The sequence below is a fragment of the Argopecten irradians genome, chromosome 15, assembly GCF_041381155.1.
Source record: "Argopecten irradians isolate NY chromosome 15, Ai_NY, whole genome shotgun sequence".
NCBI lineage: Eukaryota > Metazoa > Mollusca > Bivalvia > Pectinida > Pectinidae > Argopecten > Argopecten irradians.
In genome coordinates, this window is record NC_091148.1 from 19,941,389 (window position 1) to 20,043,903 (window position 102,515).

Consider the following 102,515-nt stretch of genomic DNA (forward strand, 5'->3'; position numbering starts at 1 on the left):
GTCTACAAAGGATACCAATCGGATCACCTCGGAGAAATTTCCGGTAATTTTCGGACATATCCGAAGATTGACGAAAATTACTCCGAGATGACTTGTCTACAAAGGATACCTGTCTACAACGGACACGTCTCTGTTAAGTACGTTTTTCTGTGAATGACTCTCATCTATTGAGAACACTTTCTATGCATTACACTTCTGTGCAAAGAAAATTTCTCTATATAAAGACATTTTCTTTAAAGGACATTTATCTCTGAAGGCATCTTCGATACTCCAGGAGAGTTCGTAAGTGATCGGAACCCCTGGAGTATCGAGGATGCTCTGAAGGACATTTCTATGTAAATAACATTTATGTGTAAAGGATACTTAACTTATGAAGGACACCTACACAAAACCACATTTGCATGCATTATCCCTTAAATTCAATCGCAACATCTCGGAGATATTTCCGACAATCTTCGGATATATATTTACGATCATTTCCGAAGATTGCCAGAAATTTCTATGAGATATTGCAATATTGCCGTTAATTGCGTGCTCCTTGTTGACAGTTTGCTACAATGATTACATGAAGACACTTATACAAAATACCTATTACGATATTAGTCAACACTCAGTGTGCGTCTGAAGGAATTTAACCCCTGGGTTTAAAATGACACTTAATCCAAAAAACTTATATATATATATATACAATTATATTAATTCAATTCTCGTCCTTGAAAGTCCCGAAATCCATAAACTAAATCTCGGCTGCCTTTCCTGTCTGCAAGATAACATTTAAAGTGTCCGTCTATCATAGATTGACTTTTATCGTTCGCCAATCAAAACGCATTCGGTTTAAATAGTTGGTAAAGTTTGAGTATTTCCATATGATCTTGTCCGTGTTATAAGGTGAAACCGCCAAGATAGTTACTTTTCATCGTCTACACGACTCCACCTTTGCATATCAAAGAGTTAGCTCCCTTGCGTGTAAGTATCCATTATGACGTCATTATTTTGTGGGAGCAAATCACGTCGTTTTCTCTCTCTGACGTTACGCTCGCAAACATATGATGTCTCAATCAATACCTACCCTCAAGGGCAAATAACTCTGTAATATGCAAATACAGAATTACTTTGGTATCTAATAGCTTCGATCTCCAGGGACTACTTATCCTCGATACTCAATGGATTACTATCTCTGACGTGGATATAAATTCAGTGATAGTAACCTCTGGAGAGTCGAGAATGAATTAAAGTCAGTGATAAAAAAAAAAACCTCTGGAGCGTCGGGGATGGGGTAAAACAAGTGATAGTAACCTCTGAAGTATCGAGGGTGGAGTAAAGTCAGTGATATTATCCTCTGAAGTATCGAGGGTTGGGTAAAGTCAGTGATATTATCCTCTGAAGTATCGAGGGTTGGGTAAAGACATTGATAGTAACCACATAAGTATCGAGATCGGGCTAAAGTCAGTGATACTAGTAACCTCTGAAGTATCGAGGGTGGGTTAAGTCAGTGATAGTAACTTCTGAAGTATCGAGGGTGGGATAAAGTCAGTGATAGTAACCTCTGAAGTATCAAGATCGGGGTAAAGTCAGTGTTAGTAACCTTTGGAGCATCGAGGGCGGTGTAAAGTCAGTGATAGTAATCTCTGGAGTATCGAGGGTGGGATAAAGTCAGTGGTAGTAACCTCTGAAGTATCGAGGGTGGGGTTAAGTCAGTGATAGTAACCTCTGATGTTGCGAGAGTTGGGTAAAGTCAGTGATAGTAACCTCTGATGTATCGAGAGTCTGGTAAAGTCAGTGATATCAACCTCTGATATATCGAGGGTGGGGTAAAGACATTGATAGTAACCTCTGAAGTATCGAGATCGGGGTAAAGTCAGTGATACTAGTAACCTCTGAAGTATCGAGGGTGGGGTTAAGTCAGTGATAGTAACCTCTGAAGTATCGAGGATGGGGTAAAGTCAGTCAGTTTAAACTCTGGAGTATCGAGGGTGGGTTAAAATCAGTGATAGTAACCTCTAGACTTTCGAGGGTGGGGTTAAGTCAGTGATAGTAACCTCTGAAGTATCGAGGGTGGGGTAAAGTCAGTCAGTTTAACCTCTGAAGTATCGAGGGTGGGGTAAAGTCAGTCAATTTAACCTCTGAAGTATCGAGGGTGGGGTAAAGTTAGAGATAGTAACCTCTGAAGTATCGAGGGTGGGGTAAAGTCAGTGATAGTAACCTCTGGACTTTCGAGGGAGTGGTAAAGTCAGTGATAGTAACCTCTGAAGTATCGAGGGTGGGGTAAAGTCGGTGTTGGTAACCTCTGGACTTTCGAGGGAGTGGTAAAGTCAGTGATAGTAACCTCTGAAGTATCGAGGGTGGGGTAAAGTCAGTGATAGTAACCTCTGAAGTATCGAGGGTGGGGTAAAGTCAGTGATATAGTAACCTCTGAAGTATCGAGGGTGGGGTTAAGTCAGTGATAGTAACCTCTGAAGTATCGAGGATGGGGTAAAGTCAGTCAATTTAACCTCTGAAGTATCGAGGGTGGGGTAAAGTTAGAGATAGTAACCTCTGAAGTATCGAGGGTGGGGTAAAGTTAGAGATAGTAACCTCTGGACTTTCGAGGGTGGGGTAAAGTTAGAGATAGTAACCTCTGGACTTTCGAGGGTGGGGTATAAACTATATTTATTTTACATCGATTTCGAAACAAGTTATACAACCTATGCAAATCACTCTCGATGGCCCGGATGTAAGCGTGCGAGGGACCTTAGTGTGCGAGGAAACCGGAGAGCCCAGAGAAACCTACGTGACCGGGCAGGGTCGAACCCCAGCCGGCTAGGTGAAACCCGATCACCCGTTGGGTTAAATCAGTGATAGTAACCTCTGGAGTATCGAGGGTGATGGGAGTTACTATCACTATATATATGTATAACGACATTAACAATAGTTCAACTTCTGGAATATCGAGAATTTGATGTACAGGAATCACTCCTGGTCCTACAGGATGTGCAATGTATTATTGTATCTAGTATACGTCCATTCTTCTAAGACAGTCTGATTCTGTGTTTTATCGTTCCAAAGTGAAGGCTAGGATCCACGAAATTTATCTTTTAAAGACAACGAAATACGTTTTATTTCAAATGCACAAAAAATTGATATCATTATTATACGGAAAAGGATTAGAGGCATGTGTATAAAAATAATTCGTTTTTTCATTATGTAAATCGAAATTTCGATAATAACTCGAAATTTCGACTTGTTAAATCGAGTTAGTATCTCGAACTTCTAATTACTAACATGAAAAAAAAACTAATTCATTTTTTATACACATTGCCCTAATCCTCTTCTGCATTATCACCTGTACACACAATGTCAAAACACTACAGATTACTCAAATATTAATAAAAGTAAAATGAAAAGAGCTCTGCTAGCGATATGATAAATATATGAATAGATTAATAAACCTTAAAACTGTTACATGGGTATTTTTATTGAGAAGACTTGCACAACATATACTTAAAAGAACGTAGATGTCGGTTAAACATCACGACCTGAATGTTTATGGGACTTGAGAAGAAGATTTTAAATGTAATTGACACATGATAAACTTCACAAAAACTCTCATATTTGAAAGACATGTTTACAACCTGATACACAGAACTGACATGACATTCGCCTTCGGTAAAGTTTACACATAATCTACTTAAGGACTATGTGCGATACCTTTGGCTAGTCTTGTGTGGACAAATGTACATATATGTAAGCATAATTTATAGAAAGGTTCCTGTCAAACATACGCAATAATCTATTCAACAAACAGGACTCTTGGACTTGGACTAATCAGTTCATAAGCAAAGACTTCAACGCTCTTGGAACTCCAATCGTGCTCAAGTTGAATCTGTCAACGTTTGACTTGCCCAACTGTCGTTTGGTTTGAACCCCGACACGTTGCGTATGAAAAGCACGCGCCTTAATATCAAAGAAAAGGCCTATAAATCTTAATTTGAAGAAGTTTTCAATAACTGATAATTTTGTTTGAAGATATCAGAATTAGCCTATATTCTATATTCTTGACGCTCGCTTCGGTTCACCTTTGGCCTTTTATTTATGACGATGAACGTCATCAGAATTGTCTGTGAAGTTTCAAATGGAAATCCAGAAGTATGAAAGGCAATATATTTTTAAGATAACTTTAAGCAACTGCATGTCAAAATGTCTAAATTGAAAGTTCTATGGAGAAGCAAAAAGAAATACTAGTCTTTATTTTTATAATGATTTCTACGAGAAACAAAAAATGATTATGAGCATGTGGCAACAAATGTACATGTAAATTTGTAGCCCGAGATGCTCTGGCTCTGACCAGACTTAGACATATGACAGATAAATGTCTTAGACATTAGACAGACATAACGTAATGTCCAAGGTCTGGTGCAGGGCCAGAGCATCTCTGGTTAGTAAATTTGACAAAACATTTAGTTAAGTGGAAAAAAAGTTTTCTTATAGAAACACAAAAAATAGAGATACAAATCAAATGAAATCAAACTTTATTTACAAAAGCATGAAAAATTGTATTATATATTTCGTATTTGCATATTACAGAGTTGTCTGTCCTTCCAGATAGGTATTGATTGTGACGTCATGTGCGTAACGTCATATTTTTCGGGGAAAACGACATAGCTCTCAAAATAATGACGTAACAATCGATACCTACCCGCAAGGGAGGTAACTCTATAATATACAAAGACGGATGACTATTTTTGCCATTAGAGAAGCTGATTTTCGAATGATATTGTAACTTAACCCATCCTTGGTCGCTATTCACTATCAGTATTTATGTTTTACAGACTTATCTGCCCTTCTTAATAAGTTTTGATTGTGATGTTATGTGTTTGCGTAACGTCATACTTTTCTGTCATCAATTTCTCCCAGGGTTCATTGCGTTCCACACATTGATTCGCACATTCCTAGAGATAATATAAAAGTAAGCAAAATTTTAAGTTTAATTCTATAGAGACTGGTTAAGCCAATCAATACAATTTGTAAAGTATGATTTTTACCAACTTTTAATGTAGACCCTCTCTAAATGGTCTAGGGGTCCCACGATATCATGCCTAAACATCGATTTTTGTATATAAACTGTGAGTTATTTTCAGATACCGTACGAGTACTTTTCAATACCAAGAAGTGATCGATAGTTAACCAATAATGACAGAGGGAGGATTAGTGTGTTTATTGTGGCTCTCGGACACCTTCAAGTATGATTTATCAGTACATGTACTCGGAGGGGATAGCGAGATAACAAACTTCAGAACAAAGCCGACATGGTCATGCCTGGTTTGGACTTACGTCGTCTCATACTGTATTTAACAACTTTTGCCATTTAAGAACGACCTCCCTGTATATTAAACCAATCTGTGTACATGTGGTGGTGCGTGTGGTGAGGGCGTATACGTTTTAGGAGACTGTGGTACGATCGTGTTGTGTCTCATTGTGATAGTACAACTCTTGTCAATCTATAGTGTTGTATCACCAAAACACACTACCGAATATACCAGAACAACACACATAGTCGGTCATATTGTACTGACAACTTACACACCAATACTCGTGATTCCTACTTATACCACTTTTAAAGAGTATACATTGCATGTACAGGCCGCCTGACAGAGCCCCTAGCATTTCTTAAAGGACAGATGATCAACTCAAGTCCAAAAGAGAGACATTCGTCAAGATAGACGTTACGAAGACAAATGTCAGTTAGGAAAAAAATAATATCCAAAAAACTATCTGTAAGCATCTTCGATACTTCAGGGGTTACTATCACTGTCGTTATGGCCACCCCTGGAATATTTCATAGCAAACCTGAAGGCACTGTGCGACCACAGATGTAAAGGTAGTTTGGTATTTAATTTGATGTACATCAAGAGAATTAACGTATATTACTTTATGGCTTTGAAGACGGACATCGCTGTCTGTTTCTCTACACAATGTATTTTGTAAAGAGACTATTACTAGTAAAGTTTAGAGTTTGTAATCTTCGTATGAAATCTCTAAAGGCCTGTGGTTGGTCAGATTCTTTTTCTTGAACTTGAACTGCCTTCAGTTTTGTCATAAGGAATATTTCAGGGTGGATATCGTAGATGACCTGTAGAGAAATCAATAGCCGTATGTATCCAAATTCATCACGATTACATCATTATGATTCGTAAACCTTACATCGCCATGGTTACGTACCATACAGAGCAGGGCCGTTTTCGATTATGCGGTTTGACTGGTTGGACCTAGTTGTTCGTTTATTAATTAAAGACGGACCTGGTGATTTTATATTCTCACAGGCCTGTATCAAAAAATGGAGGTCTGTCAGGATTTATACTTGAAATAACTTTAACCAACGGTCGAACCGGTTGTTCGAATAAACGAAAACGGCCCAGGTAACAGACACACGCACGTGAACTCAATATCACGTCATCAAGGTCCTTGATTAGCATGTCACGTTACATATAGCAAAGTCAATCATACATCGATGCCTTTAGTAGTCATAAAGTGGGTGGCCGAGAGGATAATCAAAAATGTGTTCCAAAATAACACCAATCTCACTGGAATATCGGTTCGAATCCTACGTGGAACAGTTGTCAGGTACATTTTATACTTTCTATAGGGCGGTGGATTGTCTCCGGGGTTTCCGACTTTTCATCTCCAAAACGGGCGCGTTCTGGTAACTATTAGCACGTAAAACAAAACAAAACGACCTAATATTTCTTCATTTTTCGTTGTTGCATTGTCATATTCTGGTCTAAAGTAACAATAAACAAAAGATAAATACAGCTCCCTTTAAAGAAGCTCCACCACTGACAAAAGGTAGTTTTTCTTTATCAAAAAATAGGAACAGACGAATCAGTATTTTTCTTCAGTTGCAAAAGTTACTTACTTTACACCATTACCAAATTAATATTGAAAAACATGAGCTTCTTATTTTACTCCAAGATAAAACATTACTTAGTACTTCGCCCTATATGAAGTAAAGTTCTGATTGCGCATCTAGCAAAGTCAATCATTTAAAAAAGAATGTGTTAATTATAAATATATGCACATGATTGAATTATTATTCAAATAATGAGAGTCGTTTATGCTCTGTCGGCTGTGAAGCATCTTTAAGAGAGAGGTGATTATAATTAGTGTTGTCAAGTTTCTGAGCTGCTCTTACAATTTATTATCCTACATATCATCATCCTCGATACTCCAGGGGTTAGCATCACTGTCGTTTTATCCACATCCTCTATACCCCAGGGGCTACTCTCACTGTTGTTATATTTCCATGAGAGTGATAGTAACCATAGAAGTATCGATGATGTAACGACAGTGATAGTAACCCCTGGAGTATTGAGGATGTAACGATAGTGATAGTAACCTCTGGAGTATCGAGAATGTAACGATAGTGATAGTAACCCCTGGAGTATGGAGGATGTAACGACAGTGATAGTAACCCCTGGAGTATTGAGGATGTAACGACAGTGATAGTAACCCCTGGAGTATCGAGAGTGTAACGATAGTGATAGTAACCCCTGGAGTATTGAGGGTGATATATCCTCAGCCTTTCAATGTGCCACATAAGGAAAACAGTTTGGCAACTCGTCAAGACTTCAGTCAGATGTATACCGTGATGGAAGCCATTTGTCTAAATATACCTCACTTACATTAATCATGGATGCTTGAACAAATATAGATAGTTATACACACATGAACTCAAAAGGCTGGAAATATGGGCGTGAGGAGAAAAAATAGCATGACATAAAGAAATGAATGGCATGTGGTATCCCCAAGTCTATCATTAGATTAAAATGTATGACACATTTCGAAGGTCGTGTATTTAAGGTAAGGTCGCACGAGTTAGTTCCCCTTATGAACTCCTCACAAAGATCATTTTTTGATTTGACGCGTATTTTAGTGTGTCTATACTTTCTGAAGAAGTAGTTATTTATGTATCTATTACAATTACACGGTGACAAATAAGATAAAGGACTTTCTATATGCATATGCATGTACATTATTTAATATTATTTTTGTGTTTTCATAAATATATGTACATAATTAAACACCAATTATTAATCAAATAATGAGTGTCGTTTATGATCTATCCTATGTATTTCCTAGCCAATATTTATTCCATGAGCGTAAATTTCATACGACTATCACCTGAATTAAATTCATGTGATAAAAAATTGGATGTGTAAGTGAAAAAGACCAGTGATATACCGTGCGTTCCATTTGCAGATTTGTATCAGTTGTATCGATACGAATCTGTTGTATCTCAAATGGAACGCGCCGTATACGTACCAGCAGAACTGTACATAATGTATTCCGAAACTATTTAGGTATTACTTTTATATAAATTTAATTGTTAAAAACGAAAAATCTTGGCTTTATATTCGAAGCGTGTCTTTCATAAGGGTGCCGCCATCATAGAAAAATCCAAATGCGTTCCATTTGGCGATGCCGTATCAATTTAATACAACTGGTACGAATCTACAAATGGAACGCACGGTTAAAGTCATCCTCGATACTTCAGGGGTTCCGATCACTTATGATCTCTACACGCATGGACTATCTCATAGTAAAATCGGAGGCAGCTCAGCTGGCGTATCAAGGATGTGAAAAGTACCCGGCCATACGTATGAAATTCAGGTGAAAACAAATTGTAATTATATGAACAGTACATGTATATACACTATGGGCAAAAAAGCCTCTAACACATACATGATCATGTATGTAATATTCGCTTTTGGATATCAAAAAATATTTTTGGTTATCAGTAATTAATTTTTGGATATCCAAAAAGCGGAGAAAATAGTACAACGGCGCCCCATAAAAATGAACCATTTGCCAGATTTTCACAGCAACAGATATTGTCATACAAAGTATTACTTTAGATAATAACGTCAGTGATAGTAACCACTTGATCGTCGAGGACGACATTATTCAAATATTGACTTTTTGTAGGTTAATACGAGGAATTGTTAAACCTTTGAAAGGTGATATTTCCCTCGGCCGAGGGAAATATCAGGGAAATGTCACCTTTCAAAGGTTTAACAATTCCTCGTATTAACCTACAAAAAGTCAATAATTGTTTTGTTATATGAAAAGATACATTGATATTTGCAAGTTTTGCTACTTGGAACAATATTTTGAAGCAAGGACAGCGCAATGACTAATTAAACAAAAAGACAAGAAAATCTTCATCCACGTATCCTCAGTAGGTACTTTAAGTTCTTCTGCTGTACTTCTTCATAATATAACTTAAGAATATATAGCTACATTTAAAATGTGCCTATCATCTTTCCTAATCATACCGCACTGTTGTCTGCCAGTTAGGATTTGGCTATTGTCCGATGATCGGCGATGCTCTATTTTGATAGGTCAAAAATGTGGAAGAGACAGGGAATTCCTGTGTCTATTTTTAGCCAGGTTTCCGAATTTGCAATGTCAACCTCTGAACAGGTGTTCATCGGTCTCAGGTTGACATTGCAATTTGTCAAGACCTGTCCGAGCGGTCTAGACCAATCAGAAAACGGCAAAACTCACAGTCATATAACAATAGGTGTTCTAGCAATGCATATCCAATGGTGTGCGTGGTTATACATTTTATACAGAAAAATTATAATGTATTTTCGCTTATTTCGGAAAACCGTATCATAATAAAATAAGGTTGTCAATGATATGACAATTTACAAATGCAGATCTATTAATATGCGGGGATGTGATATTAAAATGGTCATGTAATGATTAGTATCGAAAACCAAAGTTGGCTAGTACTTTCAGTACTTTGATTATTTTGATTACTGTTTTTTGCATGTGATCTACGAATGGCCGGTGTCGCGTGAGAATCGTAAGTACCGTGAAAACCGTCAGCACGCATGCGCATATCGACATGTTACAGATGTAAACTTCCGCCGTGAAAACTGTCAGTTTAGCCTGATGGTCATTGCACCTAAACCTCAGTTATTTTACTGAATATGTCTTCTTCGAGACACATTGTACATTGGATATCATAAATAATGGATGGTATACAAGGTGAACTGGACTTACATAGAATCATTTTGTATTTTTTTTAAATATCAGTCGATATATTGCCAAATATTCTGTTCCCACGTGTGCACATGTCAGCATGTTGACATTGTTGTACAGTAGGCCTATTCTTCCGGGATTTTCCTCTTGTTATACCTAATAATTTTATATCTAGTTGAATATGGAAAGAAATGTGTATTGGCGGATTGTAGCCCCATTTAGTAAACAAGATGAATTTGAAAATATAGCTTTATTTACCTACCAAAGATCAATATGCCAAGTCAAATCACTTGAAAAAATATTGCATTTGCAAAATTGGTTACCATGATAACATTTTCCTATTAAATCAGTTTGAGCATGTGCCTCATGTAAAAACTTATGTTTTCATTATAAATGTAAAATCATTTTTGAATAATGTGACACATTTATCTAATCTTTAAAATGGAATGTAATTATAATAAAGTTTTATGAAGCACCATTTACATTTTTAATGAAATAATAACAAAAACAGAAGACTTTTAATTATGGTTTGAATCCTTGCAGTGGGTATTTTTTTCATTGAAAAAGCTAGATTTTCTTGTAGTTTTAAAAATATGCAATTGAAATAATGAATATATATTATTTCCACAGATAAGAGTAATCCATATATTATCTTATACCAAAAAAAATGGGGTTTTTTTGCAAATTTTATCTTCAAAAGTTGTATGGTCTGTGACTTGTATTTCTGGCATAGAAAAAGTATTTAAAGTGTTCTGCATATTTTTCTCCGCCTCTCTTATGTTTTAAACTTTTGATATTTACCGACTTTGCTGAAGGTCGTATTCGCAAAATTTTTAAACAATTAAAATAAAATATTGATTTTTAGCGTGTACACGTTTAAAATAGCTTGGAAGTATCAGATCTGGTCTGATCTATTCCGATCTGTACGGGTAATCATGATGTCAAGGGCCAGTCTATAGTGTTTATATGTCTCTGTTTCATTATATATATTTATCTGAACTCTATATATATATAGCTAGTGACCATTAAGGCTCATAGGCCTCTTCTTTTAATATTTAGATTAATTTCTCTCTTATTGCAAAATGAATAGATTGTTTTATACTTCTACCAGAAATTGGGGATTTCTATTATCATTGCATTACACATTGACTTAGAGCTTATTTTAACTTTAGCAAATATTCATAAACATTTCTACAGCATTTCTTACAATTGTCTTTCCTGTTACACTTATACTATCTGAGTCGAGGTCACTACTGTTATAAAATGAATATCTCTCTTGTTGCAAAAATGAACACAATGCAAACTTGAAAATGTCTTTTCTCATTACATTAAACATTGGCTTGAAGTTAATTTCAACTAAAAGCATAATGTTCTTGAAAGTTTCTTAACAATAATTTGTTTAGATATTATTCACATTGGTACTCGTGCTACATCTGTATACTATCTGACTTAGTTGTCATTCCTGTTAAAAGGCGAAAATCTGTTGACTATAGATTTGCAGTTATTGTATTGTCTTTTTAAATGGTTGTTAGAATGTAAAAAAATGAAAAAAGCAATACTGAACCCTAGACAGTTTAATCAAAGTACTTAGACTTTAGTACTTGTGCATGTCTTACCGGCGTTAGTACTGTTACATGACATGTCTCTCCTGTGAAAACTTTTTAGGTCACCTGAGACGAATTCTCAAGTGACCTATTCTAATCACCTTTTGTCCGTCGTCGTCCGTCGTGCATCGTATGTCCGTAAACAATTTACATTTTCGACTTCTTCTCCAAAACTGCTGAATCAATTTCACAAACCTTTTAAGGCATAAGGCCAATCAAAATTGTGAATTATATGGTCCCCACCCCCCAGGGGGCTGTGGGAGGGACCAAAAGGGGTAAAATTGAGTAAAATTTCAAAAATCTTCTTCTCGACTCACAGATGTGGTAGAATCAAATACTCTTCATAGATAGAAAGGTCTTAAGGTCCTTTACAAAAATTGTGAATTATATGACCCTGGGGTCTCTAGTTTCCCCCTGGGGAGGGGGTTAAGTTTACTATAGTTTATATTGGAAAAACACATTTTTGAGCATTATTTGGTCATTTGTAATAGGAAATGAGTCAAATCTTGTCAGAATTATCAGTATGAGATGGCCATTTAATCCTATTAACAAATTTTCTAAGACTAGCCCCCAGGGGTCTTAGGGGCGGGGTCAAAAGGGGTCAAATAGGCTAAAATTTCAAAAATCTTCTTCTGAAATTCTGGAAATGGTAGAATCAAATACTTTTCATAAATAGAAAGGCCTTAAGGTCCTTTACAAAAATTGTGAATTATATGACCCTGGGGTCTCACGTTTCCCCCTGGGGAGGGGGTCAAATTTACTATAGTTTATATAGGGAAAACACATTTATGAGCATTTTTTGCTCAATTTTCATTGGAAACAAGTCAAACTTGGTTAGAATTATTAGCCTGAGAAAGCATTTTAACATCATATCCATATTGGTCCAGGCCGACCCCCTGGGGGCAGAGGGGCGGGGCAAAATCAAAATTGTAAATTAAATGACCCTGGGGTCTCATGTTTCCCCTTGGGGAGGGGGTCAAGTTTACTACAGTTTATATAGGAAAAACACATTAATGAGCATTTTTTGCTCAATTTTCATAGGAAATGAGTCAAACTTGGTTAGAATTATTAGTCTGAGATAGCATTTTAATATCATATCCACATTGGTCCTGGCCGACCCCCTGGGGGCAGAGGGGCGGGGCTAAAAAAGGGTCAAATAGGCTAAAACTTCAAATATCTTCTGAAATTCTGGAAATTGTAGAATCAAATAAATATAGATGGAAAAGTCTTAAGGTGTTTTATAAAAATTGTGAATTATATGACCTTGGGGTCTCACGTTACCCCCTGGGGAGGGGTCAACTTTACTTTAGTTTATATAGGAAACACATTATTTGCCCAATTTTCGTAGGAAATTTGTCAAACTTAGTTAGAATTATTAGCCTAAAATATAGCATTTTAACATCCATATCCGTCCTCGATGACCCCCAGGGGGACTAGAGGGGCAGGACCAAACAGGGTCAAAATGATTAAAATTTCAAAAAATACCTCTATGTTCACAGGTTTGATGGAAGCAAATACTCTTCATAGTCTAAAAAGTCAAATTTATAAATCACTGACCAACTTCAAGGCCCAGCATATAGTGTTTATATGTCTTTAATTTGTTTCATTATTTGTTTCATTATATATTCTAACTCAGGTGACCGTTAAGGCCCATGGGCCTCTTGTTTGATATAACCACTTACCAGTCCATCACATTAAAGTTGTGAAATTAGAGGCTTAAGAAGACTATTATATTTTAAGCATATTGTCAATTAATTTACCAGAAGTATAGGTGTAATCTGCATGTATTTGTCACTTCTGTTATAACAATTGTCCCTCCTGTTAAAATAGAAGAGATAACAGAAGGGACCATTATAGGGGTGACCTTTTATGAAGTTTTTCAGAAATTCAAGACTGTAAAGAATCTTAAATTATACAGTCATGTGCTTTTATTTGAAGTGTGGTTTAAAGTATGTAATCCGGGCAATGTATCTTTTTCGTCTCAACACCATCAGTTTTTACAGAACACTTGTAACGGTAGTTACATTTCAAAATGTACACATCCGTTTTTGTGTACCCTTTTTAGCTCACCTGGTCGAAAAGACCAAGATGAGCTTATGCCATACCAGGATTCAAAATTGTACAAATGATGGGGTTGACCCCCCGGAGGCCTGAGGGGCGGGGTCAAAAAGGGTCAATTTGGCTATTTCTATATAAACAACTTTTCTGCAACTGAGCATGGGATAGCACTCATAATGCAATGGTAACATCCTTATAGGGTGGGGATTCAAAATTGTACAAATGATGGTGCTGACCCCCCGGGGGCCTGAGGGTAAAATTGTAAAAATAATAGGGCTGACCCCATGGGGCCTTCCTCTCTGAAACTATGTATTGGATAACATATATGTATGGTATCTATAGCATCATTATATGGTTGGGATTCAAAATTAAACAAATCGTGGGGTTAATTTGTTTTTGTTTTTTGAATCATTAATTACCTAATTACAGAATTACTCAACAAAAAAAAAACAAAAAAAAAAAAAAAACCAGGTGAGCGATACAGGCCCTCTGGGCTTTTTGTTTTATTTTCATATTGTATTTAAGACTTCCATTTAAGTTCTTGCTTCCATCAACTTCAGTAATGAATAACTAATTTAATGCATTTTTCGAAATTAGTCCGATAATATTAAAGCTGTTTAGCCCATACAAAAACACCACAGTTACAGGAGTGACAATAAAACTTGGGACAAGCATTTCAAATGCCAAATTTTCAACAATTTAAAAAAAAAAAAAAAAAAATTCTACATTAAAGAAGTACTTTTATTCATTCTGCATCTATCAAACCTTGGTTATTAATTTTTTTCTTAAAAGGCAATAAAGAAAATTGATGTTGAAAATTAAGAAAATTACCTGTGACATGCACTTTTAGTCCACCATCATCAGATGGTGGGCTATTCAAATTGCCTTTTGTCCATGGTCCGTCCGATCTGTCTCAAATTTGATTTGTAGGATGAAGCCAAAGTTTAAAAAGCAGGGAAAAGATCCCTCTTTCCATTGTCAGACATAGATCATTCTTTGGTGGATGCCAAGATCAATCTTGGATCTCTTGTTTCATTCCAAATCTTCAAAATTATTATAAAAATCAATTCATATAATTGTTTTTTTGTGTGCAACCAACTTTTAATACTTAAAAGTACAATTTGAGTAAAAAATAACCAAGATAAAACATTTACTTATTAAGATATATTTCTTCAACATCCTGACACAAAGTGAGACATTTCTGTAGAATGTCTCATATAGACTCCTCCCTGGTTTTACCTGTAATCCTAGAAATATACAGACTTCTCTCATTTTCATGTGTGACCCTAGTAACATACAGACTCCTCCCTTTTTCCTGTGTGACCCTAGCAATTTAAAGACTCCTCCCGTTTTCATGTGTGACCGTAGCAATATAAAGACTCCTCAATTTTTCATGTGAGACCTCCATATTATACAGACTCCTCCCATTTTCAAGTGTGACCCCCACAATATACAGACTCCTCCCATTTTCAAGTGTTACTCATTCATTTCCCTGATTACTTTGTACTGATTAATATAATAAAAGGTTCCAAATGCATTATTAGCTCACCTGGTCCAAAGGACCAAGCCTAAGATGAGCTAATGCGATTCTGCGGCATCCAGCGTCCATCTGTCAACAATCAACTTCTTCTTCATAACCGCTGGTCGGAATTTAACAAAAGTTGAATGGCAGTATCCTGATGGAGCACTAACTGAAAATTGTACATATTATTGGGATGACTTCCCAGGGGCTTAAGATGCGAGGCCAAAAGGGGTCAATTTGGCTGTTTTCATATGAACGACCTCTTCTCTGAAACTAAACATTAGATAGCACTCATATTGCATTTGTATTGGTAACATCCTTATGGGGTGAGGATTAAAAATTGTACAAATGGTGGGGCTGAAGCTTACCTCATCTCTTGCTATACAAGAGTAGCATAGAGTGGTCTCCCTTCCTCCTTTATGGAGCCACAAAGGCACAATGGCTGGGGAGGAAAGGGGGGAATAGAAAGGTGGGACTCCATAAAGTTATGGTAAATGTTGCATCATGAAAATTGGTTTTACATTGAAAAACCGTGATTGCTTTTCTATACGTTACCATTACTTTAGCATGCAAATTCTTATCGTAGTGGAGAGTTCTAATCCAGGCAGCTCAGTCAAATGGCAAAACCATAAGACAAGCCCCAGGAAGGGAAAATAAAATTCAGATTAAATGAACTCGCAAAGTAGTGTTAAGAAAATGGATATATCTCTCCGTGAAAAGAGGTGTACCATACTGATATTTAAGACAATAAATATAGATAGTGTCTACTGAGGAGACACAGTCACAAACTGTGCCGCCACAATCAGACCCAAGGAAATCAGACCATCTGGTAGACTGACCACCCCAGAAAAGAAAAAACAGCAGATATGATGTCCTGGGATGAAAAGCCATTTGGGAGAGCCAAAAAGTCTAAAAAGTTAAAAAAGCAATATGGAGACAGATCCCAAAGGCTCATAAGAAGCTCCCTTCAGTGACCCGAGCACAAGTTCCACTGTGGAGCTAACTGTCGTACCCTAGGCTTGTCCAGACTGTACCCCTAATCAAGGCAAACAAAGAGTTTGATGAACCTACCTCCGGTCTACCATGAAAAGCCAGTACACTGGCAATTGTTGTGCGATAGCCTGCAATAGTAACATAGGTAAGATTGCGTTCCCTCAACAAAAAGAGAATAGAATCCACAACCATCTGGACAGAGGCCATGATCAGATCGATCTTTCTGTCCATGCACCAATCATATATCTTCCAGTGTGACTGGTAGACAGAAGATGCAAGCTGACACGTCCAAGAAAAAGCATGTCTGAACGGGGCCTCCTAAGATAGCTTCCGCGCGTAAAGTTGGATGTTCTTGGGGCGTGAATACATTTATAAGCATGCCTCCCCTCCCAATTTAGATTTGGCCTGTCATCGACGAGAAAAAGGTTGGCAACTGTTTTTCAGGGACGTTGCAAAAAAAAACCTATGTGAGGCCTGTCCCACACGCCCGCGAAGATCGAGGGATATATAGCTGTCATGCTGTCAGAACTGGATGGCGGCGTCTGGAGGGAGTATCCGCCAGAACATTCAACCTGCATGAAAATGCTTAACTGAAATAATAAACTGCATTTCCTAATGGAGAAGAAGTATACGGATAGCGAGGACACTAAAGATTTGAGACCTTGATCCTCCTGTCTCTCCAGATACACGACAACTGTAGAGATGTCCCTAGCCACACAAACGATCTTGAAATGCAGAATCTTCCTAAAAGTCTTCAGAACCAACAGAACAGCCCTCATCTCCAGTAAGTTGATGTGCTAGGAATGCTGTTCCCCAGACCACTCTACCGACTGGCAATGACCATCGAAGAAAGCCTCCTTACCTGTCATGGACGCATCCGTGAACAACGGCACACTGGTATCTGACTTGGACAACGGAATCTTCCGTCTGTATCAGTGCATCACCGAGAAAACTCAGGCCAAGGATCCCATTCCCTGCTGGACGAACATCTAGAAAGGTCTGATGTGAAGAATTCCCGGGGGGAGCACATCTGCCAGAGCGTCGGGCTTACGTAGAAAACTGAGAAACCTACGAACCTGGACGTGGAACCAGCTGATGAACGTCAGAGTAAGGTCTCTGGCCTTCTCGAACACATCCAATGTAGGAATGGCAATACACTGAACCGTGTTGAAACGGTTTCCCAGGAAGACAAAGTCCTGAGAAGGGGCAACCTCACTTCGGACTCCTCTCTAGAAGGGATGAAGCCGACTTTGAGTAAAACTTGGGTCTTCTGCTCTTAAGATTTCCGCACTAAGTGGAGCATAAGATAATCATCTAATCGAATGCAAAAGAACTGCGTTGCCACCTCTAAGATAATCTAGATTCTAGATAAAGTGCCAAAGAAAAGTTTCCTACAGGTGGTGGTGGACAAGTGTACATGCCGTCGTTTTGGGCAATTTCTCCTGTTCGATTTGATTGCGTAGCTGATGAAGTGTAAGGGCACGTGAACATTTTGGAGTCAATGCAGAAACTCCTGTGGTAATGGATGGGTTTATTCTGATGTTCCTCAATTCGCGAAGAGATACGACTCGAAGTATGAGGATGAGGTTTGAATGTTTCGCTGCTGGTTCTTTCATCATCAGGTTGCATGACTGGGAGGGTTGTCCGTGCGACTACACTGGAACGTCTAGGTTGAGGTTTAAACGATAGGTTTGATGATAGGATCGTGGTTGCATCTGGGATATAAACGCCAGGTTGTGTCTCCTGCCTAGACAAAAGCTTGGTCACCTGTATTGGAGACACAGACTCTTGGGAGAACACAGATGGGTTTGGTGGGGCCACTACATGTACACATATACTATAGCTACTGGGTCAGTGTGAAATGGTGTAAACGTCCTGAGATGCTGGCGATTTCTTATGGGGACGCGTCCAGTGCCATCCATGGGAACAACATACTGGTGGCACCTTTACTACAACACCAGTTCGGTCCGATCGTCTAGGTTGGTTCCCGGTCAGGTTTTGTAAATGCACATGGTCGCCAATTTTCAGTGATTGCAGAAGATGTGTGTGTTCTCGCTCCAACGTTCATGTTCTCTAGAATGTCGCTTGGCAAATGCCACTTCTCGATGGGATAGTTCTTCATGTTTCATAAGGTGAGCACCTACCCATAGGAATTGAAATAGAATCCATAATGGGCATACTAAAGACAATCAATGCTGGTGATGTCTTTGTTTCTGATGTACATCAGTAATGACCGCTTGAACTTATCCACATCAACACATCAAGAGACCCTGTCGAACATTCGTTTCACACTTGTGACACCCAACTCTGCTCTGCAGTTAACATGAGGGTTTGTGACAAATGCAATATTATGTCGTACTCCCCAAGATTCGTTTTTCTTTCCAGCAATGAATTTAGGACCTCCATACGATATCGTATCTTCACATATACCAAATGTGACAACTGTCTGCCACAGACGCTCAACTAGGTCTATTGCGCCCGAACCAGACCTGTAAATCATAGGTCAGTTTGAATATCTGTCCACAATAATGACAAAGTCTATCCCATTAAACGAAAAGTAATCACTGCAAACCGTCTTTAGTAGTAAAGTAACTTGGGAGGATACTGTATAGCTGTACAGTATCCTCGCAACCATATAGTAGTATCTGTAGTGGGCATTGGTTTCATCAACCACAAACATGCTCGATTTAACGCGGTGGTATAGGCGGCGCAATGCTAAAGGTAAATTTATGTCTGGTGTCACCTGGGAAGAAACCGCAATGAGTAAAAAGGAATATATACGTCTTATGTCAGACCGTGAGAATCGTCAGCACGCCTTATAGATAGTCTATAGGAAACTTTATAATGCTGGTATCAGTAGAGTAGAATATACGTCTTATGTCAGACCGTGAGAATCGTCAGCACACCTTATAGATAGTCTATAGGAAACTTTATAATGCTGGTATCAGTAGAGTAGGATATACGTCTTATGTCAGACCGTGAGAATCGTCAGCACGCCTTATATATAGTCTACAGGAAACATTATAACACTGGTATCAGTAGAGTAGGATATACGTACGCGTCTTATGTCAGACCGTGAGAATCGTCAGCACACCTTAAAAATAGTCTATAGGAAACTTTATAATGCTGGTATCAGTAGAGTAGAATATACGTCTTATGTCAGACCGTGAGAATCGTCAGCACACCTTATAGATAGTCTATAGGAAACTTTATAATGCTGGTATCCGTAAAGTAGGATATACGTCTTATGTCAGACCGTGAGAATCGTCAGCACACCTTATAGATAGTCTATAGGAAACTTTATAATGCTGGTATCAGTAAAGTAGGATATACGTCTTATGTCAGACCGTAAGAATCGTCAGCACGCCTTATCAATAGTCTATAGGAAACTTTATAATGCTGGTATCAGTAGAGTAGGATATACGTCTTATGTCAGACCGTGAGAATCGTCAGCACGCCTTGTATATAGTCTACAGGAAAAATTAGAACACTGGTATCAGTAGAGTAGGATATACGTCTTATGTCAGACCGTGAGAATCGTCAGCACACCTTAAAGATAGTCTATAGGAAACTTTATAATGCTGGTATCAGTAAAGTAGGATATACGTCTTATGTCAGACTGTGAGAATCGTCAGCACGCCTTATAGATAGTCTATAGGAAACTTTATAATGCTGGTATCAGTAGCGTAGGATATACGTCTTATGTCAGACCGTGAGAATCGTCAGCACACCTTATAGATAGTCTATAGGAAACTTTATAATGCTGGTATCAGTAGAGTAGGATATACGTCTTATGTCAGACCGCGAGAATCGTCAGCACGCCTTATATATAGTATACAGGAAACTTTATAATGCTGGTATCAGTAGAGTAGGATATACGTCTTATGTCAGACCGTGAGAATCGTCAGCACGCCTTATAGATAGTCTATTGGAAACTTTATAATGCTGATATAGACTATATATAACACGTGCTGACGATTCTCACGGTCACACATAAGACGTATATCCTACTCTACTGATACTAAAGTTTCTGTATACTATATATAAGGCGTGCTGACGATTCTCACGGTTACATAAGACGTATATCCTACTTTACTGAACTGATTTCCTAAAGTTTCTGTATACTATATATAAGGCGTGCTGACGATTCTCACGGTCTGACATAAGACGTATATCCTACTTTACTGATACTGATTTCCTAAAGTTTTCCTGTATACTATATATATAAGGCGTGCTGACGATTCTCACGGTTGACATAAGACGTATATCCTACTTTACTGATACTGATTTCCTAAAGTTTCCTGTATACTATATATAAGGCGTGCTGACGATTCTCACGGTCTGACATAAGACGTATATCCTACTTTACTGATACTGATTTCCTAAAGTTTCCTGTATACTATATATAAGGCGTGCTGACGATTCTCACGGTCTGACATAAGACGTATATCCTACTTTACTGATACTGATTTCCTAAAGTTTCCTGTATACTATATATAAGGCGTGCTGACGATTCTCACGGTCTGACATAAGACGTATATCCTACTTTACTGATACTGATTTCCTAAAGTTTCCTGTATATACTATATATAAGGCGTGCTGACGATTCTCACGGTCTGACATAAGACGTATATCCTACTTTACTGATACTGATTTCCTAAAGTTTCCTGTATACTATATATAAGGCGTGCTGACGATTCTCACGGTCTGACATAAGACGTATATCCTACTTTACTGATACTGATTTCCTAAAGTTTCCTGTATACTATATATAAGGCGTGCTGACGATTCTCACGGTCTGACATAAGACGTATATCCTACTTTACTGATACTGATTTCCTAAAGTTTCCTGTATACTATATATAAGGCGTGCTGACGATTCTCACGGTCTGACATAAGACGTATATCCTACTTTACTGATACTGATTTCCTAAAGTTTCTGTATACTATATATAAGGCGTGCTGACGATTCTCACGGTCTGACATAAGACGTATATCCTACTTTACTTATACTGATTTCCTAAAGTTTCCTGTATACTATATATAAGGCGTGCTGACGATTCTCACGGTCTGACATAAGACGTATATCCTACTTTACTGATACTGATTTCCTAAAGTTTCCTGTATACTATATATAAGGCGTGCTGACGATTCTCACGGTCTGACATAAGACGTATATCCTACTCTACTGATACTGATTTCCTAAAGTTTCCTGTATACTATATATAAGGCGTGCTGACGATTCTCACGGTCTGACATAAGACGTATATCCTACTTTACTTATACTGATTTCCTAAAGTTTCCTGTATACTATATATAAGGCGTGCTGACGATTCTCACGGTCTGACATAAGACGTATATCCTACTCTACTGATACTGATTTCCTAAAGTTTCCTGTATACTATATATAAGGCGTGCTGACGATTCTCACGGTCTGACATAAGACGTATATCCTACTTTACTTATACTGATTTCCTAAAGTTTCCTGTATACTATATATAAGGCGTGCTGACGATTCTCACGGTCTGACATAAGACGTATATCCTACTTTACTGATACTGATTTCCTAAAGTTTCCTGTATACTATATATAAGGCGTGCTGACGATTCTCACGGTCGGACATAAGACGTATATCCTACTTTACTTATACTGATTTCCTAAAGTTTCCTGTATACTATATATAAGGCGTGCTGACGATTCTCACGGTCTGACATAAGACGTATATCCTACTTTACTTATACTGATTTCCTAAAGTTTCCTGTATACTATATATAAGGCGTGCTGACGATTCTCACGGTCTGACATAAGACGTATATCCTACTTTACTTATACTGATTTCCTAAAGTTTCCTGTAGACTATATATAAGGCGTGCTGACGATTCTCACGGTCTGACATAAGACGTATATCCTACTCTACTGATACTGATTTCCTAAAGTTTCCTGTATACTATATATAAGGCGTGCTGACGATTCTCACGGTCTGACATAAGACGTATATCCTACTTTACTGATACTGATTTCCTAAAGTTTCCTGTATACTATATATAAGGCGTGCTGACGATTCTCACGGTCTGACATAAGACGTATATCCTACTTTACTGATACTGATTTCCTAAAGTTTCCTGTATACTATATATAAGGCGTGCTGACGATTCTCACGGTCTGACATAAGACGTATATCCTACTTTACTGATACTGATTTCCTAAAGTTTCCTGTATACTATATATAAGGCGTGCTGACGATTCTCACGGTCTGACATAAGACGTATATCCTACTTTACTGATACTGATTTCCTAAAGTTTCCTGTATACTATATATAAGGCGTGCTGACGATTCTCACGGTCTGACATAAGACGTATATCCTACTTTACTGATTGGATACTGATTTCCTAATGTTTCCTGTATACTATATATAAGGCGTGCTGACGATTCTCACGGTCTGACATAAGACGTATATCCTACTTTACTGATACTGATTTCCTAAAGTTTCCTGTATACTATATATAAGGCGTGCTGACGATTCTCACGGTCTGACATAAGACGTATATCCTACTTTACTGATACTGATTTCCTAAAGTTTCCTGTATACTATATATAAGGCGTGCTGACGATTCTCACGGTTGACATAAGACGTATATCCTACTACTTACTGATACTGATTTCCTAAAGTTTCCTGTATACTATATATAAGGCGTGCTGACGATTCTCACGGTCTGACATAAGACGTATATCCTACTTTACTGATACTGATTTCCTAAAGTTTCCTGTATATACTATATATAAGGCGTGCTGACGATTCTCACGGTCTGACATAAGACGTATATCCTACTTTACTTATACTGATTTCCTAAAGTTTCCTGTATACTATATATAAGGCGTGCTGACGATTCTCACGGTCTGACATAAGACGTATATCCTACTTTACTGATACTGATTTCCTAAAGTTTCCTGTATACTATATATAAGGCGTGCTGACGATTCTCACGGTCTGACATAAGACGTATATCCTACTTTACTGATACTGATTTCCTAAAGTTTCCTGTATACTATATATAAGGCGTGCTGACGATTCTCACGGTCTGACATAAGACGTATATCCTACTTTACTGATACTGATTTCCTAAAGTTTCCTGTATACTATATATAAGGCGTGCTGACGATTCTCACGGTCTGACATAAGACGTATATCCTACTTTACTGATACTGATTTCCTAAAGTTTCCTGTATACTATATATAAGGCGTGCTGACGATTCTCACGGTTAGACATAAGACGTATATCCTACTTTACTGATACTGATTTCCTAAAGTTTCCTGTATACTATATATAAGGCGTGCTGACGATTCTCACGGTCTGACATAAGACGTATATCCTACTTTACTGATACTGATTTCCTAAAGTTTCCTGTATACTATATATAAGGCGTGCTGACGATTCTCACGGTCTGACATAAGACGTATATCCTACTTTACTGATACTGATTTCCTAAAGTTTCCTGTATACTATATATAAGGCGTGCTGACGATTCTCACGGTCTGACATAAGACGTATATCCTACTTTACTGATACTGATTTCCTAAAGTTTCCTGTAGACTATATATAAGGCGTGCTGACGATTCTCACGGTCTGACATAAGACGTATATCCTACTTTACTTATACTGATTTCCTAAAGTTTCCTGATATACTATATATAAGGCGTGCTGACGATTCTCACGGTCTGACATAAGACGTATATCCTACTTTACTGATACTGATTTCCTAAAGTTTCCTGTATACTATATATAAGGCGTGCTGACGATTCTCACGGTCTGACATAAGACGTATATCCTACTTTACTGATACTGATTTCCTAAAGTTTCCTGTATACTATATATAAGGCGTGCTGACGATTCTCACGGTTAGACATAAGACGTATATCCTACTTTACTGATACTGATTTCCTAAAGTTTCCTGTATACTATATATAAGGCGTGCTGACGATTCTCACGGTCTGACATAAGACGTATATCCTACTTTACTGATACTGATTTCCTAAAGTTTCCTGTATACTATATATAAGGCGTGCTGACGATTCTCACGGTCTGACATAAGACGTATATCCTACTTTACTGATACTGATTTCCTAAAGTTTCCTGTATACTATATATAAGGCGTGCTGACGATTCTCACGGTCTGACATAAGACGTATATCCTAACTCTACAGATACCATTCCTAAAGTTTCCTGTATACTATATATAAGGCGTGCTGACGATTCTCACGGTCTGACATAAGACGTATATCCTACTTTACTGATACTGATTTCCTAAAGTTTCCTGTATACTATATATAAGGCGTGCTGACGATTCTCACGGTCTGACATAAGACGTATATCCTACTTTACTGATACTGATTTCCTAAAGTTTTCCTGTATACTATATATAAGGCGTGCTGACGATTCTCACGGTTCTGACATAAGACGTATATCCTACTTTACTGATACTGATTTCCTAAAGTTTCTTGTATACTATATATAAGGCGTGCTGACGATTCTCACGGTCTGACATAAGACGTATATCCTACTTTACTGATACTGATTTCCTAAAGTTTCCTGTATACTATATATAAGGCGTGCTGACGATTCTCACGGTTGACATAAGACGTATATCCTACTTTACTGATACTGATTTCCTAAAGTTTCCTGTATACTATATATAAGGCGTGCTGACGATTCTCACGGTCTGACATAAGACGTATATCCTACTTTACTGATACTGATTTCCTAAAGTTTCTCTGTATACTATATATAAGGCGTGCTGACGATTCTCACGGTCTGACATAAGACGTATATCCTACTTTACTGATACTGATTTCCTAAAGTTTCTTGTATACTATATATAAGGCGTGCTGACGATTCTCACGGTCTGACATAAGACGTATATCCTACTTTACTGATACTGATTTCCTAAAGTTTCTTGTATACTATATATAAGGCGTGCTGACGATTCTCACGGTCTGACATAAGACGTATATCCTACTTTACTGATACTGATTTCCTAAAGTTTCCTTGTATACTATATATAAGGCGTGCTGACGATTCTCACGGTCTGACATAAGACGTATATCCTACTTTACTGATACTGATTTCCTAAAGTTTCCTGTATACTATATATAAGGCGTGCTGACGATTCTCACGGTCTGACATAAGACGTATATCCTACTTTACTGATACTGATTTCCTAAAGTTTCCTGTATACTATATATAAGGCGTGCTGACGATTCTCACGGTCTGACATAAGACGTATATCCTACTTTACTGATACTGATTTCCTAAAGTTTCCTGTATACTATATATAAGGCGTGCTGACGATTCTCACGGTCTGACATAAGACGTATATCCTACTTTACTGATACTGATTTCCTAAAGTTTCCTGTATACTATATATAAGGCGTGCTGACGATTCTCACGGTCTGACATAAGACGTATATCCTACTTTACTGATACTGATTTCCTAAAGTTTCCTGTATACTATATATAAGGCGTGCTGACGATTCTCACGGTCTGACATAAGACGTATATCCTACTTTACTGATACTGATTTCCTAAAGTTTCCTGTATACTATATATAAGGCGTGCTGACGATTCTCACGGTCTGACATAAGACGTATATCCTACTTTACTGATACTGATTTCCTAAAGTTTCCTGTATACTATATATAAGGCGTGTGCTGACGATTCTCACGGTTCTGACATAAGACGTATATCCTACTTTACTGATACTGATTTCCTAAAGTTTCCTGTATACTATATATAAGGCGTGCTGACGATTCTCACGGTTAGACATAAGACGTATATCCTACTTTACTGATACTGATTTCCTAAAGTTTCCTGTATACTATATATAAGGCGTGCTGACGATTCTCACGGTTACTGACATAAGACGTATATCCTACTTTACTGATACTGATTTCCTAAAGTTTCCTGTATACTATATATAAGGCGTGCTGACGATTCTCACGGTCGACATAAGACGTATATCCTACTTTACTGATACTGATTTCCTAAAGTTTCCTGTATACTATATATAAGGCGTGCTGACGATTCTCACGGTCAGACATAAGACGTATATCCTACTTACTGATACCTGCATTTATAAAGTTTCCTGTATACTATATATAAGGCGTGCTGACGATTCTCACGGTCTGACATAAGACGTATATCCTACTTTACTGATACTGATTTCCTAAAGTTTCCTGTATACTATATATAAGGCGTGCTGACGATTCTCACGGTCATGACATAAGACGTATATCCTACTCTACTGATACTGATAGTTTCATGTATACTATATATATACGACGGTGGTTCCGGGTGTAGCGTGAAAATAACACCACTGTTATATAAATGGGTTTTCTTTTCTTAAATTTGATGCTAGTTTCTAGATTTGTAAATATTATTTTACGCACAAATATTATTAAATACCAGCTATAAGGTATCTTTACTTTTTAATATATTATTTAAAGATTTTCACTATTAAAAACAGGAGCAGACAATTTAGTATTTTTCTTCAGTTACAAAAGTTACTTACTTGACCATCAAAACGTTGGTCAAGTTTTCCTTATGTTAGTTAGTTTTGACTCATTAATTATTCAAATATTTTTATAAGAATTGAAAGAAACAATCCAAATGCATTCACCATAAAAAAACAAGATTTCTCACTAACATACATGTGTATTGATTTTCGTTCATGGATTTAAAAACTTCCTTGTTTTACAGAATATAATAAAGGCAATACGTTGGTTTCGAGGTCCCAAAACAACGTGGGTAAAGTACAATTTACTGTCGATTGGTCCCACCATCTGGCGATTATGACATCATCATTTGACACGAGTTTCGTGATGTCATAATCACTGGATAATGTGACTAGGCCTAATCGACAGTAAAATTGTATTTTACCCACATCGTTTTTGGATCTGAATCTCCCGACTATTAAATAGGTAACATTTTTGACCATTAATTTAATGTTGTTCCTTTCAGGCCTGGGCCTGCATCCCTGACCACGGAGAATCCCATATTGACCACGCAACCACAGTAACCGAAAGCGCGAGCAAAACTATTCGACGCCTCCCTCACTCAGGTTAGTCATGACTTATTGCCATTGTATGGCCAGAAAATCCTGCTACTTTTCCGAAACAAAAATAAAAATTATTAAAAAGACATAGGAAAATATATAGCTATAGCCTACAATGAGGTTTTCCATACCAAACAAAAGCGAGATATCCTACTTAATCTATGTTAGTATTGAAGATTCATTTACATGTAGCTGTTTTGCCGTCTGGAGCAGTGAGAGTCAACTAACGTGCAGTAATACGACCCACATTATGGAAATAATCATTAAATTCATTTGTTCAGAAGTTAATGATATGTGTAGTATTAATTAGCATTTACTACAGTGGCTGATTTGTGACATTTTGTCTTTTCGCTGCAAAAAGACGAAAAAACGAAAAATAAAACACGAAAAGACCAAAGTGATACATGCTAATTGAGGCTTTGATTCTCGTCTTTTCGCCTTCAAAAATCTCATCTTTTCGTCATTTCGCCCCGAAAAGACGAAAATAAACAAAACTTAAATTTTGTCTTTTCGTCTTTTCGCCCTCATGTATCATTTGAAAAGACATTTTGACTACATACATGACACATGGTCTTCATTATAAGTACATTAGAAATTAAATTATAATCTCCGTCGTATATGAAAGATAACAAAGTATATCTGTAATTTGTAATTTTTAGGAGCAAAAATACGAAATTTATGGTTTGTTAATTTTCATATTTTCGAAACGAAAAGACGAAATTTAAGGTTCATTATTTAATTTTCATATTTTCGAAACGAAAAGACGAAATTTAAGGTTCATTATTTAATTTTCGTCTTTTCGGGGTGAAAAGACGAAATTTAAAGTTTGTTAAATCTTATCTTTTCGCCCCCTTAAAGACAAGATTTTTGAAGACAAAAAGAAAAATTAAAGGGGCTAATGAGCGTGCATCACTTTCGTCTTTTTGCCGCGAAGAAAAGACAAAATTTTAATTTGTTAATTTTCGTCTTTTCAGGGCGAAAAGACGAGAATTAAGATATTTAATTTTCGTCTTTTCGGGGCGAAATGGCATAAATCAGCCACAGTAATTAACAGGGATTTCCATCCCGTTTTAACTTTGGGGAGTCCCAGGGACTAGGTTAGAAGTTTGCGAGGCCCTTATGAATATTGGAGTCTGTTTGCTAAAATTTACTGTAGACCTTTTAAAACTTTCTATTCTGTCTCAGAAAACATTTTCTGTACTGTAATAACAGTATATACTTTTGGAAAAATAGACAATGATTGCTTCTACTTCATCTAATTGACATGTAATTTTCATTTCAAATTCCTTCCACATTGAGTCCCAAGGACTCCCATCATTTTATTTTAGGAGTCCCTTGGCATTTTTGTGCGTCAAAGAAGCAGAAAACCTCCATGCGGGAAATCCCTGCGTTAATCTAATAAGTTTTGCTACACTAGAAAATTGTCAATCCCCTTTTACGAATCAAAAACTTGTTTCGGATAGGTAGTGGCCTCAAAATGACTTTGGCTGTTAATAAGTCATTTAAACTATCAAACCAAATCAAAATTTTCATAACATACTTAAACCGATAACCATATGCATCCCTCTTAGTGTAATGATGAGATAGAAAATTTTATTGATTTTGAAAGATATTTTCTTTTCAGTATGTCGGCTGGTACGATGAAGAAAGTTTGGGAGGCCTGGAAACAACCTGTGTTAAAACCGTAGAAGCAGATCCCAACTTTGGTAGGTATAGTATGGTATATATTAATTTAATATTTAATTGTATTTAAAACCAGTTGGTTGAACCACTTTAAAAATTCTACAAATAATTGTCTTTAATTTGCATGTATGAATATATAAAAGGTAATAAACAATGTGTTGCCCATATAAGTAGTAGATTTAAATAATATTGAATATGTATTGTAATATTGAAACTGATATATGGGGAGCATGTTGGGTTGAAGGATATCAAGGTTTCTTGAAATGAATGACCTTGACCTGATGTAGGAACAGAAAATTTACGTCTGAATGAAATTTACCTGATTTTTAGCTCACCATCATCAGATGGTTAGTTATTCAAATTGCCTTTCATTCTTGGTCCATCAGTTAACAATTCTTGTTACTGATATTTCTCAGAAAGTGTTTAAGGGATCTGTCTCAAATTCCATATGTAGTTACCCTTGAACCCTAGTTTTGCATTTTGGGGTCAACGGGATGGCAGACAGGTTGCCATCTTGAATTGTGATAGTTGAAGTTTGAAATGAGAAAAATTCATATGTCAATTGTCAGACATAGATCAAACTTTGGTGGGCACCAAGATCCCTCTGGGATCTCTTGTTAGGTGATATAAATTGGAAATTCAGATGTATTTCTTTGGCTTGAATGATTTGTTTAAATTACAAGTGTTAATTATTTGAAGAAGGCATCCACTGCATTTGAGTGAGGTGCATAAGTTATGTGTCAATGTTGTATTGTTATCATAGTAATGGGTCATGTGATCACATGTTGTTATAGTGATGGGTCATGTGATCAAGAATGGTTTGGAAGTTTTGGGGACTGGCAGGACGATCAGATTAGATAAGGAGTTTGACAAAGAAATCAAAGATATGGTCAGCCTGGCAGAGGCTAACGGCATCACAGACCGAGAAAGGAAGCATGTCAACGCTGTAAGGCTCTGGGCCGAGGGGTAGGTAATTTATTTTCTAGAGAAATCACATCATCTTTCAGCACCTTTAGTAGTATATTTCTTAAATATTTAATTTCCATGATTTTCCATACATATTTACATTTGATATCAAATTTTAATTTTAAATGTAATTATCGTTATTTATTGCTAACCAATTTAACATTTTAGAATTTACTTGTTATGAAGGAAATATTTAGCATTTGACCCTGTTGTTAGAGAGATGTCTAACCTTTGACCCTTTTGTTAAGGATGTATTTAACCTTTGACCCTTTGTTTGGGACATATTTAATCTTTGACTCTGTTGTTAGGGAGATATTTAACCTTTGACCCTTTTTAGGGAACTATTTTAAATTTGACTCTATTGTTAGAGAGATTTTTAACCTTTGACACTGTTGTTTCGGAGATATATAACCTTTTGACATTTTCATTAGGGAGATATTTAACCTTTGACTCTGTATGAGAAATATGTTACCTTTGACCCTGTTGTCAGGGAGATGATTGCTGCGACCAATGTATGGGAGGATATTTTGGTGACGTACCCCCAGGACATGCTCGCTATTAAGTTTGCCCACGATTCCTACTTCTATCTCGGCCTCCATCCACAGATGAGGGACAGCATCGCTCGAGTAATGCCGTCGTGGAACAAACAAATTCCACTATATGGGTAAGAAATACATCGTTATTTAATTATTATTTTTGTTGAGATGCTGTTCTAAATTATTAACTAGTAACATAACATACATGTATAACTTTGATGCAGCATCAGTCTTATTTCTAAAACTGACTTTAGCTGTCTTATACATTTGGTGTGTGTAACTCTCGAACACATGTACAACTAAAGACCACCCAAGGTGCAAAGGAAAATGGTCTTTATAGTAGGGCTGCCGCGGTTCACCGGTATATTGTGGTATTGCAATGCACCAACAAAAAATATTGTACCGCGATACATATTCCGATAATATGAAGCCATGTGGGTATCCCTTTCGTTTTCATTCGATTCAGATGTCGGTCAAATGTTTGTAACTAACGTGTATAATGTTCAAATGATTCAAACATTTGCATGACGTTGAATATAAACAATATGACATTAGGCTAGTTTCTGAAATATTATCAAGCTGATTCGCTCCATCAATCAACAATACCGGAATATATAATTCTCTAAACACATTTAAGGCCCGGTGAATACATGGCTGCAGGGATTTTGCCAGCTATGTCAGGCTTCATCGTCTGCCGCCATTTTCGATTTCCTACACGTGTCAAAACAACACTGCAAGCCGATCAGCCCTTTGAAGTTTAATCACGATCGTAAGCTTATTTTACCAGGACAATTGTACGTAAATTTGTTCATCATTTAGGTTCAAAAGTGTAAATATTTGCAGACACTATCATGTTTAGTTATTGCATTATTAGGTTACGATCGTCTGTAGCCTAGCGTTTTCACAAACAGACTCGTATTTTTTTAAAACAAGAACCTCACATTTGAACATTTTTGTTACTCAACAACTTAGCTTGTTGAAATTGATGTAAAACTACATAACATAGCACTGTATGTTTGTATAATGTAAAGGGTGTTTTTATTATGGAATATATACAAAATAGACACCACATATGTTAAGGTCAAAATATTGCAATACATATCACAATACAGTTGTTGTGTATCGCAATGTCGTGGTACGCTTCTGCCCGTATCGCGGCAGCCCTACTTTATAGCCAAGTGGTCTTTATACACAGGTCAAATTGTGTCATTTATTACAATATGGGACCCCAGAAAAATGATCTTATTAAGCAGGTGGTCTTTATCCAAAGGTTGTCACTGAGGCAGGTTTCACTGTATATTTCAATAGACTCCAATTGAAACTAGGTCACGTTTTATTTTGTATTGAGAGTCATAGGTGAAAGGATTGAAGTAGTGGGGGGAGGAATATCGGGGACAGCTTTTGAGATACAAGGCATTTAAATGGTTGAACACACAGGGAACAGTTCATAGTAGGGACAAATGTGTCAAGGTTAGTAGAAGTATAGGTTACATAGAATCGTGTATAGGTGTGTCAATTTACATATTAGGTCATTATATACACCTGTATCTGTTCGTGTATCCGATGTTACTAAATAAATGTTATATCAGGGTGATATAAAAATGTCATAGATTTCTTTTATTCTCGTGGTAAATAAGAAATGTTCATACTCTACTTCAGCATATGCAAATAAATACAAAAAATTTATTCAGAATATCACTGATGATTATTCTAAAGTCATTGAATCATGGTTTTTTTTCCTGGGCTATTTATCTACTGGTACCTTAAATTTTAGAATGAACTGTTCCAGCCTTAGGATTGGTTCAGTTCATTTTGTTTCTTAGGGGGCGAGTTGATTGCTTTATTACAATAACTTAATAACTTTATAATATAACTTTTGCTGTCCAACTTATATAATTCTCCATCTAGATCTAGCAGGTCATTTTTTTAACACACAATGAGCTAGATTTGCATGGTGGGAGAGAATAAATGAAGAGGGGAGAAGTTACTTGGAAGGTGGGAGGGAATGGTGTGTGGGGGTGGGGGAAGGTTGTAAGGGAGGGAGGGGATGGGGTAAGGTGGGGATGGATGGTTTGGAGGGAGGGAGGGGATGGGGTAAGGTGGGGATGGATTGTTTTGAGTGAGGGAAGGGATTGGGTAAGGTGGGGATGGATGGTTTGGAGGGAGGGAGGGTATGGATGGTTTGGAGGGAGGGAGGGAGGGGATTGGTAAGGTGGGAAAGGATGGTTTGGAGGGAGAGAGGGGATGGGTAAGGTGGGGATGGATGGTTTGGTGGGAGGGAGGGAGGGGATGGGTAAGGTGGGGATGGATGGTTTGGAGGGAGGGAGGGAGGGGATGGGTAAGGTGGAGAAGGATGGTTTGGAGGGAGGGAGGGGATGGGTAAGGTGGGGATGGATGGTTTGGAGGGAAGGAGGGAGGGGATGGGTAAGGTGGGGATGGATGGTTTGGAGGGAAGGAGGGAGGGGATGGGTAAGGTGGGGATGGATGGTTTGGAGGGATGGAGGGAGGGGATGGGTAAGGTGGGGAAGGATGGTTTGGAGGGAGGGAGGGGATGAGTGAGGTGGGGTTGGGCAGGTAGAGTTGCAGGGATGGGATGGGAGAGAGGGATGGGGCAAGTTGTAGTGAGGGAGGGGATGATTTAGGTGGATGGGGCAGGTTTGTAGAAAGGGAGGGGATGGGTGAGGTGGCAAGAGAGGGAGGGGATGGGTGAGGTTGGGAAGGATCTTTGGGGGAGAATGTGCTCTAGATGTAGATAAAAGTTAATTTTAACTTTGTTCTACCAACTAGGTACCTGTTGGGGATGCATGCCTTTGGACTAGAGGAATGTAACATGTACCACCAGGCAGAAATCGCTGCTCGACAGGTAATACAAAAGTATATACTGATGATGCACTTATCCTAACTCTTTTTGTAGGTAAATTTATTGTCTAGTGTTAGTGTTTTTATATCAGTGTCTATGCTTCAATTATCTCACAAACAAGAAGTTCTTCTCAACACAGGTAGAGGTTATATTCTTCTGATTAGTAGCAGTTCGTCACAAGTCATATTTAAAGGTCAAAGGTGAAAATTGATATAGCATTTATATAAAAAAAATGAAAAAATTAAAATGTTAAGACATCTCTCTTGAAACTGCAGGTGCATTCTGATAATTACAATTGATTTTTATATACCTTAAATCTTCAGATATACTGTACAGTGTATATCAAATATTTGTTCTATATTTTAAACTCAAGGTCATATATCAAGGTCAGAATGGCAAAAAATATTTTGACCACATATATATTTTTGGCATAAAATGATTTTGTACTGCATCTGATGTCCTATTGCAGGGACTTGATTTAAATAATAAGGATGCTTGGTCGACACATGCTATGGCTCATGTCCTCGAGATGCAGGGACGATTTGAGGAAGGAATCAATTTTATGTCCAACACAGAAAACAACTGGAATGTAAGTTGACCTTTAACCTCCCAAACTTAGCTAGCACTTCCTTAAATGACCTTGGCTACTAATATGATATAAAAGAAAAAAATCCATAAAACAACAAACAATGAATTCTACAACATTTCGGTCAAACTATTCACAATCACAAAGGAAGTTTCTTTTTCTTTTAATTTTTATCCCCCGCTTTCTCCGAAACGGGGGATATTAATTTGGGTTTGTCCGTCTGTCTGTCCATCTGTCTGTAACACTTCGTTTCCATGCAATAACTGTAACAAATGTGAACCGATTTTCTTCAAACTTGTGACAAGGTTAAATGTCTTAAGGGCTTGGCCAAGTTCGATTGTGACTGTCAATGGACCTTATTTAGCGGAGTTACGGCCCTTTTAATTACTAAAAATGTCATTTTTGCCATTTCCGTGCAATAAGTGTAACAAATGTAAACCAATTTTCTTCAAACTTAGTAACAAGATTAATTGTCTTAAGGACTCGGCCAAGTTCGATCGCGAACTTCAACGGACTTTATTTAGGGGTGTTATGGCCATTTGCTTAAATAAAAAAAAGTCCGTTTTTGCCACTTCCGTACAATAACTATAATAAATATTAACCGATTTTCTTCAAACTTTGTAACAAGGTTGAATGCCTTAAGTGCCTGGCCAGGTTCGATCAACTCTTTCAGCGGATGTTATTTATTAGAGTTATGGCCCTTTAATTTACTACAAATGTCCTTTTTCTGCAGTTTCTCTGTAATAACTAACAAATGTTAATACTAATATTGGTAAAACTTGGTAATAAAGTTAAATGCCTTTAGGGATTAGCCAAGGCGATCACCACTTTTGGCAGATCTTAATTAGCAGAGTTATTGCCCTTTGATTTGATAAAAAAAAGTCTTTTTCTGCCACTTCGTACAATAACTGTAATAAGTATTAACCGATTTTCTTCAAACTTGGTTACAAATTTAAATGTCTGAAGGGCTCGGCCAACATTGATCGCCACTTGCGACAGACCAAGCAGAGTTATGGCCCTTTGATTTAATAATGAAAAGTCATTTTCTGCCATTTCCCTGCAATAACTCTAATAGATATTAACTGATTTTGTTCAAACGTGGTACCAAGGTCAAATGCCTTAAGGGCTTGGCTAAGTTCGGTTGCCACTTTTGGCCGACATTATGTAGTAGAGTTATGGCCAAGTTTAAAGTGTACACGGAATGGTTTGGTATATAAGGCTTGATAAATGTGTCCTTGTATAAAATTTAGAATAGAGAAAGTACGAGTTTCAGAACGAATACGGTATTAGAGATAATGTGACTTTTCTCTAGAACACACCTGAAGCCCCAAGCCATTGACCCCGATTCGGGACCCCTGACCTGTGACATCACGAGGACAACGGGACCTACTCTACTCGCATAAGATAGAGTGGCGATTTTCAGTGTCTGCCATCTAATATAAACTATCTGTTTGTAAATATCGATTTTTTACAGTCAATTCTTTGTGAATTTCGGTCAATATCGATCATTATATAATACTAATAATGATAATATATATGACCAATAAATGTACTGTTGAATATTGTTAGAATAACATATGTTCTCATACATGTATATGTACATGTAGCTGTAAAAGGAAGATAGACTCGTTACAGCTATAAATGAATTATGTATTTTAAATTAAATTTCTCAAGTGGTTTATTTTTTTTATTCACTGCCCTACCAATTTATGTCTATGATATTTACGTGTATTGAACAATGAAATATATTTAACACCTTTTCTTTTCGTTATGCTGATTCCTGAAATTCATAGGCCAAGTGAATTTTTATTTATACAGAAACATATTCAAATGGATAATTATATGACCATCATTTTTCGAATTCGTCTCTTTTTATATGACATTATGAAAATTGAATATTCTCCAGGTTTGATAATTTATTAAGCTGTTAAAACAGAGATAAGATCTCTACTTAAAAGTTTTTACACAAGGTACACCTGGCTTATACCAGAAACATAAATAACTTAAAATTTCCGCTAATCTACTTACGTATTTAGCATGATTTCAGTTGCAATATTTCCTATTATACATAATTAAATCGTCACCATAACTGTACACTGTATATATATCTGTAAAATTCTCGTAACCCCATTTTAGGAATACATATATGTCCACCTTTGTGCTATAACCCCACTACCAAACACCTCACTGCCGTTGTCCTCGTGACGTCACATCCGGTTATTCCCCAAATCAGCGTGAGCGGCCGATTCCCTGATTAGCAGTTGATATACAGGTAAAAATCGAGCACTTCGGAGGGCGGTATCTCGGTACTGAAGCGGCCGATTTTGATGCGGTTTTCAACATTCTTGTCAGGAGATCAAACAGAATAACATATCTAAATATCATTTTCCATTCCGTGTACACTTTAATAGTCACTTTCAGCAGACATTTTTTTACACATCTTACTTCCGAATAAGACTTCAGTTGATTTCTTCATGTTTCAACCAAGGTTAAACCTAACCTCAATAACGTTTACCTACAATATGTCCTGAAAGCGGGGGATGGAAATTCCATGAATTTGCTTGTTTTTGTTAGTTTACCATATCTCAATGACTATCATTAAATCAATCAATCAAATAAATGACCTTGACCTTTGGCATTGAATGACCTTTAGACCTATTTTTAACTTCTGTATTACAGACGTGTGGAATGATTGCCTGTCATAATTACTGGCATTATGGCGTTTACAATATTGAAAAGGTAGGTAACTAAATGTTAAAGAAGGGAGCTAACTCTGTGTTTCTACCGGTAATTTAACTGTTCAAAACTTTTGCGATATTTACTTCAAACAGTAAAATCCATTATGATATGAACATGATCAGGATTTGAAGTCAGGTTTATAACTGTCTACTAGGGAAGGAACATTGTTTCACAAGGGAGGTAATTGTCTTTAAGAAAAGGGGGATAACTATGTATTAGATAATAAAATGTCTTGCAATCTAAAGACGGTAAATTTTATATTACTGAAAAAATGAGTAAAAAACTTAAAAATATTCTATTTGTTTGTTACCTTTAGTGTAAAAGATTCATGAGCTTGTTTTTCTTGGCAAAACTTTGTGTATAACCTTGACTTTTGTAACTCACCATGAAGCATTATTTATTGAAGCATTATCTTGCATGACTGGTTGTACTTGTAGAAACAGTATGTATAACAGTATACAGTTGTTTCATGTCTTTACAGTCAACAGTCAAAACACTTTCCTGAGGTGTTGGGACCAACCCTAAGAAATGTTTCCCGAGTCCGGAGGCGGAGGGAAACAGCTTATAGGGTTGTCCAAACACGGAGGGAAAGAGTTTTGACTGTTGACTGAAAAGGCATGAAACAACTGTTTGTTACCTGAACTGCAATCTTAAACTTATCACTGAGCTTCTGATGAGATAGACTTTTGCCGAAAGAATACTAGTGTTTGCGTCGATCCGGCGCGCCAGTGTTTATGACGTCAACAAGTAATTATGACGTCAATAATAAATACACGCCCCAGCAAACAGTCAAACTTCTGACTGGTCAATAGGCAAAATTACTTCATTTACATTTATATAGACAATCAAGTAACAATATGCTTTGTTAATGGGGATATTTACAGGGTACCTATGATGATGCTCTTGGCATATTTGATAGTGAAGTTATGAGGCGATCCAAGACTTCCGGAGCACTTTTGGACCTGGTCGATGCTTCCTCCTTATTGTACAGACTTCAAATGGAAGGTATAGACCAATAGACTCTCACATGGGCCTGTCAAGAGTAGTCTTCATAAAAATATTTCTGCCTGTTAGCATGATGATTGTTGAGTACTGAATAGCAAAAAATCTACTTGGTAGTATCATGTTTGCTTGTTTCTTCCATCAGAGAAGTGATGAAATTTGATTTATCACATAACTGGCCCGTCTCGCCATGTCATACGGCCATTTCATAAATATCATAAGACACATGTGTAATAACACTATTGTGATGTCACAGGTAGTTTTGACGACGTCGCATGATTGTCTCAGTAGATGGAAAAGTCGCCTCCAAGCTGGATTTCTACTGTTTCATATAGAGACAAATTTTAAAAGTTTCTCTTATATTTCTATTAATAAAAGTTATGTGATAAATAGAATCTTACACTCATGACTATGTGATTAAAGATTTATCAAACTTGTTACATGATTTGATATGCAACTCGCCTAAAGGCTCATGGCTTATCAAATTCTTGAACTCGTTTGATAAATTTCATATTACATAGAGACTCATGTAAGATCCTCTATAAATTAAGGAGCATCTTTATAGCACCATTATCACAGATGATGGAATATCGATTATCGTAATGATTTCATTGACAATGTATTTATGTCACATAATGATGTGAACTTTCTTACTACTTTTATAAGAAAGAGTTGTATTGTACAAATCAGTGGATAACTGTGTGAATCATAGAAGAAATCATAGAAAAATATCAATTTGGGGTGATTTTTGTTTATGAAAAAAGGCAGACAGAATTTCATTTCTTCCATTAAATCAAGCATTGTAATTTAAAACAAAATAAAGATTTGTAAGAGAGAAAAAAATCTAGACCAGTACACATTACAGTAAGAATTAAGTTTAAAAGACATGTATTGAAACATAACCTTTGATATTTCACCTTTGAACTTTTTCAGGAGTCAATGTCAAGGACAGATGGAAGGAAGTGTTTGACCTCTGTGAATCTCACCTTGAGGATCACATCATGACCTTTAACGATGCTCACATCCTGTTTGCTTGTCTGGGAGCAGATAAAAAGGAGGAGTCACAAAAAATGATTGACACATTGAAAGACTTTGTCAGGTAAATGACTTTATTATACTTGAATTGAGTTGTTTGTCTGTCTGTCTGTCTGTCTGTCTGTAGACACAACTTTGTCCGGCAAACTCCTCCTAAACTACTCGACAGCTTTTGACAAAATTTGGTACACAGAACCCTGATACAAAGGGGAGTGGAGTAAACTATATAGGATTCTGCAATGTCCCCTATTAATGGAGTTAAATTTGTGCAGGGAGGGGGGGGAGTGGTATTAGTCATCCACTCTGACAACAGTTCTAGTTCAATCCATTTTAGCATTGAATGGCATTTAATAGTTATCCATGTATGATAGGTCTATTTAATTGTTCTCACTGTAGGAATGGCAAGGGAGATAATCGTCGAATATCTGAGGAAGTAGGTGTGCCATTGTGTGAGGGAATCCTGGCATACGAAAACGGAGATTACGCCCGAGCGGTGGACCTTATGTACCCCATAAGGTATAGAGTAATTACTATAGGAGGCAGTCACGCACAGGTAAATGTTGAAGCTGTGATGTCATATGTTTGTTCTATTCAAAATCAGATTAAAACTTATGTTATGTGAAAGACCACCAAAGGGGCCAAGGAAAAAATCTTTATAGACTTTACAGCCAAATGGATCGTTTGGGATTCAAAGGTATAGACTTTACAGCCAAATGGATCGTTTGGGATTCAAAGAAACTGGTCTTATTAAGCAGGTGGCTTTTATACAGAGGTGGCTCTAAGGCAGGTTTTCTTTTGAAGCTACATTTTAAGTCGCATGAGATAAGTGTCATTTGACCAATTCTTTTTTGGTGTGTCCTTCATCTTGGTCTTAATTTTTCACCTTTAATAAAATTATGTTAATTAAGGCATTTAGAGACCTGATATTCAGACTATATCATGTTGGATTGAAGAATACCAACATTGTTTAATGAATTTCCCTGATATTCATCAAAAGTCACAGGGGTCAAGTTTGTTGAAAATAATATTAAAACAACTTCTTTTCAAATACCAGAAGCCCCAGAAACTAAACATTGAACAATACACATGATATGAATGACCTTGACCTTTCATCAAAAAAAAATCTCTACATCAATAAGCAAAATTATGTACAGCTTGCTGGAATAAAGGTCCTCTAGTGAATGGTAATAAGAGGTCCAATATTTGACATTCTGGCCAACAAATACATGATATTGGCCTTTCTTTTAAGGTCATTCATACAGGTTCAAATTCATGTACTATTAAGAGGCCTAAAGACCTGCTTGTAGGTTGAACATGTATATTCCTTAGGTTGTGGGTACCGGGTAAGCTGTACAACGGGGTAAGCCGTGCAGGCTAATTATAACACACATACCCTCTCTCTGTCTGACTGTCTGTATAGACACAATGATCAATCGACTACTCCTCCTAAATGACCGGAGGGATTTCAACAAAACTTGGTGGCAATAATCCTTAATCAAAATAAATGAGGGTAATCTGTATAGAAACAAAATACTTCACCTTTTCCAGAGTTACATAAAATCTCTTCATTATTAATTGGATTGGGTTGGCTTAAATTTGCCATTTGGACATCATGTTCTAGTTCAGTCCAAATTTTTTAGTTTGTACATACTGACAATAACGGTATGGGGCTGAAAAGTATGCTACAAAGTGTTTTATTATTTTTCTGGATTTTTTATCACTTCTCATTGGTCAAAAACACGCCACGTGATCACCGATAAAAAAACTATATTGCACGATTTTTCCGGAAGTAGTTTATAGAAAAAATATATTGCACGGTTATTTTTAGATAATACACAATCCTTATCATTAACACGCTTGTTGAGTCAGCGCCGCATAGGAACAAACGTTTGAATGACCTAGGGCGAAGCGTAAACACAACAACATGGCAGACGACACCAGATTTCCAAACCTTTCGTCGGATGATATCAAATATATTTTGGACAATGCAGACTCAAACAACACTAAGAGAGCGACAAGCACTGCTGTTAGGCTTTTCAGAGACTATGTGGGTGCTAGAAACATGAGTACTGATTTTGAAACCTTCTCTGTTGAGGATTTAGACGACGCGCTGTCAAATTTCTACATGGAAATGAGAAACAAAAAAGGTGAACTCTATAAAAAATCAACACTTTTGGCATATAGGAGTGGGATTCAGAGACACCTAGAGAAAGAAAGACATGGGATTAACCTGGCAAAAGATTCCGAATTCAAAAAGTCGGCAAAAATCTTCAATTCCATGACAAAAGAGTTTAAAACGACAGGGGAAAGCTGTAATAGATCATCACCCCCCAATAAATGACGATGATTTGGAGCGCATTTACACCTACGTGACCAGTAACCCCGACGACACACAATTATTACAGTACAAGGTGAGTAACTGGTTAACATATTTTATCATTGAATGTAAACATTGTACAGGTATGGTATTTCTCTGCTATCTTACTATGGCAATGATTAGAATGATGATTTATCAGAAAAAAATATCTGAATTACCTGGTATGTAGAATATTAAGTGTGATTTTTATATGTTAATGTTTTGTCCAACTCTTTGTTTAGGTCTTTTTAGATATAATGCTGCATTTCGGACGTCGAGGTAGAGAGAGAACCTTGCAACATTGAAAAAGAGTGATTTTGCAGTTACAAGGGATCCACAAAACAACATGTTTGTTTACAAAGTCACAGAAAAAACAAAAAACCACCAGAATGATTCAGAGAGATCTGGAGATGGACGCATGTACGAAATCAAAGGTTTGTTTAAATGTAATTGTATTTTCAATTTAGTTACTTGATTGGTAAAATGAGCTTACAGTATAAATATGTTTTTGTTCTATATTGTTATTCTATTTCACTCATTTCTATTGAAACAACAATTTTGTCCAAAGGTTACAGCAAACAAGTTGTTGTGCTTGATCACTATCCTTTGTATTGTTACTCTGTCTTTAGTAATAATTCTTTTTATGACAATGACTGAATGCATGCACCTTTTGTCACTCTAAATATATAATGTAAAAGAATGCGTGTTACTCTGCAGTTTCACTAACTATGTGTATTTATTTTCAGAGAGTTTGAGGTGTCCCGTAAGATCTTTTGTGAAATACCTTCGGATGCTGAAGGCCGACAGCCCAAATCTATTTCAAAAGCTGAAAACTGGTATGACCTCTGCAAGTGATGGAGTGAAATTCACAGGATGTGCTTTAGGCCACAATACACTTGGATCATTCATGAGAGAAATATCAAAGCGGGCAGGACTTTCTGTAATTTATACAAATCACTCACTCCGAGCAACTACTGTTCATGTGTTAGATGCCGCTCATATTGCAGGTAGGCACATAATGACTGTAACAGGCCATAGATCGGAAACTTCGTTGAAGACGTATTCTGGAAAAACTGATGACAACACGAAAAAAGCTTATGTCTACAACAATTGGCGAGAAAATCAAGGAAAAAAACTACTGTCCCTGCATCTTTAGCTTCGGAAATAGATGATAGCGACTTTGAAAATATTGATTTCGGCTCATTTCAGCCATTGTCGGATTCACAAGCTGAAAATCTCATTGCAGAATTGCAAAGTGATTTTGATCAGGGTGATGAATTGATCAGAACTGTTTCTATCTCCACAGACGAAGAATACAGAGCTATTACAAACTGTGTCTCGTATCTGCCAAACAGATTTCAGCCTCCTGCCCCAGTATTTAATAATTGTTCAAACATCACTATCAATTAACAACATTTATTACCAAGTAAATCAACATTACCAATGTGGTAGATACACAGTGTTCAATTTATTAACTGTTAATTTATATTCATCACATAATGAATTTTGCAATAAATATATTATATGCAGTTTTGTTAATTTGTGTCATTTGTACACTTTTGATGTTAAAACATGTTTCTAATGTGTATGTCATATACATATGTATGCTTTGAGAATATAATTCATCTGTTAAATATAAGTTTTTGTCTTTTCTTTTCATCTTTCTTTAAACAAAGATGTCAAGTTCATTCTCAGAAGTCAGCTAAAATACAGAAAAATTTGTAATTTTTTGAAAATGACGAAAAATAATAAAACAAATATAGCATTTTGTTTCGGTCAATACATGGTTATATCGACCTAAGAAAAAATATCGACCTCGGACTACGTCCTCGGTCGATATTTTTTTCTTAGGTCAATATATAACCATGTATCGACCTCATCAAAATGCTATATTTGTATAATATTATCTAATGAATTTGTTGACTTGTTTTAAAGTAAACGCTAGAGTCTCATATCAAATGGAGCTCAGTTTACGGACATGACATCCAGTTTATAACATTAGCTATGTTTTACCGACAGAGAGATGTTTTCAATCAGCTTCTTATCCAGGCAGCACTGAAGTCTCCACAGAAGGACCACTGTAGAATAGCGAGGTATGTAGTCATGGAAACCGTGTACTGGTCGGTGTATAAACCATGTATAAACCATTTATAAACTAGCGAGGTATGTAGCCATGGAAACCATGTACTGGTCGGTTTATAAACTAGCGAGGTATGTTGCCATGGAAACCATCTGCTGGCTGGGGTATAAAACTTGTATAAACCATGTACCTGGTACAACATGTATACCTGTAAACTATGTACCACATTGATTTTCATACCTTTTACTGATTTGCCACTGACTTAAGGTGACAGAATTTTGAAAAGTATATAAGAGATGAATGTGTGTGCTAACCTTTTGACCTCAAAGAACATTGTACAAGTAAAGCAAATACATGATGCCATGAATTTATGCTGCATTACCACGGTGAATTAATGTCATCAATTTTGACATGCATCAACTCCATGGATCCATGATCGTGTTGTGATAAAAGTGCTTGTTCTGAGACGGAGATATTTTCCTTTTATTCCTACCTTTGGTGGGGTGGGGGGAAAGGTGACAACAACATCCAATATAAAGCCATTAAGTCAAACCCCTCTGGTTTTGATTTTGGCCTTGTGATACAGGCCCTCCAGGCCTCTTGTTAAAATTTGACATAGTTGTGGTTAAGGACATAGTTATGGACGATGCAGAAGATTTATAGCTGCTAAATTTTGTGGGTATAAAATTTCCCAATTTAGTGTTTGTAACTTTACGGTGGGGACTTATTTTTGCGAATCATATTTATAGCCTTTGAAATCGTCATTCACATGATGCGATCCAATATGAAAAATATAATTTTGATACATATCGTGAGATATTAATTTTTGCGAATTTGAATGAATTTGAGAACATAAGGAAATTGAAACACTGCGAATGTTAGCAACTATACAGTAGTAATCCTCATGGTGAAGCTCGGGATGGGATGGTAAAACGACGTTCAACATTAAATTACTCTTGTAATCAAAGTAAAACACAGAATAAACTTACATTATAAACTTTTATTTAAACTTGTTTCTAGATCGCTGTTGACCGAGAGAAAGGCCCTGAAACAGAACGCTCCCCTGACTGACCGACTGATGGCTAAAGCCATGGCTGTCCATTAGAGTAAAACAAAGAAGACAACTCAGGGACATGTGAGGTTAATTTAGTTTTGTTCTTTTTTCAATGAACATCTTTTGATTTTAAACAGAATTCCTCAATTTTAATCACAAAAAAAATCTGTAAATATCAGTTTTCAACCAAATGGCTTAAATCTTAATCTTCCACCAGGTCAATCATCTTTTATTTTTTAAGAAAATTAATTTTTAATATCTTTTCAGAGGAAAATGATACATTGAGTTGCCCTTATACAGGAGGGGATCCATTCAACATATCCACTTTTATTCTTAAATTAAAAAAGGCATCAACTTGTTAAATGCTTTCTGAAGCCAATACTGAGGACTATAGTTTAGAAGTATTATGCTGTGAACCATTTTGTTATTTTCAACATACCTATAAAGAGTTATTACTAACAATGGTGCATTGCATATATACATGCACCATATCTATCAAAATAAAAAATTGAAAAAAAATGAGAAGGTGCTTAATAAGACAAAAATATTGCAAACCTATACAGTTTTGATAGTTTTGGTCTTTAGTTATGCCCGGGCAATTGAAATTGAGGCCTCAAAAGGGGAAGGGGCGCTTATAGGAACATAGGCGCTTATTTGGTTAAATACGATACATGTATGTTTTACAGTATAATTGGTGAACTATAATTTATTGCGTTTTAGCTCTATTGTGAAATTACATGGAAATTTGTTAACAAAGTGGTTTAGAGTACTTTAATTGTATATGTTTCTTTTTTTCTTTCAGACATGCAGGACCTAATTTGATACTGTGCAATAAAAAGGCAGTGTAGCTTCCTTACGATGAGGAAGTTTACTAGCAGATGCTATGTAATGTGATATTTCTAAGGAGTTTGGTCTGCATTAGACATTGTGATGATGAAAACTTGTATACTAGGCTCCAGAGGGAGTCAAACCCACACATTTCTCTTGAATGCTCCGATCAGGAATCGAACCCTGGCCCCGATTTTTCGAAACAAACTTAAGTCAAAAATGAACTCATGTTAAAATTATAAACATAGATTACATAATAGAAATAACTTAAGTTTAGACTTAAGTTGTTAATTTGATTTTGAGAAATCAGGGCCTGGTCACTGGCCTAAAAAATTAATCGCTCTACCATCTAAGTGACAGAGTTGTTATGTATAAACATATTGAACAAGGACATACAGATTCATACTTTTAACTTGTAAAAGGGAGATAACTCATGTTCATTTAACAAATGGTTGCAGAATTTTTTTTCTGACAATCTTAATGTGAATTACTATTTAGTTAAGATATTATCTAAAATGTAATTTTTACATGGAAGGAATTTCAAAGTTGACATTTTATTTATGAGAATGATTTTTGTGTATAAGATATATGCAATCAAACTTTGAGAAAAAGTCCATCAATATGGGTCTTTGGTACAAGATTTTCTCATTCTCCCATACTTCACAGAGATATCCTGTGGTTGCTAGGGGAAATAAAACTATCTTACACAGGGGGGTGTAAGACAGCTCACACATGCTAGAAAATTACATGATGTAGCCATGGTATGCATTGTTAATGACGTCATCAATTTTGACGCATAACAACATTTCTGTGGCAATAACTCAATGAAAGTACTACAAAGTATGGAAGAAAGAATCAAACATGGAAATGTCAAGTGGACAGAGAAATCACGACCCTCGTGAAAGATTTTGATCTGTCCTCTTCAAGCCTCGGGTAGACCACCCAAAAACTTTCACTCTGGTTGAGATATCCCTGTCCACCTGATAGACACATGTAAGATTCTATTTTCTTTCATACCTACAGGTGTAATACTGGCTGGTCTAGGGCAATACACTCATGCCGCCTGAGGCTGTATTGCATGGCTACCCATGCAATAAAGCCTCGTGACGTCACGCTGTCAACAAAATTTCTATTTCCTCGGTAAAATTTTAACTTATATTTTTCACAAACTTGACTGGATTTGCTATAAAAGATGCAAACAACGGAATTTTTGTTGAAAATATCACGTAATTTTTCATGTATGAAAAAATGGCTTTCAGCCATTGATTTCTTCAAAGGAGAAGGTACGTTAAGACTCGAATATGGCCGCAAAATTAATTCTCCAGTAAAGAACAACATATTTTGCCATATAACAGTTGAATACATTTGCTAACACATTACATCCCGAAAATATCCCGCATGTGCCAATTATGTTCACTATGACGTCATCAACATGCAGTTTCCCGCCATTTTTCACAAAAATCCTTGAAAAATCATACTTTTTGAGTGGTTTTCTCTAACAATGAATGTGGCCGCCTTCGTGGAGCAGAAAGAGATTTTCACACGTTGTGTATCGTGTATTTACGCATATCCATGCAAAATATAAAGTTGCTCCAAGGTGGCAGCCAAATCCATTTTAAGCCTTTTCTAACCTAAAGATGGTGAATTTTTAGCAAAATTTGGCGAGAAGAGGAAAATCATCAATTTGATGACATCATAGGTGGAGCACATCGTGTACATGGTTATAAAAAGTTATGTTTTGATGAATGGCAAGTATGACAGTATTTATTGATGTGAAATTGATGTGGATCAAAGTTAATATTTTTTGGCCTGAAAAATTAAGGCCAAATACTGGTCCTATCATATCTACTCCTTTATTTCAAAATGGCGGGATATTATAGTTGTAAAATTGCTATAAAACGTCGAGGTATGAAAGAAAATTACCTGGTTTTACTACATTTTGTGACCCTCGGGTAGAATATAGATCCTTCATATCCACATATGAAAGAGCTTATAAGCTTTCAAGTTAGCCTGGTACAGTAGTTATTTTTTGTGAACCAAAATTTCTACCACCAGTTAAAATTGAGTAAGGTATTTAAGTTATCGGAGTTTGAGTTGAAGAAGATTCACTGTAATTTCTGTTTTACTGTAAATATGTTACAAACTATTGGCATTGCACTTCCACTCGGGTAGGAGAAAGAAATGACGTGTATAAACATAAATTAAGCATTTTGTTTCCTTCATAAAAATGTTATGGCCTTTAGTATTCAGATTTACTGTTAAAAAGAAGTTATTTTACTTAGGTCCCATGTATGTATATCAATACTCATTTTACCCAAGATTAATTGTATAGCTAATTGTACTAACTCTATCTCTCAGGTCATAGAATTTTATCTACACTGTACAATAGTGGAAACTTTCAAAAAGTCTCATTTCCAAAAGTTGATTTTGAATTGTTAAAAAACGAGTTTGTTATTGATGGTTGAATTAAAACTTTATTCATGATTTTCATGGTATGTTTTAAGATACAAAATGTATATATATATTTTTCTACAGAAAATATAAGAATAATGTGAAAATAAAAAACAAAAAAAATGCACAAATTGAAGTATATTGCAACAAAAATTTTGGAAGTATTGTATGCAGTACACAAAATGTAACAATGATCAACCATTATTACTCATTAGACTTTCAAAACACATACATCTAACCAATATATGCTCTTCTACTCCAATTACTTCTCTATATATGTTAAAGGCTTTTGATTTTTAAAATGGGAATGTCAAACGAGATTGATAATTTTGTAGAGTCACAAAAGTTATCAGCTGTCTGTTAATAAAACACTTATCATCATCTCCTGAACAATTCAGTTTAGATAAATTAATTGAAAATTTTATACTAAAGCTTAAAATAGTGCAGATAGAATCATACCGCATTATAGTCCGCTAAAACTGACCATAATTGTCGGCTAAAAATTCTGATTGGTCAACGGACTATAACCACATTAACACACTTTACTCCATATATTTAAGTACCGTATTCGACCCAATAAGTGCCAAGGATGTTTAAAATATTGAAAAATGAGAGGGTTGCTTAATCGGACCAAATTTAGGTTAATTTTTCACCAAATAATTGCACAGAGTAAGTTATTAGTCTATTTATAAATGAAATCTGATGATGAAACCTACACAATTTTTATAATTTCAGTCTGTATTTAAGTCAATATATACTATCGCTTCAGTTCAGTTTGTTGACATATCAAAGCCACATTTTCATTTATCGCCTAAACTTACCTGCATTCAATCAGAATTTGAAAGCAAAAACGTCAGTTTTGAAGTAAGACCTGTCAAGGGATTTTGTAGGAAGAGAATTAGCTAAATAAATACCTTTGGCTAGCGAAGTTGTAGGAAGAGAATCAGAATAAATAGCGAAGTTTGATGAAATAGTGAGAAAACTATAGATTGATTAGGAAGCATTCCCGGTGACTTACTTTGTGATATTTGATTATTATAACCCACTAATAAGTGGGGGAGGGGGGTATTAGTCAGTTCTAGTTTGAAAAATTTTGAGGACAGATTATGGAAAATAGGAATTCATTGGTTTGAATGCTCTATAATGCTTGCATATTTAAACTCTTATTGTTGGTATGTTTATTAATGGTTGTCACGGTAACACTTGTCCTGGGAATTTTATGCCATTCTTATTGTATAGATAATATGTCACATATACCCTGGTATTGTTGTGAAGAAAATAATTGTTCATACATTGATTGTGATTTGTGTGAAAGACAATTGTATAAGGCAACTAATGTAAATGACAATTGGTATTTTGTATTGAAGTTGTTTTTTTAATTTTATCATTTAACAAAATGTACAAGTATAGAATTAAAATATGAAATATATGATATATTGTTCAGTTCATTATTAAAGTGAAGTACTGACCGGTTTTTGAGAGTATTTAATCTTGAATATATTTTTATAATAAAATATATATATCCAGGCATTGCTTTGTTTTTGTTGGTTGTTTTTTTACAAAACATATGTATGACTTTGTATTTAACATTGTGTCATCCTCGATGCACTAGGGGTCGCTTACTATCAATGGTTAAATTCACCCAAATTAGACGCAATTCAGGAGGGAAAAACTGACCAATCACAGGCCTGCAGAGACTTCCTTTGAAGATTACAGAGATCGTGACACTCAGCTTCAAAGCCACACAGTCAACCCCAATGTTCCATTATTAATTATTTGTTCAATGTACATCAAAGGACCACTACCACGAACCAATCTCATCTGTTGTCATACACAGTACATTCAGTTCTATGACATATTCCAGTAGTTGATATTACAACAGTGATAGTAACCCTTGTAGTATTGAGGATGGCATTGTGTATGCTCCAAATTTTTGCTCTGATATAAGATAGGTACATGTGTACACGAGCAAAACATGAAGTATCTGTCATATCATTCTTATTGTACATTCAAAATGTAGGTCACAGTGACCTGATTTTGGTATTCTATACACCACCTGAATTAGGTTTTGTTTGATTAGTATTAACGTCCTATTAACAGCCAGGATCATTTAAGAACATGCCAGGATTATTGGTGGAAGAAAGTCGGAATACCCAGGGAAATCTCTGGCGACTGCCCCACATGGTAATTAAAGGATGGTCTCTTACTGTAGCATTGCTTTGAACTCACCAATCAGTGTGGCTTGTGGTAATGTAAAGGACATCTTAACCACTCAGACACCATACCTGGTAAGCCCCTTCATTTTAGATAGATGGTAATGTGTAATGGATATGTGTAATTACTATTACCAATACAGTTTAACTTGCCATAACTGACTCTTTTCTAATCCGGATCCCTGTGTACTATGCTTCATTATGTGGCATTTTCTTACTTAACTGATTATAGTAATTAATACCTGTATAATCCTGAAACCTTGCTATACCGGCCTAATATATATGCTGGTCCCTGTGACATCTAGTCAAGACAAGTTCCACTGTATATGAAATATTGCCACTACTGTTAGCCATTTTGAATCTTTTAAATAAAAGTCTTGAGTATCGATCGAGAATCATTAGTCAAGAGATCCAGGATTATATCACATTCCAACTTCAAACTACGATGGACTAAACTACAATACACTCCAATACAAGATCAAACAACTCCCTGTTCAGAGTACCGGTGTTCAGAGTTACTTCAGCATGACCCCCTGGCCTCGAATTGGAATGTACTACGGTAGTAGCCATTTATTTCCGAGAGAATCACCCACACTGGAAATTTAATATATAGAGAATTTGTAGTGGATGGGAATTACAAGTCTTAATTTTAATTAGATTGTTATAATCTGTAGTTTTCCTATTGCACTAAAAATTTAACAGACAGTCGTTGAGACAGAGTCCAATGGAGTCAGCATATATTTTGATAAATGTTCCATTTGCGGCTGAATCACATTTGGCCATCGATCCTCCATCTAATAGTAAGTCTGAAGTACAGTCAAGGCTTCCTCCATCTGTAACAGACATTAACTCAATCACCCCTGCAGACACATTTAGACTATCCTAAATCAAACACTAGACCAGTCCATTATTGAATTTCAGGGGTGAATGATTTAAAAACAAAATATCATCCAATCTTAAATCTTGCAAAAAAAAAGAAACTTTTTCAGTCACTTCACTAGATGTTGTAAATGCTGCCAATCACAATTTCTAATCAAAAGTGATTCTTTAACTGTTTAGTATCAAAACTGATTGGTTAAAATTTGAAAGTTTTTTAACATTAGTTGTCATTGAAAATATCTGAAGACTGCATATAAAAGTATTTCTTACCATAAACCAATTTATTTTCATGTATACAATATTTTGAATCATTGTTACTTTTAACATATTTATACATATTTATGATGTTATTGCATTTGCTACCAATGGTTTTTACTGACAATCCAAGTCCTTCGTATTACATGTACCCGGTATATACATTTTACACCATTATTTGCCAAAAATTTGAATTCTGCACGTTTAAGCTCTCGCGAAACTATGTGAAAATTATGTAGTTTACAAGTACATGTCTCTACTACCTACTAGCTTCAAAATTCAGTGAAATACATGTAACCCTTTCAATAATGTTTACCTTTTCTTGGAGAGATATGGGTTACTCTAACAAGAATAGCAATTCTGCATTGTCTAGTTCCTGCAGTAACATGCCAGTGATCTTCGTAGCAAGCCTGGGGTTCATTCTCTGGATAAGTGGGAAGAGGCGTTCGCCCAACATCTGTTTCTGTGCCTTTGGAGGGTTAGAAGCCAAAATGTTCGCTGTCAGGGGTTCCTGGCCCGGGTCAAACATTAATATCAACAGAAAATGATAAAAATTTACTTTTATGATACTGTAAACCAATATATATTTTTGAATGATTTATTTTAATATAATTTAATCTTTATTTGTTTACATACTAAATCCAATTCTCCAATTGGAAGATTATTTTACTCCATATACTATGAAGAAAAAATCCAAGAATGGCACGAAAATCTGACGTAATCATAATGTCACAATAGAGACATTGACGTTGCGTATTGATTTAGAAAAAATAACCCATTGGATTATCAATAGAATCCTACGTTTAAACGTACTTTATGTTATCAAGTACTAAGTCTGAAATATTTATTATAAGCGTTGATATTTTTTAACTTCATAGGGTTATGAAATAAATTTTGTTAGCAAACTTTTGTGAGAATCCGCGTATTTGCAAACAAAATTTCTTTCATACCCCTATGAAGTTAATAAATAGTAACATCAATGCTTAAGTATTTTGCAAGTGATTAGAATTCTTGAAAATAAAAACAGAAACAAAAGAGTTTTAACTGTAAATCTCGAAATGAAATGAGTCTATTGGCTATTTGTAAAGATGCTCCACCGCCGACAGAGCATAAATGATTTTCATCATTTGAACAATATTTGGTGTTTAATCGTGTATGTTTATGTCTAATGAACACAAAAAATAATATAAAATAATTTACTTCCCCTTAGGTGCATGCACAATCAGTACTTTATTCCATATAGGATATAGTGCCACGGATTTTTTTCGGGATGCAATTAATTATTTTTCATATTTTTAACTTGAAGTAAAATTAGAAGCTCAAACTTTTCAATGGTGGAAATGATGTAAAGTAAGTAACTTTTGCCACTGAAGAAAAATACTAAAACCTCTGTTCCTGTTTTCGATAGTGAAAAAAATTACTATTTGTCAGCGGTGGAGCATCTTTAACCATTGACGAGTTGAGTCTCCTCACCCTACCTCTTTGTTTAATATTAAGGTGGAAACTATTGACGTGCTGGTTCTTTCTAGGGCTGATCCCCACTCCTCAATTTAGTTTTTATGTTCACCCACAACATTTTTACATGACATGGAAAGATAATATCCCAGCAATTGTATGGGAGAGATAGGGATTACTTACAGTGTTCATTATATAGACAGGTGTCCTCTATATAAAGGTGTCTGCTAATACAAGTTTGATTGTACCTGTTCTGTTGTAGAATCGCACAGCTCATCTCCAGATGTTCTCTGATTCACAATTCCTACTGTCTCCATCTCAGGTCTGAAAGAACAGTAAAATAATTTGATTAGTTGGGCTTAGTATCCTATTGTTAAAACTAGGGTAAGTTATTGAGGATAGATTCTTACTGTGGGGTTTGTTGTAGCTGTGTGTGAGTGTCTATCTTTGGTAGGCTACGGGTTATTCATGTTGTATCTCCTTGTAATAGCAGGGATATAATATAAGCATTGAACTGCATTCATTTGGCAATTATGAAAGTATGAATGCCAACCGGACAGCGGCAAATCCAACATAACGCCCTTCATTAAATTTCTTGCTGTTCAGTTGGTATTCATAATTCCATAATTGCCATCTGAATGCAGCTAATTCAATGTACTTGTAAGTAAATGAAATTGATACATAATGCATCTATATTTTGGATGTCACCTACTTTACTTTCTTGACTGGGGTATCCTGTTGTGTTGTTCGACGTTTCTTCCATCGATTTCTTCCCTCTGAACACGTCCTTGGTTCAAACACTTCCACCTCATACAGAACTGCACCAATATGACAACAGGCATCATTGGCTCTGAACAGTATATAAATAAGAAAACTTCTTTTCAGATATTCAATAAAGATATTGTAACATATGTAGTGGGATTGGATTGGGTCGATCATCAGTGACCAGGTAACTCAAGGGTTAAGAATGTTCGGAGGTCCTGGGTTTGAATCCCGGTCTGGTCGCTATATTTTCGCCTCTCTTTTACAATATAACATTTAATGTAAATCTTTATTTATGGCTTTCATTCAATCACCTAAAAATATATTTTCAGGGTTCGATATTAACACTCGCCAACTGGTCTAATGCGAGTTGATTTTTGAAGTGGCAAGTTGAAAAATATTGTACTTGCAATTTTCGGCTAGGGGATACATCAGTTGTTATTCTCAATATATGTTTGTGTATAGACAGTCAGAGAACCAGACATCCAAACACTGTACCATATGGACCTTGAGACGGTGGCTTATTTCTATATATATTGGCTGTTCATTATGTGAGCTTAGACAAAAGCAAGTGATACTTTAATGATATGTAATTAGCTTTCATTTCGACAAAGTGCCACATTCTGAAAATAAATTGTTGTTACACTACACTACAGTGATACTAAAAATGTTCAAACATTTATTGTTACCTACAATAAATTAATATAATAAAATATCAATGAATTTGGTTTGCTTTTAATTTCACTTTAAAGGTGTCAAGCAAGTTTCTGATTTGGTGAGTTGAAATTTTACCAACTTGCCAAAAATGGATAGAGGCTTAAAAAATTAAATTCTACCCCTGATTTTGAATGTGGGGACCATAATGAACTCTACATCTATATTATACCGACCACCTTCATCTAGCTGAAGTTTATGTCAATTGGAGTGAGTGTGGAAAAAAAATAATAGGCAGAACAAATTGCTAATTTGAAGGCTGGAGTTGACGGGTTTGAGAGAATTTGTGGTAGTTATATACATGTAGATTATATTGTGTTGAATACAGCAAAAATGTATGTGGTTAAGGTGTATTACTACAACACCAATGCCGGTTGCAGGATTAATTGATTTATGTGTAAATGCTTCTGATATATAAGCATCAATATATATAGTAGATACCTTAAATTTGTACTAATCAAATATATACAAAATGTAACTATATATATATATATATATATATAGTTACTCTTCATTGCAAGTACAGTATGCCGCAATTACGTTTCCGTGCTTCTTTCCTAAGATCCAGATATTACAAAGCCAACAGACGTATTCTGTCCTGGTCTTACATTTGCTCGGTGGCAACCCATAGGATCTGTTTCATTAAAAAAAAACATATCATGAAAAAAAAATGTTTTTAGAGTTCTTTAATGCAAGGACGTATATATCACTTATAAATCCTTAGTTAATGTAAACTGGCCACCAGACTCCCACTACCCTCGATACTCCGCGGGTTACTATATAACGTCAGTGATATAGTAACCCTAAGCTTACAGTGTCGAGAACTATCTCCTCTAGGTTTGAAATGATATTTGATATTTAATGTGGTTGTATATCTAATCATACGGTGGCTGAGAAAGGACATGAAAAATAAAAAATAAATATTGCGTGCGAACGCAATACTACTGCGTGTGAACGCAATAATTATTGCGTGCGAACGCAATCAGAAACATATGCATGTATACAGTTTATGTTTCTGATCTTATCGTTATGAATTTCCTATTTAATAACCATTTAATGCCAATATATTGTTATGAAATAATTGCATAATAGTATATAGTACAAGATGGAATTCAGTTGTCGCACAGACATAAATAGTATACTATGGTATCTGAAATACTATACTACAGTGGCACTAAACATCCACAAACAGCATTCTGATATGTCAGAGTTACTTCCCTTCGTTTTACTCCGAGTAAAACGAATGGGAGTGACAATCAGAATCACAAGCAGATATATGATTGTGTTATTAGAAACATATATTTATTATTACCTGTTAAATATATATGTTACGTGTATACATGTATATAAGCCTAACTGGTGTTATGCAATGACTGTAAAAACAATCAGTCAAAGACACAGGGACCTGGCACGAAATTTCTAACCAACAGTATCTTTATATGATACTATAATATACATTTATAAATACTGTTGGTTAGAAATTCGTGCCAGGTCCCTGTGGTGTTACATATGGCTTTATAACCAGCTCAGTATAGACTCTCCGGTATTTTTGCATATTTTTGTTTTCAATGATATACAACTGTGAGCTAAAAATTGTTTTAATTATAAACGTAAATTTAAGATACTATGTAACCGAAACTGATCAATTATCTGTTTTTCCAATGTGATGCTAGGGACATAAATCCTCTCAGCTACAATGTACAGTGTAATAAGGGTTCTTTCAAGGGAATTAAGAAACTTCTTACCATAAATTGCACTGACGGATTTTTATGGTCGAAACGGCCTTGGTAATCATACGATTGAAATGCATTTTAGTACGTATATTATGATGGAGAGTGTGTTTTCATTGTCGTAATGTCTGTAATTCCATAAATATATTAAACTTATTTAAAGTTCATTAATTTTATACGGGGATGTACTTTCAGTGGAAACAGTTTTATAGCTGTTAAACTAAATCAAGCTGAACCTACCATATAGTGAACAAGTACGATATACATTTAATTTTGTATTCACAAAAACATATATCATTAGAAGCTTCAAAGACGAACTAAAAAAGAAAAATTGAAAACAAACCATAATGCAAACCTTTGTCACGAGCACAAGCTTCCATTCTATATATAGTTATATGCTGACATCAAGGATTTACGTCCTTTATTTAGATTATTCTAGATTTTTCGTATTGTTCCAATGGCATTGTCTTATCTTCTCTTCTTAACCTGCAAAATTTATTCTTTTGCAATTAGTTTGTGGTAAATCAGTAACATTATTTATTTTATTTATCTTTATATTTTTTATCTATTTACTATTTATGTATAAATTATTTTATTTTTTGTTTAATTGTTTGTTTATCATTATTTGTAGAACATAGTTCTAATTAATGGCAATAACTATCGTATTCCTTATTTGGCGATCGTATTCCTAAATACACGATGTCAACGATTTACCTGTCGGCGCCCCATTTGATCATCTTTGTGCCACACGTCATCAAATCGGTGACAGTAAACAGGTAGCCCGGATGTAGCAAGGTGCGTGATTACCTGAACCGGTTCAAAAAAGATACACACGCCACAAACAACTTATCAGGGACTAGCGAAGACAAACAGACATTACAGCAGGTATGTAAAGACAGTAATGCTTAAAATGCATTAGTTTGATTTAATATATGTTGCATAAATATCCTAATATGTAGCAGAATAATCCTGTTGTACCGGCGACCGATCTCTCGGCGTCCCGCGTGGGTGAGATTTCGTTTGGGGAAAGGTGCATGAGAATGTTTACTCGGAAATGACTCATTGTAAATTCAAAGTGTAATTTGAGATCATGAACACAGTTTGAGAGAAATTGGTCGGAACATCAAGTCCCATTTTATAAAGTGGACCTTTTTGACATTGGAAGTTTAAATTATTGGATTTACACTTGTGAAGTATTTCGTCTGAATCTGTAAACGCGGAAGTAAAAAAACCTGCAGGTAAGTACGATTTGTACAAGCTGTGTTGATGACACAGCATTGAAGAATTGTTGGGTAGGCCTATATATGGGGTATAAGTTTTAAAAAATCATCATGGAAATTCAGCTTTTTTGTATATAGACACGTGTGGTATCTCTGGCGTAATAAAGATAAGGATATGCAGGTCTATTATTTTCTCAAAAATTTGTCACTTTTCAAAGAAGGCCTTTATATAGCTGGAGGCCACAGTATGATTTGTCAGACGGTCGATTATGACCTAAGACACTTCTTATTTTAGGACATATACATTCAAAAGAGTGATATTAACACGTTTGAATTGATAGATATTTTGATAATGATATATAACTGATGGAAATCTCTTAGTTCATGTAATCATCTAAACTAATAGATGAAATTCTGTCTACTTCACTTTCAATTTGGTGATTGAAAATGGAAATGTAATTGATAAAACGACATAAATTGTATGATATTCTTAATTTATTTTTGATATTATTATTCAATGAACTCCATTTCAAACAACAATTATTTTAAACTATTTTTATTTGAAATTTAAAACTACTGATAATCCACTTCGTGTTTTTATTCCTCAATAATACATCAGTGTTATATAAGTGCAATACCATATAGGATATAAAATCCCAACACTTATAATTAATATTACATTGCAAGTGAGTCAGAATTGTCCTTGTAATCTTAACTATGACAGTCTTAGCCAGTTGTGTATGACGACTGGGCGCCACCTGTTATATCTTGTCTTTATCAAAATGTATATTGTGTAGTATTTGTGATCAATACTAATTGATAGGGGTGGTTTTTGTGACAGCTGGCTATATGCATTGTCTTTCAATTTGTTACAATTAAAAGCTAATTTGTTTTACATTCTTTATACTGTATAAATCTCTAAATGAAAAACACAATGATATTTAGATTGTAAGTTATAAAATATTGTACTTGATTTTAAAAAATATTTTGATTCCATTGTGTATTGGAAGTTTAATAATTATGGTGATCGATTAATTAACCATACTTTTCCTGTTTTATATGGTTTATTCTGTTTAAGCTAACTATACCTCAATTTGATAATGAAATCTCTTGCTAATAATCTAATACTGATGAATTTGAAGTTAACAAGTAATGAGATATCTTCTTTAATCTAATACTGGTTAAGCTAACCATACGTTGACTGATACTGAATCTCTTGTGACAGGTGTTATTAGTTGATTAGCTATAGACACATTTCTGGACTACTGACTGAGACACTAACAAACTGGACTATTCGCTTCCAAGTTCCATTAGCATAATAAGCCTCCATTTTGATATTAATTAAAACCCTTATTTATTGCAAAGTAATTTTGGAGGAAATGAGCTGATGAGAAAAGCTCTAGCTCTGTGACCCATATGATATATAGTATTCTTAATTTTGTGGAATATATCGTTAAGAAACATAAAAATAGTTTTTACAGCTTTAAAACCTTGTGTATGGTATGTATATGTATGGTTTATGATAATGTTCCTTTCCTGTGTGCATGGTTTAGATGTAAGCACATGATGAAGCCATGCAGTTCTATGTTTACTTGGCAATTAAACACTTCAAACAAATAAATTCACCTCACCCTATAGCCCTCTTTGGTTTGAATCTTACGATGAAATGAATCTTTATGGCTTGATGGGTAAAGCGTATGGTTAAATGGGATTATGTAGGTCTTCTTGGTTTTGTCCTCCTTTGTCTCTAGTTTTTAAAATGTGATAATGGTATTAGTAGTATGGACTAGCTATAAAAAGTAGATGAAAGACCTTACTAGTCAACTTGACTTAACATCCCAAGGATAAAATTATCATAGTTGTAGTTCAGAAATATAGTGGCTTTATTAAGTTACCAGTGTTTATTTGTATTAGAGTCTTCACTCTCTGTTCAATGTTTAGTTTCAATTCCAAATCAATTTGTCCTTATGATTTTTAATGATGTTAAAGAACAGTCGTACAATGTCCTACAGTCACTTTTCGTGTAGTTGAATCTGTGGATTATGTGGTAAACGACTCCTGCGGATAGTACACAGGGAAAACACGAATAAAAAGAGACTTGTTTATTTGTTCAGTCGGTCATTGTTCCCTATCCTTTGTAGGTAAGAGGATTCCTTAGTTTAAGTGTCACAGACCAAGCTTAAAATGAATTGTAATGTTGGCCAGTGTCTGGTTTCGTCAGAGATAGGTTTATAACTCGTTGAACGGACATGATGAATTGACAAAGTCCTGAAGTGAGATACAATGGAGTAATCTTATTGTCACTGCATGAACACAGGGTTTTGGGCTGGTGTTCTTTATTCAATTATCTCATAAAAATGGCTTGAAGAAAGCCATGCAAGACATTTATAACTTCTAAGAGACAATATGCATATGGTCACCCATCATTGTATTCATTTAATGTTAAAGTTTATATTTCGAACAACATGTGTGAATCTTCTTTCTATATTCTATTATATTTAATGAATTGCTGTACGTGGCTTTGTGCAATATATATAAATTCATACAAAATAAAAGAAATATGAGTAATTTTGATTGCTATAACACCCGTAGCTGTTGTCACTAAAATAACACTAGAAGTGTTAAACGTCTAATGTGATAAGACAACAATGTAGAAAGCCTAGGATAGGCTTAGTATCAAATTCCTGTGTGACAGTCATTATTTGTTTATTAAAGGTCCTGTTGAAGAATTCCAAATCGAGAGCAAGTCTATATTCTATATATAGGATTGATCAATGATATGACATTGAACAAATCACATAAAAAATATCTGCAAAATAAAAATTTAAAAAAACAAAAAAAACAAACAACATTCACACATTATCAAACTGTGCAGTAAAACATGAACAATTCTCTCAGTCTGAGGACTAATGAAATCACTAAGCATAGTTTGTTATACACTTATTACAGACATCTTATAGAAACCTTAAATTGACAGGGAATAAAAATCACTGTGTTATAACCATGACTTTGTTGTAAACATATGTTATGAACATGTTTTACTGTTCTTATATATAGTATAAGATTCTTGTAAGTAAAAAACATTGATAATTATATAGATTTTAACTTTGGTCTATAATTCGCCATAGTATATGAACTGATCCAACCTTTGAGTTAACTGAATTGTGTTTTCAGGGGTAAATGGACTAAATACACTACTTTTATCCTCCTGTAGTTTACGTATAGTGTATTTCTATAGGGAAGTAAAGATCTATATGGATGTGTATTGAAAGTACATTGGGTAATCATGGTGTATTGATCTTAGTCAGAAGACAGCTGTCCATGTTAGACAATGGCCCGAGGTCATCATTACGGTCTTAAACATGATTACCAGGGTACTACCCAAATTAGACCCAGCGAGTCTTGTCAACAGCCAAATCCCATAGATCTGCTTCGATGAATTGTCACTCACAGCAACTGTAAGGGGAGTGTTCGTTATAGTTTGGGGCTGTAGGGAGGGTTAATTATTCCAGATACACAGCACCGTTTTCTATAAATAGCAGAGGTGATACATTTTGCAGTCAATGGAATGTCTGCTGTATTGATTTTGGTTGGACCAATGACAAAATCTCCCCCTCTTTAAGCAGGGTGGCTTGGTAATATAGAAGAATGTAAGTCCAGGGTAGCCATTTTGTAAACGTTGCTGCGTAAATCGACACTGGCGTTACCATTTTGTGTTGTTTTGAAATCAATACTGATCATACTGGTAGAGACACTAGATTTGTTGTCGAGACAACAGAAGTGTGTCTAACATTCCAGGTCTGACGGAGGATTGTCTGCTATAGGTAAGCCACTGTTTTGTAGAGCTTTTTAATTGTTTCCAACAGACAATTATGTGAGATCAGGTGAAATATATCATATATGCATTTGTAAAGAGAAATATGAACAAGCTCTGAATTATTTAATATATAAAACAATATTGCCATTTTGTTGAAAGCAGCTCATTATGCAAATGTAACATGCATACACATGATGGACATTGTGTAATATTGTAAAAATATATATTGATCTAAAAATTGAATTTACCAGGCGTGCTCCAGCATTTATGTGTAAACAAGTTTTATGTTTAAATCAATTGAAAGCTGTCTCCTGTATTTAATAGGCTCATTATCAGGTTGCAGCATCGCAAAACTCAGGCTCAGGGCTGTTATGAAATACTTGTCTGTTATTGGGGATAATGTAAAAATCAATTTTACAGTACATGTGTCATCAAATATTGTGTAAATACAGTTAGATCAGGAATAGTTTTAAAATTTGTAAATAACATTAGTCTGTATAAGCATATATTTTTTATTTATTTTTTTTTTTATTTTTTATTTTAAAGACATTTTATACATAGACTAGTACAAGCATCACAGAGCACATACACAGTGCTGACACACAACATGCATTCATATATATATATATAAATATAGTATTATTGTTCTGAAAGTAACTTTAATTATGATTAGTATTATTGAGTTAATAAAATTACTTAATTTAAAGACTTATTGCCCATTTTCCATGATATCGAGGGTATTTGTCCTTTTTCTATTTCAATGATGTTAACTAGATAGAAGTTCAGCCATAGAAATATACTGCAGTCTTATTTTTGTCTTGAGTGATATAATGCTGGTATGGAGTGTTATTTCTGTTGTCTTTGACAATCAAGGTATTCGCAAATTATTTAAACCCTAGTTTTTCTGTCTAAATCAAAACAAATTATACACTGAAATACTTGCAATTATTTTTGTTTGTTTGTTTGTTTGAGTTTTAAGGCCCATCTACAACTAAGGTCATCTCTCGTAATTACCACCCAAGGCAATTAAATGATATAGTAACAAACGGGGTCGATTATTAATGAACCAATATATGTAAGTTGTTAAATCCAAGGAATGGTGACGTTTATACAACTTCAGCTCTTCTCTAGAAAAGGGAAGCGCTAATTACGGCGAGTACGGTAGTAATTTTTGGAAAGGTCATAGTTCTGTAGATATACTAGTAATGTGAAAGTGTCACACCCGTTTTATTAACAACTACAGGAGTCCTCTATTGCTTATGAATACTGTAGTTATATGTGACCTTTGAAACTCAAATGCAAAACATTAAAAATATATAGGCCTCAATTTTTTTAATTTCCATAAAGTCAATGTCCGTGTTGGTGAGTGTCCCACGAGTCCTCAGTCTATTGTGTCAAGTTTTGGATGATGGGTGTCCAGGCATTGATTTTCATAGCGTTCAATTATGGTTAATCCGGTCGAGGGAAAGAACTGACACGCTCCTTGGTCCGATCAGTCATGTGTATAATGATCTGCTGAATACCCAGCTGGGCACAAATTTTGTCACTCTAGAGTCGGATCACTCTCACTCCATCAAACCAAGCTTTTGTGTGACACGGATTCAGGGTTCTCGAGAGTCTTGTTCTGAAGGTCTGCATATATGTATGTAATGATCTTTTTAATTGTCACTCACTACGAGTTGAATCACTCTCACTCATTCAGACCAAGCTTTTGTGTGACATAGGTTCTTGGTTCTCAGAGAGTCTTGATCACTTTTCAATGCTTCCATGATAAAATGAGTTATGTAAATAAGAAGTGAATTTTTATATTTTGAAATATTTTTGATTCTATATTAATTTAATTACCAGTAATTGATTAATTTGATAAAGCTAACAGAGAAATTGTGGACTAACCCATCACTCTTTTCATCTTATAATGACGATTAGAAGATACTATCAAATATGAAATAAAATTATGTAATGTATGTATAATGCATATATGGTATACGTAAGTGTAAAAAATATGAAGTAGACATGCAGTCGGGACTAACAATGTCAAGGTCACCTGCGGGATGTCTCGTAGTTGTCTATTCTGTCACACCTGTGAGGTGTATATATGTTTTAAAGGTATGTAGTAAGTAGTTGGCCAGATAGCTTGACATTCCAGAAAATCATTCAGGCATGGTCATTAACATAACAACCACTCAAGTATGAAGGTACAATATGTAGAACCATATAAGGATTGTCTGGCATTTCTACCATTCTTGTGAAATATTTCAAATTACTCGAGGGTTAATTCTTATATTATGAACTGTTCATATGCAGACCAAACAATTCAAACTATGATGTCTATGAAATAATCCTGTATTGTTAAAGTTTGAAGAAAAGAACAATAGTTTACAAAAGAAGAAGAGAAGAATTCCATGGTGTATATGAATTCTGCCAATTAATTGTAAAGTAGCTGTGTGGGCTCAATTTCTGTGGACAAGTCACCCGGGGGTGGCCCACAGCTATAGATCTATACTACTATATCAGCACAATTTCACCAGTTCTATGTATCTGACATTACAGTACATTCAAGTATGTACTTATTTGTTATATATATAGGAAGTAAAAATAAATTTTGTATGTGTCATCACATCCGAAGTCTACCTAGCAGAATTTTGTTTTAACAAAATAGTTTGAGGGTTATTGATCAACATGTATGACTCATGGGACAGAGCTAATGTACTCATAGTAGGGATAACAAAGCGTTCTAGACAAGATAGAGTGAGATCAGTCGACAGGGACCACAGGTGTTAAAGTTACAGGTAGGTATATTCTCACCTGTAAACAGGTGTGGCATGTACATAGTATTGGTCTAAATTGTCTGGCAGAAAAATTCTTTTTAGATCAGGTTGTATTATGATACTAGTGGTTTAAACTAATTCAAGAAGTCAGAAATGTTGTAATTTGAAACTGACATAATTTAACAACTTTATTGATTTACCTTGTAATATTCATTGTGATAAATTTTGTTACATAAACTTCAATATTTTGTAACCATTATGAAACTTAAGTCAGGTAAATCTCATACCATAATCAAAGAAAAGCCACCAACCTGTGGTCAGTATCTGACAACTGTGCATGCCCCACTTGGGATTCAAACTTCTGACTTAGACCTAGGTGGAGGGCTTGCAAGATGTCGGGACAACCACTCGGCCATCACTGCCCCTTTACCCTAAACATGTTTACCAAGTTAATTTTAAGGTGACATAAAGATAATGACCTGATCGCTTCACCTGTTGATAGAGTAAGTATATATTACCTGAAGCTGTTTTCTCACGTGTTATGATGACATTGGTTCTGGTCCAGGTTATTCATAATGGTATAATTAGCCGTCGGGGAATTATGTAATGGAGACCCCAGGGGTAAATTTCCACTAACAACTAGTATTAAGGTTATCATCTCCAAATCTGTTAGGTGATAATTATGTACGTCTGTTTGATGTAGGATGGTCAGTGGCCATTTCATGTTCTTACACTGTCCTTCACAATGGCCTGATCAAGATTCCTTGGGGATATGTGATGCATGCTGAGATTCAGTGTAATGTATGTACAGCAATAATGATACCATTAAAAATACATCAAAAGTAAATTGGAGAAAGTTAAATGACCAGAGACATTTGCACCTGTGATAAGATTCCTGAACTATGAACAAATTCAATACATGGGTAAATTATCAGAAAATATCAGTAGTTTATTTAGGATTTTTTCCCTTGAATTATGGACTCCCATCTTTTGAAAATGGTGAGTATCTGCATGGTTATCAGAAGGTTGCTATTTGTTGCAATCATAGTCTGTCATGTATTGACGACATTGCATCTAGCACATGCACATGTACATGTGAGCTGTCTTTTCCCCACCCATGTGAATTTAGACAGTTATCTTTCCCTAGCTAGCAACCGCGAGATAATTCCCCTGCCAAGTATGAGAGGATATTCTATGTTGAATGCATGCACATTATCTAGTATCCAATATCTAGCTATGGATAAATTGCATGTCAGCACAAACTATTGCTGGCAGACATGTATTATGTATGATATATGCATCAGAAAAACACCAATGATTGATTAAATGTAACCAGTTTAATTACTGAAATAACATGCGAAAGCAATAATGTATTGCCGCCAGTCAGTTCAACAGACAGTGACGGCGTTTACCTATAGCTTAAGATGTATTGTACAGTTTACACCTGAAATCAGAAAACTCTCAGTAACGCATGGTTAATCTGCCGAAATGATACTTCAACATAACTCAGAGGAGCTCTCTTTAATGTGGTGTACCATTTTTAACCTGACAAACAGGTAATTATCAAGCAATTGGGCAATCACTGGTACTATCTACCCATATCCCCATCGCACAATGTTGATTAAGAACTTGATTTATTTTGAAGCCACAATGTTGTTTAGAACTTGATCTATTTTGAAGCCAAATGTTTAGAACTTGATCTATTTTGAAGCCAAAGTGTTTAGAACTTGATCTTTTTGAAGCCAAATGTTTAGAACTTGATCATTTTGAAGCCACAATGTTTAGAACTTGGTCTATTTTGAAGCCATAATGTTTAGATTTTGATCTATTTTGAAGCCACAATGTTGTTTAGAATTTTATTTATTTTTGAAGCCAAGATGTTGTTTAAACCTTGATCTATTTTGAAGTCACACTTGTTTTCTGCTTTGATGCATGCAGCTGCTCAGATTATAAACTTGTACATGTGTAATCATCTGTTACAGTTTATTACATCATATATGGTAGTTAAATTGACTATATAACCATTAGTCATACAGTTTCTCATGAGGGAACACAGATTTGGAAAAGATAAAATTCATGAATTTAAGTAATATTTTAAAGTGCTAAGTATGCAGGTTATGGAGTTTTATAATCTGTTTAAACGTTTTTGGAATCGTGTATAGCATACAAAATTATATATATGGGCCCATGGCTAATATTGTTTCATGTGTTTGCAAATCTGATGTGCTGTACATCTCTGATTATATATATTAATGAATTTTAACACACTGACAGTGATAAATTGGTACACTCTTGATGGTTGTCATAGAAATAGTATATAGTTTATGGTGCAATTACAGTTTACATTGTTCATTACTGAAACTTGTATGTTTAATAATTATAATGAAGAAATACCTGAGTGTACGTCTTCAATATGATAACATTTAAATTAAAAAGTGAATAGTCGGGCAAAGAAAACCAGTCTAAATGCGTTCATTGGCCTTCCAAAAGTTCTCGCATATTAATACGACGGTCAAGTTCTGCTTAGTTTCCCAGTTCTGGCCATTAAAGTAAAGAAGTTGAAAGCATTGAAAGCGAGGCTGCATGGAAATGTAACCACGGATATAGTGAGTCGGGAGGACGTTTTAGAATTCACAAACTTTAAATCAATTTCTTCGTACGCAGACAGATTTTGACGAGAGATTTTATTTTTCCATTTCATAAGAAATTATGCTGGATACATTCACACCATTTTACCGACTTTAGCCATCCTTGCCCGACTGTTCACTTTAACAACAATAAAATTACAAATTGTATCTCACATGCAGATTACTATGTTTATATATATTAGTTTCCTTGATTCCTTTAAAGTTTTCAAATTTTAATGAATTATGAATTTTGTTTATATTTTTCAGATTAAACAGTAACCAATCCAAGGATGTACTTTTTGAGTCTACTCCTCTTGGGGAGCAGTCTGTTTTTATGCCAAATATATGGAGGTAGGGAACAATCATTGTAACACTCACTTTTAGCTTCAGAATTTGTCAAAATTTATATTAATTTAAGTACATTTGTATTAATTGAATACTAATACTAAAACTAATTTATGAGTTTGTTCGTTCATTTTAAACCATTTTATTGCATACAAACCATGAAAGATTTCTTTCTAAATTGTTCTCAAAAATGAAGAACAAAAGTACAGAAATAAGCATTAAGTTAACATTAATTCATACAAATAATTGGAACTTCTTGATTTCAGAGATCACACATTCATATTTTTTGCAAGATTAACTGAAGATAAAAAGTAAAATTACTGATAAAATTTTTAGAAATAAGCATACAACAATAGAGAAATAAGCATACATCAATAGAGAAATAAGCATACATCAATTGAGAAATAAGCATAAATTATCATCTAACATGGTAATTAGGTCACAATAATTAATTATATTTCACCTAGTTGTGGAACTAATGAAGATTATTTTGTGAAAATTTGGTGAGATGGAATAAAAGTCTGACCAGCAATTTTTCAGTGGGATGAAGCTGAAGTTGTGAATGAGACTTTTTTCATCAGAAATTGGACTGTAATTATTTGTAGTTTTTCAGTTAAATAAAACTAGGTCATCACAAATAAGCATAGATGTTGTTATGTTTACAGATTGGGATGAAGACAGTAAGTGAAGCACAAATTCAATGTTGTGACACGATGCAACTTCACCAGTTTAGTTTGTCTCTGTCAAAATCGGCTTTGTCCATCTTTCTACTTTGATAAATTATTTGAGCTTGATGGCAAATTACAAGATTATACCCTTATATTTAGGGCAGATAGAAGTTTTGGTTTTAGTAAAAGTAAAAGGTTCAATGACACATTCAGAGCCTATTTTTTAGTACAAGTCACAGTCCCATAACTTGTATCACAGGTTCAGTGACACATTCAGAGCCTACATATGGACATTTTGTTGAGAATTTAACGTAGTTTGATTTGTATATCTTGTTACACAATCATTGTTTAGAGAAGTTCAGTGTCTTCCTATTGGATAATCGGACACCAGGAAAAGTCACAGTGCAAATTTACATTGGTCGGGAAGGAGTGACATCCTCGATAATCCAGGGGCTACTATCTCTGACATTATTTTCACTTATCATAGCTGTGGGACTTTATCCAACAATAGACTGACGTAATAACTCATTGATCTAAAATGGTGCATCCAACTAAAATCAGTGCAGAAGACACACATATATGCAGGGATCAATCTAGGTTTTTTGGGAAATTATAGGGGAATTTGAATCTTCTTATTTACGTCAAAAATTATATTCATTTTGACGAAAAAGTACTGTAAAACAACTAATTTTATTTTTAGATTTAGTAAAGCAAGATTTTGAGCTCAATAATGAAAAATTTGAGTTTATTATAAAAATGCAGTATTATATGATAAATATGAAGAAATTTGCAAACAAAAGTCTAAAACATTTAATGAAAAATAAGTCACAAGGGAAATTGTGTTACAAAAACGGTCATTTTTTAGCTTCAAATTGGGAATTTTTAAATCTTAAGGGGAATTTTAGGCCAGAGGTCAATTCATTCCATGAGGGGAAATTTACCCATAAACGGTAATAAATCAGAGCTAGATTTATCCCTGATATGTCTTGTAAGTTGCTGATGTTTATAGTGATGTTTATGCCCATCATCACCATATTCTATTGGTTTGTCCATTTTCTGTCTGTCCATTTGTTATAAATTTTTGTTATGAATTTGTTATTGGTAATTACATTAAGATCAGGAGGTCTACATGTTCACTACAGCCCATTGGAAACATGACTTTGGAATAGATTGCTGTACTTCCTTGCTAATCATGTATTCTAAAACTTTACATACCAGATCTTAAACAAGTGGTCATTTCAAAAGAGATTTTATGAAACAAGTCTTAGAATTTTTATTTATGTGAATCTTGATGATGTCCTGCCATCCTAGAAATCCTGACATCGCATTATTGTTTCTGTCTTCAAATTTAAATCACAGTGGATATGTATATATCTGCCTGGCACAGCCAATGAAAAGCGCTACAGGTTATATTACACTAGATAGTGATATAGGTGAAAATACTACACATTCAAAGTCACTGTATATCAGTTGGTTTATGTGATAAAGATGTTATTATTCTGTCTTTGCATATTACAGAGTTAGCTCCCTTGTGGGTAGGTAACAATTGTTACTTCATTATTTTGTGAGTTCAATTTACGTTGTTTTCTCTTAAAAGTATGACGTTATGCTCACAAATACATCACATCACAATCAATACCTACCCACAAAGGCAGATAACTCTGTAATATACAAATACAGAATAATACTTACAGAGTTATAAACTACTTTTTTTTTTCTCCACCTTGTTCTTAATGTATACACTGCTTAATACATTTTACAAATTTTTATATAATTAGAAAATATAATGCATGTGCACCAATACCATGATGTTTTACCTTTCTGAAGAACTAGTTTTAATTTGTGTCCATGCCATGTCCTCATTACAATAGCCTGAGATAACGGCTTCAATGTTCTATGGGTATAAAATGTACTGGAAGTGCTGTACTTAATCATTCTATAGTTTTATTTAAATATGTAGTACTGTAAAGCAACTTTCGTGTGCATTTTTTTCTCGCAAATTTCAATTTCTAAGTAGTTCTCTAAAGTTCATATCTGCGAAATAATATCTTAAACTCTTCTTGCACAATTAAATTCGAAGATATCTTAATTCAATTTTTAAAAATCGTGAAACTGAATCTCTGCAAAAATGTTTTGAAATGGAAATCGCATTTAGTAGCCACAAAAGATATTTAGTTGACAGTAGCCTAGATAATAATGGTAATATTTGTTTCTGCTGAAAACACCCACATGTATCTGACACTGTGTCAAGATCTATGGTTCTTCTGTTCTTATGACACGCTGCAGACAAATAGTACGCTTTTATCAATTGTTCAATCTCCATATGGATAAATTCTATTCATTATTGGTAATTAAAACAATTGTCATATGCTGTAATATGAGGGTTTTGAGATCTCAACACGATGTCGGAAAAGTAGAATTTACCGTTGATAAGTCCCACCCTCAGTGGTGATTATGACGTTCATAAAATTAATGTCAAATTAATTGTGACATCATAATCACGAGAAGGTGGGACAAATTGACGGTAAAGTGTACTTCAACACATTGTTTCGGAATCTTGAAACCGCTGTATTAGAAACGTCACTTGCTAGGTTTCATTAGCATAAAAAATGGGCAGTGTCAAGAAAATGATAAAAAACCGCTCAAATCTGTAATCTCAGTTTCTTTATTTCCCTTTCAGTGACCTTGCCACCGTCAATAACCACGACCTTCCAGCCGGAATATTATCTTGCAAATCATGGAACAGTGGAGTTTAAAGTGGACTGTACTGCTACCGGGTCTGGAAGTATAACGTAAGTACATGTTAATCCCCCGTGAAGACAAATTTGAACTCTTCTGTTGGTAAGACTAGAACAGTTCATTGTGTAATTACGGGTTCTCAGCTTAACTTTGGATGATTGAATTGTGTCTCCTTTGACAAGGGTCGGGGAAAGTGACGCTTAATGTTGTTAATTTTCCAAACATTAGTTTGTAAATAGATAAGACTAAATTTTACCATGGATTTTTATCTGATTGATTTACAGGTATAAATGGAAAGTGAACGGTGCACAAATCAACGATTACATTTTAAGAAGAGTATTTCCAAATGGAACCCTATTTATCAGCGTATCAAATGACACCTTCCAGCCTTATGGTGAATACCAGTGCTTCGCTGAAAACTCTGGTGGAACAGCTTTGTCGAATAAATTTGCCCTTATAGAGCCAAGTAAGTATGGTCCCTTATTATTTCCCCTTAAAAACACCTTTAAATTAGATTTCATTCCCTCATCTTGAAAAATTGGTCCCATCATGTCGTACCCTATCCCAAAGGAAAGAGGCGACGTTTACGTGTTAAAGAGGTTTTCTATTTGTAAGATAATTCTTGTTTTAAAACACTTAAAATATATGTGCCATAATTGTCATACTCATGAATCCAAAAGAGTTTTACTATGAGATAGTCAAGGGAGATCAGAAGTGATCTGAACCCCTGGAGTATCGAGGATGCATTCAGGCCTATGCACTGACAATTAGAGTTTTCATGGCTATTTTGGATTCGTATGGGAATTATGGGTGTTTATTGAAGATATGACAACGAGGAGGTTCTCGATCATTGATGTTGGTGCATTCAAGTAATCTATTATACTACCAAGTGTTCAAATGCTCCTGTGATTCCGATGAACGTAGTTTTTATCTGCCAGAAGCTCAATATTTATTTACATGTGAAGAATCAAAAGCACTTGTTCCTACTAACAGTAAGAAGGGGTAAAATGACCAAATATTGAAACTTCAATAGTTTTATTCATATTCTGGGTAGTTACTGGTGACTTGACCTTTCTAATATATTTTTTCATTGATATTGTTTCAGGAATATGTGATAAATATTTCAAATAAACTAATTGCTTAACCATGCAGTTTAAATATATTCATTTTATTGAAAACTTTCAGAACTAAGTAGCTTTCCAACCAAACCTACTAGCACTCAAACAGCTACCGAGTTCCAATATAAAAGTATCAAATGTGAAGATCGCCCAACTTGTAGACCTACAGCATCATGCAGTACTGAATGGAAGATCGGCGAGGGTACAGAAAACACTATTGATGTCACTGGAGAGCGAATTGCTCTCGATTCCGATGGTAAGAAATATTATTTTTACATCATATCATACATGCTGTATTCGACCCTATAAGCACCCATGTCCCTATAAGCGCCCCTCCCCATTTTAAGGCCTTATTTCAGTGGCCAGGCCTAAGACCAAAACTTTTTCAAATCTGAATGGGTTTGCAATAATTTTATTTTATTAAGCACCTTTTCAGTTTTTTAAATGCCCTGGGCACTTATTAGGTCAAATACGGTATCTGTATTATTTTATTTCATAATTTGACAAATGGTATTTTTAGGCCAAAATCATCAGATGGAATCTGCTGTCTGCCTGTCCGTCTGTATGCCTGTGTGTCTATAGACACAACTTCTTCTGACAAACTCCTCCTAAACTTCTTGACAGATTTTGATGTAATTTGGTACACAGAACCCTGACATCAAGAGAAGTTGAGTAAACTATATAGGATTCTGCTATGTCCCCTATTAATGGAGTTATCAAATTTGTGCCGCGGTGGACAATGGTCTTGAGTCATTTGCTCTGGTGACAGTTCTAGACATAGCGCTACAAATTAATTTGAAGCAGATATTCTGTTTTTGCATATTACATAGTTTTCTTCATCGCGGGTAGTTATGCATTGTGACGTCATTGCTTTGTGAGCGAAACTCACACTGAAAAATGTGACGTTATATTTGCAAACACATGACATCACAATAAATACCTACCCGCATGGGAAGATAACTCTGTAATATACAGATGTGCAATATCTGATATTCATCTGGAATTCTGATTAGTGATTACAAATACTAACTGATATTGGTATCTTTTGTTGATAACAGGTACGTTGCACTTCTTGTATGTGTTGGACTCCGATCAGCAGGTGAGGTCGTACTACGGCTGCGGTGTGTGGAATAAGGTCGTGTCCCTCCTGGCTAAAGGAAGTCTGACAGAGTTATATGTCACTAGTGTCGCCAGTAAGTCTAAAACGGACAGAATTTTTAATGTTAAGTGTGTCGGCAAAACAAATTACTGAACAAAATCAGTTTCAGAGAGCAGCAATGAATTACCGCCTTAACAATAAATTCAACAAGGGACATGAAGTTCCGTGTCAGTCTTAACAATAAATTCAACAAGAGACATGAATTTCTTCAGTGTGAAGATCAGAAGATAAGGATTATTCTGATATATTGATATAATGTACTAACACCAGAATTGTAAAGATTGGTAGAGATTTGTCTAAGCCCAATAGGACATCATATTAGTTATTCAGTTTATAAGAAGCCCAAACCATTCTCCCCGATTACTGGAAATATCAGGGATGACCAACATACAGTAAAACCCCTATAACTCGAACAGCAGGGGACCAGGTCAATAGTTCGAGGAATACGGGGTATTCGACTCATCCGGGGTTGGTCACGATCGACAGTCAAAATGTCCGGTCTCAAACTATGACAAACAATGCACGGCAATGACATTTTGATTAACGTATCATTCAGCATTTTGGATTTCTTTACTCAAGTGTTTTATTGATAGTAATATCAAGTTGAAAAAATATGTATAACATAAATTGAGCGTTTGAAAATGCTTACGAGAAAGCCCTAATTCAAATGCCATTCACAGCAGAGTAAGCGATCGTCATCTAGGTCAATGCACAATCCATATTGGTCAACAAGGGGTACATTTTCTATTATTTAATTATCACAAATCATTTAACACATTTACAAAATACATACTCACAATAATGTTAATAACCAGCATATTTAAAGACATAAGAAATGATATCTTTAGATGTCTATTTAGTAATATAAAAGCGTAACGTTAGGCCTATGTTACATGTGTTTACGAGTAAAGTTACAAAATACAATTTACGGGAAAAGATATGGAACGCACTGATAAAATATACTCTACATGTATCTTTTGATATTGTTTACATCTTTCGAATAATAACATTGTGTTAGCCTTTCGAATGAAACCAACAAAGAAATTAAAAAAAAAAAAAAAAAAAAAACTTTTATAATTTGGCGGACTTCAGCAATATCTTCCGCCTCTTTTGGCATTTACAATGCATGCTTTCTATTAACACGGATCAACAACTTCCGTATTTTCGTATTCACAGGGAAGATTATATACGAGAGAAACACCAATAACTTAATGTCTTTTCTGAAATAATCAAATAAAGTTAGCATCAAACATCAACTTGCGATCGTGTAGGTAGGTAATAATGACACCGTTAATCCCTTGATTAATGACCTAAAGGCTTGACACGCCAACTGTATAAACACAAGATTGTGAGCAGTTATCCATGTCGGTCGGTGCAGTCAGGTGTGACACAGGTAAAAAATCTCAAGGGCCAAACACCTGTTCGACGAATACATGGGTAAATACTATGTATTTGATGAAACGGGGACATATTTCTGTTAGAGGAATAAGGGGTATTCGACGAATAGCTGTTCAAGCTATCCGGGGTTTTGTTACATAGATTATATAGGGAGATGGTCGGGACCGTGCGACCAGTTCGACGAATAGGGGGTATTCGAGGAATCCGGGTTCAAGTTAGAGGGGTTTTACTGTATTCCATATTTGCATATTACAAAAGTTATTTACCCTTGCGGGTAGGTATTGATTACGACATCATTTACCATTTGCAAATGTAACAAAACCTTTCAGGGAAAATGATGTGAATTGTGCTCATAAAATACTGATGTTATAATGGATACCTACCCCCAAGGGAATAGAGACAGAATAGAAAAAGTACTGGTAATTAGGAATTTCAAGGTTTAGTATGATAACACGAAGATTTCAATTGCAGATCCAAGCCTTGTTGACGCAGAAATCAAATATTACAACGCTCCCATAGGAGTTGTAGGAAAATCTGTGGAGTTACAGTGCATAGCCTCTGGCTAGTAAGTATACAGTATAGAGAACATACTGTACACATGAAAATTTATGCAAGGGGTAATTTATGCCAAGGTCGCTTGAACACGAAAACTTCCCCCATACGTAATATTTTGTACATGTATGAACTTTCTTGTGTTGTTGTGAAAGTGTATCTCTATGCAAATCACAAAATTAAAAACACGCAAAAATATTCATATTTACAGTTCTGTGAAATCATTTATTTTCGTTGGGCTCAATTTTCGTGGATTATAAAATTTTACAACTTTGTTGGCACTTAATTTAGTGGAGAACACTTCTTTGAAAAGAACGTAGAATGCTGTAGATGTATGACCAAAAATATTTGTGATAAATATCTTTTTGTTTTCATTTGTGATTTTTGTGTCTCTGAAAAATAAGTAAATATACCTATACCATAGATAACTTCACCAAAATCCACAGACCTTTTGCCCATAATGCAAAATAATTCAATTTTGCTTATTACAAGCATTTTCATTGGTTTAAAAATTTACTTTATCAGCCCATAAAGGAAAAAATGGCGTCGCCGTTTGTAACGTCGCTTCTGATTTGCTGAGATGATCGACGGCGTTATGATTTCATAGACAAAAGAGTCCCAAAATGAATTTTGAGTATTGAAGAGATTATCTTTAGTAAATTGAATTATAAGGATTAATTTGAATAATTTTTTTATGTTATGGAGATATAACACAAAAATCTGAGTGTACTCTCATCATAAACCACTTCGCGGTTTATTTAGAGCACACTCAGATTTTTGTGTTATTTCTCCATAACATAAAAAAATTTATTCAAGTTAATCCTAATTTATGGGTAAAAAAACCAGGTAGATCTCATACAGGTAAAGTAACCTACATGATACAGATTATAATCAGTAGAACAACATAATACTTGCTGGTATATGTTTCTTGAAATGAAGTTGTTCATGGATACAGCCAATGTAGCCTACCTAATTGTGTAAACTGTATTTGTTTGAACAATACTCTCAACTGATGCTTTGAACTTTTTATCATTCTCTCTGAGATAAACTTGACGCAGTAGGGTGCTAATTTTCCTATTAAAGTTTAAACCTGCCTGTCATTTGTAAACTCTTTTATTGATTTTCCAATATTCTTTAATGTATATATTTCTTTCTTAATAGCCCAATACCATCAATCAGATGGTACAAAAAGGACGATGTTGAGATCACAGGTGGGGATAAGTATGAACTGAAAAACTTTAACAGGATACTCAAGATCAATGCTCTAACCGCCGATGATGAACAGGGTTACAAGTGCTCAGCCGTACAAACCTACATTAATAGTAACAATGTTGCCAACAAAAAGACAACAACATTGAACCTCAATGTCACAGGTACATGGTCATGTTAATCAAATAAAAAATTGAGCAATCAAGATCTTTATTTGTATTATTTTTTTATTATTATTCAAATTTTTTTTTTTTGGAGGGGGGGGGGGGATTTACATCATATTTTTCTTGAATCATGTATATTTTAGAGAGTTTTTCTTTATTTGAGAAAATATTTATTGGATAAAATTGGAAAAATTGGAAAATACAGCAAAATTTCTCTTGGGGAAAGAGGCCTTTATTCAACCCTAAATATAACTAAAAAATTACAACACCTCACTGATCAGAGGTAGAGCTGAACCAATCACATTGCTTTTGTTATTGTTTAGGACCTCCTCAAGCAACAAAAGACCAGATGTCAAATGTGGTGGATCCCGAGGGAAATGACATCAAGTTCTCATGTGTTACCACATCCCTACCAAATGAAAATGAACCTTCTACGCCAATTTGGTACTACAATGGGGCAAGGATTACCACAGGTAGTGTAATATGACACTGTTGTCTGTATCTACAATATGGAAAGTTGTATTGTAATTTGTAATTAACATTTGTTCTTTTTTAAGGGAAAAAATACTTCTGGCAATCTCGACTCAAACCATACATATTGTATCTTTTCTGACTTATGATTTATAAGTTATTCTGATACCTGGAATAATTTCGGATACTTTTGACAGAATTATGCATTGTAAATGGTACATTGTTCTGTATTTGTATACTATAGAGTTATCTGCCCTTGTGGGTAGATATTGATTGTGATGTCATGTGTTTCCAAGCGAAATGTTGTACTTTTCGGAGAAAATTACATAAATTGTACCCACAAAATGATGACGAAACAATTGATACCTTCAAGGGAACTAACCCTGTAATATTAAAGGCTGAAAATTAAAAAAAAAAAAAATAGAGAAGTGGAATGTGTTTTAGCTTAATATTTTTGTTACAGCTGAGATTGGCCCTGAACAACGCTATCAGACAGAGTCCGACGGCAAAGTATTAGTGATAAAGAATATACAGAAATCCAACTCGGGTAGTTTCCAGTGTCAGACTTCTAACAGTGAGGGTGTGTTCATGCGTGCAGCAACTCTAGTTGTTATTGGTAAGTGGGTTTTTCCTTGTATTGACAGTAATGACATTGGCAAGGTTTTCCGATTGAATTAACTGAAGTTTTCCATTCGTAGTGTCATGTGATTGAGCTCTTGTTAGTAAAAGCTGACAGAGACTATCTTTACTGATCACAAACTGAAATTTCATTGTTAAATGTAATTAAAGTGTGGGGGTGGGGGGAAAAACCAAATCTTAAATTTTCAGAAATAAAGCTTATAAAAAAACCCAGAAATATCTGTTACATAAATCAACATGACAAAACAGTAATAAAAAGTTTTCTTCACAAAAACTTTGAACCATAGATTTAAAGGGCATGCCAGTTCTCTATTAATGGAACTCTCCTTTTTTTCTTCTTTTTTTAAAAATCTGAAATGAAATTCCATCAAGGTATATCATCACGATATGGTTAAAAAATAGTATTGTTTGGCATGAAATGGAAATAGATTTTTCATTAACTTTTTCAAATTGTGTTTTAACTTTTACAAATTTTTTTTATATTATTACGAATTGTTCACAGATCCCATTGTTGTTTCGACGGAACCACCAAACAGCTTCGAGCTTTTGCCGGAGGAAGTGAAATACATCGGCATAGAAGCTACTACTGACGCCCCCTATACACTCAAGTACTCCTGGACATTCATAAATACGGACGGAGATATATTCTACAATAACAACTCGGTTAACACCTTCCCTAGTCAGCTGGTTCTCTCCAGTGACCGAAAAAATCTTACACTTGACGGCTCTAACCTAGAGGGATCCAATATTTACACGATCGTGGGGACATATAAAGTCCAGGTCCATCATGAGGAGGACGGGAAAATGTTCGAGACTACAGTTACCACTGACGATACCATTACTCGTAAGTATTCTGTCTTAACCTACTATAGAGTAATCTGCCCTTGTGAGTAGATATTTGTCGCAGCGTCATGTATTTACAATCGTAGCGTGATAATTTTCAAAGTAAAATTAGAATCTCAAACTCTTCAATGGTGGTGATTGTGTAAAGTAGGTAACTTTTGTAACTTAGGAAAAAACACTAATTTGTCTGCCCCTGTTTTTGATAGGGAAAAAATAGCGTTTGTCAGGGGTGGAGCATCTTCATACACAATAGATATTTATAGCAAATGATCGTTTTGTAGCTGGTCCTGTTGTGGTGACATCTGCTGGAGGGTTCAACCCGATCATCATCGCCATCATCCTCGGAGTCATTGTCCTCTTTATTGTCATCTTCCTCATCGTCTGTCTCCTCTACAGAAACAGAGGCGGTACTTATCCATGTAAGTAGTTTAATGTAATCAAAATTTATCAGGATTATCAGAATACATGTCTCAGAAATCTTCATTATCAACCATACATTAAAAGAGGATCTTACATGATGGCTATGTAATATGAAAATCAAACAAGTTTAATAATTTGATATGCCACAAGCCTATAGGCTTACAAGTGTAAGATTGCATTTATCACATAACTTTAGTAATAGTAATAATTAATTTCTATCCTATATAGAACGGTAGAAATCTGGCTAGGATGTAACATTTCCGTCTACTGAGACAATCATGCGACGTCATATATAGATTATGATGTCAAAACATGTGTCTTACACATGCACACAGTTGCTATATCCTAAATGCTCATATTCCATTTTCAGTGGACAAAAAGGAACTGGCTGCTGGACATGACCCTGAGAAGGAATTGGCAAATAGTGGTTTCCACGATCTGTCAAGAGCGTGAGTAACACAGCAAACATTGATACGGTATTCACTGTACTAAGTGCCCTAATTTATAACAAAGGGGGTCATTTACTAGGTAAAGAAAAGATTTGAAAGAAAACCCTCACTCAGCCATAATTTAACTCTTTCCGTACTCCTGGTACATTAGTCTGCATATCTTTCTTTCCTTTCATGTATATTATAATCAAAATAGTCATGTGTTAGGGTACTAGTCAAGATTAATTATTTTGCCTACCCTGAATGCTTACAATCTGTACTGAAACATTTACAGGTCTTTTCTGTTCCCATGGTAATTTTGGAAATCCTTTTTCTTTAGTGATGGTTTTGATGACGAGAAACCCACCAATGACAGGATGTCCCTTAACGACAGCGAGAAGGACTACGATAGTGACGACGACTTGGATCAGGAATACGGCATGGACTTTGACACTTCCAAGTTCAATGAAGACGGCTCATTTATTGGACAATACGCTGACAGTAAACGCCATCAGACGAACCAGTCAGTCGTATAAGATCGCTGACACACATCACCAAATGGATTAATCAGTCCTAAAACACTTATACCAAACAGATTGTTTGGTCATGTAAAATTATAAACCAAATATAAAACACATACTATACTCTTTAACAGCTTTTGGAAACATCATGATACTTAGTTTCGTTGTGTTTATAATTTTGACTGATTTGAAGGATTGAATAGATAGATGATAAGCTCAGGAATTTATACTGATCTGAGATTTTACTTAGGAAAGATGTTTATTTTTATAATAAAACAACCAGTTACAATGGCATTGTCTTTTTCACCACAAGATTTGAATTTGAATACATTACTTAAAAAAGACGATAGTTGTCTAAAGTTTACAGAAAATTTGCAATTCAGAGAAGCTGAACATATAAACAAGCATGTTTGCTGTTATGAAACCTTGAATATAGACCTTCAGTGTTTTAAGGAAGTCAATATGAAATTATTTCAATTTTTTTTCTCTCTCTTTGAAAAGGAGTTTTATAATGGTTTAGAAGACATTCCTTTATGTATCCCAATTTTCTTTTGTAGAAAAATGTGCTAGGTATTTGAAAGAAAATATAATCTGTTTGAAGACATTCCTATATTTAACCAATTTTGGTGAAAATTGTGTAAAGTATTTGAATGAAGACAAATTCTGCTTAATTTGTGCCATGGTATATGGGGGCAGAGATGAGCCAGATTTATAATCTAATATACAAATTGTATTTTCAATGACATGCCAATGATAATTATTGTTGACAAATGCTAATTGTTATAGACATTCCACCATTAACATACAAATCCCATTCCTGTCAACATGTAGCATTCCTCATAAAAGTATCATTCCACTTTTGTATTCTGTTCAAAATTTATCATAATACATATATTAAACAAAAATGTTCTTTTTAAAACTATTATGGGATGTCGCATGCCATGATGCAAAAGCAAATCAAAATTCTGTTGATTTTTTTCAAAGATTTTGTTCCTATTTGTGGAGAAATATATTTATAAGAGATTTAATTGATAACTGTGGGACCTATGGCAGAATTTGTTGATTCCATTATGTGTTTGCTTTTTTTAAACCCGATTATTTTTGTAGTGTAGATGCAGTTGTCTCTGTTGTTATTTTGCTATTTTTAGTCTGATTTCGGGTCGGTTTGTGAATATTTTGAGTACATCTGGTCTGTACTACTGTAAACATGGCTATTATTAACTCACGAGTGTTCAATGTCACGATATTCACGTGTTTAAATACACTTTGTGCCGTTGTTATATCATAGGTTCATACAATGACATATATACATAAAATATTGCGTGCAGGATTTCTTTGTCGGTTAAAATGGTTTCTGTGGAGTTAGCCTAAATTTCCATGTTCACGTTACTAGAATTGTCTAATATTTATTAAACTGCATAAATGATTTTTTTTTTTTTTTTTTTTGTGTTCTTTCTAGATTTCATATCAGATGAATGAATGTTGGATTCAATGGAATCTCTTTATCCTTGAATAATTTGTTCTTGTTTAGTTTGTACATTTCTCCCCCAAATTCGTATTCTGGTAAGTGTGCCATTGTAACGCATGTCAAAGGGAGATAACTCTTTATCGTGTTGATGTTATTGTCTTTCGTTTCACATGATCCTCCTCTGAACACCTCTGTACAAGATTTTGATTGTCTTTTTACAGTCCCAGATTCTAGATTGAATGGCATAATTTCAGGTATAATACGGCAAAGCTTGAATATTTTCAATATTGATGTAATTTGAGATTTTAAAACTTCAATATGTTACATTGATGCGAATGACATAAACAGATTGTGCCAACACCCAACAATAGGTTTCTGATTATTTTATCTGAGTATTGGAAGGTGCCATAATTGTAGTTTATATTGCAGTAAGTGACTTGTTACCATAGGAAAACTTTCAAAATATGTCTACAAGTTAGAATATAATATTATATTATTTGATATACTGCTAATGGCACTCTCGATATATTTGTCTTTTAATTATATATCACACAATATGATTTTAATATTGAACAATGAATGTTTTTAGCACTTCTGATGTATAGCTATTCCAAAAGAGTTTACATTTTGCCAGTAATTAACATCTGAGTGAAGCCAATTTATTGGATCATATAATGGCTTCTGATTTTATTTCGAGATTATAGTTGTGCTCATTTATAGCTTTATGTATTGAGATCTTTGTTTTCATGTGATTACAGAATTTGCCATATCACACGACTTTAAATTTTGGCATTTTCTTAATGACGAAATCTATAGTCGCATTGCTCTTGAATTCTGTTGTCACATGATCACAAGATTTATAATCACATGATTTATGATGTACTATAGGCTTGTATATTTCCTTAATGTGTAGATGTGTTGTATGTTTCACTGTATAAATGTCGTTTCCAGTTACATCCCTTTATTAAGTAAAAATAAGCAGCAGGTTGTAGGCACAAGACTGCCATTCATTTGTTCACCTTTACCTGTGTTGCCCAACGTATACCACAACTGTATCGAGACTATAAAGCTATGAAATGGTGGATGAACTGGAAACAACATTAGAATGAATATTTTGCCCTGTAAGTCTTTTTCTTGCATTTGATTATATGATATATATTTTTAGTGATGGAGATACCTGATGCTAGATTTACCATGTTGAGGAACAAGATCAGTCCAGTATTACACATAGGACACCATTCCTGTGCAATCGTTTGTTAAATTGTTATATTTTTATACAAACACGGGTTCCGCAGGTCTTGGTGTTTTTACAGCAGCCTCTGGTCGTCTGACATTAGTGCCCTAATCAGTGAGTTTTGCTGATTTGCCAGGTCGGTCACGTGACCAGAGGACTCAGGTTGCTATGGCAACAGTACCCACTAGTCGTCAAGGTAACAGTTGCTAAGCACCACAGCACTCCATGTTCTTCTGACAACTGTGGCAAATCCAGTAACATCAAAAGTGGGGTGGACAATTGACTTGAATGTGTTTATTGGGTTATCAAGATACATATTTGAAAGTCTGTTTAAAGGGATTTGTTAACAGAAGTCTTAACTACATGGTTTGCTGTGGTTTAGCCACAGCGTTACCTTAGCGACTGGTTGCCAGGTCAGTCATAGCAGCCTGGGTTATGCAGGCCCTGGGCCAGGAACTTTTTTTTTGTTGAAATTTTGTAATATTTTGTATTCCTATCAATGAGTAGACATATAATAGATGTTTATCAAGTGATGAGTTGATGGAAATTAGAAGTACTATCACCACCTGTTCATGGTGTGGGGAGTGCAAACACTAGTCATACCACATCAGTACCAGAGCTGGAATAACCTTTGGTTTTCATTTTAACATTATATCCTCTTGAGTATTTTAAATTACATTGGTTATTCTTAAATGAACACGGTGGTAATGATGATCAGTAGAATGAGCACTGTAGAGAAAATGGTGTGGGGATAATTTCCAACTGTCATACTGAGGTTACATGTAAAAGCTTAGTGATAACTACAAAGTAGGCTGGTTAATCTCCAGCCGGGAGTGATAGTGAGAGCTGTGTAAAACAGGACTGGAAGGAAATCTTAGATATTGAGATATTGGGTATATGTGATTATTGATCAGTGTTTAACATGTTTCCATGGTAACGGTCCACCCCCTGGCAGTTTGGGTGTGATCCCCACAGGAAGGCACGCTACTTTCCTTCCTCATACACATCTAACCAATAAAAGCTTTGATATCCAATACTTTTTTGTTTTTGTGTAGTTTCTAATTCATTCATTTCCTGGCTTAAGATGTCCTTCACAGGCTTAATTGAAAAGCGAACTACTGTCTGGTTTTCTTGCAGACATCCTGCCTAACCGTGTTATGACCCTGTATTATTTAGATACCAATTGTCTCAACAACAAGCAGTCAAAAAACCTCGTATATTCGTTCTATAACATGCAGAGATGATGAAGGGCTACTAATTTTGACCTTATGTTCAATGTTGTAAGACTTATAGGCCGAAAGTAATAAAATAATAGAATTGAGTTGACCTTGGCCTTATTTAAGGTCACAGAATTGGGGTCAAATGTGGTATTGTCATTACTAGGATAACTCAAAAATGATGATGGATGATGCCCCTAAGTAAGGTCTTGTGATTAAATATATTGTCATCTTCACGTTGTAAGCATGACATATTGTTTCGGCAATGAAAATGCCTGATAAAACGTGCAACCTGATCGATCAGAGTTACTTTCCCTCATTTCACCATATTGTGCTAGCTGAACACTCTGGGGCCGAGAATGGAATATAATGGGTCAGCTAGGGCAAATAGGCTAAACTATTTGAATTTTCTCAGTTATTAGCATCTAGTCCAAATTATTCCGACTTTCTACTGCGTACATGCGTTTTGGTAGGCTGGCATGTACAATGTACGTCCCTCCGTCTCTGCTATATAGATGTATCGATGTCTCGCCTTACAAGATACAAGAATTTTTATGTAAAGTCGTGTTTTGAACAAAGCAACTTTAGCTCAGTAGAGCTATTCTTACGACTGTAAGTTGTAACAACAAAAATAAAAGAGACATCACATAGATACATGTATATCACAGAAGGTAGCATGCATCACACTGAGTGAAATAGCACAAATTTCATGCATGCTATAAACTTCAGATTAAAATACAGTAGTCTAATGTACATATATGCCAATATGGCAAAAGATAAAATTGACATGGTACATGCTAATATAATATAATCTAAAACAACAATTCAACGTTACATATAAGAAAAATAGTTAAAGATGCTCCACCGCCGACAGAACATAAATCATATTCATCACAACATTGATATACATATATATGTCTAATTAACACAAAAAATTACATAAAATAATTTATTTTGCCTTTGGCGCATGCGCAATCAGTGCTTCATTCCATATAGGATATCAGATTCTGGCTCTCTTTCTCAGTGTCTTTGAACGAAAGGGTGTTGTCATCTGCATAATTATATAAAACACGTTTTTATATGTGTGGTTAAACATGTCATCAATGAAGATGTTAAACAAAAGTGGGCCAATAATCGACCCCTGTATTACTTCCTTAGACGGCTGCTCCAAGTCACTTTGGGACTAGTCTGCTGGAGCCTGATGCTTAAGAAACTGCGGACAAGATCTAGCGATGAACTAGTAAGTCCATATGTCCGCAGCTTGTCCACCAACAGTCCATGGGGAAGGCAATCAAAAGCCTTAGATAGCACCGACTACTTTCTGATCAAATGGACGGCAACTTCTTTCTGATCAAATGGACGGCGACTACTTTCACGAGAACTAGCATTAATTTTTGTGAAAAAAAAATATATATAAAAAATAAAAATGATGTGAAACCTATGGCAGCGACTAAGAGAATTAGGAAAATTGCATTTATCATGTAATCAGCTAAAATAGGTATGACAAACCTTGAAATCGAACGCATACAACATGATATTTCCTACTTACATGCATTTTTTTTTTAAGTTTAACTTCTTTCCAAATCATCATATACAAATTGGTATGGTATAAGAAGTGACTTAGAGAGTTTTATAGGTGATATTTCATTCAATGGTGTACATATCGCAGGTTTAAATCTCGAGAATATGATGTAACAAATCACATATTTTCACGACGAAGATTATGATATCTTAAGAATGTGCATTTCACAACAAACTTTTGCAGGAATTTTTCAAAATGTTTTTTTTTTTTTTTCATTAATATATTAATAATAATAAATGTTTTATAATATGATATTTCATCACGATGACGATTTTATAATGTACATGAAATATTGATGAATTATCTAGTAGACTATCTGTCAACTGTCTTATTGGCGGATCAGTTTAAAATTCAACATGCACAACTGAGACCCTAGAGAAAAATCTCAAGTGTATTTTCTGAGAAATAACGTTAACAAGAATTGTTAACAGACGGAAGGAAGGACGGACCACGGACGAAAGGCGATTTAAACTTGACTAAGACGTTGATAGTTTAACTGATTGGTACATGTATTTGAAGATTTAAATCTTCGGTTAAAAATGTTTTAGCTCCGGCTCTCGCATTGTAAAGTATGACGCTCGCTTTTTCCAAACTAGCGTAAAAGAAGTGTCCTATATTGAAAGATGTATCCCTTTACTAATTCAAAAATGTTATGAAGGTGTTGGAGGAATCAACGCATAATTGTGTGCATAGATATCTATTAGACGCCCAAACAAAGAAATATACTCGAAAAACAATTGTAGAAAACTGACATAGAGCCGAAAAAAAATCGTCAACTCTTATTGTTTAGAAGAGCTATTCGAAAATATTCACGCATTAACACATATTTATATGCTAGTAATGTTTAACACACATATGTATAATAAGGCGTCTTGAACATTGATTTAACATATTTTATTGCAAATATATACAAAAGGATTGGGTACAAGTTTTATGCAACTTATATATTGTAACGCATGTCTTGAACATACATTAGCAGTCGTTTTTGCCAAAGTGCGGTGGTTCGATAACTTTTCTCCTTTTTTTCTCTTTGAATTAATTTTTTTTTTTAGATTTGATCTTCAATCATGGATAGATTTCAACCTACATGTAATTACGTCTATCGAAAAAAAAATAATATTGAATAATTACTTCAAGCAACATATTGTATTGTCACATATAACATTACATCTTCTGATAATAAAACGTTAAAAAGAAAGAAAAGAAAAAAAGAAACAGCACCAAAAATATCGCGGTGCATCATTCCTATGTACATACACTTACCAAAATGTGTTTACCTATAAGCGTTTCTTCTTTTTCTGCTTACAGTCGAAATTTATAGTGTGTAATTAGTTTAGACTAAAATCGACATTTTTACGAATTCAGGAAGCTAGTGTTTTATAAGACTATTGTTATGCAGTAAAATAAAGCGAACTCCGATATGTCACACAACTGTAGCCCCAGGGATTAGATCTGGCACTTCCTATTAAAACAGAATGGAGTCCTAGGGCTGTACATGTCCACTGTAAATTATGCGGCTAGGTCTGTTACCACATGTATGCATGTATACAGCTATCCAAATGTGTAATACCGAATGTTGAAGTGAAAAGGGGGGGGGGGGGCACGCATATATATCAACAAAAGAAAATACACTTGCGGTTTTGGTTTTTAATGTTTGATAAACAAATAAGGTAAAATATAAATATATACATGTATATAAGCAGCTGCCAACAGAAACTTGTATTGTATATGTATATAAACCATAGGCATATCAGTTAAATTAATTTTATATTTATGTAAAACTTACATGTTCAAATTAAACATAAACTTTCATCTGCTGTCAGCAAAACAAATAATATGCTACCAACCCCTATGTAGATATATATAACGTACTGTACATAATCGTCATGTCCCTGTGACAGTCTCTGGTATAAGGGAAGTAACTAGTACAACGTTACTGTAACATTTCTATAAGAAAAAAATATTATTATAACATGTGGAAGATTATTTTAATATTTTATCTATTCATGTTGACTAACTACATGTATTTTTATGACTTTTCGCATCAACCAAAACGAGCTGCCGTACGCTATTACCCCCGTTATGGGCTCAGGGAAACCTTTTACGCACGTGTTCCCATCATGCGGAGGAATTAAACAAGTTTTTTTAGTGACGTCATCAGAGCGAAAATATGTGAAAGGAATTCATTATATAACAGAAAATAAATCAATTTATTTAGTTTGCATATTATTAAACAGTAGAAATTGTTTTCAAATTTATTTCACAATGTTTATTAGATCAATTTACATAAATAAACAAGCACAAAACATGGAACTATTTGCTTCCGCGCAACTTTTTCCTGTAAAAATCGTATTTAAAGGCGCAGTGGCTCCCTCTGCCATCCCTCTTCTCAAATCGTGAAGTCGGTGATAGGTTTGTGTGAGGACTTTATCCGAAACACAACACCGAAAACTGTTTATTTTAAGTTTAATACCCAATTGAAAAAACACAAAAAAATCTGAAAAACTTAAAAACTACAAAAAAATCGTGGAACGGTAGGTTTTTGTTGTAAGAATATTCCGTTTTCAGTACATTTGAGATTAGCAACAGTTGGTGGACGCCATTTTAGTCGTTGAAACATCGTCAGAAGGAAGAGATTGAACACTTGTAGAACATCCAAGAGAAACCAGCAAAGATGGCAATGAATCCAGCAGGTCCTAGCTACCCAATGGCGTCCTTATATGTGGGCGATCTTCAGGCAGACATTACTGAAGCTATGTTATTCGAGAAATTTTCAACGGCTGGACCAGTATTGAGCATTCGTGTGTGTCGAGACATGATCACAAGGCGATCACTTGGTTATGCCTACGTCAACTTCCAACAACCGGCAGATGGTAAGAATCATGAATGAAAAATATATTGCATTGTCTTAAAAAAGTAAAAAATAACCTTTTGAGTGGTATTGATGTCGTTCGTGGCAAACGGCATCGCCCAAGGCGAATTGACACATCATCACATGACATGGTTGTCCATTTCATTGAGTGAATCTTTTTGTGTAATCAGGAAATACGAATTAATAATGTATTAAAATAAATTGATAAGAGTTCATTTTGTTAATATAATTTCGCGTGATGCGTGTCCTGAGAAATTCTTCTTGTTTTGCTGTCAAATTAGACTCTGGTAACTGGTGAATAAAATTCAATCAAAATGTTAAGATTAGCATGGTTGGTCTCCTCAACTTTAAAGTTTAAACACATTTTCATTATAATATTCTGTATAGCTAGCATAAACATAGCTTAATTCATGGGGACAAACAAGTTATTAGCTTATCTTACCCAAAGATAATTCCTTGTGACGAGAAAGGTCAAAATATGAGTGTTGACGAATAAAATATTGAATGAAATTGTCAATAGCATTATACTGTATATATAATAGTTGCTACTATTCGCATAGGTTTGATTTTCGCAGATTAGCTCTTAACCGCTAAATTTAAGACCTCACGAAATTGTTTAAAATCATGGTTTTATGTATCGCATCATATCAGATGAATAGGTATCAAAAGTCTACAAAAGTGATTAACATAAATAAACACTGAATAAGTTCTTGGCAGTTGCAAAATTTAAGAACTATACTAGGACCCTACCAGTAGTCGTGAAGGAACAGTAGTCGTGCTTTGGAAGAATTTAATTGTTTACATCTCCTGAAACGCATTATTTCCACATAACAACAACATCCTGAAGAATTCGTCAGCAGCTCCAGATATTCGGAATTCTGGACACGCAGTAGAATATGCACACAATAACGACTACTGTTCCGTCACGACTAATGGTTGGGTCACAGTACAGTATTCAAAATGTTTATGGTATCAAAGTCAAAGAAATCTGTATTTATCATTACATTATTAGAATATAGGTAATTCTGTTAAAAAATGTACTGTACAATGCTGCATTTGTCTTTTCAGCGGAGAGAGCACTTGACACGATGAACTTTGACACAATCAAGGGTAGACCTATCCGTATTATGTGGTCCCAAAGAGATCCTTCCCTGAGAAAATCTGGAGTTGGAAATGTGTTTATTAAGAACTTGGACAAGAGTATTGACAACAAAGCTCTGTACGACACATTCTCAGCTTTTGGAAACATCTTGTCTTGTAAGGTAATTGTGCAAGCAAAAAAAGTATTTAAAATCAGTACTTAATAAATCCTAGAATTCAGAATCAAATATAGGTCTGAAGCAATGGATTTAGACTTGTAAATAATATAGAGGTACATGCAAAGCAGAGAAAGTAAACTGAAGTTCTCTAAAACATCCTTCAACAAGGTGATCTGATTGAAATATATCGTATCCTTATTCACACCATGTTTCATAAAACGATCTGACTGTTCATGATAACAACATATCAGTGTACATACAAACGAAGGAAAATATAGTATTGAAAAACTAGAAAAGAAATGATGATAGTTTTTACAGAGGCTTTATGAGCAGAATGCTTGACTGAAATTGGCATTCCATTATTAACCCTTAGACTGCTACACGCGACTATATACGCGTTGGTTTAAATGGCCCTCAGTGCTACACGCGTAAAAAGACGTTTTTTGACTCTTGAGTTTTCAACCGGCGATCCGATCGTCAAATCTCCCTCCTGTTGCTAAAATTATGACTGAAAACGAAAGTAGAATGCTTCCGATTGGTTCTAGTGTAATTACATTCGATATTCTCGGGATTATACACTAAAAATAACCACAGGTGTGGAGGAATTCTAATGGTATACTGACTCGTCAAAATGGCCGCTACGATATAGATGAAATCTCCTATAGGTAATTCTGTTAAAAAAAATGTACTGTACAATGCTGCATTTGTCTTTTCAGCGCGGAGAGAGCACTTGACACGATGAACTTTGACACAATCAAGGGTAGACCTATCCGTATCATGTGGTCCCAAAGAGATCCTTCCCTGAGAAAATCTGGAGTTGGAAATGTGTTTATTAAGAACTTGGACAAGAGTATTGACAACAAAGCTCTGTACGACACATTCTCAGCTTTTGGAAACATCTTGTCTTGTAAGGTAATTGTGCAAGCAAAATAGTATTTTAAAATCAGTACTTAATAAATCCTAGAATTCAGAATCAAATATAGGTCTCAATTAAGCAATGCATTTTTTTACATGCAAAGCAGAGAAAGTAAACTTATGTTATCTAAAACATCCTTCAACAAGGTGATCTGATTGAAATATATCGTATCCTTATTCACACCATGTTTCATAAAACGATCTGACTGTTCATGATAACAACATATCAGTGTACATACAAACGAAGGAAAATATAGTATTGAAAAACTTTGAATTCCTAGAAAAGAAATGATGATAGTTTTTACAGAGGCTTTATGAGCAGAATGCTTGACTGAAATTGGCATTCCATTATTAAAGGAAAGGTAAATTATATGCAGAATCGGATACCAAAACCGGTTTATGAGATATTTCTGTAACTTTTGGAACAAGTACATGATCATATAATATTTAATACATCGACTCTTGTGGTGTAGAGATCTAAAGACCAAGGATAGACACTAAATTCTCTTCCTAGCAGATAGATTGCTCCCACTTTGTTATCCTTGGCAGCCCTGATTCTTTTATGGGGGGCTGTGGATACGAGCGGCAAAGGTAAAGTCTGGAGAATTGATGTTCTGTACTTGGGAGATAATCCTACAAAATTGCTCTTGTTTGTATCTATTTAATGTATAACATTAAATATTTGCTCATATTCTCTTTAGATTGTGACAGACGAACATGGTTCCCGAGGATATGGATTTGTACATTTTGAGACTGAGGAAGCCGCTAGAAACGCTATCGACAAAGTAAATGGCATGTTGCTCAATGGCAAGAAAGTGTAAGTGAAGTTAGATCTGTTATACTATATAAGTAATTTGTCTTGTATTTCTTCTCATAATGTGTTCACTGAATTTGCTCCAAGAAATCATTTAACACTATTTGTTTACACTCTATATAAAATTTGTAGTAAATCAGAAAATGCAATTCTTTTTTTTTTGTACGTATTTACAAATTAAGTATTTTTAAAGATTTTCAGGTAGGTTAAAATTATAATAATTTGCATTATTATCAAGCTTCTCTTGGCTTAGATCAATGTTATTTTGATGGGGTTTTCAATGTAAAATGTCCCTTTCAGATTTGTAGGCAAATTCATGAACCGTCGTGAACGTCTGGAACAACTAGGTGACAAAATGAAAAGATTCAACAATGTTTATGTCAAGAACTTTGGAGATGAACTTGATGATGAAAAACTGCGTGACATGTTCGAGCCTTATGGAAAAATCATCAGTGCCAAGGTGAGAATAAAAGGATATATATTCGAAATGTTGCATTGTAAATATTTTGGGTGGCCCACAATTGGACACATTGTCATTGGTTGCAAGTGATCTAGACACACAATTGATAATATTTGGGTCGTTTGATTAAAAAATATGTGCAAAAATGGCTTTATACATAGTCAACAGGTCAATCTGTAATTGTTGATATACGTTACCGTTTGTATTATTTTTTGAGCATTTTAATTTCCGAGGAATAAGACTTACAGCAACATTGAAGACAAAGAGGTCTTGTGATGTCGCATTTAATCAGCTGGAACTAAAACCTTATGATTAAAGATGCTCCACCGCTGACAAAAGGTATTTTTTCACTATCAAAAACAGGAGCAGACGATTTAGTATTTTTCTTCAGTTACAAAAGTTACTTACTTTACACCATTACCACCGTTGAAAAGTTTGAGCTTCTAATTTTAATTCAAGTTAAAAATATGAAAAACAATTAATTGCATCCCGAAAAAATTCCGTGGCACTATATCCTATATGGAATGATGTACTGATTGCGCATATACCAAAGGAAAAAAAATTTTTTTTTATTATTTTTTGTGTTAATGAGACATATATATACACTATAAAACACCAATTATTGTTCAAATGATGAATGTCATTTATGGTCTGTCGGCGATGGAGCATCTTTAAACATTTAGAAATTCAGATAAATTTCAACCATTTTCTCAAAGCCTATAACAAATGATAAAATTGTTAATGTAATGAAAGTAGGGCATCTGGTTGAGTTTAGCAGTTATAGAAATCTGAAGAAACAAAAAATATGGCAAATAGACATGCTCTCCAAAACTGAAAGTCCAATCTGATTGTTGAGACTCTGGTTGCCTGGGACAGTATTTGATGCTTTATTTATTTGTTGTCAGTTGATATGTTTTGAAATTTTAGGTGATGAGTGAGGAAGGGCCAAACATGAAGCCTAGGGGATTTGGTTTTGTCAGTTATGAGGACCCAGAATCTGCAGAAAAGGTAAAATATGAAAATATGAAATACAGAGGACTCCACTTAATTGAATAACAGTTATTCAAATATTTCGGTTATTTGTATAAAATACTGCGGTCCCGATTTTTTCCTTCTTTATCTTTATTTTTCAACTCTTTGTATTTGAATAAACTTTTTACATGACCTCCGCTTATTTGAATAAAACATCTGGGAAATGCTAAAAATAAAATCGAATATTTTACAATTCTGCAATGTATTTTCAGAAAAATTCGCTGATATGTGTTTCAAGATATTTCTTTTTTACTAGAAATCAGTATGGTGACAGATTAACGTCATCGTATGGCTTATCATTTTATGCATAAATCTGCAAAGGTATGCAACACTGATGATCAGTTGGAGAAACCATGCTTCCTTACAACAACTGCCATTCATGGGTAGTCTTATTCAACTAGACTCTTGACTATGCCACGCATGTGCGTATTAAGCGTCTCGTTCAACAAGATATTGGGGCATGTAAAGTCGGCGTGCAATGGCTAACCGAAAATTCATATGTAATATGGATACAAAAAATACTTGTTACATTGTTTCATAGCTGCTTGAATATGCATTATTTTATGAAATAATATCAAGCTAGTTCGCCACATTGATCAACAATACAAGAAGAATTCTCAAAACATATGTAGGTCCAGTTAACGCATGGCTTCATCACCAGCAGCCATTTTCAAATTTATACACATTTGTCAAAACAACAATGCAAGTTGATCGGTCCTTTGACGTTTAATCACGATCGTATGATCATTTTGCCATGGCAAATGTACATAAATTTGTTCTTTATTTATGTTCAGAATTGATATGTAAATATTTTCAAACATAATTATGTTTAGTTAAATTGCATGTGGTATAGATCGTCAGCCTTTTTCTCAAACAGATTCACGTGTCGATCTAACTTTAACAAGAATCTGACATTGTTTTGTTAAAAAACAATTAAAATCGATTTATAACTTTGAAAATAATTATTTGTTGTTCATTTTAAGTGTGAATAATTTATAATTAATAATTTAGTAAGTGCTTTAATTATATTACTATTTCATCATTGATATAATAAATAACACATTGATACAGGCTGTTGAAGAACTGAATGGACTAGACATCAATGGTAAGACCCTGTATGCAGGACGTGCCCAGAAGAAGGCAGAGAGGCAGGCTGAGCTCAAGGATAAGTTTGAGAAAATCCGTATGGAAAGAATCAACCGCTACCAGGGCGTTAACCTCTATGTCAAAAACTTGGATGACAATATCGATGATGAGCGTCTTCGCAAGGAGTTCTCGCAGTTTGGTACCATTACCAGTGCCAGGGTACGTTGTGTGGGAGACATGGTTACTTTTAATAGATTGTCACTCAATGATATGTTTTCTATTAGATGGCCATATTTTAATATACATATATTTTTACTTTCATTACATATACAGTAAAACACAGTTATAGCGAACCTCTAGGAACCTTCTATTTACTTCATTATAAGCATATTTCATTATACACCTCCTATAGGAACCTTGATGAGAATCAAAGTTCCTAAGTTATAACCATGAATTTGTTGTTTGCGTGTTCGTTATCAACATGTTTTATTGTAGTCTCCTAATGTGATAATTGCATTACATTTGAACATTGTTCTCTTGAATCAGTGGGGCTTTATAAATTATTAAGGCAGTGAATCAAGGTAACCATTGTGTAGCAGTTTTGAAAGTTCACCAGCCTTCGACTACAATCAAAATTAACCTGTATATAAAATGAATTTCCCACACACCCTGGAGTTTACTATCTCCAGTTGGTAAACTGCCTTCCTTAGATGGGAAATATTAATCCTAGTAGTTCCTTATGTGGAATGGCCAGAGTTATGGTCATGTCCCGAAGGAAAGACTAGACAGTATATGTTACCATAGCATAATGATTGAAAAATTGATTTTGGTGTTTGATCTAGTATATCATTTAGAAAATTTAAAAAGTAATTGAATCAAATATTGCTCAAAATTTGGTAGGATTTTGTGGGTTACTTGTAACCATACACTCCTAAATAAAATGCATAGTACAGTTATAATTGTGTTTCTCAATTTCCTCAAAAAGATGACAGGTCATTGTTTTATTGTTAACTTTAAAGCACTTGGAAGTAATTTGCGATGCTTCTAACATTTTTTGTCAGCGAAGATATTTACACCAATTTTAAACTATTTGGGGTTATTCACACTCGAATAATTTAATTAATTGATTCCTACTTGTGAACAATAGAAAATATTTAAAGTATTGCTGTTTGTTTAAAGGTAATGTCAGAACAAGGCCGCACCAAGGGCTTCGGATTTGTGTGCTTCAGTTCCCCAGAGGAAGCTACAAAGGCTGTGACTGAAATGAACGGCCGTATTGTGGTGGCTAAGCCCCTCTATGTTGCTCTCGCTCAGCGCAAGGAGGACAGGAAAGCACATCTGGCTTCCCAATACATGCAGCGCATTGCAAGCATGAGGATGCAGGTAAGTCGGAGTAACTTTCAGAGAAACAGGGTTTAAATACTATACATTTATAGCTTTTGAAAAACAGAAGTATTTTTATACCATTGGATGGATATTTCTGAAGTTTAAGAATATTTTTGGTTTCAATATTGCTTGAAAATAGCAAATGAAACCTTAAGTAGGTGCAAGTTCCAGCAAGACAAAGTTTGTGTTGCAACTTTGTACTTTCCTTGAAACTTGCTATAGAAATTGGAAGAAAAGTTTGAACTTTATCTTCATTGTGATGTTACTGTTTAGGATCTTCCATACAGACTGAGATGAATAGATAACTTCCAGTCACCTCCATACAGATGAATAGATAACTTCCAGTCACTTCCATACAGATGAATAGATAACTTCCAGTCACTTCCATACATTTAAAGCATTAGATCACAGTGGTGTTCTTTCTAACTTATTACTGTTTGTTTTGTTTCATTTTGAGTATTCAGGGGTGAAAATTTATTGTTATGTGTCCCCAAAGAATTGTCAGAAGGAAAATTTTAACTCTTAAAAATTAGCAAGTGAGCGGTTTCTAATTTTGTCAAAACCAATTTGACATATGTAGTGAACAAAAATAGATACTAAAACAATTTGTGATTTCATTAAAAAATAAACTATGAACATTCAACATTGGTATATTTAATCCACAGTCTACTACGTGATAAATCCAATTAAAACAATATTTATAATTTCGCTCCATTTGGAGGGTATCATAGTGCATTTAACAATATAGTTACGTTCATTAGTATAGATTATGAAATAATTTGCAAGTTCCAGCAAGACAAAGTTTGTGTTGTAACTTTGTACTTTCCTTGAAGCTTGCTATAGAAATTGGAAGAAAAGTTTGAACTTTATCTTCATTGTGAAGATACTGTTTAGGGTCTTCCATACAGACAAATATAATATTCAGTCACTCGTTTATGCTTCAACTTCTTCTACCTAGTGTTCATCTTTGTCTATCTATATGGTTGTCCTAATGTTGTTTTCATACATTAACTTAGGAATCGTTTGATGAATTTCGTTGAAACTTCATCACTTCAAACAAGTCATTGTTATTGTAGCTTGTCCTAATGTTGGTTTTCATACATTAACTTAGGAATGATTGATGAATTTTGTTGAAACTTCATCACTTCAAACAAGTCATTGTTATTGTATGCTTGTCCTAATGTTGGTTTTCATACATTAACTTAGGAATCGATTGATGAATTTTGTTGAAACTTCATCACTTCAAACAAGTCATTGTTATTGTATGCTTGTCCTAATGTTAGTTTTCATACAATAACTTAGGAATTGATTGATGAATTTTGTTGAAACTTCATCACTTCAAACAAGTCATTGTTATTGTATGCTTGTCCTAATGTTAGTTTTCATACAATAACTTAGGAATTGATTGATGAATTTTGTTGAAACTTCATCACTTCAAACAAGTCATTGTTATTGTATGCTTGTCCTAATGTTGGTTTTCATACATTAACTTAGGAATCGTTTGATGAATTTCGTTGAAACTTTATCACTTCAAACAAGTCATTGTTATTGTATGCTTGTCCTAATGTTAGTTTTCATACAATAACTTAGGAATCGTTTGATGAATTTTGTTGAAACTTCATCACTTCAAACAAGTCATTGTTATTGTATGCTTGTCCTAATGTTAGTTTTCATACATTAACTTAGGAATCGTTTGATGAATTTTGTTGAAACTTCATCACTTCAAACAAGTCATTGTTATTGTATGCTTGTCCTAATGTTAGTTTTCATACATTAACTTAGGAATTGATTGATGAATTTTGTTGAAACTTCATCACTTCAAACAAGTCATTGTTATTGTATGCTTGTCCTAATGTTAGTTTTCATACATTAACTTAGGAATCGTTTGATGAATTTTGTTGAAACTTCATCACTTCAAACAAGTCATTGTTATTGTATGCTTGTCCTAATGTTAGTTTTCATACATTAACTTAGGAATCGTTTGATGAATTTCGTTGAAACTTCATCACTTCAAACAAGTCATTGTTATTGTATGCTTGTCCTAATGTTAGTTTTCATACATTAACTTAGGAATTGTTTGATGAATTTTGTTGAAACTTCATCACTTCAAACAAGTCATTGTTATTGTATGCTTGTCCTAATGTTAGTTTTCATACATTAACTTAGGAATTGATTGATGAATTTTGTTGAAACTTCATCACTTCAAACAAGTCATTGTTATTGTATGCTTGTCCTAATGTTAATTTTCTTACAATAACTTGGGAATTGATTGATGAATTTCGTTGAAACTTCATCACTTCAAACAAGTCATTGTTAATCTACATTCTAATTGATTGATGAATTTCGTTGAAACTTCATCACTTCAGATAAGTCATTGTTAATCTACATTCATTCTCTGTAATAATGAGCCAAATTTTTCAAGGAACAAACTAAAAAGCAGACAAAGTGAATCAATCAATTAAAATACTTCAATGTGTATTAATCAGTGTGTATCATTTGTTTGACAGGGCCAACAGATGGGACAGATGGGTCAGATGAGTCAGATGTTCCAGCCCGGCGGAGGTGCTGGCTACTTTGTGCCACAGATGCCACAGACCCAGCGAAGCTTCTTCGCTCCTCAACAGATGACACAGATGCGAGCCAGTCCAAGATGGCAGACAGTCCGTCAACCAAACCCTGCAGGAGGTTAGTATTAATACCATGAACTAGGTGTTTCACCATTTGTTCATTTACCAAAAGACACTATTCCTGGTGTCTAATTTAGCTGACAAATGTTTTGTTTTGTCTGATTTTAATAAAAATTCAAATTAACAAAGCCTTCGAAAATATTTGCTCAACTTTTAATCTGTAACATTTTTAACAAATTTCTCTTGAAATCATTGGAATAAACGTTTTCCTTTCTGGAATTGAATTTATAAATTGAAATTGAATTGTTCAAATATTTTTACACTGGAGTATTTGATATAAATTTACAATTATATTCTATGTGAAACTCTTTATTAATGCTGTCAACAGGTTTCCAGACCATGCCAGCAGGACCACAGATGCGTCAAACTCGCCCAACAGGCCAGGCAGCTGTACGCAGCAACCTGAACGCTCGTCCCATCACAGGACAGACTGGTGCACCACAGCCACGAATGGCCATGAACCAACAGCCCATGCCCGGCCGTGCGCCACCAAACGTTGGTGCACCAAACGTCCAGACACAGGCCAACAGAAGTGCTTACAAATTCACCACGAACATGCGCAACCCACCACAACCTGTTCAGCCCAACCAGCCAATGCAACAGGTAATTTCACCAAATATCTGGGCTGGGGAAATGTACTTGTCCACTCGTCCAGATGAGTGGATTTGGCCGTCAGACAAGTGAATGATGACAGCACACTTGTCAGTCTTACCTGGACCTTGATAATATTATGTAATGTATTTCTTGTTTATTGCTCAATATATAGGTGACAATTAAATGAATACAGCTAAAACAACACATAATATATATATACACAATCACATATGCTTAACTGTCTGAAAAATATTGAGGGCAAGTGAAAATGCCATTCTGATGAGAAGATTTTAGAGGAACACTTGCCTAAAGGATGAGTGCATTTCAGACGTTTCAAACTGTTTCCACGACCATTTTAGAGTTACAGTAAGAAGATTATTTAGTTATAATGGGTACCATGTTATAACCACATTGATATTGACGATGTTGCTTGTTGTTTTGTAGCAGCCCCAACAGGCAGTGCTTGTCCAGGGCCAGGAACCTCTGACAGCGTCCATGTTGGCTGCTGCCCCTCCACAGGAGCAGAAACAGATGTTGGGCGAACGTCTCTTCCCACTTATCCAGAGAATGTACCCCGAGCTCGCTGGAAAGATCACTGGCATGTTGCTGGAAATCGACAACTCTGAATTGCTGCACATGTTGGAGTCTCATGAATCACTCGAGGCTAAGGTGAGTAGTGTGATGTGATTACTCATTAGTTTAAATAAAGCAAGATTGTATATAGGGTTATTGATAATATTAATTTCTATGTAAAACACCTGTCTGACTCCATTATCTAATGAATTTCATGTTGTAGGCGAGCTAATTCGTGTCTTTAAGGGTGAAAGCATTAAAAATAAGATAATAGCGTAAAACTGATTAATAATATTGAATGCTACAAAAAGGGGATGTCCAAACCTATGTATATTTCAAACAAAGAAACATTTGAACAAGATTTTAAGTAAGTTGGACAGGAAATGGTCCCTACTCAAATTCATTCCCAGCATTAAATTATGTGCCAACATTTTAACTGTCTAAAATATCATAGGGTAAAATAACATGGCATCCTGTTGACCATTGACTTTTAGTAGATTCAGAAGTCAAACAATCATTTCTCAGAAATCTGAGCAGCCAAATCCTATGACAAATAGACATGTGCTTCAAACCAAAGCGTTAATCTAATTTTAGCAGTCAAAAAAATACTCTCAAAGGTCTACTGGATGCCCTGAAGATTATCTGTATGATTTGTGCTGTCATTCACGCTTTTGTGTTTAACATGTCCTCTGTGTTACAGGTGAAAGAAGCTGTTGCTGTACTCCAGGCTCATCAGGCCAAGGAAACGTCCGGAGGCAAACCCGGCCCAGAATAGGGCACTGAGCCCTCGCCGCTCCCCTTCTTCACCACAGCCAGACTACAGACCATCTAAAGCTATCAGAATTTATACTACTAGTCCATTTTATTATCACTAGTCATCTTGTATTCAGTACTATAAATGTGTTCTGTCATCTGTATAAGTCGACATCAACCAGCGTTGGAAATCTCATCGAATTGAAACTGTAAAGAAGAATTTGTGATATCATTTGTTGGACATAAACAATATTGCTATGGATACACTCGATCATTACGACTCTTTTGATACATCTATCATCTCTGATCCAGCTGTTTTATATCCATTCACTACATCAGGCATGACTGCCGAATCTACAACAATAAGTGGCTCTTGCTGATGTTTTAATGTTAAAACCTTGATTGGTCGTTATGTATTGTCTATCAATCAAATACGACATACATACACCTCTCGGTTTAAACCATTCTATGTATAAATATGTCTGTTCAATCCTTGTATGATATGTAGATATCTGTGGCTTGGTGATTGGTTACTGTACAAACGTTGATGAAGGTGGAGGGCTGACTCACGATTTGTTATAATATTATGAAGTGGTTGTTGTGTTCATGTTGGGTGTCCATGTTTTTAGATAAAACCTTACCAAATTATCCAACTCATGGCACAACAACTGCACTTCGAACAGAAAAAAAAACCTTAAAAAAATCGCAAAAATTGTAAAAATTCACATAAAGAAAATGGATTATTAACTTCATCTTTTTTTTTTTTTACCAAAACTGAAAAAAACTATATGTATACGATATATGTATGAAAAAAATGAACAAAAAAATTGAAAAAACATGTGATAAAACTAGTATAAACATACATGTTGTAACCCTTGTTGATTTTAGAGCTAGTTTGACCTGAGCAAGAAGCACAAACACCTATTACAAACTGACGAAAACTTGAGAGAAGAGGGAACGTTATTTTATGAGTATTCAGGATTTAGTTAATAATCCTTTTTATTCTGTTTTTTTCCTTTCAGAAAAATTTTAGTTCAAATAAAAAACTTCCGTTTCATTTAAGTGTTTGTTTTTGTGTTATAATGCTTAGAGCTGTCATCTTTACAAACAATATCAACGTATTGATGATTCACTTCAATCAATACGATATGTTCCCTATTTTCCAAAATCGATAAAATGAACGAAATTGTACTCGATGACCCTCTATGACCTAGTAACGTTGGAATTTTAAATGCCCACGAATTGTGTATAACTTTTTTGACAGTATACTTACTGTATATATATATTGTAAGTTTCCTGATCATTTTGACTCTATGAATTTTTCACAATGGCTACAAATTATATATGAAATACTCAGCAATTGTTCTCAAGTGACATGCATTGTTTTCATTTAAAGAACCGATTATGTAGTACATAAAACGACCGTTCTGGGCTTCATCTTTTTATCAACACCATTGTTTGGATTGTGATATTTTCCTTCCCATATATCGATGACAGCTCTAATAATGCTCTACTCTAAAACATCTTAATTTCACGAGATACAACTTTTTACATACATAAATGTACCACACAAAGCGCAATGTTTCATGAAAATGATGCACATATGTCAGAAAGTGCCCTTGAGTGAACTGGTACATTACCATCAAAATTTGTTTGGGTTATTTATTTTTGCACTCCTGTGAATGATGACCATTTTTAGGTCATCTGGATTTGGTCAGAATGACAGTTATCGTGTACAGTTCGTCGTCGTGCACCATGTGTAATCTTTTCATTCAAAGGACTTATCAATAACCCAAAACTAAGGGTACTGATATTTGGTCTGTAGCATGCTCATCTGCGATATTCTAGGGCTTCCATCACTTACAATCTCTACACACCCTGGACTATCTCATAGTAAAACTGGAGGCAACAGAACAGGTAATTTAGTCATTTGATGTACATCAAAAGAGCCATATAACGGTACACACTGTGGTTGACTGTTTGGCTTTGATATTGGGCGTCATTCTCTCTCTAGTCTTCAAAAGAAATCTTTGCTGGCCTGTGATTGGTCAAATGTTTTCCGCTGAGCTGCCTTCAATTTCACTATATGAGATAGTCCAGGGGTGTAGAGATCGATAGTGATTGGAACCCCTGGAGTATCGAGGATGTAGCATGCTGGGATGAAGGACTACCAAGTTTGTTCAAATGAATGACCTTGACTGCCATTAGAGTTCACAGGTGTCGAAGAGGCTAAAATCTTTAAATGTTGGCATGAATGGATACCATGTTTATTGAAATAAATGACCTTGGCCTTTATTCAAGGTCCAATTCATCAAATGAATCAGAAATTGGAACTTCTATTAAAAGAATTCTTTGTATTGCCTTAATTGTTTGTCACTACTATATGCTATGTCCATTAAGGCCCATGGGCCTCTTGTAATGGAATATGGTGGGATATTTACACAGTTTTGTTTAAGACTTGCTGATATCACTCTTAAATATCCTATTATACATCCCATATTCTAAATTTGGTGAAGCTGGGAGATACCAGGTGCATTTTTAGCAGACAGTTTTTAAAATGCATAGCTATAATGACCATTAATGAAGGTCCATGTCGTTCATTTGAACAAATTCATAATTACTCCTCCATCCCAGCATGCTACATGTCAAATATTGGAATCTCTAGAAGTCATTTAGAGGTTTTGGCCTACAGCCCCTGAATTGTACATTATTTTTAAAGATCAAGGTCATTCCTTTTAACAGTCATGCATCCTAGCATGCCCAAGGTCAAAAATGGGAGTCTAGGATGAGAATCTATCAAAAATTTTAGCCAATGAAGGCCACCCCTGATTTTTTGATTTTAATGAAGGTCAAGGTCTGAACAAACTTTGTAGCCCAAGGCTGTTTTCCTTTATACGATTGGACTGTTTGTAAAATCATTTATTTCAAACATATATATATATATTGAAAGACCTGATGATGATAGACATATGAGAGCTTTGTCGAATATTGTCTTGAAAACAATATAAAATATCAGGTCCATGACCAAATCAAAAACGAACGACTTCAGTCCAATAATTGAGACCCCAACATGCTACAAGTTCCTGACTAAAGGTAATTTGAAAGATTTTAGTCAGACTGATCTTTAGTGAAGATCAAGGTCATTCATCCCAGCATGGTACAGTTCCAATACATGTATTGGTTCTATAGAACAAGAAGTTCTTTAATAAAAGGCTCAAGCTATTCTTTTGAATACAATTGATAGTCATTTGTCCCAGCATGCCATACAAGAATAAAATTTAAATTTAGGTCGAATATCAGGGCCGTTTTCGTTTCATCAGAACAATTATATATATATATAAATATAACATTATAAAATCACCAGGTCTGTCTTTAATTAATAAACAAACAACTAGGTCCAACCAGTCAAACCGCATAATCGAAAATGGCCTAGCTTGTTTAGTTTTTGACATGAAGATATACGATAACAAATATGGGTCAAGGTCATCTATTTCAACAAACTACATCCAGGCATGTTTCAGGTTAAACTCCGAGCCACTTAGATAAACGATTCTAATGAAAATTAAAGCAGTACCTAAACATCAATATGACCTGGCCACAAACGTCTACTGTGGTCAGGTGTAGACAGCTTACTCACAGCAATTATGAATTGTTTACTCAACTAGTTCGGGATTGGTCTACAAATTGGTGGTAGCTAGCTTTATATATATATATATATATATACAGGTCATAGTTGTAGACCGATCCCGCACCATCTGAGTAGAGATTTGTTAGAACTACTGATTTTGCTCTTAGAGAAGCTTCTTCACTACACTTCGTTCTAAGATGCATGCCCTTGTCTGATTGTAAGTCTCTATAGGGGTCCCAGGTGACATATTGGAATCTGGCTTGGGCATGAATATAGTATATATACACACTGTAGCCAACTACTGTACGTATACAGTTGAGGAATTTCAATGATACAAATTTAAATTATTTTC

At 35.2% G+C, this 102,515-nt stretch overlaps 4 protein-coding genes, 1 long non-coding RNA gene and 1 pseudogene across 10 annotated transcripts; 5 read left to right on the plus strand and 1 right to left on the minus strand.

Annotated features, from left to right (window-relative positions):
• The first annotated feature begins 6,533 nt into the window (after positions 1 to 6,533).
• LOC138308659 (tetratricopeptide repeat protein 38-like) lies at positions 6,534 to 49,016 on the plus strand. The gene is made up of 14 exons (XM_069249696.1): positions 6,534 to 6,600; positions 27,285 to 27,319; positions 28,938 to 29,019; positions 29,791 to 29,962; positions 30,453 to 30,626; positions 33,286 to 33,361; positions 33,828 to 33,947; positions 36,624 to 36,683; positions 37,568 to 37,688; positions 38,619 to 38,784; positions 39,117 to 39,273; positions 43,096 to 43,169; positions 44,177 to 44,296; positions 45,013 to 49,016. Exons 1-13 carry the CDS (start codon positions 6,534 to 6,536, stop codon positions 44,259 to 44,261), a joined length of 1,389 nt encoding a protein of 462 aa, XP_069105797.1. The 3' UTR covers positions 44,262 to 44,296; positions 45,013 to 49,016.
• Positions 39,438 to 42,844, plus strand: LOC138308405 (uncharacterized protein KIAA1958-like; annotated as a pseudogene).
• A 1,406-nt stretch (positions 49,017 to 50,422) lies between the features above and the next one.
• Positions 50,423 to 51,307, minus strand: LOC138309740 (uncharacterized). Its single transcript, XR_011206315.1, has 2 exons — positions 51,153 to 51,307; positions 50,423 to 50,535 (listed from the first exon to the last, which is right to left on the minus strand). It is a non-coding gene; the product is annotated as an uncharacterized lncRNA (long non-coding RNA).
• Positions 51,308 to 56,189: 4,882 nt separating this feature from the next.
• Positions 56,190 to 82,341, plus strand: LOC138309194 (neuroglian-like). Of its 5 annotated transcripts, none has more exons than XM_069250339.1 (14): positions 56,190 to 56,382; positions 66,197 to 66,280; positions 69,623 to 69,734; positions 69,966 to 70,147; positions 70,867 to 71,055; positions 71,858 to 71,992; positions 73,828 to 73,921; positions 75,070 to 75,281; positions 75,605 to 75,754; positions 76,216 to 76,368; positions 76,894 to 77,235; positions 77,516 to 77,653; positions 78,025 to 78,103; positions 78,423 to 82,341. In XM_069250339.1, the coding sequence occupies exons 2-14, from the start codon at positions 66,220 to 66,222 to the stop codon at positions 78,616 to 78,618; spliced, it is 2,043 nt and encodes a 680-aa protein (XP_069106440.1). In that variant the 5' UTR covers positions 56,190 to 56,382; positions 66,197 to 66,219; the 3' UTR covers positions 78,619 to 82,341. The 5 variants fall into 5 exon arrangements, with proteins under 5 accessions (XP_069106440.1, XP_069106441.1, XP_069106443.1 ...); XM_069250340.1 differs by lacking the exon at positions 56,190 to 56,382 and adding an exon at positions 56,496 to 56,735; XM_069250342.1 differs by lacking the exon at positions 56,190 to 56,382 and adding an exon at positions 60,264 to 60,541.
• A 4,125-nt stretch (positions 82,342 to 86,466) lies between these two features.
• LOC138308902 (polyadenylate-binding protein 1-A-like) lies at positions 86,467 to 88,295 on the plus strand. Its single transcript, XM_069249952.1, has 2 exons — positions 86,467 to 86,977; positions 88,045 to 88,295. The coding sequence occupies exons 1-2, from the start codon at positions 86,779 to 86,781 to the stop codon at positions 88,278 to 88,280; spliced, it is 435 nt and encodes a 144-aa protein (XP_069106053.1). The 5' UTR covers positions 86,467 to 86,778; the 3' UTR covers positions 88,281 to 88,295.
• Positions 88,296 to 88,948: 653 nt separating this feature from the next.
• Positions 88,949 to 99,592, plus strand: LOC138308901 (polyadenylate-binding protein 4-like). 2 transcript variants are annotated; one of them, XM_069249950.1, is made up of 10 exons: positions 88,949 to 89,147; positions 89,852 to 89,967; positions 90,265 to 90,424; positions 91,352 to 91,432; positions 92,528 to 92,761; positions 93,722 to 93,925; positions 96,436 to 96,613; positions 96,944 to 97,218; positions 97,654 to 97,878; positions 98,483 to 99,592. In XM_069249950.1, the coding sequence occupies exons 1-10, from the start codon at positions 88,974 to 88,976 to the stop codon at positions 98,555 to 98,557; spliced, it is 1,722 nt and encodes a 573-aa protein (XP_069106051.1). In that variant the 5' UTR covers positions 88,949 to 88,973; the 3' UTR covers positions 98,558 to 99,592. The 2 variants fall into 2 exon arrangements, with proteins under 2 accessions (XP_069106051.1, XP_069106052.1); XM_069249951.1 differs by having other exon boundaries at positions 97,657 to 97,878.
• The last annotated feature ends 2,923 nt before the right edge of the window (positions 99,593 to 102,515 follow it).

Bases quoted from the DNA above. Each gene is read 5' to 3' on its own strand.
- LOC138308659 (XM_069249696.1), top strand. From the start codon at position 6,534: ATGTGTTCCAAAATAACACCAATCTCACTGGAATATCGGTTCGAATCC. The intron at 33,362-33,827 runs GTAATACAAAAG...GTCCTATTGCAG, and splicing joins CAGAAATCGCTGCTCGACAG to GGACTTGATTTAAATAATAA. The intron at 36,684-37,567 runs GTAGGTAACTAA...GGATATTTACAG, and splicing joins GCGTTTACAATATTGAAAAG to GGTACCTATGATGATGCTCT.
- LOC138309194 (XM_069250339.1), top strand. From the start codon at position 66,220: ATGTACTTTTTGAGTCTACTCCTCTTGGGGAGCAGTCTGTTTTTATGC. The intron at 66,281-69,622 runs GTAGGGAACAAT...TTTCCCTTTCAG, and splicing joins TTTATGCCAAATATATGGAG to TGACCTTGCCACCGTCAATA. The intron at 71,056-71,857 runs GTAAGAAATATT...TGTTGATAACAG, and splicing joins AATTGCTCTCGATTCCGATG to GTACGTTGCACTTCTTGTAT.
- LOC138308902 (XM_069249952.1), top strand. From the start codon at position 86,779: ATGGCAATGAATCCAGCAGGTCCTAGCTACCCAATGGCGTCCTTATAT. The intron at 86,978-88,044 runs GTAAGAATCATG...TTGTCTTTTCAG, and splicing joins CTTCCAACAACCGGCAGATG to CGGAGAGAGCACTTGACACG.
- LOC138308901 (XM_069249950.1), top strand. From the start codon at position 88,974: ATGAACTTTGACACAATCAAGGGTAGACCTATCCGTATCATGTGGTCC. The intron at 89,968-90,264 runs GTAAGTGAAGTT...TGTCCCTTTCAG, and splicing joins TTGCTCAATGGCAAGAAAGT to ATTTGTAGGCAAATTCATGA. The intron at 97,219-97,653 runs GTAATTTCACCA...GTTGTTTTGTAG, and splicing joins CCAACCAGCCAATGCAACAG to CAGCCCCAACAGGCAGTGCT.